The sequence below is a fragment of the Rhinatrema bivittatum genome, chromosome 1, assembly GCF_901001135.1.
Source record: "Rhinatrema bivittatum chromosome 1, aRhiBiv1.1, whole genome shotgun sequence".
Taxonomy (NCBI): Eukaryota; Metazoa; Chordata; class Amphibia; order Gymnophiona; family Rhinatrematidae; genus Rhinatrema; species Rhinatrema bivittatum.
In genome coordinates, this window is record NC_042615.1 from 819,714,836 (window position 1) to 819,838,358 (window position 123,523).

At 46.8% G+C, this 123,523-nt stretch overlaps 1 protein-coding gene across 1 annotated transcript; it reads right to left on the reverse strand.

Moving 5' to 3' along the window:
• Positions 1-3,449: 3,449 nt before the first annotated feature.
• Positions 3,450-68,005, reverse strand: LOC115078898 (mucin-2-like). The gene is made up of 7 exons (XM_029581971.1): positions 67,898-68,005; positions 56,120-57,774; positions 45,936-46,004; positions 32,005-32,064; positions 24,212-24,277; positions 4,255-4,303; positions 3,450-3,548 (listed from the first exon to the last, which is right to left on the reverse strand). The coding sequence occupies exons 1-6, from the start codon at positions 67,940-67,942 to the stop codon at positions 4,261-4,263; spliced, it is 1,938 nt and encodes a 645-aa protein (XP_029437831.1). The 5' UTR covers positions 67,943-68,005; the 3' UTR covers positions 3,450-3,548; positions 4,255-4,260.
• Between the last annotated feature and the right edge of the window lie 55,518 nt (positions 68,006-123,523).

Consider the following 123,523-nt stretch of genomic DNA (forward strand, 5'->3'; position numbering starts at 1 on the left):
TTCATCTGGATTTCTGGCTTGACCTCAGACTGCTGCTTGACTATGTTGCTTGCTGCCTGCCCTGTCCTCGGATTGCCTCTTCACCATATTGTTTGCTGCATGCCCTAACCTGGCCTGCTTTCATCTCTGAAGTCTGTTGCCTGCCCTGACTGCTGCATGGACTGACTGTCTTCTTCCTGCTTGCCTTTGACCTCTTTAGTGACAGATTCTTCTCTCCCTAGAGACCTGCACCTAAGTCCAGCTGGCTTCAGCACCCGAAGGCTCCAACCTAAGGGGAATGAGGACTGGTATTGGTGAAGTTCCTCTTGGGCCTCTGCTCCTGCCATCTCTGCCTACTGATGGTGAGGACCTGCAAGACTCCTTCCTGTGGATAATGCCAAACTCACCTCAGTAGGGATGTGAATCATTTTTCTTACGATTGAAAATATCATACGATATTTTCAAACTCGTCAGAAATTGGGAGCTCCCTGAAACCGATAGGAAAACCCCACAAAATTGTTCATGGGGTTCTCTTATCATTTTGGGGGAGGGTGGGAAAAATGGCACACAAAAACAACCCCTAAACCCACCCCAACCCTTTAAAACACATTCGTTAGCTTCCCCAACCCTCCCGACCCCCCCCCCAAACTTTTTTAAAGTACCTGGTGGTCCAGTGGGGGTCCCGGGAGCGATCTCCTGCTCTCGGGCCGTCGGCTGCCACTAATCAAAATGGTGCTGATGGCCCTTACCAGGTGACAGGGTATCTGTGCCATTGGCCGGCCCCTGTCACATGGCAGGAGCACTGGATGGCCCTCGCCATTTTTAAAGATGACCCGCACTATCCGTTGGTTCCTATTTTCCAATTGTTTTGACTTCAAGTTGCAGTACCGGCCTGCCAAAAAGAACTGTTGAGCCGATGCTCTCTCCCGATCCATCAATACCGAAGGAACACTCAGCAAATCATAGACCCAGCTAAAATTGTGGTTGTAGCTATCTTCACAGTTCCTCCCAGGAAGACTGTGGTACCCCAGCATCTATGACTGAAAGTTCTTGAATTAGCACATGACTCCCGCCTATCTTGTCATCCTGCCATCATCCGGATATTAGAATAAATCATGTGACACTACTGGTGGTCTCATATGAAAATCGACATACAGTGTTACACAGGCTCCTGCTCTACATGTTCCATGCACAGAAGTGTCAGAGCACAACAATGGTGGTTGTTATAGCCACCGCCAGCCCCCATGGAACCCTGGATCCATGTGGGCATGGATTTCATCTGTGACCTTCCCCTCTCTGGCGGCAACACCACCATATGGTGGTCGTGGATAGAGTCTCAAAGATGGCTCATTTCATTCCTATTCCAGGCCTTCCTTCTGCACCTGAATTAGTTAAACTCTTTACTCAACACATCTTTCGACTGCATGGTTTGCCTAGTCATATTCTTTCAGGCTGAGGGGTTCAGTTTACTGCCTGTAATTGGAGGGGCCTATGCCAAAAGTTTGGAATCTCTTGGATTTTATCTCCACATTACCCCCAAAGCAATGGTCAGAGTGGGTGAATCAGAGACTCAAGGCCTTCCTGCATGCCTATGTCAACCAAAGACAAGATAATTGGGCCTTCCTGCCTCCATGGGCAGAGTTCACCCATAATAATCATGTGAACAGTTCCACGGGATCCTCACCCTTCATCATCTCTAGGCATCATCCCCGGGTACCCAGACCTGTTCCCATCTTGGAGACCTGCTCAGCAGCTACCTTGAGGGGGCAAGAACTTCATGAATTATGGCAAAAGTCCCACTACCTTTTAGACTAAGCAACTAACTGCTTCAAAGAGCAAGCTGACAGAAAACGTCACCCAGCACCTTCACTTCACCCAGGAAGTCTAGTCTGGCTTAGCACCAGGAATTTATGACTGAAGATACCCTCCATGAAATTTGTAACATGCTTCATAGGACCCTTTCCTGTAGAGCATCAACTGGGCCCTGTGGCCTATAAACTCATCTCTGAGAATTCACAACATATTTCAATTCTCTCCTCTAAAGCCAGTAATTTTCTTTTGTCGAGGCAGACTGCCACTCCAGACCACTGAAGTGGCCTTCGAAGAGGATACTGAGTTTGAAGTCTGAAACCTATTGCAATATCTCATCACCTGGAAAACCTACAGGCCAGAGGAGAACTCATGGAAACTGGCCTCCAATCTACAAGCCCCTCAACTCATTTCAGATTTTTACAGGAGGTTCCCCCTGAAACCCAAGTCCACAAGACTGAGAAGAGAGCTTTAGAAGGGAGGTATTGTTATGATGATGTGACTTGACGCCTCCTCAAGCTTTGCGTGGCAGGGCTGTGCCATGCAACTCGTACACTAATGCAGCAACCAGGTCCAGCCATGCTCCTCCCTCTGCCAGCCCTCACTCTAGGCGCATGTGCGGCATGCAGCTATATTTAAGGAGCCCAACATGGGAAGCTAGAAGCTGACACTTTCCAATGGTATCACCTGCCCTCAGTACAAAAGGCCCCTCAGGGCACAGTCTTGATGTCTCAGCAACAGGTTTCTTGTTTCTGTAGTGTATTGCCTCAGCATTGTTCTGCGTTCCTGTTTTCTGTATCTTGCCTTGTCCTGCCTTTCTTGCCTAGCTCATTTCGACTTGTTGTCTTGTTCAGCCTTCCTTATCCAGGTTGCCTTGTCCTGCCATTTTATCCATCCTCTTCTCTGTGTCTTCATCTCCCCTTGGCCTGATGCTCCAGATCCTGACCTCTTGCCTGGACCTGACCACAATTATCTGATGCCTGGACCTGACCTCTTGCTTGAACGTGACCATGATTGCCTGCTGCTTGGATCTGACGTCTTGCCTAGATATGACCTGCCCTGACGCTGGAGTGCCATTAGACCCTTGCTATTGCTACCACCCTAGGGACCCAAGGGCTCAACCCGCAGGGGAGGCAGCTGATGTAAGTGAAGTCCAGACTGTCCCGCTGTAGGGAACATTCTCCAGTTGCCAGCATAGGCCTCGTAGGTCCGCCTATGAGGCTGCATCAACTATGAGCAGCACCCAGGGCTCACACAGCTGCCGCCCTTCACACATGGGTTACACATGCACTGCCCCCCTATTATATGCAAAGGGTTCTCATGTATATTCAGTGTGGAAATCCTAAAAGCCCAACCAGGTTGAGACCCTTGAGGGCCAAGTTTGGGGACCCCTGGTTTAAAGTTTTCCAGCATGTTTCCACTGCAAGCTGAGATTTGAGTCTTGGATGAGCATCAGACCTGGAAAAGGTCCTTCCTGCGATCAGTAAATAGCAACAGACTGTAATATATTGAGCATTGTAATATATATAAACCTGCTGCTCACCTCTTTCACATGTATGCTTTCCAGTTGTGTTGCTGGTAAGATGGGGTGGAGTGGGCCTCCTGGTGTGGTAGAGGAGATGAGAGCTATGTCGAGCGTTCTTCATATTGCTTTGATTTTGTTTTTTTTGTTTTTTTTTATTTTTAGCGATTTTTTTAGTTATTTTTTTGTTACTGAAGTTCTGATGGTTGCGAGGGAAAGCGGATATTCAGTTGTGTTCCTGTAAGACATAAGAAACTAATATTGATTTAATGCTGGCTATGTGCTCTTGAGTTCATTGTGATACCTGTGTGCCCTCATGAATCAATCATTACTCCAACACGTGTTCACCACTGCAGCTGAGCTCTCAGGTTCACTATTAAAAGGAAGACATAAGTTGTCATGGATTTACAATTACAGTCATGTCCTCTCGTGAAAAGAAGGTGTGGTCTATTATAGCAATGGCCTGAGAGCCAAGGAAACCAGTGTTCAAATTCTACCTCTCCCTACTAACACCCTTTGTGACCTTTGGCAAATCACACTATCTCTTGTTGCCTTGGGTACCCACTTAGATTATAAGTTCTTTGGGATAGGGTCTTAGAGTACTAAATTCTAAAAATGCTGTAAGTTGCTTTGAAAAGCATTTGAAAAGGCTAAAAGTCCAAAAAATTATAATAAAATTAATGCTATAAGAATGGATTCAGTTTCATTAGCAAGGTATGTGTGTGTGTGTGTTCTAATAGGCCCACCATCGCCTATTTGAATGCATGGATATTCACCTATTCTATTGTGCATGTCATCCCATGCACACAGTGTTCCAAGCATCTGTCCTCCAGAGGCCACACCATGACAGGCAATTCTGTTCTCATGGGCTATCCCCGAGTCCCGCCGGTGCTTATAGTGATGGAGCACCTATGAATAAAATACTTACTTGATATCAGCCTTACCTTCATTTATTCTTGTCCCTGGTAAGCGAAGCACAAGATGCTTCTGCACCTAAAAGTTAACAGAATGTCATTAGTTACTCTGTCCCCTTGAATGACATGTTAGATGACAGACAATACTGATGGCACTGCTTTGGATCCTTGGTACTGCCGTTCGTAGCAAATGCACTGCTATCCCCTGCCTGAAAGAGGATTAAAAAGTCATGAGGTGCTTCTTAGTATCCTCAGGGTGACCCACAGCCCAAATGCTTCAATCAAACCCTGTTAGATATGCTGGGCTCTTTGCATCCTTCACATAAGCAAAAGTGGAGTGAGAACATTGAACTGGTAGTGCTTGTCCATGTCTACGTTGCATTTTTAATGTGTACTACTTGAAACCGCTTGAAATTCCCCAGAGGCCTCTAGTCATAGTCCTCTTCCCCAATCCAACTGCTGCACTATCTTCCCTTCTCAGCCAGTCTACAGCCCGTCCCATCACACTCTGATCCGCCTCCCTAACATGAGCCCAGCACCTCTGCTACCCCTCCCAAGCTGAACTCAGCAAACCCTTTCCTTCCCTTCCTGGCCTAAACACAGCACACTATGACACCCCCCCCCCCCCCATACCCAAACCCAGCACACTCTGACCCCAGTTCCTAGCCTGATCTCAGTAGTTCCTTCCTGATGCAGCCCCAGCACACTGAGAACCCTCCCCAGCTCAACTCCATCACACTCTGAACTATGCCCCAGCCCAATTCTAGCACTCTCTTTTCCCCCATCTAGGCCTTTGTGTGCGTGTGTGTTTATGGAGGGGGAGGAAATAGGAGAGTGGATGGTCTATGCGTGGGAGGGTGTGGAGGGGCAAGGAAGAATCCAGAGGGGTGTGTATGTGGAGTTGGGAGGAGGAGTCTGGAAAGGATGTGTGTGTGTGGAGGGGATTGAGTAGGAGTCTGGAAGGTACGTCTGTATGTTGGGGAGGAGGAATATGGAGGGTGTGAGTGTAGAGTAGTGGGGGAGGAGGAATCTGGGGGGTGGGAGTGTGTTGAGTGGTGGGAGAGGAGGAGTCTGGAAGGTGTGTGTGGGGAGGGAGGAATCTAGAGGGTGTGAATGTGTGGAGAGATGGGGGTGGAGGAGCCTGGAGGTGTGTGAAGGGGAGGGAAGGAGAGGGAAGGGGAGGAGGAGTCTGGAGGGAGGTTATGTCATGCATTTGCACATGGGCAATGAGCATCAGCGACACTGTAAGGAAGGGGTACAGCTCTAGGAGATCAGTAGGGTGTTGAGGTCTATAGGCTCTTAAGGAGCGAGGGAACATGCTTGGAGTGGGAGCGAGTAGAGTATCAGGGAATAGCATATTGGAGGCAGGAAAGTATTGGAGCTGGCCCCTGTTAGGTAAGTGCAGCTTTCTAGTTCATTCCTGACTGATCCGAAAATGCAGGCTCAGAGCACCTCAGGGGTGAGCACACTATGACTGTGTGGCTTTCACCTATCCCACCTCAGTTGTGTGCACCACCAACGGCAGGGCTTCACATGCAGGATGAGAGGCACTGCACCTGCGCACATGCTTGCTCAGACTCGCATGCAGGATGGGAGGCTCAAGCGCACATCCAGAGCTGTATTGAGCCTGAGAGATTTCGGCATCACTGTGGCACAAAAGAAGTGGCAGAGAGCGCCTGGGCACTCCATCGGGCACCTGCTCCAATTTTTGAATTAGAATAGAAGTTGACATGAAGCTGGCTCCTTCATGGCTCATCCAAGAGCTTAGAAACTTAGAAACATGACGACAGAAAGAGACCATCCGTCTAGTCTGCCCATATTACATCCTGTAACAATGTACCATAGATCGCAGCTGATCTCTGTTTTGTCCTGTTAGAGTTGTGTTAGAGTGAGGTTGATGCTACCTACTGGGCAGGTCCAGTAAGTCCTCCTTGCCAACTGGCAGAGACTGAGCTGGGGCTTCACCTGTACCAGCCTCTTTCCCCTAGGGTTGAGCCTTTGGGTTCCGGGGGCCAGCAGGTAAAAGCCTCTGGTGAAGACTGAAAAGAGATTCCAATGACAGGCCGGAGGCAGGGCTAGCAGCAGGCAAGGGTGGTCAGATTACAGGCTATGGTCGAAGGGGGTCAAAGGGGCACTTAGGGATGACAAAGCCGTAGCAGAGAGACTAACAGGTAAATTTTAAAAGGAGTGCGTGTGCGCCCATAAATACACATGCAAATATACGCTCAATTTTATATCGTGCGTGCAAGTACATGCATATCATTTAAAACATCCCTGCTATGCGAATGTGTGCAGCATTTACACATACAAGTGTGCCATGGGGAGGGGGAGAGAGAGAGAGGCACTTTCAACTCAGATGGTATCACAAGGGGCTACAGATCCTTGCACCCTAGGCAGACCAATGTAACACCGTCCCCCACTCAAAAACTCACCCTGAGCTGAAAGTGCACTTCTTACAGTGGGATATATAGAGTGTCAGATTGTCTGTCTGTCTGTCTCTCCTGGTGTTTAAGATCCCTCTGGTACAAAATCTCCAGAGTTGTGCCTCATCAGGACCAGTAGTAAAGTTATGCAGGTAACATGGCATGCATTGCCATGTTCAGCCTTGCAAAATTTGGGGGTTGTGCATGTAAGTCTTGGCTCCACCCCCAGAATGCCCATGCCCCGCCCCTTTTCTGCCTTATTCTTGATGTGCACTTACTCCCAGCTACTTAAAATTTGCGTTGCTTGCACGAGGCTCACATATGCATGTGTGGGGCCATTTTTGCATGAGCAACGCTTTAAAAATCTACCTGTAAATGAATTATTTGCTTCAGTATTCACTGAGAAAGATGTAAGAGATATACCCACGACAGAAATGATATTCAAAAGTGATGATTCAAAAGGACTAAAACAAATCTCAGTGAGCCTGGAAGATGTACTAGGGCAAATTGGCAAACTAAACATCAGAACATAAGAAATTGCCATGCTGGGTCAGACCAAGGTTCCATCAAGCCCAGCATCCTGTTTCCAACAGAGGCCAAACCAGGCCACAAGTACCTGGCAATTACCCAAACACCAAGAAGATCCCATGCTATTGATGCCAGTTATAGCAGAGGCCATTCAAATCACCTGGACCAGATGGTATACATCCCAGAAAGCTGAAAGATCTGAGAAATTAAATTGCAGACCTACTACTGGAAATTTGAAAGCTATCACTAACATCATCTATGGTACCTGAAGACTAATGGTTGCCAATGTAATGCCAATTTTTAAAAAGGGATAAAGGGGTGATCCAGCAAACTACAGACCAGTGATTCTGATGTCTATGCCAGACAAAATGGTAGACACTATCTAGAGCCAGCAATCGCTACCATGGAGATGCTTGTTCTGGGAAAAGAACCTGCCTGTACTGACTTATTCAATCTCTCCAGACCTTCAGAGCTTTCACCACCTGGCCTCCTTAGTGAGAGAAACTGCCTTGATTCCAGTATTACCTTCCCACTGGTTATTCTGTCATTGGGCTTCAGCCCTGCTCACCTGCTGTCAGCCGTGCAGGGGGGGGGGGGGGGTGTCAAAAGCCAGCGGTCGATGTCGGAGGTGCCGTGTGCAGGTGCTTCTTTGTTTGCTCCTTCATGCACAATGAGGAGCAATGAGCTGGAAATGTTACCAATGTGCCCATCTAAAGACTCAGATTATTGTTCTATTTCTGTTAGCATGAATCAAGGGAGATATGGTGACCTCCAAAGCATTCTCCACCCATGGAGAACTCATTGGCCATCTTGTGTAGTTCCTATTCAGTGCTTCAGTATGATCTCCCCCTTCTATCCAGCGGGTGTTTCAGTAATGTAACACTCCTTCACTGGTTTGAATCATATCTAACCAATAGACTGTACAACGTTAGAATCGACGACACTGAATCTAAACCTATACACCTATCCAGGGGTGTCCCTCAAGGCTCCTCCCTCTCCTCTACCCTCTTCAATATCTACTTGCTGTCAGTCTGCCAACTCCTTTCCGACTTAGGCCTCTCCCACTTTATTTATGCTGACGATGTACAAATACTCATCCACATCACAGACTCCTTAGCCAACACCCTTAAAACCTGGGAAAATGCCCTATCATCGATCAATAGCCTCCTCACCAGCCTGAATCTGGCCCTCAACACTTCCAAAATGGAACTTATGATCATCTCGCCACCTAATAACCCCATAAATGCCCTGCCCCAAGCAATTACTTTCTCACAGCAAGCACGAGACCTCGGGGTCACCATAGATAATCACTTCAACCTAAAAAGATTTATTGGCTGAATGATGAAAGAATGCTATTTTAAACTTAATACACTTAAGAAACTCAGACCACTCCTCCACCATAACGATTTCTGCACTGTACTCCAAGCCACCATACTCTCTAAAATAGACTATTGTAACTCCCTACTCCTCAGTCTCCCCACAGCATTTATTAAACCCCTACAAATGCTTCAAACCTCTGCTGCCAGAATACTCACTAATACCCGCAAAAAAGACCATATATGACACCCATCCTCAGAGATCTTCACTGGCTCCCCATCTCCTCCCGTATCATCTACAAAACACTCACCATCTTACATAAAACCCTCCACAACCAGAACATGTGCTGGTTAAATACGCAATACAATTCCACACCTCCAACAGACCAACCAGATCCTCCTATAAAGGCACCCTATGCATTCCTCCACCTAAGCTTTCCCACCTCAATACCACAAAAGAACGTGCTCTATCCATTGTAGGCCCATCAACCTGGAACTCCATGCTGCCTGATCTCAGACAAGAACAGTGCACACAGAAATTTAAGAAAAAACTCAAAACCTGGCTCTTCAAACAAGCTTACCCTTAACACATCCTACTTCACTCTCAATACATATTTTGATGCCCTTTCCATCGTTTCAGCCCTATCCATTGTATATGCTCATTCCATTGTTTAAGCCCTTCCCTTTGTTCACGCCCGTTCCTTTACTTTCTGTTATAAATCTGCTGTTAGTTAGACTTCGGAGTAGCAATCTCTTATTATTAGCATCTAGGGAAGGAGGAGTCAGCAATCTGATAGGATCTCCGTGCAGAGTTAGCAATCTGTTAGGAAAGCTCTGATATAGTTGTGGGTGGATCCCTGGGCCAGTGGCAGATGACCACGTTCCCGGGAGGATACCCCGAGAGGGACCACCGGCTAGGCTTGAGTATGGAAACAGACACACATTAGTTCTTTTATTAAATAGGTTTTTGAAACCACCAGAGGTGGCAGTAGTGAGCTGATATGCCCAGCAGGGCTGTAGTCCCTCAGGTACTGGAACAGCAATCCAGGAAGGCTGAGCTGTTGAGAAACTGTAGAAAGTGAGTAGGCAGAGTAGGCAGAGTTCATGAACAGAACTAGATGACAAAACTCACGTAAGGTCTCAAGGAAGCTCAGGAGCTGGAAAGGTTTAAGCCCTCGAGGAGCGAGTACCTGGTTCCAGAGAAAGCTCTGAGAGAGCAATGGTAACTCACAATTGTTTGTAGCAGCGATAGCTTCCAAGCAGTAGAGAATCTTCAGAGTGTTCAGGAACAAGGGCCCTCGAGGAGCGAGTACTGGTTCCTATGTGTAATGTGAAAATAAAGAGAAAGAGCGAGGCCCCCGAGGAGCAGGTACCTCGAATTAATAGCCTTGGCCACTCGGATTGATCACTGGCTCCGAGATAAGGTGAAGGAACTCCGGCCTAAGGTGTTACTTGGGTTGAAACAGGCTAATACTACCACTGCACCTCGGATGGTTCCAGTCACTTCTGCTGCTGATAAAGATGAACCGATGCAACTTGGTCAATTACACTTGACCTCCAAGGAGAGAAAATTTCAGAAGAAACACGGCCTGTGCATGTACTGTGGTCAGCCCGGCCATGATGTCTCTACATGCCCCATTTTGACCGGGAAACGGATGGACTTAAGTCCTGTGGGAGGTCTGTTCTTAGGCCTTACCGCATCCTATCCTCCGCTCTCTTTCCCAGTCTCCTTGACATACGGACCAGTCATGGTTCAGACTCCTGCCCTGGTGGACTCAGGGGCAGGCGGCAACTTCATTCTCAGACGTTTAGTGGAATACTTGAGGATCCCTCTCATCAAATTAAAAGATCCACTACTATTATCCTCCATTCACGGGGAGCCCTTACTGTGCAACGTAGCTTGTGAAACCGTACCAGTTACGCTTCTCACCGGCGCTCCATACGGAAAAAATCTCTTTCTTTGTACTGGAAAAGGCTATGCACCCTATCATCCTGGGCTTACCCTGGCTGCAAATGCACCAACCCCAATTTGACTGGGCATCCCTGGATCTCTCATAATGGGGCCCTGAATGTCATGGGAGGTGCCTTAAGGAGATCTCGCCTATTATATGCATGCCTACGACTCCAGCGATGCCAGGACTGCCGCCCCAAGATGCATCCTTTGGAAAAGTATCTTCCGAAGAGGCGGTCAGTGTACCTTCCCCACAGGGGCCCTATGTTGATGCCATGGGCCCGGGAATCAATACTGAACTACCAGAAGGACAAGAGTATCCTTTCACAGATCTTGACGAGGAAACAATGTGGGAGGATGTACCTGATGAGCTACAGAACATAATTGACCCGAAGAAAGTCCTCTTAGCAACCACCAGTCTTTACCCGTCATTAAAACTGTTGTTCCAAAGAGACTCAGGAAGAAAGTACTCTTTTGGGTGCACGATTCCAAGCTGGCTGGCCATCCTGGTCAAAGCCGTACCCTGCTCAAGATACAGGAGCTGAATTGGTGGCCTACTATGAAAAAAGATACCTATTCCTACGTGGCATCCTGCATCAATTGTGCTAAGAACAAACCTGCTTCTGGACAACCGTGGGGTCAGATGCAATCATTGCCAGTTCCGGATCGGCCTTGGTCGCACATCGCTACTGACTTTGTAGTCAATTTACCCACTTCCGGACGAATGAACACCATCTGGGTGATAGTGGATCGGTTTAGCAAGATGGCACACTTCGTGGCGCTCGCTGGAATACCTTCAGCCTTGGAGCTTGCAAAGCTCTTTATAACACACATATTCCACCTCCATGGTTTACCTTCACACATCGTCTATGACCGTGGGTCTCAATTCACAGCAAGATTTTGGAGGGCTTTGTGCAAGTTGTTCGACATCACTCTGGATTACACTTCAGCCTACCATCCGCAGTCGAATGGCCAGACGGAACGGAAGAATCGTACAATGAAGCAGTTTATATGAGCCTTTATCACGTCTCGACAGAACAACTAGGCCGAATTGCTTCCATGGGCTGAATTTGCCATTAATTCTCATCCAGCAACTTCTACTGGGAAGTCACCATTTGGACGTTCTCCTACACCGCCACTTCCACTGAAGCTCTCAGTGACGTCTCCAGCAGCTCAATCCAGTGCTGATGATATCTATAAACTGTGAATTCAGACTAAAGATAGGCTAATCAAGACGAGTGACCGTGCTAACAAGTACTACAGCGCATGCGCGCGCTCTGATTGAAGTACCAGCAAGGGCGCGAACCTCAGGGGCGTCATCCGCTTCCAATATTTAAAGGTCTCTCTTTTCACTATCTAATTGAGTTAGCAAGGGGTTGGTATGGGAATGGGTCTCGCTACCTACGGACTACTCCCCCCAAGCTACTCTGCCTCCTCGGACTTACCAGAGGTACCCGCTCCTCGGGGGCCTCGCTCTTTCTCTTTATTTTCAGATTACAGATAGGAGCCGGTACTCGCTCCTCGAGGGCCCATGTTCCTGGACACCCTGAAGATTCTCTACTGCCTGGAAGCTATCGCTGCTACAAACAATTGTGAGTTACCATCGCTCTCTCAGAGCTTTCCCTGGAACCAGGAACTCGCTCCTCGAGGGCCTGAACCTTTCCAGCTCCTGAGCTTCCTTGAGACCTTATGTGAGTTTTGTCATCTAGTTCTGTTCATGAACTCTGAACAGAACTACTCTGCCTACTCACTTTCTACAATTTCTCAACAACTCAGTCCAGGGGCGGATTGGCCTATCGGGAGATCGGGCTTCCCCCGGTGGGCCGGTCGCTCCCATCACGTGATTTTTTTTTTTTTTAAATAGTGACAGCTGCGGCCCAAAGAGAAACCTGCGGACAGGGCCGGTGGAAGCACTAGACCTGGGCCTGGGGCGCTGCGAGCAGTGGTATCCCGAGGGGAGCCAATGCCCCCGGGCGCAGGGAGGCTCATGCGGCGCATCGGTAGGGCCGTGGTAAGGTTCACGTCACCACGGCCCGAAGAAAAAGATCCCGTTTAAACGCGCTGATGCTCCTCCTCCTTCCTGCCTGTGCGGCCCGGAAGTAAACGTTGCCGGAGCCACGTGGGCAGGAAGGAGGCGGAGCATCAGCGCGTGCACTAGAGGAGCCACGGGCCGCCACGAATCCCAAGGCGCAGCGGCCCGAGAAGAGGAAGAGGCCCGAGAAGATCAGGGCCTCTGCAGAACCCATCCTGCCGCGACCTGCGAAGAGGAGGCCCAGAGGTGAGAGAGAGGCTGAGGGTCTGTAGAGTGTGTGTGTGTGTGTGTATGAGATGAGTTTGAGAGACTGTGTGTGGGAGTAGGGACCTGAATGTTTGCAGAGACAGCATGTGAGAGCCTCTGTGTGGGTGAGAGAGACAGCATGTGACAGTGAGAGCCTGTGTGTATGAATGATTGTATGAGAGACAGCATGTGAGAGAGAGCCTGGGTGTGTGAGAGAGACAGCATGTGACAGTGAGAGCCTGTGTGTGTGTGTAAGAGAGAGAGAGCATGTGCCAGTGAGAGCCTGTGTGTATGAATGATTGTATGAGAGAGAGCATGTGATAGTGAGGGCCTGTGCTTGAGCAAGACAGCATGTGGGAGTGAGAGAGAACCTGTGTGTGTGTGAGAGTCAGACAGCATGTGCAAGAGAGAGACTGTGCATGAATGATTGTATGAGAGAGAGCATGCGACAGTGAGAGCCTGTGTTTGAGCAAGACAGCATGTGGGAGTGAGAGAGAGCCTGGGTGTGTGAGAGAGACAGCATGTGACAGTGAGAGCCTGTGTGTATGAATGATTTTATGAGAGAGAGCATGTGACAGTGAGAGTCTGTACTTGAGCAAGACAGCATGTGGGAGTGAGAGAGAACCTGTGTGTGTGAGAGTCAGACAGCATGTGACAGTGAGAGTCTGTACTTGAGCAAGACAGCATGTGGGAGTGAGAGAGAACCTGTGTGTGTGAGAGTCAGACAGCATGTGACAGTGAGAGCCTGTGCTTGAGCAAGACAGCATGTGGGAGTGAGAGAGAGCCTGGGTGTGTGAGAGAGACAGCATGTGACAGTGAGAGCCTGTGTGTGTAAGAGAGAGAAATGCATGTGAGAATGAGAACCTGACTGTGTGTTTGAGGGAAGAAGATGGAGAGAAAAGAAACAGAAAAAAAAGACAATATAAAAGGAATTGGCAAAAAAAATAAGAAAGGGAAGGTGGAAGAAAAAAGCCTGTGCCCAACCGATTAGAAAACTAAGATCAGACAGCAAAGGTAAAAAAAAATAAATTACTTTTTAGTGATTGGCACATGTAATCTTTGGGAATGTGCAAGAATAGCACTTTCTCTATGCGGATCTCACAATGTACGAGATCAGCATGGAGAAAGTGGAAGCCCATGGGGCCTGCACAGAGGAGGCAGCAGAATGGGCTTCAGTGTCAGTAGCAGCAATCAGCGCCTCCCCAATAGCCATGCGGCAGCAGTGACAGTAGCAGCAGAGGAATGAGAGAGGCTCCGAAGTTGCTGGCAAAAGAGAGGTGGGTCTGCCTTTAGTGTGTGCATGTATATGAATGGGACTCTGCCTGGGGGTGTATGTGTGTGAATGCATAGGCGCCTGCCTGTGTGTGGTGTATGTATGTGTGTGAATGCATAGATGCCTGCCTGGGTGTGTGTGTGTTTGTGAGAATGAATGTGTGCATGCCTGGGGGATGGGGAGGGAGTGGTGTGAAAATGAATGGGAGCCTGCCTGGGGGTCAGTGTGTGTGTGTATGTGAGTGTGAGAGCATGAGTGTGTATGAGAAAATCCAAGGGAGTAAGAGTTTGTGTGTGGAGGGGAGAGAGTGTGTCTTAGAGCCTGAGAGTGTGTCAGTGTCAGTGAGAGCGAGAGGTTATGGTGGATATAAGAACATGAATGTGTATGTATGTGACAGTGTATGTGTGAGAGAGAATGGACATGTGAATATGTGTGTGAGAGAGAGAGAGAGAGAGGATAGCCTCCTAATCCTCGACAATATCAAGGTGACTGGAAATAAAGAGCTCCCACAGAAGGGGACAGCAGGGGCTTTTTAAAATCCTTATTAGTTTTAATTATTTAATATTATTTGATGTCTGCTCTTTTTGAAATATTTTATTGGTGTTATCTACAAATTTTTGAAAATTTCCCTGAGTTAAATTACTGGAGGTTCTATTCATCTGCAGTTTTGAAATATATATTTTTAGTATGATTTTCCTATTGTGATGTTTTATAGTTCTTGATTTTATTGTTTGATGTTTTATGAGGAATGATGGTATTTTCTGTTTTTCCATTGCTGCATTACATACAGTCTAACTTGTTGTGATTTCCAGTTCAGTTTGTCTGTGCATTTCTGTGTATATTTTATGGTCCCTTTATTCTGTATTTGGTGACTCACCAAATTGTATGTGTAATTGGGTACCCATGGGCCAGTATGGAGAAAAATCCCCCGGGCCACTATTTTCCCACAATCCGCCCCTGACTCAGTCATCCTGGATCGCTGTTCCAGTACCTGAGGGACTACAGCCCTGCCGGGCATCTCAGCTCACTACTGCCACCTCTGGTGGTTTCAAAAACATGTTTAATAAAAGAACTAATGTGTGTTTGTCTCCATACTCAAGCCTAGCCGGTGGTCCCTCTCGGGATATCCTCCCGGTGGAGTGGTCATCTGCCACCGACCCAGAGATCCACCCACAACTATATCAGAGCTTTCCTAACAGATTGCTAACTCCGCACAGAGATCCTATCAGATTGCTGACTCCTCCTTCCTTAGGAGCTTATAATAACAGATTGCTACTTCGCAGTCTAACTAACAGCAAATTTATAACACTTTCTAACTTCGCAATTGGTTTATCCATTCCCCATGCTATCATATAGCCATGTTCTCAAACTGTTATTTTATTATGCTTACACTATCTCTTGAAACTCCTTAATCTCCTTAACTCCTTTGTTAAAATTGATCCAGTTTTATGTAACTCTTTTTCCTATTAACACCGTTATATGTAAACTGGCATGATGTACCTATGAATGTCGGTAGATAAAAACCTTAAATAAATAAATAAATAAATAAATAAATAAATGATGATGATAAATGCTCAGGCTGTTAGAAGAAAATTACATATTATTCATAATTTAATTAGTGAAAACAAACCTAATTTCTTTTGTATTATAGAATCCTGGCTTTTAAATTCCAATTTTGTTTATCTTAATTTATTTATTTATTTATTTAAATTTCTTATATACCGGCATTCGCGATGGGAGTCGCATCATGCCGGTTTACAAATAACAAGGTGTGACAACAGAATAAATACTTAATAACTTAAAAACATTAACATGTGATAGAAGAATAAGGTAGCAGTTACAATAAAACAGGGATAAAATGCAACTTGGAATGTAGAGGAGGCAAAAGAGAGATTAACAATGAGATAACAAAAGAATGAACAAGGTAAATAAAACCTGCCAAATTAAAAAAGAAAGAGCATTATTGAGTTGTCAAAGGTTGTTGATTACCCTGACGGGAGTTCTTAGTTGCTTGAGTTGAGAGTGAGTTGATATCCAGGGAGACTAATCAAATTAGTCTCCCTGGATATCCAGTTGCTTCCCAACCAAGGAAGAGAGGATGAGGAGGTGGTCTGTTGATCATTTAAGGGAGCTTTGGAAGATGGCCGTTGAGGACCTGAGTGGCAATTTTCCTTATGAAATCCTAGTTCTTCATTCGAACGAATTTAGCTTATGCCTGGTATATTGACCTCCTTCCCTGTTGCAATAAGATTTCCCCCCTTTTTAGAACAGTTGATTTCCTCCAAGGCTAACCTGAAATATATCATTATCCTTGGAGATTTCAGCTTACATATTGACCTTGATCCTATTCTAACATACTGTTCTCTATTTCTTGATATCCCATCTTCTCTAGGATGGGAACAACTTATCCAAGAACTGATTCATGAGCGTGGTCATATCTTGGAATTTGTATTTCTTAATCAAGCCTATATCAATAGCTCTATCACAATTCAGTCAGTCCCATGGTCCGACCATTCCTTTATTAATTTTTTATGGCCCACTTTTGAAAAGCAGCTCATATGGTCTTCTCCCTGTCTTGATGGTCTTCATGTTCTTTGTTGGATGTTCCTGGTCTTTTTGTTCCTGTTTCAAGTTCTGGATCCATGTTCCTGGTCTCCTTGTTCCTCGTTGGAGCTCCTTAATGTTCTACGATCCATGTTCCTGGTCTCTCGTCAGTACCTCATCCAAGTCTTCTGAATGTTCGCCTTGTCCAAGTCTTTGATTAAGTTCCTGATGCTCCTGTCTTCGTTCCAAGGTCAGCCTGCTAGATCCTTCCTCATCCTTCCTCCAGACATGCCAGTGTTGTGGTCAGTGACCAGCCCATGGGGGGCTTTGTAGAGCACTTCCTGGCACAGGGCCTGTTTCCAAGACCATCTTCACTGGATCAAGTCCTCGGAGTCCATCCATGTTTTTAGAGTTCCAAGTTCCAAGTGAAGTTCCTAGTCAAGTCTTGAGTTCCTACTCATGTTCCTAGTTCCAGGGCTCATGGAGCTTGTCCAGCTAGTGGATCTCCTTGTTCTTTGTTCCAAGTCATGATCCTCATTCCAAGCCTTGATCCTCATTCCAAGCCATGTCCTGGCTCCTGTCTTTATCTGAGCCTCAGTCCTGAGCCTGTCCCACTCCCCGCATGGTCCACGACCAACCTGTGGCAAGTTGTGAAGGGAGTGCAACTGGACAGTGTGGTCCACAAACAGTGCATGGGGAGCTATGTAGAACATGCTGAGGTGCAGTACCCCAGAAAGCTGAACTCTAACCTGAATCTGAGCCTTCGTTCATGTTCCTCATCTCAAGAGCCTTCATCCAAGTTCCTAATCTTCATTCAAGTGCCAAAATTTCAGCATCTTCGTCCATGTTCCTTGTGATGCCATGTCCTGTCCTCAGCCTTTGTCTGTCCTGACATACTTGCTGTTCCAAGTGGCAGGTCTGAAAGGGCTATCTGGTGGCCAGAGGGCTACCCCAGGACCAGCATTGCGTTGTTAGGTCTCACTCCATGTGTACAGGTTCAGCGGAGGTCTGAGTGTGCCATGTTCGAAGTCCAAGCTATGTTCCAAGTCCAGCCTGAGCCTGGATATGCTCGCCTTCCACGATATCTACCTTGGAGTCTTGCCATGAGGTTGTGCCGTGGTTCAAGGGCTTACACTCTCTTTAGCAAGTGACCGCACCCCGCATTTGCAACAGTAAGTGGATTAAACTATGAAATGACGACTCATTAGTTCACTTCAGGTCATTACTGAAATCTTATCATTTCCTGATAAATGAGACCAAATGAGAATATTTCTCTAAATGCATTACAGAAATTGGCTACAACCCCAAAAAACTGTTTAGAATTGCGACAAAATTGACAACCGATCTGAACAACTTAACTACAAAATCTACCCCTGCAGCAATCAATGTTGATTGCGAGGCTTTCATGTATCATTTTAAATGTAAAGTTTCAAAGTTCACTGCTGGTTTTGCAGCAGTTCCTGCCTGGTATTTAAATGAGAACATCGATCAAACTTCCACTTAGAACAAGTTTGACAATACCTTCATTACTGAGATTACTCAATACATTTCAAAATTCTTCATACTGCTCATTGAATCCTAAAACATCTGCTGGACAGGTCTGACTTCCAGACAATTTGCAGGCCTATATTCTGCCCCAGTTGACTACTGCAATTCCATCTACGTAGGTCTCCCTGCAAAGACGCTAAAACCGTTGCAATTTCTCTTGAATATAGCGGCTTGCTTAATATCTGGTAAGAAGCGCAAGGACCATATTATACCAGTTATAATTGGCATTCACTGGTTACCAATTATTCAATGGATACAGTATAAGATTGGCAGTACAGATTTCAGATTGATTTCTTCCTTAGCCTCTCCTTGGTGCAAGGCACTGCTACATGTGTATTGCCCTTCTCATCAGCTGAGGTCTTCCCAGAGCGGTCTCTTGGATATTCCATTACTACCACATGCTCGCTCAATACAACAAGGGATGGTTCCATTTCAGCTGCAGGCCCTATCTTCTGGAACTCTTTACCTGAAGCACTTCTCCTGCCAGACAGTTTAAAAATATTTAAGGCTTTGTTAAAGACACTTAACTTCTCCATAAGACCCTTGTATATATGTTATCCATACAGCAAAGAGGATTATTTATTGTGTATATGTTACTCCATTGGAAATGTACCCAGTTTACTGTTTCACTGTTCGCACTTTCCTCTCTTACTTTTCTTTTTGATTACTTAGAGACCCTCCCCCTTTTCCCTGTTCATTGTACTTTCGACCTTTCAGTTGTAATGTAAACCGGTATGATGTTTGCATACTAATATCGGTATATAAAACAAATAAATAAATAAATAAATTATGGATTTTGCCTGTCAATTCAATGTTTAAGAGAAACATAGAAACATAGAAATGATGACAGCAAAGGACCAAATGGTCCATCCAGTCTGCCCAGCATGCTTATGGTAGTATCTGCTGCACCATGCAGATTACCCTCATGCTTATCAGTTTCCCAAACCATAAAAGTCAGTGCCCTTGTTGGTTGCTGTCTGAATCCAATTCCCCATTACCCCTGCCATTGAAGCAGAGAGCAAATGTTGAAGTTGCAGCAAAAGTATCAGGCTTATTGGTTAAGGGTAGTAACCGCCGCACCAGCAGGTTACCCCCATGTTTATTTGTTTCCCCAGATCTTAAAAGTCAGTGCCCTTGTTGGTTGCTATCTGAATCCCATTCCCCTTTTCCCTTGCCGTTGAAGCAGAGAGCACGGATGGAATTGCATTAACAGTATGAAGGCTTATTGGTTAAGGGTAGTAAGTGCTGCACCAGCAGGTTCCCCCCATGAACTTTTTTCTTCATTTCCATCCTCTAGTTTTTAGGCATCCACAGAGTTTATCCCATGTCCCTTTGAAATCTTTCACCGTTTTTGTCTTCACCACCTCCTCCGGAAGGGCGTTCCAGGCATCTATCACCCTCTCCGTGAAGAAATATTTCCTGATGTTGATTCTGAGTCGTCCTTCCTGAAATTTCATTTTGTGACTCCTAGTTCTACTGAATTCTTTCCAACGGAAAAGGTTTGACGATTGTTTATCATTAAAATCTTTCAGGAATCTGAAGGTCTGTATCATATCTCCCCTGCACCTCCTCTCTTCCAGGTTATACATATTCAGATCCTTCATCTTCTCTTCATTGGTCTTCTGATGCTGACCCCACACCATTTTGGTCTCTCTTCTCAGACTGCCTCCATCCTGTCTTTATTTCCCTTCAGATACGGACTAGAACTGAACATAGTACTTCAAATGAAGCTTCACCAAGGACCTGTGCAAGTGGATTATCACCTCCTTTTTCCTGCTGGTTATTCCTCTCTCTATGCAGCTCAGCATTCTTATGGCTTTAGCTATCGCCTTATCACATTGTTTCACCATCTTCAGATCTCCAGACACTATTACCCTAAGATTTCTCTCCTGGTCTGTGCACATCATCCTTACATCCTCCATCATATACGGCTCTTTTGGATTACCACACCCCAAATGCATGACTCTGCACTTCTTGGCATTGAATCACAGCTGCCAAATCTTCAACCTCTCTTCCAGCAGAGTAAAACGTAAGATTTAATACAGAGATTTGTTTTATATGTCATTGTTTTGTGATTCTCCACTTTTATATTAAATAGTATATTATAGTATATTTATACTTAAATAGTACCAGTGACAAGGGAGGTGGCGTGGTCACAGCGGTCTGTATGGTCACTACGTATCTCTCCGGGGGAAGGAGAGGGGAGAAAAAAATTCTGGCCTATCTGGCCCTTATGGCTTGAATACTGACTACCCAGGCGGGCTTAACCCCCTTCGCCTGTTGTGCATTGGCAGGGTGATTGGAGCTTTGATGCCCCAGGGTAATTGCCAGGTTCTTGTGGCCTGGTTTGGCCTCTGTTGGAAACAGGATGCTGGGCTTGATGGACCCTTGCTCTGACCCTTGGTCTGACTCAGGATGGTGAGAATCAACTTCTCACCGATGGGTAAAAAATCATACATGTAACATTGAGTGTCACATGTATGATTTTTTACCCATCGGTGAGAAGTTGTACATGTGCATGCGATGCAAAGAGCTCCTGTCTCTCAGAGAACAAGTCCCATCTCTGGAGGCTAGAGTGGCAGACCTGGAGGAGCTGAGGCAGACAGAGAGGTATATAGATGAGACCTTCAGGGACATAGTAGTCAAGTCCCAACTTCAGACTGGCAGCCCTGGTGCTGCCTTGGATGAAGAAGGTCTCATGATTGGAGAGCATCAACCGGGTGCAGCAGGAAAGGATCCTGTAGCAAGGACCTGCTCTCTAGGTGATGCATTGTCCTTTCACACTGAGGATATCTCCCCAAGGCCTACTGCCCAGGAGGGAAGGGTTAGGTCAGCCGTCATAGTTGGTGATTCGATTATTAGGAATGTAGATAGCTGGGTGGCTGGTGGGCATGAGGATCGCCTGGTAACATGCCTACCTGGTGCGAAGGTGGCGGACCTCACGCATCACCTAGATAGGATTTTAGACAGTGCTGGGGAGGAGCCAGCTGTCGTGGTACATATGGGCACCAACAACATAGGAAAATGTGGGAGGGAGGTTCTGGAAGCCAAATTTAGACTCTTAGGTAGAAAGATTAAATCCAGAACCTCCAGGGTAGCATTCTCTGAAATGCTCCCTGTTCCACGCACAGGTTACCAGAGGCAGGCAGAGCTCCGGAGTCTCAATGCGTGGATGAGAAGATGGTGCAAGGAAGAGGGATTCAGTTTTGTTAGGAAATGGGGAACCTTTTGGGGAAGGGGGAGTCTCTTCCGAAGGGATGGGCTCCACCTTAACAAGGGTGGAACCAGACTGCTGGCGCTAACCTTTAAAAAGGAGATAGAGCAGCTTTTAAACTAGAACAAAGGGGAAAGCCGACAGTCGTTCAGCAGCGCATGGTTCGGCGAGAGGTATCATCAAAGGATACTAATGATGCATTAGAATTAGGGCATCCCGACAGTGAGGTTCCAATAATTAGAAAAGTAGTCCAAGTGCCTGTACTTAAAAACTCACCTGAGCTAAAAAATTCTAACTTATCCCTATCAATTAAAAAGCAGAATGAAAATACAAACAAAAAACAAACTTTGAAATGTTTGTATGCTAATGCCAGAAGTCTAAGAAGTAAGATGGGAGAATTAGAATGTATAGCAGTGAATGATGACACAGACTTAATTGGCATCTCAGAGACATGGTGGAAGAAGGATAACCAATGGGACAGTGCTATACCAGAGTACAAATTATCAGGCTGATACAGTACAGTGCGCTCCAACGGAGCGCACTGTTAACCTGCCATTGGACACGCGTTTTCCCTTACCCCTTATTCAGTAAGGGGCGGAAAACGCACGTCCAACCGGCCGAACCTAATAGCGCCCTCAACATGCAAATGCATGTTGAGGGCGCTATTAGGTATTCGCACGCGATTCAGAAAGTAAAATGTGCAGCCAAACCGCACATTTTACTTTCAGAAATTAGCGCCTACCCAAAGGTAGTAAAAACTGCTTTTCTGTGCACCCTCCGACTTAATATCATGGCGATATTAAGTCGGAGATGCCGAAGAGTAAAAAAAAGTTAAAAAAAAAAAAAAAGAAAACAAAAATTGGAAGTCGGCCGGCGGCTGTCGGGTCGAAAACCGGAAGCTCAATTTTGCCGGCGTCCGGTTTCCGAGCCCGTGGCTGTCAGCGGGCTCGAGAACCGACGCCAGCAAAATTGAGCGTCAGCTGTCAAACCCCCTGGCAGCCGCCGCTCCTGTCAAAAAAGGAGGCGCTAGGGATGCACTAGTGTCCCTAGCGCCTCCTTTTGCCCGTTTCTACTGCCAGGCCTCATTTAAATACTGTATCGCTGCAGCTGTTGGATTCTGCCTGTGCTTCCCACTTAAGCAAGAAGATCTCACTGCTCACACCATATGTGATAACTTGGGCACTAGCAGCTTGAGAAGCAGACAGGAGAAATACGGAGGCAGACTCTAGATGTTTCTTTCTGTGCAGCTTTATTTACAGTGCGAAACAAAACAGAAAGTAAATGCAGCTCACCTTGTAGTTCTGATACAAAATACCCCCAAACATAGAAGGTATTCACATAGGCTGGGTTCCTGCCTGCTCCCCGGGGCCTGTCTAACCCTTCTGGGCTCTGCCTTTTTATGCTAGGCTTTAGGGATCCTCTCTGGGCCCAGAATCCCTTGTGGGGCTGATCCTTAAGCAGGACTGGGCTAGATAGTTGTGGCCGGGCCCTTAAGGTGGGATGAGGGAGTTCCCCGTCAACTCCCTCCCAGCGGGCCTGCAAAAAAAAAAAAAAAGCTGAAAAATAGAAAAGAGCTGTCGTGTGGCGACGACCCACCCTCTGCCCAAACCCCTCCCCAATCAAGCTAACCACCCTGATTCAATAGATGTCCCCCCCCCCCACCTCCAAGAGATGTCCCCCACCCTTGACCCCCGCCTTCCATATAAATTCTAGGTGGGTAGGGCCCTCCACCCTGTTAAAATGACCTGGTGAGCTAGTGGCCTCCCCCATCCCGGACCACCCCCCACTACCCCCTTACCTTAAAAAAAAATAATTGGTGGCTGATAGGAGGGCTTGTGATGCCCTAATAGTCCAGGGCCCAGTTGGTGCCATTTTCCAAAATGGTGTGAACTGGCCTTTGCCCCTACCATGTGGTAACAGGTAAATAGGGAACAGTTATTCACCCTTTCAAACAACACTAGGACTAGGGGACACTCCATGAAACTAGCAACTGGCAGATTTAAAACAAATCGTAGGAGGTATTTTTTCACCCAACGTACAATCAAGCTTTGGAACATGGTCGAGGCAAGGCGACTAACATAGTGGGATTCAAAAGAAGATCGGGCAAGTTCCTGAAGGAAAAGCCCACAAACGGTTTTTAGCCAGGTTGACTTGGGAAAGCCAGCGCTTATCCCTGGGAGTAAAACAGATCAATTATTTCGGATCTCCCAGGCTCTTGTGGCCTGGATGGACCTCGGTCTGAGCCAGCACGACACTTCCGATGGTTTTATGTTCTTACTCTATCACTGGAGCTTAGGTGGGAATGTGACATAAGGCTGGCACTGTATGACTGAAACTTTGCTGGTAATAGAATACAACACTTGTATTCTATACCTGAAGCTGTGCAAGTCGTTTAATATGCCAGGGTAGGCCCATACCTGAAGCTTTGGCATCTGTGTAAGTTCATAATGTACGTAGCTTTTGCCACATAAAGAAGAGATGTTTCAGGAAGGCTATGAATTTCTGCCCCCGTAACCTGAATTTTCGGACAATCAGTTGGTTGAAATGCTACACCTGAGAGTGACTATTTGGGATAGCTGTGAGGCTGCATTTGGTCTTGGAAAATGGGTCTGGTTGGGGAGGATGGTGGTTCGTTCTTTCTATGATTGCATGCTATCTTCCTCCGCCCTTTGGACTCCTTTGGCGGCGAGGTGTGCGGGAAATAAATATTATTATCATATGACATTCGTACATTTATGACCCATTGTACAACAGGTAAAGGTATGCGCGGATACCACCTGCATAGCAGCCCAAATGACATGGGTGCGCAGGTTTTTTTGCATGCTTACGGTTAAGCACGTCATTTTGCTGTTGGAGGCACTACGTGGGAATTACCTTGATCCGGAGGACTGCTAGTCACAGCTCTTATTTACCTGCCGCTGCCGCTGCTGCTCTTCCGGATGTGGATCCCGCGCTCATCCTCCTTGTTGCTGAAATTTCTGCTCGATGTGAAGAGAGAAAAGTATTTTGCCACATTAGTTTAGTTTAGTTTATTGTTATTTATATACCGTTACATGCCTTCACGTGCCTTCACAATGGTTTACATAAATCAAACATAAAATAAATACAATACATTATAAAATAGTAACGGCTAACTCTGTTAAAAAGTATGAAATAAGTTAGCTGTTAAAAGTAACTTAGCTGTTAAAAGTTAAAAGTTAGCTGTTAAAAGTACAGTAAAAGCAAACTAAAACCAAATAAATCTAAAAGTAAATTCAAAACTATCAAAACCACTAACAACAGACAAACAGTAAAAATGGAACACTCTTATCAATTCATAATACTTAATTGACTGGGGTTAGCGTCTCGCTACTGGATACATTACTTGGTGTTCGAAACTGACATTTCAGGATCTAATAAAACCTGCCTCCTCTCTGTCCCTCCCCGTCACAGTTACTCTACAGTGTGCCTGCTCTGACATACCACAGAGGGGTAAGGGCTTGATTCATTTCTAATCTCAATTTCATAAACTGCTGGTTCCATAAATTGCTTGCAGCGATGCGCAGCATAATTCTGCAACTCAATATTATATACAATAAATATGAAGCTGTAAAATAAAAATCATAATTTCAAAAAACCTTTATGAAAGTTTGCAAAATGATATCATCTAGTACTGGTGCCAATTTCCTGAAGCATTTGATAGTAATGTAATAAGAACATAAGAACATGCCATACTGGGTCAGACCAAGGGTCCTTCAAGCCCAGCATCCTGTCTCCAACAGTGGCCAATCCAGGCCATAAGAACCTGGCAAGTACCCAAAAACTAAGTCTATTCCATGTTACCATTGCCAATGGCAGTGGCTATTCTCTAAGTGAACTTAATAGCAGGTAATGGACTTCTCCTCCAAGAACTTATCCAATCCTTTTTTAAACACAGCTATACTAACTGCACTAACCACATCCTCTGGCAACAAATTCCAGAGTTGAGTAAAAAAGAACTTTCTCCAATTAGTTTTAAATGTGCCACATGCTAACTTCATGGAGTGCCCCCTAGCCTTTCTATTATCCGAAAGAGTAAATAACCGATTCACATCTACCCGTTCTAGACCTCTCATGATTTTAAACACCTCTATCATATCCCCCCCTCAGCCGTCTCTTCTCCAAGCTGAAAAGTCCTAACCTCTTTAGTCTTTCCTCATAGGGGAGCTGTTCCATTCCCCTTATCATTTTGGTAGTCCTTCTCTGTACCTTCTCCATCGCAATTATATCTTTTTTGAGATGCGGCGACCAGAATTGTACACAGTATTCAAGGTGCGGTCTCACCATGGAGCGATACAGAGGCATTATGGCATTTTCCGTTTTATTCTCCATTTCCTTCCTAATAATTCCCAACATTCTGTTTGCTTTTTTGACTGCCGCAGCACACTGAACCGACGATTTCAATGTGTTATCCACTATGACGCCTAGATCTCTTTGGGTTGTAGCACCTAATATGGAACCCAACATTGTGCAACTATAGCATGGGCTATTTTTCCCTATATGCATCACCTTGCACTTATCCACATTAAATTTCATCTGCCATTTGGATGCCCAATTTTCCAGTCTCACAAGATCTTCCTGCAATTTATCACAATCTGCTTGTGATTTAACTACTCTGAACAATTTTGTGTCATCTGCAAATTTGATTATCTCACTCGATGCATTTCTTTCCAGATCATTTATAAATATATTGAAAAGTAAGGGTCCCAATACAGATCCCTGAGGCACTCCACTACCCACTCCCTTCCACTGAGAAAATTGTCCATTTAATCCTACTCTCTGTTTCCTGTCTTTTAGCCAGTTTGCAATCCACGAAAGGACATCGCCACCTATCCCATGACTTTTTACTTTTCATAGAAGCCTCTCATAAGGAACTTTGTCAAACACCTTCTTAGAATCCAAGTATACTACATCTACCGGTTCACCTTTATCCACATGTTTATTAACTCCTTCAAAAAAGTGAAGCAGATTTGTGAGGCAAGACTTGCCTTGGGTAAAGCCATGCTGACTTTGTTCCATTAAACCATGTCTTTCTATATGTTCTGTGATTTTGATGTTTAGAACACTTTCCACTATTTTTCCTGGCACTGAAATCAGGCTAACCGGTCTGTAGTTTGCCGGATCGCCCCTAGAGCCCTTTCTAAATATTGGGGTTACATTTGCTATCCTCCAGTCTTCAGGTACAATGAATGATTTTAATGATAGGTTACAAATTTTTACTAATAGGTCTGAAATTTAATTTTTTGTTCCTTCAGAACTCTGGGGTGTATACCATCCAGTCCAGGTGATTTACTACTCTTCAGTTTGTCAATCAGGCCTACCACATCTTCTAGGTTCACCGTGATTTGATTCAGTCCATCTGAATCATTACCCATGAAAACCTTCTCCATTACGGGTACCTCCCCAACATCCTCTTCAGTAAACACCGAAGCAAAGAAATCATTTAATCTTTCCGCGATGGCCTTATCTTCTCTAAGCACCCCTTTAACCCCTTGATCATCTAACGGTCCAACTGACTCCCTCACAGGCTTTCTGCTTCGGATATATTTTAAAAAGGCCGCTTGACTTTTTGCTTTCTTGATTACTTTCTTCGTCTCCCTCAGTTCCACCAGATATTCTTCCTTGTGATCCTCCCTTTGGGATCCTTTATATTTCTTAAATGCTGTTCTTTTAGCTTTTATTTTATCAGCTACCTCTGAGAACCAGAAAGGTTTCGTTTTTCTCTTGCTTTTCTTTACTTTTCTAACATATAGATTAGTTGCCTTGGTAACTGCTCCTTTTAGTTTGGTCCACTGTTGTTCCACATCTCTCTCATTCTCTAAGCCTTCTAGTTCTTCCTCCAGGTACTTCCCCATTTCAACAAAGTCCATGTTTTTGAACTGCAAAACTCGGGTCTTTGTGCGACTTCTCCGTATCCTTTGTGTGATATGAAACCATACCGTATGATGATCACTGGTGCTGAGGTGGGCACCCATCTGAACGTTAAGAGACATTATCTCCATTAGTGAGCACTAAATTGAGTGTAACTCCCTCCCTCGTGGGTTCCATTACCATTTGTTTGAACAGAGCTCCTTGCAGGGCATCCAGTATCTCTCTACTACTGTTAGAATCTGCAGAAGGGATTCTCCAGTCTACATCCGGCAGATTAAAATCTCCAACAATCACCACTTCTCCCTTCTTTCCCATCTTTGGATGTCTTCAACTAGATCTCTGTCAAGTTCTTCCATATGATTTGGAGGCCTGTAAACCACTAAAAATGGATGTCCCATCATCTTTTTTTTAGGATGGCCCATAATGCTTCTTCATTGCCCCATCTTCCTTGTAGCTCAAATGCTTGGATATTGTTTTTGACATAAAGAGCCACTCCTCCCCCTTTCCTGTCCTCTCTGTCTTTCCTTAACAAGTTATAGCCCGGTATTGCTGTATCCCAGTCATGAGATTCTGTGAACCAGGTCTCTGTGACAGCAACAATGTCCAAGTCCGCCTCCACCATTAGGGCTTGCAGATCTGGGATTTTATTGCCCAAACTACAAGCATTTGTGTTCATAGCTTTCCAGCTTTTCTCGTTCAGGTTACTGCTTTTCTTGGACTCCTTTTGTGACTTATTTAGCTGACTTTTGTTATCCACTTCACCCTTTTCCATCGCATTTGTATTTGGGGTGTGACATTCTAAATTCCTTCTGCCACCCCCAGCATCTAGTTTAAATGTCTTATGACATAGAATTTTAATTTATCTCTTAGGATCCTTTTTCCTGCCACAGACAGATGACAAAGAGCTTTTTAGTGCCCCAGCCCCCAATATATTTATTTATTTATTTATTTATTTATTTAGAACTTTTCTATACCGACTTTCCAGTAACAGAATTACTGATCAATTCGGTTTACATTTTGAACAATAACAGTGACAAGTAAATGTCTTACAAAGAACAGGTATAAATAACTTGGAAATAAATATATGGGGTTAATAACAATAGATATAATATACATTGCCTAAGTAGGCAGAGTTTTGGACTGCCAAGGAGTTGAAGTTGAATTGCATAATTCTTTAGAGAATTCTTTGTGGTATTCTTAGGTTATTCTTAGGGTATTCATAAATATATGGGGTTAATAACAAGAGATATAATATACATTGCCTGAGTAGGCAGAGTTTTGGACTGCCAAGGAGTTGAAGTTGAATAGCATAATTCTTTAGAGAATTCTTTGTGGTGTTCTTAGCGTATTCATAGAGGGTTCAAAGAATTTTTAGGGTTGTACTTGTCTGGTACTTGTCTGGTTCTTGTGTAGTTCTCTTGTAGGTTATTGAAAATAACTGAGGATCTTGTTCTTGTGTAGTTCTCTTGTAGGTTATTGTCTGGTTCTTGTGTAGTTCTTTTGTAGGTTATTGAAAATAACTGAGGATCTTAAATAGTTCTCTTTATAAATAGTTCTCTTTATAATTCGATTGGAAATGACCTAAAGGGGACCTTGGCAGAGATAGTTCAGCAGACTGATGTTATGGAAAGGCTTGGTGGAAGAGCCAAGTCTTAAGTCTTTTTTTGAAGATAATGTGGCATTGCACTGATTTGAGTTCCGGCGGGAGCGTATTCCAGAGTTTGGGACCAGCTGTGGAGAATGCTCTTTTGCTTAACGTTGATTTCATTCGTGGTATCTGGAGATTGTTTCTGTAGGCTTGTCTCACTGGTCTAGTAGAGGTGTGGAGTTGGAGAGGGATTTTGAGCTTCAGTGGGGCCAGGTTGTGTATTGCTTTGTGTATTGATGAAAGCACTTTGAAGAGTATTCTGAAATTGACGGGAAGCCAGTGTAGGCTTTTTAAGATGGGTGAGATGTGGTCTCTTTTGTTTGTCTTGGTTAGGATTCTTGCCGAGGCGTTTTGCAACATCTGTAATGGTTTTAAGGCGTTTGCGGGGAGGCCTACTAGAAGAGAGTTGCAGTAATCTATTTTTGTGAGTATGATTGCTTGTAGAACCAATCGGAAATCCTGAAAATGGAGGAGTGGTCTGAGTCTTTTTAAGACTTGTAATTTGAAGAATCCGTCTTTTACTATATTATTGATGAGAGCTCTGTAATTCATTTGGTTGTCAAGTATAACTCCTAGATTTCTGACTTGTGGTGACAGTGTCAGTTGAGTGGTGAGGTTGGTGCCGGGAAGTGAGTGAGTTCCATCTGGAGAAATGAGTAGGTATTCTGTTTTGTTTTGGTTAAGAATAAGATTTAGACTTGTGAGTAAGTTGTTGATGGCTTGTTGGCATGTATTCCAGAAATCTAGAGTTTTTTGGAGAGGTCAGGCTCAGCTCTGGACACACAAACACAGAATATATCTTTATTTAGACAGTTTGTGAAGCCACCAGAGGTGGCGGTAGTGAGTAGAAGATGGAACCCAGCTGGGTTTGTTCCTTACACCAGGATTTGAGCCATACATTGAAGTTATCAATATGGCTTAGCCTCTCCTTCCCCTTTCCATGAACAAGTAACACTTCTGAAAAGACAATAGTTGTCGCCATGTGACTAATCTGCTTTGCTAGAGATTGGAAATCTCTCTGTATCAATTGGATGCTGTTTCTAGTAAGTTTGTTGGTTCCCAGATGGATGATAATTGTTGCAACCGTCGCTGCCTGACGGTTTCTCTCCACCTACCTTTCTTTTTCTGCAACTCCTGCTGCTCCTTGTGGACATCTGCCCGCCATCCTCTCCGGCATCCCTGGACCGGCTTGGGCGCCTCCCGCCATGCTCCTCAGGTACCTTAGGGTGCACGCGCCGCGCGGCCCTCATTCTTATTTCCTCTATGGCGCGAACCTCAGGGGCGTCCCCCTGTGATGACGTCACGCTGCCTGGATATTTAAGCCTGTTGTTTATTGCTAGCCGTTGAGTTAGAAAGGGAGTTCCTACGGATGGGATTCGCTCTCCGTATCCAGCTACTCTGCCTCCAACTTCTATTGAAGTCTTTGCTGTTAATGGGGTACCCGCTCCTCGGGGGCCTCTCTGCTTCTTTCAGGTCGCTATCAGGAACCGGTACTTGCTCCTCGAGGGCCCATGTTCCCTGACTCGCTGTCTGTATCCATCTCCTCTTCTACTTGGAAGAATTCGCTACCGACTCCATCTGTGAGTACTACTACCATCTACTCCTCAGAGCTGTTTCCCTGGAACCAGGTACTCGCTTCTCGAGGGCCTGCCTCCATTCCAGCACCAGTGCCATCTCCTACAGGGAACTGCTGCGTGAGTACTTGCCAATGAGTCTCTACTCCCAGGGATCTGGTACTCGCTCCTCGAGGGCCAGCTCTCCCTATCTCGGGGCTTCTCTATACTGGGGACTCTGTTAATTTCTCATTGTACTCATTCTCTCAGTTCTTTTCACTACAGCACTGCTACCGGAGGAAGCGCTGTTCCAGCGCCCTGAGGAATACTAGCCCAGCTGGGTTCCATCTTCTACTCACTACCGCCACCTCTGGTGGCTTCACAAACTGTCTAAATAAAGATATATTCTGTGTTTGTGTGTCCAGAGCTGAGCCTGACCTGTGGCCCCTCACGGGACTTCCCCCCGTGGATGTGGTCAGCTGCCACAGTGTCCAAGAGTCCACCCAAACCTTACAAAACATAACAATAATATCAACTTTAGAGTCTTTGCTTTCTTCTTTGATCGCTTTGACTATCTGAATAGCATTTCTGCCAGCCGATGATCCTGGGAGGCTTTTAACTGTAGTGTTTCCCTCGAAAAGAGTTTCCCAAATTAGTACCTCTGATAACAGAGTCACCCAGCACAATGATCTTTTTCCTTTGGTTACTGATTGTATTATGGAATTTCTGTATGCATTGGGTTTCTTCTTTCTTTTCAGATACCACTTCAACCTCTTTCGCAAGAGCTTCTTCATTATCTAATACAGAGAAAGCGTTTTGTACTTGTGTCACTTGAAAGAGCGTGTGTCTCCGCATCACAGGTCTTACTCTACCAGAGCCCACTGTAATCCCATTGTTTTTTGGGTTCCTTAACTCTGAGTTAAGGAGTGTAGGGGTAGACATATGGGCTGCACAGTTGTGAAGAATGGGTGTCTATGATGAGCACAATTAGCTTCACATTGGTTTGGATGTGCGTTTTGGATGTGCTAATCCCCTTATTGCATGAGTGGTTTGGACGCGCATCCAAAACGCACATCCAAGCACCTGTAAAGCCGTGCGCTCAGCCAAGCGCACTAGTTTGCTCGGTCTGTGAGGGATGCAGAAAGGGATAAGAGGAGAGGTAGTAAGGAGCTGCAGAATGAAGGCTTTAGTGTATGAACAAGAGGAGCTTGAACTGTATGCGGGAGTGGATAGGAGGCCAATGCAATGACATGATAGAGTGGTTACATGGATATAGCAATTTTGAGGAAAGAAATCAAGCAGCTGTATTTTTGATGGATTGTAGTGGAGGGAGATGGTTCCCTGGGAGACCTGTGAGGATCAGGTTGCAATAGTCTAAGCAGGAGATGTAATTTTAGCAGTATTATAAAAGCACAATTGAAAATCATCCTCTCCAATGTTAAAAGACAAAGTCGTTCACGGGGGCTGCTTAGGCATGGGTCGCACCTTGAAAGATATGAGTCACTAAGGTTTCGCTCCTATTCTGTATCAATGGATAAAAAACCTCAGTGAATAAAGCCCTAAATGTTGTAATTACTTGTACAGGAAGCATTTTGAGTCCTGCTGTGTCCTTTACCTGCTGCCGCTGCTTTTCCGGAAGGAAATCCCACGCTCTTCCTCCTTGTTGTTGAAGCTCCTGGCGAACATGAAGAAAGAGGATTTTCAACTCTCCAGAAATAATGCCCCCAAGTTCTAGAACATGCAGCCAGGGCCGATGCAAGGGGATTCGGCACCCTAGGCACCTTCAGCTTTGCGCTGCCCCTCCCCCCCGTCATGCTGCCACCAGCCCGCCCCCGGTCACAGCCCCGACTCTAGGGGCAGGGACCACATGCCGCAACTCCCCCACCCTCTCAACCTCCCCCTCCACCCCAAAAAAAAACCTCACAAAACATCTGGTACAGCGGGGAGCCTGGGAGCGTTCTGCTGCTCCCAGGTCGTTGGCTGCCACTAACCAAAATGGCGCCGGTGGCCTTCAGCTCTTACCATGTGACAGGGGCTACCGGTGCCATTGGTTGGCCCCTGTCACATGGTAGGGGCTAAAAGCCATCGGCGCCATTTTGGTTAGTAGCAGCCGAGGCCCCGGGAGTGGCAGATCAATCCCAGGCCCTCCGCTGGACCACCAGGGGGGCGACGGGAGGGTGGCACGACGGGGGGGGGGGGAGGCAGGGGCTGGGCAGAAGTCTCGGCGCCCTAGGCACAAGCCTAGCTCGCCTAGTGGTTACTCCGGCCCTGCATGCAGCACATTTTGCCACATTAACAGGAAGTGTTTGGGAGACCTGTTGTGAATTTGCCCAAGTAACCTGAATTTTCAGGCCTTGTTCACAGGGAGGGTAATTTCCAAACAGCCTGCCTAGGCCCAAAGTCAGTGGGCATTCTTTACCCACAGACTTCAGCCAAAATTTTCAAAGTAGACTCATGCACATAAATCCGCTTTGAACGTCAGTGGAGGAGGGGTGTGCATGTAACCAGCATCAATATGCACAAAGAACTCTGTGAGGATATGAACTAAACGCATGCTTACGAAAATCCAATTCTGTCCCCGCACCAACTCGGCCTCCCACCGCGCCCTGGAATACCTCTTTGTGGGGTGCATACTTTCATGTGCACAGCACTCCTGCCCTCCCCCCCCTCCCCCCCCCCCCCCGGGATAAAACCAGAGGTTTATGTGTGTCAGTCCTTTTGAAACTTGTCCTAATAGAGAGAGATAATCAAAGCCAATTCCGCGGGCAAAATGCTATTTTACCCGCAAAAAAAAAAATTGGGCTTTTTGATTATTAAGACGAATTTTCAAAATGTTAACACATGTAAACAATTGTGCATGTATGCACATAATTAGCCTCTGCTCACGTATTCTGTATTTTATAAAAGTCCCAAACTACGCGTATATTTTCACGTTCGAGTGCATATATGTGCTTGTAAAAAAAAAAAGACGGTCCGGGGTGTTCCCAGGTAGGGCCCACAGTTCTGCTTGCAAGTTGCCATTTTACAAGACACGTGTATACATTTTCAAACTTGCTTGCGTATTTTTACACCTGCTAATTATCTGACGCAAGTGATAATAAATGGGTTGATGTTATGACCGCAAGACCACAAGACCAAGGCAAGACCGAAGCCAAGGCAAGTGTTGTGCTCCGCGGCCGTGGCGCCCCACGACCGCGTCCCCCTACCTGACTCACAGCACCATGGGAGCCCCGGGGAAGGGCTCCGACTCGGGCCCCCGCTGCCCATTGCAGGGGAAGCCGTCCTGCTTCCTTCCAGCGGCATCTCCCCTCCACGGAGGAAATCCAAGATGGCCGCCGCCATGCTTCAGCACTAGGCCACGCCCCCTCCACAGAATTAAAGGGACCCATCCCTTTAATGACCTCACCTGTTCTCTATCAGCCAGGGCAGAGGAAGTATAAAAGGCAGCTTCCTCTGCTCATCCAGTGACTTGGCATGTGGCGCAGTGCCTAAGTTGAAGAGACCTTGATGCGAAAGGTCGTGGTATCGAGTCCCACTCTCAGCGCTTCCTAGAATTGATTCCATGTTTGTGGGTGGTAGCCCACACTTCCTTGGACTTAAGAATGCTTGTTTCTAAGCTTGGGGGCTCAAGCTCCCCCTTCAAGAATTCCTAGAACATCTGCAGGACCAGTGATCCAGAAGGACTCAAAGCCTTGTTCAAGCTGCTGCTTGCCCTGGACCTCACTCCTGTCGATCGGCTGTCCTTGACCGTCTGTCCAGGACTTCATGTTCCAACCGATGGCCGGAGACGTGGCCCGGTAGGACGAAGATCAAGCACTGCTTCGAACCATCTCTTGCGAGTGTTGTTTGAGTCTGCTTGCCTCGGTGAGTTCCTGCTTCTTGCTCCTGTTATGTCTTGGTGTTCCTGGATCCACCTAAGTCCCAGCGGTCAGGCTCCTCCCGGGGGGGACCGCAGACCACCAGTGGTGAAGACTCAGCACCTCATCTCGTCTCTTCATCGCCTCCGTATTCGCCTCAGCCTCCAGTGCCAAGGGTCAGCTGGTCCCGCCTCCTGTTCTGCCTCGCCACCCTACGGACCCTCCGAAAGGTATACCATCCTCTTGTCGGCCAAGGGTCCACAAGCCTGAGCATAACAGATTGCCAAGTCCATGGACCCGGCAGAGGCATCCGCCCACCAGGCCATTCTGGGAATGGCCCAGCGCCTGAAGGAGCATCAACAGACCCTCGATGCCCTGGTCTCTGCGGTACAGGACCTGACCCAGCGCCTTGAGGCATTAGGGCCCATGAACCCCACGCTGCCGTCTCCGCCTGGGGCTCAAGGAGGCCGCCCTACTCAGCCGCACACTGTCCAGGTTTCCAGGTTTCCGGGGGCGACCTGGGACCAGGAATTCCCACTCAACTCCCACTCAACTCTCGATACACCGGAGATGCTAAGCTGTGTCAAGGCTTCCTCAGCCAGTGCCAGGTTCGTTTTTCCTTGCTCCCTGCGCAGTTTCCCAATGACTTGGTCAAAACCAACTACATTATGTCCCTGCTCGACGGTAGGCCTCTGATTTGGGCCTCGCATCTGTGGGAGAGAAGGGACCCCATTTTTGAAAACTTGAGCCAGTTCCTGTCTGCCTTCCGGCAGCTGTTTGATGAACCTGTCCGCAAATCCACTGCGGTCTCTGAGTTACTCCGATTGCGACAAGGTGCTCGGACTGTGGCCGAATACGCAATGGAGTTCCGTACCCTGGCCGCAGAGCTGAATTGGAGAGATGACTGCCTCCACGGGATCTTTCTGGAAGGACTAGCCTCACGCCTTCAGAACGAGCTAGCGGCGAAAGAACTTCCGGAAGACCTCGACGGCCTGGTAGAATTGGCCAACCGAGTAGATCGCCGGATGAGGCTTCGCCTCCCAGTAGTCAAGGGGACAAGGAGGTCCTCACCGCCTTCCAAGAATGCTTCTGAAGTTACTGGATCGTCCGCCGAGGAACCCATGGAGTTGGGCCGCGGAAGAGTCTCCCCACAGGAACGTCGCAGGCGGATAAGGGAAGGACTCTGTTTTTACTGCGGAGCAGCGGGCCATCAGATAGCAGTATGCCCGACTCGGCCGGGAAACGCCCGGGCCTAGGACCGAAAGGAGGTCTCATCCTGGGCCGTGCTTCTCCAGTACCTCCACTAATGCTACCAGTTGCGTTAACCTTCGCCGGCGGCGAGTTCCACACTTTGGCCTTGGTGGACTCTGGCGCCGGGGGTAACTTCATCATGAAGAGTCTTGCGGAGCATTTGGAGTTACCACAAGCTCGCCTTCAAGCGCCTTTAGTCATCTCCTCCATTCAAGGGAAACCGCTCCCAGAACGCGTGACACACACCACAGTTCCGGTCCCACTGAGGGTTGGAATCCTCCACCAGGAGCGCATGCCATTGTATGTTCTGGAGTACTCCATACACCCAATCGTCTTGGGCCTTCCCTGGCTGCAGGAGCACGAGCCTCAGTTCAACTGGAAAACTCTGCAGTTGTCTCGCTGGGGGCCGAAGTGCCACGGCCACTGCCTCCAAACCGTGGTTCCCGTCCCCTGTCCCGTGGCTTCCACCAGCCCTCCTGGTCTGCCGGCCCCTTATGCCTTGTTTGCAGATGTATTCTCGAAAAAGAAGGCCGAGGTACTTCCACCCCATCGTCCCTTCGATTGCGCCATCAATCTCCTCCCTGGTACTGAGCCTCCTCGGGGCCGCACCTACGCCCTCTCGCCTGCTGAGATACAGGCCATGAATGAGTACATCAGAGAGAACCTGGAAAAGGGCTTCATTCGGAAGTCGAAGTCACCCGCAGGGGCAGGGTTCTTTTTCGTTGGGAAGAAGGACGGGACACTTCGCCCGTGTATTGACTACCGGGGCTTGAATGCCATAACGGTCAAGGACCGTTACCCTCTGCCTCTCATCTCTGAACTCTTTGACCGATTACAGGGGGCGAGGATCTTTTCTAAGCTAGACCTCAGAGGGGCGTACAACCTCATTCGAATCAAGAAGGGGGACGAATGGAAGACGGCCTTCAACACCCGAGACGGCCACTATGAGTATTTGGTGATGCCGTTCGGGCTCTGTAACGCCCCTGCTGTATTTCAGAATACCATGAACGAGATCCTCCGTGACCTCTTGTACCACTGCGTGGTCGTATGCTTAGACGACATCTTGATATTCTCCAAAGACTTAGCGGCCCACCGCCAACACGTCGTCCAAGTGTTTCAACGCCTCAGAGAGAATAGATTATATGCGAAGCTCGAAAAGTGCCAGTTCGAGCAAGAGTCTCTCCCCTTCCTGGGATATATAGTCTCCAGTCAGGGATTCCGTATGGATCCACAAAAGCTAAAAGCCATTCGGGAATGGCCACAACCGTCTGGACTAAAGGCACTTCAAAGATTTCTGGGCTTCGCCAATTATTACCGCTCTTTCATTCCCCACTACGCCTCCGTTGTCGCTCCTATGACGGCCCTGACCCGAAAGGGCGCAGACCCCAAAAATTGGCCTCCAGAAGCGGAAACCGCCTTTTGTCGCCTCAAGGAGGCATTCATGCAACAACCTTGCCTCAGGCACCCGGACCCGCAGCGGCCATTTTTTGTCGAGGTGGACGCATCCTCGGAGGGAGTGGGGGCCGTACTGAGTCAGGCCTCCGATGGCCATAAGCTACGTCCGTGTGCCTTTCTCTCCCACCAGTTCTCGCCGGCAGAACGGAATTATGCCATTGGCGATAAGGAGCTCCTGGCCATCAAGGTGGCCTTAGAAGAGTGGCGCCCATGGCTGGAAGGGGCTCAACACCAGTTCACAGTCTTCACAGACCACAAGAATCTGGAATACTTGCATCGCGCTCAGCGTCTCAACCCACGACAAGCCCGTTGGGCCCTGTTCTTTACCCGCTTCAATTTCATTCTCAGGTATAGACCGGCTGGGAAGAACGTTAAGGCTGACACCCTGTCACGGGTATTTGAGTCTACGGAAGAGGCCGAGGAGCCACAGTTTATAATCGAGCCATCCCGTATCCTGTTGTCGGCCACCACAACCATCCCACCCGGGAAGACACTAGTTCCGCCCTGTTGGCAGAGACAAGCCTTGGCATGGGCTCACGACTCACGTTGTTCCGGCCACCCTGGACAATCCCGGACATTACAGACCTTGCGACGGTATTACTGGTGGCCGCGGATGAATAAAGACGTCCAGGCGTACGTGGAATCCTGCCAGTCATGTGCCCGCCACAAGAGGATCCCCCGGTGCAGTTCCAGGCTTACTTCAACCCTTACCGGCGCCCTCAGAACCCTGGACCCATGTAGCAACCATAGAAACATAGAAACATAGAAACATAGAAATGACGGCAGAAGAAGACCAACCGGTCCATCCAGTCTGCCCAGCAAGCTTCACACATTTGTTCTCATACTTAACTGTTTCTCTTGGCTCTTAGTAATCTTATGTTCTAATTCCCTTTTCACCCCCACCATTAATGTAGAGAGCATTGCTGGAGCTGCTTCCAAGTGAAATATTAAGTTTGATTAGTTGGGTAAGCGGCAGCATAGCTCTCTGCCATGAAGCAGAGGGCAATGCTGGAAATGTGTGAAGTATCAGTTTTTCTTTTCCCCTGTCATTGAAGCAAGGAGTCATGCCGGACATGCACCGAAAGTGAAGAATGCCTTGAAAGTCACATTAACTATCATCAAATATTGAAAAGCCTAATAATTGGTAATACCTATAAGCCCATGAACCCATCCCTGTTTTTTTTTCTTTTTTTCTTTTCTTTTTTAATTGGGAGATGGATGCCCTTCATCCTTCTACTCTGTGAAGGTGGACACCTACCACCGGCCACTGGCATCCCGCTCCGTTAATGCCTCTGTGGCTACTGCCGCTCCATGCAGTGTTTTACTACCTGCTCTTTATATGCGTCCTCTAGAACTGATGGATCCCATCCCTGGGTTTTTTTATTATTTATTTAATTGGGAGATGACAGCCCTCCATCCTTCCGCTCCGTGAAGGTGGACACCTACCACTGGCCACTGGCATCCCGCTCCGTGAATGCCTCTGTGGCTACTGCCGCTCTGTGCAGTATTTTACTACCTGCTCTTTATATGGACACCTACCACTGGCCACTGGCATCCCGCTCCGTGAATGCCTCTGTGGCTACTGCCGCTCCGTGCAGTATTTTACTACCTGCTCTTTATATGTGTCCTCTAGACCTGATGGATCCCATCCCTGTTTTGTTTTTTGTTTTTGTTTTTTATTTAATTGGGAGATGACAGCCCTACATCCTTCCGCTCCATGAAGGTGGACACCTACCACTGGCCACTGGCATCCCGCTCCGTGAATGCCTCTGTGGCTACTGCCGCTCCGTGCAGTATTTTACTACCTGCTCCTGCCGCGATCCGGCGGCAACACCGTGGTCTGGGTGGTTGTCAACCGTTTTAGTAAAATGGCGCATTTTGTGCCATTGCCAGGATTGCCATCTGCGCCACAGCTGGCCCAGCTGTTCGGCCAGCATATCTTTCGACTACACGGCCTGCCCCAAAGTATTCTGTCGGATCGAGGCCCTCAATTCACAGCCAAGTTCTGGAGGGTCCTCTGTCAAATGTTCGACGTCACCCTGGATTATACGTCGGGCTATCACACTCAGACCAATGGTCTTGCGGAGCGAACCAACCAGACGTTGAAGCAGTTCCTTCGCATCTTCGTCAATGAAAAGCAAGATGACTGGGCTAGCTTGTTACCATGGGCTGAATTTGCTCTTAACTCCCATCTCTCCGCAGCTACGGGATCCTCTCCATTCCAAATTGTGTATGGAAAACAGCCACGACCGCCTCTGCCCGTGCCCATCACCGTGCCATCTCCGCTGGCCCAGCTCTCTGAGGAAGAGCTACATCGCCTGTGGGTATCCACACAACGCGCCCTGATCAAGGCCGGTCAGGCGGCAAAGAGGTATGCGGCCAACGGAGAAGACCTTATCCACCTTTTAAACCGGGCCAAAAGGTTTGGCTAAGTACACAGTTCATCCGGTTGAAGCTGCCTTCATCGCGACTGGCCCCGCGATTCATCGGGCCGTTTTCCATTATCCGACAGGTGGGTTCTGTCTCTTACCAACTCCGTCTCCCTCCGTCTCTCAAGATACACAACACGTTCCACGTCTCCCTCCTAAAGCCTCTGGTATTGTCATGGCCCTCCAGCACACCTCCTACTCCTCACCCTGTCGCCTCTGAAGATGACCTTACCTACCAGGTCCGGGAGGTGTTAGATGTGAGAAAACATCATAGGAAATGAGAGTATCTACTGGCATGGGAGGGCTTCGGTCCCGAAGAGAATTCCTGGGAGCCAATGGCTAACATCCTGGATCGGCTAACATCCAGGCCTCCAGGGAGACGCCCTAAAGAGGGGGGTACTGTTGTGCTCCGCGGCCGTGGCGCCCCAAGACCGCGTCCCCCTACCTGACTCACAGCACCATGGGAGCCCCGGGGGAGGGCTCCGACTCGGGCCCCCGCTGCCCGTTGCAGGGGAAGCCGTCCTGCTTCCTTCCAGCGGCATCTCCCCTCCACGGAGGAAATCCAAGATGGCTGCCGCCATGCTTCAGCACTAGGCCACGCCCCCTCCACAGAATTAAAGGGACCCATCCCTTTAATGACCTCACCTGTTCTCTATCAGCCAGGGCAGAGGAAGTATAAAAGGCAGCTTTCTCTGCTCATCCAGTGACTTGGCATGTGGCGTAGTGCCTAAGTTGAAGAGACCTTGATCCGAAGGTTGAAGGCAACCTTGATCCGAAAGGTTGTGGGATTGAGTCCCACTCTCGGCGCTTCCTAGAATTGATTCCATGTTTGTGGGTGGTAGCCCACACTTCCTTGGACTTAAGAATGCTTGTTTCCAAGCTTGGGGGCTCAAGCTCCCTTTCAAGAATTCCTAGAACATCTGCAGGACCAGTGATCCAGAAGGACTCAAAGCCTTGTTCAAGCTGCTGCTTGCCCTGGACCTCACTCCTGTCGATCGGCTGTCCTCGACCGTCTGTCCAGGACTTCATGTTCCCACCGATGGCTGGAGACGTGGCCCGGTAGGACGAAGATCAAGCACTGCTTCGAACCGTCTCTTGCGAGTGTTGTTTGAGTCTGCTTGCCTCGGTGAGTTCCTGCTTCTTGCTCCTGTTACATCTTGGTGTTCCTGGATCCTGAGTTCGGATTGGCTTACGGTGATTCTCTGGTTCTTGACTTCGGATTGGCTTACGGTGATTCTCTGGTTCCTGACCGGATTGGCAAGCGGCGATTCTCTGGTGCACGACCTTGGACTGGTGAGCAACGACCCTCTGGCACTCGACCTAGGACTCCTCCAAGACTCCGTCTCCAAGGGCCCACCTAAGTCCCAGCGGCCCGGGTCCCTACGGGCTCCTCCTGGGGGGACCGTGGGCTTCCAGGGCGAAGCTCCAGTTGGCCTTTGCACCATTGCTCTGACCTCCCTAGGTCCACCTAAGTCCCAGAGGTCGGGTCCCTACGGGCTCCTCCCGGGGGGACCGCAGACCACCAGTGGTGAAGACTCAGCACCTCATCTCGTCTCTTCATCGCCTCCGTATTCTCCTCAGCCTCCAGTGCCAAGGGTCAGCTGGTCCCGCCTCCTGTTCTGCCTCGCCACCCGACAAGAGACCCTACGGACCCTCCGAAAGGTATACCATCCTCTTGTCGGCCAAGGGTCCACAATCCTGAGCATAACAGCAAGGTCTGAGCCTTCAGACCTTGCCTTGGCTTCGTGGCTCTGGTGGTGTTCCTGCTTTTGGTTCCTGATTTGCTCCTCCGTGTTGCGATCCCTGGACTGGCTGTCATTCCTGCTTGGCTCTCGACTCCTGGACTGGTTACGGATTATTCTGGCTCTCGATTCCTGGACTGGCTGTGGTACTTTCTGGCTCTCGACCCCTGGACTGGCTGCGGAGTATTCTGGCTCTCGATCCCTGGACTGGCTGTGGTACTTTCTGGCTCTCGACCCCTGGACTGGCTGCGGAGTATTCTGGCTCTCGACCCCTGGACTGGCTGCGGAGTATTCTGGCTCTCGATCCCTGGACTGGCTGTGGTACTTTCTGGCTCTCGACCCCTGGACTGGCTGCGGAGTATTCTGGCTCTCGATCCCTGGACTGGCTGTGGTACTTTCTGGCTCTCGACCCCTGGACTGGCTGCGGAGTATTCTGGCTCTCGATCCCTGGACTGGCTGTGGTACTTTCTGGCTCTCGACCCCTGGACTGGCTGCGGAGTATTCTGGCTCTCGATCCCTGGACTGGCTGTGGTACTTTCTGGCTCTCGACCCCTGGACTGGCTGCGGAGTATTCTGGCTCTCGATCCCTGGACTGGCTGTGGTACTTTCTGGCTCTCGACCCCTGGACTGGCTGCGGAGTATTCTGGCTCTCGATCCCTGGACTGGCTGTGGTACTTTCTGGCTCTCGACCCCTGGACTGGCTGCGGAGTATTCTGGCTCTCGATTCCTGGACTGGCTGTGGTACTTTCTGGCTCTCGACCCCTGGACTGGCTGCGGAGTATTCTGGCTCTCGATCCCTGGACTGGCTGTGGTACTTTCTGGCTCTCGACCCCTGGACTGGCTGCGGAGTATTCTGGCTCTCGATTCCTGGACTGGCTGTGGTACTTTCTGGCTCTCGACCCCTGGACTGGCTGCGGAGTGTGCTGGCTCTTGTTCCCCGGACCGACTTTCGTTTCCTCTTCTCTCTCGACCTGCTGGAGGCGCCAGCTTCTGTTTCCACGACCCGCTGGAGGCGCCAGCTTCTGTTCTCTCGACCTGCTGGAGGCGCCAGCTATCTGGATTAAACAACCCGCAGGAGGCGCCTGCATCCAGATTTTCATCAATTACCTCCAGCGACCTTCGTGATTGGCCTCGCCTGCCGACGAGAGGACTTCACCCCTCTCCGGACCAAGGGTCCACCTTCCAAGTCAGAACATTGATTGTGTGACACCGACTGGGTGGGAAGTCAGGGTGAACTGGGGGGGATTTCAGGCTGAAGAACCAGGAGGGTCTTGATGACCTGCAGAAGGACTGGACAAACTGGTGGACTAATTAGCGAAACTGGTCATTTTAATTGACACTCGCATATTATAAAATGCGCCAGCTTGTGCGCGTAAATCGGGACTTGCATTGGTAAGTCCTATTTTACTTTTGTGCGTAAAATATAAGCACATATTTTTGTAAATAGATGGGAAACGTACTGGCAGGGAGCGTGCAACACTGAATCCACATCCAGTTAGTACAGTCAATGTTCTAAAAAACCTCTCTTTTTTTATTTACTTTTATATAAAAAGTCCATTTTTTTCTTTTATTCTTTTTTAAAGTGTATATTTTTTTCAGTTTTCTTTAAACAGACGTATACCCAGCATTAAAAGTATACAAAGTCCAACTAACTGGCGTTTCAGAGATTCAACATCTCAGAGAAAAAAGCTAAGTGAAATGTGGACAATTCCTCTTTTCCTTATACTTTTAATGCTGGGTATACGTCTGTTTAAAGAAAACTGAAAAAAGATACATTTCAAAAAGAATGAAAGAGAAAAATGGAATTTTAATATAAAAGTAAATAAAAAAAAGAGGGTTTTTTTTAGAGCAGTGACTGTACTAACTGGATGTGGATTCAGTGTTGCACGTTTCCTCTCTGATAAAAAAAAATGCTCTAATCCATTGATAAGAAGTATTAAGAATGAATGCATGCTAGCCATTTTCTGTGACCGTATGTAAGAGATAGTAGTGTTTCCCTGAGTAAGTTTAAGCCTTAACCAGTTATGTTCCAATATAGCCCATTAGGTTTTACATTCATCTGGCTTTGTGTGGCCAGATCAATTTCTACTTAACCGGATATCTTCAAAGATATCATTTCTCCGTCCTCCTCCCCCCCCCCCCTCCCAAAAAAAAAAAATTGGTGTGCCCATGTCCCGATTGTCAGCCTACCTACACCTATGCCCAGCGCCGCTCAGCCTCATAAAATGCCCACCTCCTCTCCCCCCCCAACCTCGCGGCAGCCTTTCCTAGGTTTCACTTAAAAGATCCAAAGGAACCCTCCCCCGGACTTTCAGACACCCCCCCCCCCCCCAAGGTCAGAACATACAGGGAGCACCTCCCCCACCCCTGGACTCCCTCATCTCATCCGCCCGATAGCAAAACCCATCGCTCATCTGCTTCCGGCAGAGATGGGGTTTTTGCCACGGGGAGGTGGGATGGGGGGAGTCCGGGGGTGGGGGAGGTGGTCCACTTTCTGTTCTGACTGGGGGGGGTGGTCTGAAAGTCCGGGGGAGGGTTCCTTTGGATCTTGTAAATGAAACCTGGGAAAGGCTGCCGCGAGGTCGGGGGGGGGGGGGGGGGGGAGGAAGCGGGCATTTTATGAGTTTGAAGGGCGCTGTGTGGGTAGCTGACAATTGGGATACAGGCAAATTGATTTTTTGGGGGAGGGAAAGCAGAAATGACAGCGCTACTTAACTGGATATCGTTTGGTTTTTTTTTATAATTCTTTATTAAGAACATAAGAAATTGCCATACTGGGTCAGACCAATGGTCCATCAAGCCCAGCATCCTGTTTCCAACAGAGGCCAAGCCAGGCCACAAGTACCTGACAATTACCCAAACACTAAGAAGATCCCATGCTACTGATGCAATTAATAGCAGTGGCTATTCCCTAAGTAAATTTGATTAATAGCCGTTAATGGACTTCTCCTCCAAGAACCCATCCAAACCTTTTTTGAACCCAGCTACACTAATTGCACTAACCACATCCTCTGGCAACAAATTCCAGAGCTTAATTGTGCATTGAGTGAAAAAGAATTTTCTCAGATTTGCTTTAAATGTGCTACTTGCTAACTTCATGGAGTACCTTCTAGTCCTTCTATTATCCGAAAGAGTAAATAACTGATTCACATCTACCTGTTCTAGACCTCTCATGATTTTAAAGACCTCTATCATATCCCCCTCAGACACAAACAGTGCAGCAGCATCAATAAAAACTTAATGATACAATCAAAATATCCATAAAAACAGTTGCATATAATTTCCATAGTATACATATAAAAATATCAGTCCATAAAATACACTGAGCAATATATTCTTCCAACAATTTTAATCAGGTGGTATACAAAATTATCTCCATTTCCAATATATCTGGCAAACGTTATGCTAGTGCAGTATTGTGCAACATATACGCTATTTTCTGCATCACTGCAATCTCGGCTGGCACAGATTTCCAATGAGAAATCAATGGATTGGATTTCCAGTAATAAGCAATGGTTATGCGTGCCACATGAAGAATATGCACTAATTTCTTTTTGGGGTTAGAAATATCTCCCCATTTTCCCAACAAGCAAAGTAGCAATAAAGGGAATCATGATGCCAATTATCTCCTGAACCGCACCTCAAAATGTTTGAATAAGCCAACAGTCCCACCACATAAGAATATAGGTTGCTGACAGTCCACAACCTCTCCCAGCATACAGGACTCGAGCCTCTAAATCCAGAGAAGAACACTGGAAACCTAGAGATGTGATGTAAAACTCAGAACATTAACTCTCTCGCTTTATTACTTCTTCATAATTTTAAAATATTAAAGCAGATTTCATGCCAGTCGTGTGATGAAATCTGGCTTAATATCATAAAATTATCAATATCTAAAGCCAAGAAAGGAAATAGAATGCTCGGGATTATTAGGAAAGGAATGGAGAATAAAACAGAGAATATCCTAATGCCCCTGTATCACTCCATGGTGCGACCTGATCTTGAGTATTCTGTGCAATTGTGGTCGCCGCATCTCAAAAAAGGTACGGCAGAATTAGAAAAGGTACAGAGAAGGGCGACCAAAATGGTAAAGGGGATGGAACAATTCCTCTATGAGGAAAGGCTAAAGAGGTTAGGACTTTTCAGCTTGGAGAAGAGACGGCTGAGGGGGATATGATAGAGGTCTATAAAATTCTTGGTATAAGCAGCTTGAAATCTCTCTACCCCTTGGGATCCTGCCAGGTGCTTGTGACTTGGATCGGCCACTATTGGAAACAGGATACTGGGTTTGATGGACCCTTGGTCTCACCCAGTATGGCAAGTCTTATATTCTTATGATCTTATCATCATTCCAGTGGTGAATCAAGGGCATTGGAGTGTCAGGATCACAACTGTCCTGAAGATATCCGGTTAAGTAGAAAGTTATCCGGCCACACAGGTCGGGTAACTTTAAGCCATCTCTTGAGTAGGTCTAAAGTAGCCAGATATACACGATATTTGGCTATGTCAACTGGATAACTCAACCCCTCCCTGAAATGCCCCTAGAACCCCCCCCCCTTTTATGTCTGGCTATAAATTAGAGCCGGATAACTACTAATCCGTCTATAATTTAGCCGCATAAATGGCAAACCCTTGACTTCTCCGACTAAATGACATGAACATTGACCTCAGGAAGCTTTGTTTGTGCTTTAAGTCAAGCACGTTGTTTCGCAAGTTAGACCCACTACTGCAGATTTACCCCACTGTGCTGTCGTAATGTCTATCTGAAGCATTCCCGGCCATGCCAGCTTTATCGGGAGCGCCGTCACCTACCTGCTGCCGCTGCTGCTGCTGCTCTTCCGGATGTGGAGCCCGCGCTCATCATCCTTGTTGCTGAAACTTCTGCTCGATGTGAAAAACGAGAAGTTTTTGGAGACGGATCTAATGCAAAGTGTCTCCCCCCTCCTCCTTCACCCCCTCCCCCCCCCCCCCCAGGGCAGTTACAGATGAAACTTATTCTGAAATGCCACGGAAGAGCCGGGCTCCTGTGCAAAAAAAAACTCTGGTAAGGCCGATCCACGGCAGCCGGTCAGGAGAGGAAAAAGGCACCAGTTATCACATCTTAGTACCTACTACTACATGCACTCAGCGCTGCACAGATATACAGACGAGACGGTCCCTTCCCCGTGGAGCTTACTGTCTAGTGAAGACAGACAACACAAATAGGAGGATGCAGGGAATGCGTTAGTCACAGAAAACATGAATAAAATCGACAAGGCTAGCACTGCGGGGAGATGCAGCATTTAAGACTTAAAAGCAACCTCAAAAAAACTGGAATTTTAGGCAGGATTTTAATATAATAATTCATTTTAATTATCATTTTTTGTTCAAGATGGCTTACAGGGTTATTGGTATTCAGGAACAATAAGCCCCTGCCTCCAACAGTTTACACTCTAGGTAGGTACCTGGGAGTTAGAGTGGCTTGCTGAAGGTCACAAGGAGTGGTGGGGGGGGAGTGGGGTTTGAGCCCTGCGTTTCCTGGTGCTCAGCCCATTGCTCTAACTGCAAAGCCTGACGTGCCAACTCAGGCTCTTCCAGGCATGGAGCACAAGGAGGAAAGCACCAAGCAGAGAGGGCCTGAGGTCATGAGGAGGGTTGTAGGTGTGATAGGAGAGGAGAAATAATAAGGAGCTGCCGATAAATAAACCAGGACTCTGGGAGAGAGGGTAAAGCAGATGGGTGCACGGGAGTTATTTTCCTCCATCCTCCCAGGTAGGAAAGCTTGCATTCTAGAGATGAAATGAATGGCTGCGTAGTGTTGCGCTTCATGGACTCCATGTCTCGTCTTCCATATGTTCCTGATGTCTTCGCTCCAAGTGTTCCTGAAGCCTCCGTTCCTTGGCTGCTCAAGTCTTCTGTTGATCCCGGCTTTTAACCTTCCTCCACTGAGTCCCGCCTCAGTGCTCCGGCCAGAGTTCCGTCTCTGGATTCCTGGCTCCGAGTCCCGTCTCCGAGCTTCCTCCTTGAACTGTGTCCGGGTCGCAGGAGCTCCTTGCACTTGTCTCCGTCTCCTTGATGTTCAAGTTCCGAGTCCTTGTCTTCGTTCCAGTGTCTCCACGTCCTGATGTCTTCATGTCCTGAAGTTCTTCGTCCAGAGGTTCCCTGTGGCTCCGCCATCCCGTCCCAGCGTGGTCCGCGACCAGCCCGGCTGGGGAGTGTAGGGCGCTGGTGGGATTCCTCCATCACACGGGGCCGAAGTTCCTCCTCATGTCCTACCCTGGTAGTACCATCTGGACTGATCTCAGTACTGACCTTGGCTTGTTCACTGACCACGTCTGACCTCTGCTTGCCTGACCATTCGTTTCCTCTTGGACACTCTCTTCTGGCCGTCTCCACTCCCAGACGAGGGACGTCTCTCCGCAAGGGCACACTCATCTTGTCCTACAATGGGGAGCGTCCCCTAGTGCTCCCTCCCATCAGATTGCAACAGATTTGCCAAGGCCATGAGCCCGGTGGGACTGCCCTTGTCCTGGGTTTGTTCCTAGACTGTTTACGAACCCAGAATTTCTTTTGGGACTTCCTACGATCTGCTGGAGGAGCCAGCCGCCTGCATCCAGACCTTCTTCCGCAGCATTCCCAGGTTGGGGTCCCACGACCTGCAGGAGGCGCCTGCACCCCACCTGGTTTACTGGCACCAGCTGTTCCCACCCTGGATTCCCTCCCTGGTGTTCCTTGTTTGTTCTCTTGTTCCTTTGTTCCTTGTATTGTTTGTGTTGTTCTCTTGTTTCTTGTGTTGTTCTCTTGTTCTTTGTGCCGTTCTCCATTTTGCTCCTTGTTTTGATCCTCCATTTCTTGTTCTGCTGTTCCTTGCTCTCCCCTGTTTGCTGTTCTGTTCTTTGCTCCGCTGTTTGTTTCTTGCTCTGCTGTTCCGTTTCTTGCTCTGCTGTTCCGTTTGTTGCTCTGCTGTTCCGTTTGTTCCTTGTGCTCTGCTGTTCCGTTTGTTCCTTGTGCTCCGCTGTGTCTTGTTTTTTGCTCTATTGTCGATTTCCTTGCCCGTTTCTGTATTCCTCTTGTTTCTTACCTATTTCCTTGCTTGTTCTTGGGTTTCCTTGTTCCATTTTGTCTGTTCCTGTGTTATGTTGTTCCACGTTTTCCACATGACCTGCAGGAGGCGCCTGCACCATCTTTGTTCCAGTTGCCTTGCCTGACCTCCCGATGGAGGGGAGGGGACCCCCTTTGAGAGAGGTGTCCTGTTGCACTTTTCCCATGGCTGGAGCCACGGGAGGCACTTACCTGGAGGTCACAGAAGCCGAGGCCTTTCCCGTGGCATGGAACCGCCTCCGCTTCCTCTTGGGCGCGGCCCAGAGGATGCCGAAGCTGGGGCCTTTCCTTCAACCCAGAGCCACCCTCACCGGGACTCTCTCGTGGCAGAGAGTAACGCCGATGCCTCTCTCCTCTTCTGCAGCTGGTGGGCCACTGCGGAGCTCCTCTTCAGTGGCAGGGAGGCCGCTTCCAGTGTCAGGGCCTGCCTGCAGCCCAGCCTCTCCTCTCAGCATCGTCAGCGGCAGGACGCCACTGTCCAGGGTCCTGCTTCCTGTTCCTGCTCCTCCTAAGAGGCAGGCCCGCGGCTCTCTTCCCCTCTTAAAGGGATCGCGCAGGCGGAGTCCTCCTGGCCCATCTGTGTACTCCTCCCTGGGCGTTGTCCTTCCTGTCCTACAAAAGGGCTCCGAGCTCACTTCATCTTCGCCTTGGCAAGGAGCTAGTCATCAGGGACTAGTCCTCCCTAGGACACTTCCGCTTCATGGACTCCATGTCTCGTCTTCCATATGTTCCTGATGTCTTCGCTCCAAGTGTTCCTGATGTCTTCGTTCCAAGTGTTCCTGATGTCTCCGTTCCTTGGCTGCTCAAGTCTTCTGTTGATCCCGGCTTTTAACCTTCCTCCACCGAGTCCTGCCTCAGTGCTCCTGCCAGAGTTCCGTCTCTGGATTCCTGGCTCCGAGTTCCATCTCCGAGCTTCCTCCTTGAACTGTGTCCGGGTCTCAGGAGCTCCTTGCACTTGCCTCCATCTCCTTGATGTTCAAGTTCCAAGTCCTTGTCTTCGTTCCAGTGTCTCCACATCCTGATGTCTTCATGTCCTGAAGTTCTTCGTCCAGAGGTTCTCTGTAGCTCCACCATCCCGTCTGAGAGTGGTCTGCGACCAGCCCGGCTGGGTTGAGTAGGGTGCGCTGTGGCCAAGTGGTCCGTGACCACCTCCCGCTGGGGTGTGTAGGGTGCTGGTGGGATTCCTCCATCACACGGGGCTGAAGTTCCTCCTCATGTCCTACCCTGGTAGTACCATCTGGACTGATCTCGATACTGACCTTGGCTTGTTCACTAATCACATCTGACCTCTGCTTACCTGACCATTCATTTCCTCTTGGACACTCTCTCCTGGCCATCTCCACTCCCAGACGAGGGAAGTCTCTCCGAAAGGGCACACTCATCTTGTCCCACAATAGGTAGCATCCCCTAGTGTTCCCTCCCATCGGATTGCAACACGTAGATGGTGTTGATGAGAGCATTTCAGCTTGCTGGACCATGGGATGATGTTGAAGAAGACACTACATCTTCCAGAACAGACTGGCAAACCTACTGAGGAGGTCTTTAAAGTAGGATCGTCATGGATGAGTGATCAAAGTCCTCAGGTAAGTAAAATATCAACCCTTGTAAAGAAATGGGGAGCAAAGGCAAACTTTGGAAAACTCTGTACACTAATTCCCATAGTATGGGAAATAAGGTCCCGGATCTAGAGGCAGTCAAAGAAGAAGCTGTCTTGGATGTACCGGTTGTCCTGGAGACCTGGTACATGGAAAACCATGACTGCGATATAGTTATAATGGGATAGATTCTATTCAGAAAGGAGCAGGTAGGAAGAAAGACAGGATGACTGGCACTATATACAAAATATAATATTAAAGCAACAGAACTGCAGGGTTTATTGAGGTAAGGAGGAGGCACTTTGGGTTAATCTGGAAAAAGTAAATGGAACATCTATTTATATTGATGTAATGCACAAACCTCCAGTGAAGACAGAAGAAATGGATAGTGATTTACTGGAGGATATTCACAAAATTGTGATGAAAGGGGAGCTATATTGCTAGGGGAACTCAATCTGCTGTATGTTGACTAGGACGTTCCAACCACAGTCTCTTTTAGAAGCAGGGAAATCCTGGATTCTCTGCAACTGGTATAAAATCCACATGGGGGGGCATACTGAATTTGGTGCTTATCAGTGGGAACAGTGTTTCTGATGTAGTGCAGGGGTGCTTAAACCGGTCCTCGGGCCCCCAAGCCAATTGGGTTTTCAGGATATTCCTAATTAATATGCATGAGAAATATTTGCATACTTAGGAGGCAGTGCATGTAAATAAATCTCAGGTATACTATTTAAAGATAAACTGAAAACCCAGCTGGCTGGGGGGCCCAAGGACTGGTTTGAGCACCCCTGTTGTAGTGGATTATACACCCCATACACAGACCCAGTCACTGAGAATGTCTCACTTTATACACCCCTTACGCAGACCCAGTCACTGAGAGTGTCTCACATTATACACCCCATACGCAGACCCAGTCACTGAGAGTGTCTCACATTACACCCCATACGCAGACCCAGTCACTGAGAGTGTCACTCATTATACACCCCATACACAGACACAGTCACTGAGAGTGTCACTCATTATACGCCCCATACACAGACCCAGTCACTGAGAATGTCTCACTTTATACACCCCTTACGCAGACACAGTCACTGAGAATGTCTCAGATTATACACCCCATACGCAGACCCAGTCACTGAGAGTGTCACTCATTATACACCCCATACACAGACACAGTCACTGAGAGTGTCACTCATTATACGCCCCATACGCAGACCCAGTCACTGAGAATGTTTCACATTATACACCCCTTACGCAGACCCAGTCACTGAGAATGTCTCACATTATACACCCCATACGCAGACCCACTGAGAGTGTCTCACATTATACACCCCTTACGCAGACCCAGTCACTGAGAATGTCTCACATTATACACCCCATACGCAGACCCAGTCACTGAGAGTGTCACTCATTATACACTCCATACACAGACACAGTCACTGAGAGTGTCACTCATTATACACCCCATACGCAGACCCAGTCACTGAGAATGTCTCACATTATACACCCCATACGCAGACCCAGTCACTGAGAGTGTCTCACATTATACACCCCATACGCAGACCCAGTCACTGAGAATGTCTCACATTATACACCCCTTACACAGACCCAGTCACTGAGAATGTCTCACATTATACACCCCATACGCAGACCCAGTCACTGGGAATGTCTCACATTATACACCCCATAAGCAGACCCAGTCACTGAGAGTGTCACTCATTATACACCCCATACGCAGACCCAGTCACTGAGAGTGTCACTCATTATACACCCCATACGCAGACCCAGTCACTGAGAGTGTCTCACATTATACACCCCATAAGCATACCCAGTCACTGAGAGTGTCTCACATTATACACCCCATACGCAGACCCAGTCACTGAAAGTGTCACTCATTATACACCCCATACGCAGACCCAGTCACTGAGAGTGTCTCACATTATACGCCCCATATACATACCCAGTCACTGAGAGTGTCACTCATTATACACCCCATAAGCATACCCAGTCACTGAGAATGTCTCATAGTATACACCCCATACGCAGACCCAATCACTGAGAGTGTCTCACATTATACACCCCATATGCAGACCCAGTCACTGAGAGTGTCACTCATTATACACCCCATATGCAGAACCAGTCACTGAGAGTCACTCATTATACACCCCATACGCAGACCCAGTCACTGAGAGTGTCTAACATTATACACCCCATACGCAGACCCAGTCACTGAGAATGTCTCACATTATATACACCATACGCAGACCCAGTCACTGAGAGTGTCACTCATTATACACACCATACGCAGACCCAGTCACTGAGAGTGTCACTCATTATACGCCCCATACGCAGACCCAGTCACTGAGAGTGTCTCACATTATACACCCCATACGCATACCCAGTCACTGAGAGTGTCACTCATTATACGCCCCATACGCATACCCAGTCACTGAGTGTCTCACATTATACACTCCATATGCAGACCCAGTCACTGAGAGTGTCACTCATTATACACCCATACGCATACCCAGTCACTGAGTGTCTCACATTATACACTCCATATGCAGACCCAGTCACTGAGAGTGTCACTCATTATACGCCCCATACGCAGAATTTTCTTGAATTCTGATAGGGTCCTCATCTCCATCACCCCTGCAGCTGCTGGTTAATTCTTTCACTTAGAGATTGAATGATGGGGAGCAGAGAAAGAGAGAGTGAGAGGGAGGGAGGAAAGTAGGCAAGAGAGATTGGAGTGGCGAGAGGAGGGAGAAGTTCCCACGTTTACGTTTTTCTCCTGCACCTATGCATACAAACAGCAGTGTCTCCAGCCTGTGCTTCTGTGGAAATCTCCACGTATCATTTCATAATTATTTCCCCCCTTTCATATTCCCCTTTTCTCCCTCCATCTTAGCCTCCCTCCTCAGAGAACATACCCGACTGGCTGTATGAACTTCTGTTGGGCCGAATGTTGGGGGGGGGGCCACCTCCTCTGACGCAGGAGCCATCATGGTATTGAGGGCCCCCCCCAGTTTGCAGTGCTTTGCTTCCATGGCTTTTCCAAGCCCAACCACCCCCAGCACGCGGGAAATGTAATCATTATCTTAAAAATTACAGGCTTGATTTTCAAAGCCATTTACATGCATGAAACCCAGTTTTCTGTGCCCTGAGTTCAGTTCATGGAAAACTGTTCGTAAAACTTCTATTTCGCACTTTGGGGTGTGCGTATTTATTACTGATTCTCATTATTTCTTATGTATTGTTAATGCAGTAAATGCTTGATGTTTGTCGATTTTACTGTACACCGTTTTGATAATTTTTGGGATTTGCGCTATATTAAATGATAAAAACTAACTCCTCTGCAAAATACAGAGAGGCCTTCTGGGAGACAGTGTTGGAATGTCAGGGCACATTTGTCTATTTTAAAAGGCGTGGCTGGAAATTACATTGCATGAGTTACACCTTCCAAAGAGCAAGGAGTGACTTCGTCCGCTGTGATACATGCACGGCCTCAACCAACTGCCCGAGCATTCTCAAGGCAAACTCATGCATGTGAGTGCACTTTGAAAATACTCAGTACCGCTAGCTGGGCCATTAAAATAAATTCCTCCTCTTAAATGCATAATTTTGACTGTAATGGCACTAGAAGTAGGGGGAGATGGTGGAGGCAACGGAATTCAGGAAAGCCTACGGTGGACACAGGATTCCTGGTTATGCAGAAGTGAAGGGAAAAAGTTTATTTGAACTTAATTTGAAAAATGCATAAACCACATTTTCTGGCTACAGAACAAAGCAATTTCCAATAAAAACAGAAAGCAAACTACATTAACAACAGTATAAAACCACAAATAGACAAAAAAATAAATACAGAAACATACGCAGGATATGATGCTCATAAAAATGTACATTACAGTGCATTGCTTAATAGTCGGAGAGATTACCTGTGGGCTATGACATTATACAAAGAGAACAACAGGCAAGATGTGAAGTAGAAGCAGCTGTGGGATAGTGCCTTTTTCCATCCAGCGCCACACACACACACACACACACACACAGTGGGAATAGTATTAGATGTTAGTTTTCCTGACCCCTTGTAATAGGGGGGGGGGGATAGTTCTTGCCTTTTGTTAATTTTTTATTACTAAGAGGAACATAGCATTCGGATAGGAAGAGACAAAGCATGGCAAGTGGATTTCAGGTCTTAGAAACACAGATGGTCCATCTAGTCTGCCCCTCAAGCTTATCTGAATTGGATTCACAGACTTTTAGTTGGGGCCCTTACTTTATCATTAGGGTTACATTTTCTCACCCAGTGTCATTAATTGTTTTTATTGTTACCCCCCATGTCTCTTAGTTTTAGCTCCTTTGGAATCCATCGAGTCCATCCCATTCCCTTTTGAAGTCCTTTACTGATTCCTTCCTCACTATTGTTACTATTAATTGTTGTCTTGGTTGCTTCTTACTTCTATTTAAAAGAAGGAAGCATCCAGAGAGAGGGTGGATATCTGTGGTATCTAGAAAGGGGGTTAGGTATCTGTTCCAGGAGGCTCTTCCCATTCCTAGTTTGTTTTTTGGAGAGGAACTTTTGGGCTTCATAGATTTAGGCCTGGGTATAGAAAAGTAGAAGGGGGGTGCCTCTTTTTTTCTGGTTTTTATTTTTGCTTCGCCAAGTAAATTCCCCATGACCAAGGGAATTTAGTTACCATCATAAGGAGAAAAGTTTTTTAACAGAGGAGTCTCTCACCCAGAGAGATCCAGTGACCCTTAAGAGGTCAGGTAAGGAATGGAGAACCATGGCACCAATGCGGTATTAACTACCTCATTATCCTCAGGATATTCTTGGAGGAAGCTGGATGAGAAGAAGCCTATTCTTGACCTCAGAATCAAGGTCTGAGTAATGGGACTCTGAGATGATGCCATCTAAATTAATTCAAGTATCATGTCCATCAGTTGGGATGGGATGTGGAAACGAAAGAATCTGATGAAACCATCAGTTCAGAGGCACAGATTTATTGGAAAATGAGAATGCAATGGACCGCATTGAACAAAGACTTGTAAAGGGTTGGTTATTTCACTTTGCAATCAATTCTCAGTAAAGTCATGATGGAACCATGTTCATAGTCCAGCATGAGTATGAGCCACATGTCGCATGTTAAACCATGCTCTCCCCTCCTTCCCCCTCAGACAGGGAATTCTGGAGAGGAGAGGGCTTTTGAAAGGTAGAGGAAGTTGGGTCATCTTAAACCCTTGGAACTGAAGTTGGCCCTTGGACTTCTTAGTAAGAACCTCAGCCCAGAGGTTACATACAGTAAATATTATTGTATCTGATATTTTTGCTAAAGCTTTGATGTGTTTGGGCTAGAGCTTTATTATCTTGTTTCTTTATTCTGTGAATGTTTGGAATTTTTTTCTACTTTTGTTTCTGCATTTTGTACGTCATATGTTTAGTTATGAATTGTTTTTATTTGCATGATTTTGTACAATTTTATATATTGTATTAGGTTAAAATATGTAATTTGCCTGACATGAGTTCATTATAGGCAGAGTATAAATATTTTCAATAAATAATGCTATTTGCATTTATATATGTTACTCTAAGCCTGGGTCCTTTTTAGAGGAGGCTGACATATAAATCAGAGTCAAATGAAATCAATTGGGCAGAGTAGATGGCCCTTATGCTCCTTACTTGCATCTCTGTTTCTATAGAGGTGATAGACTGAAGTAAACAGATGTCCGCTAGTATAGTTTATTTCATTTTCTAGCAATGTAAAACATTTGAATATGAAAATTGACTTTAGCAGATCATAGGTAAGCTTCTGACTATTTCTCTCTGGTTATGTACATGTAGAAAGCCGATATTGCATCAGAATTCACTACATAGCATGCTTTATCACATTAAAAATATTGAATTTGTCCACAGTCCACTAAGTCATGATAAAACACAGTTTAACAGACATTTGGATGAGGCATATACCTCCAATTACAAAACTGAAACAGAAACACTGAGACTAGCAAACTGATGCCCATGGAAGGAGCTCTGGATATATAATCCCCCTCTTCCCAAATAAACTTCTCCTCCCCCCAGGAAGAAACCCAGTGTCCCACCCCAAAGCTGTCATATTCTTCTCCTGAAAGATTTCCCAAATCCCACTTTGAATATATGTACCAAGCCATCCAGGACTTCCTATAGCTCACTTTCTGTGTACTGTGCTCACTTGATTAGTGCAATTGGAAGAAGCCAGCCAGTTAGAACAATTTCCTATTCATTAGTGAAAATTATAAACAGAGCTACTGGCACTAACTTCTAAAGACTTTTCTACTCACCTGGTTGCTTTCCACCACCATTTGTTCTGCTTCACTGTGACAGCAATTGAGACAGGAAGGGAAGATGTGGCTAACTGAGGAGGGCATGACAGACGTGCATCAGCAAGACGAGCTGGGGTGGGTTTAGGAGGCAAGGCCGAATTGACTGTCGGTGGTATATCCAGAAGGAGAGCTGTTGTCAATTTTGGAGAAGCAGCAGAATGGGGTGGAGGAGATGAGGCAGGAAGGAGAGTTGGTGTGGGTGTGAGCGGAGATGCAGGATGGGGTGGGGGAAATGAGGCAGGAAGGAGAGTTGGTGTGGGCGTGGGCGGAGACGCAGGATGGGGGGTGGAAAATGAGGCTGGAAGGAGAATTGGTGTAGGTGTAGGTGGAGATGCGGGAATGAGCCGGGGAGATGAGGTAGGAAGGTGAGCTGGTGGATTTGTAGAAGGAGATCCAGGAAGATTTGGGGGAGACATTGTAGGAAGGAGGGTTGGAATAGGTGTGGGAGGAGATGCAGGATGGGATAATTCAAGTGGGCATGGAGGAGATGATGCAGGAAGAAGAGTTGGAGAGGGTGTAGGAGGAGAAGGCGGAGGAGGGGAGGTAGAACAAGGTGTTCGAGGGGAGATGATAAATGAGTTAGAAGGAGTTGCTGGAGTAAGTAGGGTAGGTGATGTAGCAGGATGTACAAGAAATGAGGGTGATGGAGGTGGTGGAGGTGGTAGTAGAGGAAGTGGAGGAAGAGGTGATGTATTTGTGCTGCTAGACATGATATGGGAAGTGAAGCAGGAGAAGATGGGGGAAATCAGGTGAGAAGGGGCATTTTGGACCGCAGGGGAGGTAAGATAGGAATTGGTGGAGCAACTGAGGCATGAGTGGCAGCTGCTGCAGCAATAGTTAGGGAAGGTGACATAGGAGGGAGTGTTAGTTGGAGTGGACGTGGCAAGGTAGGATTGGATGTTGGAGGAAGAGGGGGAGCTGAGGAAGGAGGGGGATTTAGGAGGAGTGGAGAAAGTAAAGCTGAAAGGGGTGCTAGGGGGACTAGGGGAGAAGTATGATGCAGTGTTGGAGGGAGTAGAGGAACTCAGACAGGTGGTGATGTTGGAGGGAGTGGGGTCCGACATGGTGAATGGAGGAGTGAAGGACCTCTGGCAGGAGTTGTTACTTGAGAGAGTGGGAGAGGTCCTGGGTGAGCTCAGACTAGGGGTGATACTGGGGTATGTGTAATAAGAGGGGGTGGTGGAAGTGATGCAAGAGGGAGTGGTGGAGGGAGTGGCGGAGGTAAAGCAGGAAGTGACATTGGTGTGGGGAGATATTGTTAAGCAGAAGGTTTTGTTGTAGGGAGTGGGGGACACGTAACCATTGGGGATGTTGGATGTGAGGCAGGAAGAGGCGTTGATGTAATTAGGGTTGGATAGGCAGGAGTAGATGGGGGTAGTGAGGCACAAAGGGCAATTACGGCAACAGTAGGTAGGAGAGGTGACGTAGCTGGGGGATTTGAGGCATGAGAAGTTGGGAATGTTGAAGGCAGGGGAAGGAGATGGGGAGGGGGATCGAGAGGGTGAGGAGGTAGGATGGAAGCAACAAGTTTTAAGAATGGTAGGGTGATTCCAAGGAAAGGTGTCATGAGGTTGCATCAAATTTGGACTCGTGTCCTTCTTGAGTTTTTCATTCTACAAGAAACAGAAATAGAAATAAAATTTAATTCCATTAAAACCCTGAATATCAAAAGAATTGCATTGTTCCACCAGATCCCACTGTAATAAATGGTATACGGTGGGATCTGGTAGAAGAAGACATGTGACTATATGACACCCATTTTCCCCAACTGGGCAGCATTTTGAATACCCACCCTCACTCCCACAGAGAAGTCGTGCATCCAAGATTGAGAATCCCAGGAATTATTGGATTACAGTGGGATCTGGCAGAATAAGGCCTGTGAAGGAGAGACACCACTCTCTCAGCTGTTACCCTTGCATTTTCTGCTTTGGAAAATGAAGAAGCCCTAGCAACAGAACATGAAGTGGTATCTGAAAGGAAAGTAATCACCCACTGCACCTAGAAGTCTTCCAACATGATCCAATATCATAAAAGAAATCTGCTTCTGCTGGGAGACTCTCTCATCAGAGGAACCAATTTGAGAACTCAGTTTGTCGGGGACACAATGGTTAAATGCCTAATAGAAATGCAAACTAGGTGGTCAATACAGTTTTAGAAGAAAGTAAGAACTCTGATATCAATGCTATCATCCATCTGGGGACCAATGACCTCGCTAGAAATGGCGTCCACAAAGTACAGGAGGAGTGCAGAAAGTAATGCTGAAAGGAGTGCTAGGGGGACTAGTGGAGAAGTATGATGCAGTGTTGGAGAGAGTAGAGGAACTCAGACAGGTGGTCTGCATTCTGGAATTTGTTGCCAGAGGATGTGGTTAGTGCAGTTAGTGTAGCTGGGTTAAAAAAAGGTTTGGATAAGTTCTTGGAGGAGAAGTCCATTATCGGCTATTAATCAAGTTTACTTAGGGAATAGCCACTGCTATTAATTGCATCAGTAGCATGGGATCTTCTTGGTGTTTGGGTAACTGCCAAGTTCTTGAGGCCTGGTTTGGCCTCTGTTGGAAACAGGATGCTGGGCTTGATGGACCCTTGGTCTGACCCAGCATGGCAATTTCTTATGTTCTTATTTCCAAAATCTAGGAGAGAAGATTAGACACTTGGCAAAGTCTACTGCCTTTTCAGAAGAACTACCTGCTCATGGAAATAGAAAGGAAAGGTTATGCCATATAGATAATTTCAATGTCTGGCTCAAAACCTGATATAAAGGAAATGGTTTTGGATACAATGGAGGCTGGGGCTGTGTATAGAGCAATAAAAGATTATATGGTAATGATGGCCTCCATTTGTCTATAGAAGCAAGACAGACCAGCTTGAAGATATTTATTGACACATATATTTAAACAGAGACCAACTGTGGCCGAGTTTCGCACAGCGGCTGCATCAGGGGCTATAAATAATCAAACATAAAAATTTGCGACTGGACTGTCTTGCTTCTGTTTGCCTTCTGGCTTTGACAGACCGTCTTCCGGTCTGCTTTGTGGGACCTACATTTGTCTATGGCAGGAAAGAGGATGCTACATTATCAAGCATTTAAACCAGGGAGCGGGGGTGGAAGGAGGTGGCCAGTGAATTTGACATGTCATCCCCAAGCAAAACAAGAAGCAGGAAGGGAAAATAACAAAATCAATAAGTTCAAAAAAGCATAAAGGTGAATATGAAGAGAAGCTGGAAAGCTATGACTACAAATGCTCGTAGTCTGGGCAACAAAATTCCAGGCTTGCAAAACCTAATGGTGGAGGTGGACATGGACATTGATGCTGTTAAAGTAATCTACTTCATTGATTCCCATGATTGGGATATGGCGATCCCGGGCTATAACTTGCTAAGAAAAGACAGAGAGGACAGAAAAGTGGGAGGAGTAGCTCTTTATGACAAAAACAATATCCAAGCAACTGAATTGCAAGGGATGTGGTGTAGAGAAAAAGCATTATGGGCCATCCTAAAAAAAGAAGATGGTGCTTCCAATTTTTCTGCTGTAATCTACAGGCCACCAACTAAAAAGGAAGAACTTGAAAGAGAACTCATTGAAGACATTCAAAAGGTGGAAAAGAAGGGCGAAGTGTTGCCGGATGTGGACTATGAAAAGTAGAGAGATAGTGAATGCCCTTCAAGGGGCTCTGCTCAAACAAATGGAAATGAAACCCATGAAGGAGGGTGTGATACTCAATCTGGTGCTCATTAATGGTGATTATTTCTCTAATGATCATCAGACAGTATGTTTTTTTTTGTGAATAGGATCCAGAGAAGTCACATGAAGACACAAGTTTTGCATTTCAAAATACGGACTTTGTCTAAATGGATCATACCTGGAGGAATAACTAGAAGACCCGGAGAAAATGGGTGAGTTGGCACAACAGTGGACCAAATTCAAAAGAGCTATTACAAAGGCAACAAATCCATATGTTAGAAGAGTAAACTAGAGTAAGAGTAAAAAGAAACCTATCTGGTTCTCTAGGGAAGTGGCCGAAAAAATAAAGACAAAAAGAATAGCTTTCAAGAAGTATAAAGGATACAAAAAAAAAAAAGGAACACAGGGAAGAATATCTGTTAAAACTGAGGGAGACAAAGAAAGAACAAAATAAAGAAAGCAAAAGGTCAAGCAGAAGAAAGGATGGCCAAAGAAGTAAAGCAAGAAGACATAACATTTTCAGATATATCAGTGAAAGAAGGAAGGTCAGAAGTGGTATAGTGAAACTGAAAGGTGAGAAGGGGCAATGTGTAGAGAGTAACAAAGAAATGGTGGAAATATTTAAAAAATACTTCAATTGGGTATTCACTAAAGAAGACTCTGGAGAAGGACCATTGCTGGTTAACAAGACCATAGATGGGAATGGAATAGAAGAAAACTCCATTTACAGAAGAGATTGTATGGAAGGAGCTAGGCAAACTGAAAGTGGACAAGGCCATGGGGCCAGATGAGATACACCCCAGGATACTGAGAGAGCTCAGTGATGTGCTGGTGGGTTTTATGAAGTTCAATAGATCCTTGGAAACAGTTCAATAGATCCTTGGAAACAGGCGTTGTGTTGTGGGATTGGAGAAGAGCGGTGATGATCCCGCTTCACAAGAGTGGTAGCAGAGAGGAGGCTGGAAACTACAGGCTGGTTAGCTCACCTCGGTGAGCAGAAAATTAATAGTGAACTATCTACAATCTGGTGGGTTGCTGGACCTGAGCCAGCATGGATTCACTAAGGGAAGGTCCTGATAATCAAATCTGATTGATTTTTTTGATTGGGTGACTAGAGAATTGGATCGAGGAAGAGTGTTCAATGTGATCTACTTGGATTTCAACAAATCTTTTGATAATGTCCCGCATAAGAGGCTTGCGAATAAAATGAAAAGCTTGGGAGTGAGCATCAAGGTGGTGACGTGGATTACAAACTGGTTGACTGAAAGGAGACAGAGTGTAATTTTAAATGGAACCTACTCCGAAAAGAAAACCATGATAAGTGCCACAGGATTCAGTATTGGGACTGGTTCTGTTCAATATCTTTGTGAGCGACATTGTGGAAGGGATATAAGGTAAAATGTGTCTATTTGTGGATGATACTAAGATCTGCAATAGAGTGGACATACCTGAAGGAGTAGATAAATTAAAAGTGATTTAAGAAAGCTTGAAGAGTAGTCGAGGACTTGGAAGCTGGAATTCAATGCCAAGAAGTGCAGAGTCAAGCATCTGGGATGCAGTAATCCATAAGAACTGTATGTGATGGGGGAGGAAAGACTGATGTGCACAGACCAAGAGAGGGACCTTGGTTGATAGTGTCTGGAGATCTGAAGATGGGGAAGCAATGTGACAAGGTAATAGCAAAAACTAGAAGAATGCTGGGCTGCATAGAGAGAGGAATAACCAGTAAGAAAAAGGAGGCAATAATGCCCTTGTACAGGTCCTTGGAGAGTCCTCAGTTGGAGTATGGTGTTCAGTTTAGAAATCTGTATCTCAAAAGAGACAAAAACAGGATGGAGGCAGTACAGAAAAAAGCAACCAAAATGATGTGGGGTCTGTATGAGAAGACCTAGGAGTAGAAGCTGAAGGATTTTAATATGTATATCCTGGAAGAGAGGAGGTGCAGGGGAGATATGATGCAGACCTTCAGCTAGTTGAAAGGTTTTAATGATGAACAATCGACAAATCTTTTCCGATGGAAAGAAATCAGTAGAACTAGGGATCACGAAATGAAACTCCAGGGAGGACGACTCAGAACCAATGTCAGGAATTATTTCTTCACAGAGAGGGTGGTGGATGCCTGGAACGCCCTTCTGGAAGAGGTAGTGAAGATGAAAATAGTAAAAGAATTCAAAGGGGCATGGGATAAATACTGTGGATCCCTGAAGACTATAGTATGGAAATAAAGAAGTAAGTGCATGCATGGGGTAACTCGCTGATGTGCAGTTACTACCCTTAACCAATAATCCTTCATATTGTTGATGCAACTCCATCATCGCTCTCTGCTTCAGCAACAGGGGAAAAGGGGAATTGGATTTAGACAGAAACCAATGAGGGCCCCGATTTCTATGGTCTGGTGAAACAAATAAGCATGGGGGTAACTTGCTGATGTGGCGGTTACTACCTTTAACCAATAAGCCTGATAGTTTTGATGCAACTCAACATTGCTCTCTGCTTCAACAGCAAGAGATAATGGGGAATTGGATTCAAATAGCAACCAATGATGGCCCGACGTTTACAGTCTGGAAATCTGTTAAGCATGGGGGGGTAACCTGCATGGTGCAGCAGATACCACCATAAGCTTGCTGGGCAGATTGGATGGACCATTTGGTCCTTTTCTGTCATCATTTCTATGTTTCTGTGTATTACTGGGGAAAAATAGTGTTTAATGATTTTTTTTTCTTCAATATTAATGGAGGAAAGGTTGCTAGAAAAAGATAAACCAATAAGAGCACTAAACCTTAACATCAACCAGAACCAGGTTTGCATTATCCAGAAATAAATAGTATGAAACATCATAGGTACTAGGACCAGATGAAATTCAACCAAATGGAAGGAAAAAAGTGGTCACAATTAATTTTTCAGGAGTTCAGTCAAGGACAATCAGGTTTTTCGAGGTTGGCGAAGGGCACATGTAGTGCCCATAATCAAGCAGAGACTCAAAAATAGAACCAGGTAACTGCTGATCGACTATCCTTATGCAAATTTCAGGGCAAATATTAGAAGCTATGCTGAACAGAAGCTGACTGCACACATGGAGTGGAGAGAAAGGATTCAGGAGTAGCAATTTCTGCCTGACCAGTTTTACTGGGCTCTGTAGGAACAAGCTGCAGAACTTGATACAGGAAACATAATGATAACATTTTATTGGGATTTTGCTAACACTTTGGAAAAAGAACCATATAAAAGGCTGATTTTCTAATTAGGTAAGATGGATTTTAAGGATGACATTTGCAAATGGGCTAGAAAGAAAATTACTATAGAAGGTCACAATTAATGGCACATATTCTAATTGGGAAAAGATGACATGGGGGTTCCAGAGGGGCACCTGCTGGGACCATAGGTGTGTGATATTTTTATCCATAAGACAGAGAAAGAAACAATGGTATTACCATTTTTACAGATGACATCAAATTCTTGCCGGCCTTACAGAAGAACTGAGCTGTTAGGTAAGAGGTCAGTAAGATTAGAAACATATTTTCCTGTAGTTAATGAGCTTCAATCAATGTTGGTCATTGTTAAAGAAGAGTTGAGCTTGTTAACTGGATGCGCTGTAAGTATTTAATGTTGAACGTTGAGAAAACTGAGGCAATATGCTTTTCAAGGGATATTGAATTTTTAGTCAAACAAAATATGCGTTCCTTTTCAATAACTGGAAGGTCCATCGGTTTCAAAGATGCAGTAAGGAATGTGGGGTTTTTCTTTGACTCCAGACCTTTCTTAAAGCCCCAACTCCAGCAGACTCTTAGAATGGGTTTTTATAAACTGCAGATGCTTCAATATCCAAGATTTATTCTTGACTATAGTGATTTCTGTGCTGTAGTCCAAGCGTTTCTTCTTACAGCAATGGATTATTGTAACTCATTGGATTACCAGCGCTTTCTGTTAAATCCTTACAGGTTTTACAGAATTCAGTTGCTTGCTTAAAGCTCTACTAACCATACCCTCTGTAAAGACAGCCAAACTAACTCAAGTCAGAGAGAGAGCACTATCCCTAGTCGGTCCAATATTATGGAACACAATGCCACTCGAAATAAGATTAATCGGAGATCTAAAACTCTTCAAGAAAAGTTTAAAAACATGGCTCTTCAAAAAAGCTTTTCACAGTGAGAACGGTGAGTAAGAAATGCTATTGAACAAGAAAAAGAACAGCTACATACAGTTAAAAGTCACCAAATAACATATATTATTTATTTATTTATTTAACAGGTTTTTTATACCGACCTTCATAGTAATAACCATATCGGATCGGTTTACATTTAACAAGGGTATAACTGGAGTAACAATTCAAGTAAACGAGAGCTAAACAATAGGTAGGAATAAGTCAAAGTTACAATCAACAGGGAAAGAGAACTTGGAAGCTTGCGACAAGCTGGAAAGAAGATAAGGCAGGAAAAATATAAAGTGTTACCATAGAGCGTACGGTTAAAAGCTTAATAGGTGCTTTAACCTGGAAGAGTCAGAGTCCATTCGTGAGTGTAAATATATGATTACTTTATTATTTTTTCTCATAATTAAGTATTAATTTAAGGAAATACAGTATATCACATGTATGGATATTCCATTGATCAAATAAATGGAATTTCCATTCCACGTTCCATTTAGCTTATATTATTGAAATCATGCAACCGATAAATTTATTGGCACCTACTAGATAATTTATAAACCAAACTTATTTACGTGCCTATTTGTAAACCGTTGTGATGGTACATCACTGAACGACGGTATAGACAAGTTTTTAAATAAATAAATGTAATTTACGTTGGCTACCAATAAAACAGTGAGTGGAATTTAAGGTCCTTACAATGATTTTTATAACACTGTAATGCAATGGACCATCCTATCTTGCCAGTTTACTTACCAGTTAGAACGTAGCCCGCATTCTCAAAATAAGTGTTTTCATGAGGTTCCCTTTGCAAAACTAGCTCGATTATCTGAGATGAGACATCAAGCTCTCGGTTAAGAGCCTTATTTGATGGAATGCCCTTCCTGATTCAGTGCAGGCTATAGAAGATATTGTCTTTTTTCACAAGAAGTTGAAAAGTTTCTTATTTCAGACAGCCTATGCTAGCCTGTATGTTAGCTTGTATATTTTATCCTGCATTTTCATTTGCTTTATCTTAGATAACATGTATTTTATGCTGATTTTAATGTGCTTTATATTTATTTTATTTATTTTCTTTTATATACCGACATTCGATCGAAATATCACATCGGTTTACAGGGAACTGAGAAATAGGGGGGGGTTGGTCCGCCCTATTTTACATTATAACATGGTATATTAACTATTTAACATTATAACATGGAAACTATATACACGATAACATGGTAAGCATTTCGTTATGTCTTAAGTAAAAAGAGTGGTTAAAAGATTGAGGAGGAGAAGGTGGAATAAATAGTTTAACATAAATAGTAGTTATATACAGGATTCAGGAATGATAAAAGGCAGGAGGGTGGGCACAGGGTGGGGTGGGAGGTGGGTGATAAGGGAGTAGGGTTGGGGAGTGGGGTGGGGGGGATGGTGGTGGGTGGGATGGTGATGGGTGGGATATAATTGGTGTTTTACTTTGTTAACCGCTTAGCATGTTTTTTGTTATAAGCGGAATATAAGTAGGTATAAATAAATAGAAACAGAGAAACGTGATAGCAGTAAAAGGTCATATAGCCCATCTAGTCTGTTCGCCTACACAAATTGCTTAGCTCTATGGTCCCTACCACTCCCTCAGAGATCTCCTGGGTTTATCCCTTGCTTTCTTGAATTCAGATGCTGTCCTCAGCTCCGCCACCTCCGCCAGGTGGCTCCCCCATGTAGATAAGCATAGGGTCATGCACTGGAGCACAGAGACAGGCAGGTGCAATACACTGTGAAGGAGGCAATACTTGCGAACACCACCCGGGAAAAGACCCGGGGATATTGGTTGCTAAGAGACTAGGACGGAGTGCACCCAGCCAAGCAGCGGCCAACGTCGGGGGCACCTTGGCGTGCGTCAAACAGGGGTAGAAGCAAGGAATGAAAATATCATTCTGCCATTGCACATAAGGCATTTCTGAAATCAGCTCAGCTGGAACACAGCGTCTGGCTTTGGGCATCCACTGCTCAAAACAAAACAAAAAAAGGTCCAAATGTCAGAAAAAGTACAAAGGAGGGTCACAAATTTCATGCACGAGACACAGGGACTTAGGTGTCCTGAAAGAGTGTCCCCAACTGGGGTGGTTTACATTTGTAAGACGATGTTATAAGAGAAGACGTCATAATATGCAGCAGTGCTTCTCAGCCTTTCCTGAATCTTGCAACAGTTTGAGATGTCTCGCATTCATTTATTTATCGTATAAGCTTTTATATATACCCAAGTCTAGCGAGCTGCCTTCACTCCGCTTCACATTTAAAACAACTCGTTACAATTGCGAACACAGTTTGGGAAAGCCATGCAACTGGATTAACATGGGGGGGGGGGGGTGGAGAAAAGGTTAAAACAGAGGAAGCAACGCGGCAGTAACGCTCAGATTATAATTCAGCAGGGTGGGTGCATCGTCAGTGGTGCAGAGAAATAATTATTGGTAATATAGCTTAGCAGTTCGTCAGGGAATGCATGATTGGTTGTGGTGTGCGTGCCCAGCCCCAGCTTCCCAGAGTTACATTTCATCTTCCTCCGCCTTGGTTGTCTAAGGAATTTCCCCCCTCAGTCTCTTCTCTCCTTTCATCTCGCCTGTCTTCTAACTTTGTTCCCTGGTTCTGCTTTCAGTTCTCTCTTTTCTTCTAAGCCCTTCATTCTTTATCTCACCCACCTCTCAGATGTCTTTCTTTAATCTCCTTTCTTTCCATCTTACCTGTCCCAGTTATCACCCTTCATTACCAGTGCTTAACTTCTCTCCCTCTTCTCTCTCTCACAGCTCTCCCCTTCCTTTCCCCATTTCCCACACCTCCACTTCCTTGTCTGTTCCCTTGTATGGACCCTTCTGAGCTCGCCACCTCTTCTCCGCTGGCTCGCAACCTTCCCGCTCCATAGTCCTTGTTTTGCATCTCTTCCTGAGTCTTCCTCCCCTTTACCTTGCCCTCCTCCATTTCCCTACCTCTCTCCCTGAATCTCCCAGGCCTCCATCTCACTACCTCTTCTCCTCATACCTCTGGACCCTTCTTCTCCTTTCTCCCTACCTATCAGTCTTTAACCTCCTTCTGTAAGTCTCTCCCCGCCATCCAGCCTTCCAAATGCCGTCTCTCTCTCTCTCTCTCTCTGCAAATCTAGGCAGCTGGATGCGGTACCAAAGCAAAGGCAAGAGAGCACATGCAGGACAGTGCAAGCAATGTGCTTTCTCTCCCTTGAGCTGCCTCCCCAGCCCTGGGCAGGGCTCGGTTTTAATCAGGAAGCCTGTGAGATAGGGCGACAAGAGGAAGGCGAAACAGCTGTGAGGACAAGAAGCATAGCACTTTCCTGTCCCTTGGGGTGCCTGCTCCCTCTGTTTCACTTCCACCGGGTTTGGACACGTTTCTGGAGAGCAGGCCCATTAACAATGATCAGCCAGATAGATTTGTGGATCGCCTCATTGGGATCTGCCGGTACTTCCAAGAGACCTGGATTGAGCACTGTCAGAGACAAGGATGCTGGGCGAGATGGACCATTGGGTCTGATCCGGCATGGCTGCCTTCCCCCTGCTCGTCTCATGGCAGACCCGGGCTCCCCTGTCCTGTGAGGTGGCAATGACGCCACACGTCTCCATCGTACGTCTACAAATCAAACCGTGGCGGCTATCAGCAGATCCAGGATGTACTGCTTGAGGTTGGGAGAGGTGTGTGCTCTCCATGACTGAACTAGGCTGCCATTGGGACCGTACCCCTGGAATCACTGTGGGGGGGGGGGGGGGGGGGGGGGGAGGGAGTGGCGGCCAGGCCTCCTCACAGAGCAGAGCAGAGGGACAGGGTTAGGTGGATGACCAGAGCTCCATCACATCCATCCTTCTTGTGGTTGCCTGGCAGCTCTCAGAGCCCGGGAGCAGCTGGGCCACTCCCACCCCACTGACCTTGATAGATTCAGTCTGCACAGTGTGGATTCGGTCTCCTTCCATGATTGTGTTCCTTCGCTCACGCGCTCTCTCTCTCTCTTAAGATTTTTCACTCTCCTCCTCCAAAGCCCAGGAAAGCTTAAGAAGCGCAATCTCCAGGGAGACAGGAAGCCTCCTCTGCGTGATGTCACCATTATGACATCATCGCCCTTCACTCTACTTCACTGCAGCAGATTGTTACTGGAATGTGTGCCAGAGATGATTCCTACCTGCTCTCCATGAATCAGTTTGCGCATGAGCCCATTCAATAATGTTAAGGTCAGCGCTCAATAACAAAATTCTCTGCTAAGATGCACAGCTTTCAGTATCTCCCATCTCCAACAGTGCCTGAAGTACCCTCACCAAAACCGGTCGCCCGCCAGCTGCAGGGCAAAGACGTTATAAAATCCAGTGCTAGAGCCATCAAGCACCTTCATGTCCTCGGTAACCTCCAGCACCTTAAAAGGGGCATCCATTCTCTCGCGTTCTTGCTTCTAGCTTCGGCAATTTTGCCTCGTCTTTTTGGCCATTAGACTCTCCTTGTGATTATTATAGCTGTTCACAGAACCTGCTGCAAAGCACAGCTCTTTTCCTTAAGGGCATCAGCTTCTCTATCTCCCAGCCTTAATTCTTTAATATTGTTCATCACCTCTTCCTTCTAAGCATGCTAACAGACTCTCTGGTGTATTACATTTTTCATAATACAGCCTCTTAGTAAACTTCATAAGCTGATCTATCGTTCCACTCAGTATAATACTTAATTGGCTTCTCACCCTACACAACTCTCTGAACTGTTCCTCTTCTTTCTCTTTCTTCTGTTTCAGTTCTAAAGGTGTAATCTCCTTCTCGTGAGCTCTTCTCTTCTTTTTATACGATGCTACGGAAATAAAAATCGCCCTCCGTGTGCTCTTGCCTGCATCCCATAGCACCTCATCAGCTATCACCCCCATGTCATTAAATTCTGAATAAGAACACAAGATAAGCCATACTGAGTCAGACCAAGGGTCCATCAAGCCCAGTGTCCTGTTTCCAACAGAGGCCAATCCAAGTCACAAGTACCTGGCAAGTGCCCAAACATTAGACAGATCACAAGCTACTATTGCTTATTAATTACCATAATAGAAGTTTATGGATTTATCCTCTAGGAACGTTTCCAAACCTTTTTTAAACCCAGTTATGCTAACTTCTGTAACCATATCCTCTGGCAATGAATTCCAGAGCTTAACTATGCGCTGAGTGAAAAAGAATTTTCTTCGATTTGTTTTAAATGAGCTACTTGCTACCTTCATGGAGTGCCCCCCTGGTCCTTCTATTATCTGTAAATAACCAATTTACATTAACTTGTTCAAGTCCTTTCATGATTTTGTAAACTTCTATCATATCCCCCCTCAGTCACCTCCTCTCCAAACTGAAAAGTCCTAACCTCTTCAGCCTTTCCTCATAGGGGAGTTGTTCCATTCCCTGTTTGCTTTTTTGACTGCTGCAGCACACTGAGCCGACCATTTCAATGTGTTATCCACTATGACGCCAGGATCTCTTTCCCAGGTGGTAACTAGGGATGTGCATTCGTTTGCAATGAAATAGGAAATAAAGACGATGTTTCCTATTTCGTTGCATTTTGGGGGGGGCCTGACATAATGAAAGGAAAACCCACAAAATTTCATGTGGGGGAGGGGGGGGGGGGGGGAGAAAGGGCACATTAAAAAAAAAACAACCTCCAAATTTAATTAATTACAACTCCCCACTGTTCTGACCCCCAAGACTTGCTGAAGGTCCCTGGTGGTCCAGTGAGGGTCCCACCCCTGTTGTGGCCACACTCGGCAGACCACGTGACCAGAGCAATCCCCCTGATAGGCCAATCTGTCCCTACTACCCCCCTTTCACAAGTCTCCTATCCACTTTGCCCTTCTGGTTTCTAAGAAAACTAAAAAGTCATGGGATAGGTGGTGATGTCCTTTCGTGGATTACAAACTGGTTAAAAGTCAGGAAACAGAGTAGGATTAAATGGTCAATTTTCTCAGTGGAAAAGGGTAAACAGTGGAGTGCCTCAGGGATCTGTAATTGGACCGGTGCTTTTCAATATATTTATTTATTATATATACTGACATTTGATCTCAATTGAGATATCACACCGGTTTACATTCAGGTACTGCAGGTATTTCTCTATCCCCAGAGGGCTTACAATCTAAGTTTTTGTACCTGAGGCAATGGAGGGTAAAGTGACTTGCCCAAGATCACAAGGAGCAACAGCAGGACTCGAACGCTGGTCTCCAGCCCACTGCTCTAACCACTAGGCTATTCCTCCTCCCCTACTTGATTAGTAAATGTGTTGCCCACAGGAAGAAAGCCCCGTTCCATGCATCCAGCTACCCAAAATGGATTTCTTTCCTCCCCATTCAATGTTTCCTGTAAGGACTGGGTTGTGGGGGTGCAACCTTTTTTTCTTGAGAGCAAACCTTTTTTGGTTTCATTACCCTGTGAGCCCTACTTTCTTTGATGTAAAAAGCCTATCAATTTTATGCTCACAGCAACCTAATCTTCAGACTACTACTTCTCTAGTGCTACACAAGGCACGCAGCGCTGTAGAAACATACAAAAAGACACGGACGCGCACAGCTTAGAGGAAACGCTGGCAGCAGCACGCACACAAACCTTCTCACATACGCACTCACACACTAACTCCCTCACATATCCACTCTCCTACTCATGCTCATTCTCACAAACACGCCACACACACTCACGCTCATTCCTTTCATTAACAGCCCAGACTCCCGGGCACAAGCACGCTCATCTCAGTGACTGCAAACCCTTCACTGTCAAACGCTTTCAGAAGTAACACAAACCACTCAGGTCTCAAAGAGCAGCAGCCTTATCTATGACACGGCAGCCATGTAAATATTATACCCTGCCCTGGAACACTAGTACACCACCTACTGGTGTTAACAGAAGAAAGCCCTACAGAAAAGCTACGTGCCAGCAGAAATACTGCACCTCAGTTACATACATATACAGAACGCACACAGACCCTTCCCTAACACACACAGACCCGTCCCTAATATAGAAACCAGGCTCTGGAAAATTCAGATGCACATTCACTAATCACTAAAAAGTTAGCATACTTTTTTTTACGTTTTGTTGTCTCATCTTATTTTTCTAATCAGTTGGCCTCAGCCTTTTTTTCCCCATATTCCCTTTCTCCACCTGTCTTCTTCCCTTTCTCCCTCCATCCACACCCACACACTGGCAATCCCACACACACACACACACACACACCCAGGCTCTCAAACTTCTCCTCCACCAACACAGAACCTCACACCCACCCCCTCCACACACACACAATCTCTCACCCACCCACACACACATACACCCAGGCTCTCACCCACCCACAGGCTTTTACCCTCGCCCCACACACAGAGGCAGGCACCCACACAGAGGAAGTCGTACATGCACACACATACACACACAGTCTCTCACCCACCCACCACACACAATCTCTCACCCACCCACACGCACACACCCAGGCTCTCACCCACCCACAGGCTTTTACCCTCACCCCACACACAGAGGCAGGCACCCACACAGAGGAAGTCGTACATGCACACACATACACACAGAATCTCTCACCCACCCACCACGCACAATCTCTCACCCACCCACATACACACCCAGGCTCTCACCCACCCACAGGCTTTTACCCTCGCCCCACACACAGAGGCAGGCACCCACACAGAGGAAGTCGTACATGCACACACATACACACACAATCTCTCACCCACCCACCACACACAATCTCTCACCCACCCACACACACACCCAGGCTCTCACCCACCCACAGGCTTTTACCCTCGCCCCACACACAGAGGCAGGCACCCACACAGAGGAAGTCGTACATGCACACACATACACACACAATCTCTCACCCACCCACCACACACAATCTCTCACCCACCCACACACACACCCAGGCTCTCACCCACCCACAGGCTTTTACACTCGCCCCACACACAGAGGCAGGCACCCACACAGAGGAAGTTGTACATGCACACACATACACACACAATCTCTCACCCACCCACCACACACAATCTCTCACCCACCCACACACACACCCAGGCTCTCACCCACCCACAGGCTTTTACCCTCGCCCCACACACAGAGGCAGGCACCCACACAGAGGAAGTCGTACATGCACACACATTCACACACAGTCTCTCACCCACCCACCCCCATACACACACAAGTTCTTAACCCCCACATACATGCAGCCTCTTTCTCTCACATACACACACACACAGACACACACTCACAGCATCTCACCCACTCAGGTAGTTATCCACCCTGCCCCCGGCTCTCACATCCAGGTACTCATCCACACACACGCCCAAACACAAGCAGTCACCCCCACACACAGGCATTCACCACTCCACCACCTAGGGCTCTCACCCAGCCACACACATACACACAGAGCCTGGGCCTCATCTTCGGTTGCCAGCAGGATGGGGGTCCACTGGCTGCCTCTGTGTCTTCTCTTGCCACAGGACCGGCTCCGCAGTGGCCTAAAGAGTTGTGGGGTGGATGGCAGCAGGAGTCGTTTATCCAGCGGTAAGAGCCGCGAGACTGGCCCCATGGCAGCAGGGGATGACGTCGGGATAAACCCGACTCCTGCTGCTCAGGAGGAGAGGTGATGCCCACCGAGCAGATTGGGTAGGGGTTTTAGCACGGGGGGGGGCTAAAAGATGTGAGTGGCCGTGAAAAAAGTTGTGCCCAGCCGCGCATACCCAGAGGGAACAGTGCCCCCAATACCCCCTGCACACAACTTCCTACCCTTCCCTTTTGCCTCCTTCTGGACCATTCTCCAACCACCCATCCTGCCTCTCCTCCCCTTCCCCCCACCCACCACCCCTCCAACCCCGGAAGCAAATACCCTTAATCTTCCTGGAAAGTTGGTCAGCACACCCCTCCCAATGTCTCGTCCCTCCCCCCCAGCCATTATTGTAAATTAGGATTCCTGGGGCCAGCAGGACAGTCCTCAGCTTTCAGCCTCTGAAAGAGAGCAAGAAGAAGAAACAAGAGAAGAAAGGAGGAAAAAGGAGGAAAAAGACAGAGAAAGACAGAGAAAAAGAAAAAGAAAGCGACAGGAGGAAAAAAACATTCTCCTGCTCCTGAAAAAAAATTCCTTGCTCCATATTCATGCAGCAGCTAAATCGTACTTCTCCATCTCTTTTGCTCCTTCCCTAAAACTCCACCACTCCTTTCACTCCTGCAACCTATCCAAATACCGATCCGATCCACGTGCCCAGCCTCTATGCGCCTTCTCCCTTCTGTCTCTCCCCATCCCCCTGCGCTGAGGCGGTCCATCTTCACCTCCGAGACCAACGCCACTGGCCTTTACCTGTGAAAGGGCAAACCAGCCTCCTGCGTGGCCTGGAAGCCCTGCCTGGAGCTGCCCCCGCACACACAGACACACACTCCTCCTCTCCCTCTCCTCCCGATCTTACTCCTGCTAGGCTTCTGTCTGCGTGGGGGGGGGGGGGGGGCAGATTTTCTGAGCAGCCACCACCTTTCAACGATGCATCTTCCCGGAGCCTTTTCCAGAGGAAAGCAAAGAGTAGAATTAGGGGGTCACAATATGAAACGTCAGGGGGGAAAGACTCAGAAGCAACGTCAGGAAACACTTCGTCAAGGAGAGGGTGGTGGAGGCCTGGAGTGCCCTTCTGGAAGAGGTGGGGGAAGACGAAAAGGGTAAACGAATTGATAAGCACCGTGAATCACTAAAGGCGAGAGTTGGGAATTAAGAAGACGGTGCATGGGGGTGACCAGCATGGAGCGGCTGCTGCTACCTCTACCAGAAGGCGTGAGGATTACTACACTTAACCAATTACCTTACGTGGTTTTTCACAGCAGCATCGCTCTCCGCTTTGATAGCAGGGGGGGACAAAGGGGGAATTGGATTCAGGTGACAGCCAACACTGGGCCGTGAATTTTAAGGTCCAGGGCACTGATACGCAGACGTTAGGGAAAATGTGCAGGACTGCTTCTACAGCCAAGTGCAAAAGCAAAACACAGTCAGTCTGCAGCATTGAATGAATTATCAGGAAGGCTGCTCACCCTGTAAAAATGTTGCTAGCAGTAATTTAGTTATGGGTTTGACAGTTACTTGGTTTTGATTTTTAATATTACTACCCTTAACAGAAACATGGGGGTAAACTGCATGGAGCGGCAGTTACTACCCTTAAAAGAAACATGGGGGTAACCTGCATGGAGCGACAGTTACTACCCTTAACAGAAACATGGGGGTAACCTGCACGGAGCGGCAGTTACTACCCTTAACAGAAACATGGGGGTAACCTGCATGGATTGGCAGTTACTACCCTTAACAGAAACATGGGGGTAAACTGCATGGATTGGCAGTTACTACCCTTAACAGAAACATGGGGGTAAACTGCATGGAGCGGCAGTTACTACCCTTAAAAGAAACATGGGGGTAACCTGCATGGAGCGGCATTTACTACCCTTAACAGAAACATGGGGGTAACCTGCATGGAACAGCAGTTACTACCCTTAACAGAAACATGGGGGTAACCTGCACGGAGCGGCAGTTACTACCCTTAACAGAAACATGGGGGTAACCTGCATGGAACAGCAGTTACTACCCTTAACAAAAACATGGGGGTAACCTGCATGGAGCGTCAGTTACTACCCTTAACAGAAACATGGGGGTAACCTGCATGGAGCGGCAGTTACTATCCTTAACAGAAATATGACGGTAACCTACATGGAACGGCAGTTACTACCCTTAACAGAAACATGGGGTAACCTGCATGGAACGGCAGTTACTACCCTTAACAGAAACATGGGGATGACCTGCATGGAGCGGCAGTTACTACCCTTAATAGAAACATGGGGGTAATCTGCACAAAGCAGCAGTTACTACCCTTAACAGAAACATGGGGGTAACCTGCACGGAGCGGCAGTTACTACCCTTAACAGAAACATGGGGGTAACCTGCATGGATTGGCAGTTACTACCCTTAACAGAAACATGGGGGTAAACTGCATGGAGCGGCAGTTACTACCCTTAAAAGAAACATGGGGGTAACCTGCATGGAGCGACAGTTACTACCCTTAACAGAAACATGGGGGTAACCTGCACGGAGCGGCAGTTACTACCCTTAACAGAAACATGGGGGTAACCTGCACGGAGCGGCAGTTACTACCCTTAACAGAAACATGGGGGTAACCTGCATGGAACAGCAGTTACTACCCTTAACAAAAACATGGGGGTAACCTGCATGGAGCGTCAGTTACTACCCTTAACAGAAACATGGGGGTAACCTGCATGGAGCGGCAGTTACTATCCTTAACAGAAATATGACGGTAACCTACATGGAACGGCAGTTACTACCCTTAACAGAAACATGGGGTAACCTGCATGGAACGGCAGTTACTACCCTTAACAGAAACATGGGGATGACCTGCCTGGAGCGGCAGTTACTACCCTTAACAGAAACATGGGGATGACCTGCATGGAACAGCAGTTACTAACCTGAACAGAAACATGGGGATGACCTGCATGGAGCGGCAGTTACTACCCTTAACAGAAACATGGGGGTAACCTGCACAAAGCAGCAGTTACTACCCTTAACAAAAACAGGGGGGTAACCTGCATGGAACGGCAGTTACTAACCTTAACAGAAACATGGGGGTAACCTGCATGGAACAGCAGTTACTACCCTTAACAGAAACATGCAAATAACTGCATGGAGCGGCAGTTACTACCCTTAACAGAAACATAGGGGTAACCTGCATGGAGCGGCAGTTACTACCCTTAACAGAAACATGGGGGTAAACTGCACGGAGCAGCAGTTACTATCCTTAACAGAAACATGGGGGTAACCTGCATGGAGCGGCAGTTACTAACCTTAACAGAAACATGGGGTAATCTGCACAAAGCGGCAGTTACTACCCTTAACAGAAACATGGAGATAACTGCATGGAGCGGCAGTTACTACCCTTAACAGAAACATGGGGGTAATCTGCACAAAGCAGCAGTTACTACCCTTAACAGAAACATGGGGGTAACCTGCATGGAACAGCAGTTACTAACCTGAACAGAAACATGGGGATGACCTGCATGGAGCGGCAGTTACTACCCTTAACAGAAACATGGGGTAACCTGCATGGAACGGCAGTTACTACCCTTAACAGAAACATGGGGATGACCTGCATGGAGCGGCAGTTACTACCCTTAACAGAAACATGGGGATGACCTGCATGGAGCGGCAGTTACTACTCTTAATAGAAACATGGGGGTAATCTGCACAAAGCAGCAGTTACTACCCTTAACAGAAACATGGGGGTAACCTGCATGGAACAGCAGTTACTAACCTGAACAGAAACATGGGGATGACCTGCATGGAGCGGCAGTTACTACCCTTAACAGAAACATGGGGGTAACCTGCACAAAGCAGCAGTTACTACCCTTAACAAAAACAGGGGGGTAACCTGCATGGAACGGCAGTTACTAACCTTAACAGAAACATGGGGGTAACCTGCATGGAACAGCAGTTACTACCCTTAACAGAAACATGCAAATAACTGCATGGAGCGGCAGTTACTACCCTTAACAGAAACATAGGGGTAACCTGCATGGAGCGGCAGTTACTACCCTTAACAGAAACATGGGGGTAAACTGCACGGAGCAGCAGTTACTATCCTTAACAGAAACATGGGGGTAACCTGCATGGAGCGGCAGTTACTAACCTTAACAGAAACATGGGGGTAATCTGCACAAAGCGGCAGTTACTACCCTTAACAGAAACATGGAGATAACTGCATGGAGCGGCAGTTACTACCCTTAACAGAAACATGGGAGTAACCTGCATGGAACGGCAGTTACTAACCTTAACAGAAACATGGGGGTAATCTGCACAAAGCGGCAGTTACTACCCTTAACAGAAACATGGGGGTAACCTGCATGGATTGGCAGTTACTACCCTTAACAGAAACATGGGGGTAAACTGCATGGATTGGCAGTTACTACCCTTAAAAGAAACATGGGGGTAACCTGCATGGAGCGGCAGTTACTACCCTTAACAGAAACATGGGGGTAACCTGCACGGAGCGGCAGTTACTACCCTTAACAGAAACATGGGGGTAACCTGCATGGAACAGCAGTTACTACCCTTAACAAAAACATGGGGGTAACCTGCATGGAGCGTCAGTTACTACCCTTAACAGAAACATGGGGGTAACCTGCATGGAGCGGCAGTTACTATCCTTAACAGAAATATGACGGTAACCTACATGGAACGGCAGTTACTACCCTTAACAGAAACATGGGGTAACCTGCATGGAACGGCAGTTACTACCCTTAACAGAAACATGGGGATGACCTGCATGGAGCGGCAGTTACTACCCTTAATAGAAACATGGGGGTAATCTGCACAAAGCAGCAGTTACTACCCTTAACAGAAACATGGGGGTAACTTGCATGGAGCGACAGTTACTACCCTTAACAGAAACATGGGGGTAACCTGCACGGAGCGGCAGTTACTACCCTTAACAGAAACATGGGGGTAACCTGCATGGATTGGCAGTTACTACCCTTAACAGAAACATGAGGGTAAACTGCATGGATTGGCAGTTACTACCCTTAACAGAAACATGGGGGTAAACTGCACGGAGCGGCAGTTACTACCCTTAAAAGAAACATGGGGGTAACCTGCATGGAGCGACAGTTACTACCCTTAACAGAAACATGGGGGTAACCTGCACGGAGCGGCAGTTACTACCCTTAACAGAAACATGGGGGTAACCTGCATGGAACAGCAGTTACTACCCTTAACAGAAACATGGTGGTAACCTGCATGGAGCGTCAGTTACTACCCTTAACAGAAACATGGGGGTAACCTGCATGGAGCGGCAGTTACTATCCTTACCAGAAATATGATGGTAACCTACATGGAACGGCAGTTACTACCCTTAACAGAAACATGGGGTAACCTGCATGGAACGGCAGTTACTACCCTTAACAGAAACATGGGGATGACCTGCATGGAGCGGCAGTTACTACCCTTAACAGAAACATGGGGATGACCTGCATGGAGCGGCAGTTACTACTCTTAATAGAAACATGGGGGTAATCTGCACAAAGCAGCAGTTACTACCCTTAACAGAAACATGGGGGTAACCTGCATGGAACAGCAGTTACTAACCTGAACAGAAACATGGGGATGACCTGCATGGAGCGGCAGTTACTACCCTTAACAGAAACATGGGGGTAACCTGCACAAAGCAGCAGTTACTACCCTTAACAAAAACAGGGGGGTAACCTGCATGGAACGGCAGTTACTAACCTTAACAGAAACATGGGGGTAACCTGCATGGAACAGCAGTTACTACCCTTAACAGAAACATGGAAATAACTGCATGGAACGGCAGTTACTACCCTTAACAGAAACATGGGGTAACCTGCATGGAACGGCAGTTACTACCCTTAACAGAAACATGGGGATGACCTGCATGGAGCGGCAGTTACTACCCTTAACAGAAACATGGGGATGACCTGCATGGAGCGGCAGTTACTACCCTTAATAGAAACATGGGGGTAATCTGCACAAAGCAGCAGTTACTACCCTTAACAGAAACATGGGGGTAACCTGCATGGAACAGCAGTTACTAACCTGAACAGAAACATGGGGATGACCTGCATGGAGCGGCAGTTACTACCCTTAACAGAAACATGGGGGTAACCTGCACAAAGCAGCAGTTACTACCCTTAACAAAAACAGGGGGGTAACCTGCATGGAACGGCAGTTACTAACCTTAACAGAAACATAGGGGTAACCTGCATGGAGCGGCAGTTACTACCCTTAACAGAAACATGGGGGTAAACTGCACGGAGCAGCAGTTACTATCCTTAACAGAAACATGGGGGTAACCTGCATGGAGCGGCAGTTACTACCCTTAACAGAAACATGGGGATGACCTGCATGGAGCGGCAGTTATTACCCTTAACAGAAACATGGGGGTAACCTGCACAAAGCAGCAGTTACTACCCTTAACAGAAACATGGGAGTAACCTGCATGGAACGGCAGTTACTAACCTTAACAGAAACATGGGGGTAATCTGCACAAAGCGGCAGTTACTACCCTTAACAGAAACATGGAGATAACTGCACGGAGCGGCAGTTACTACCCTTAACAGAAACATGGGGGTAACCTGCACAGAGCAGCAGTTACTACCCTTAACAGAAACATGGGGGTAACCTGAATGGAGTGGCAGTTACTATCCTTAACAGAAACATGAGGGTAACCTGCATGGAACAGCAGTTACTAACCTGAACAGAAACATGGGGATGACCTGCATGGAGCGGCAGTTACTACCCTTAACAGAAACATGGGGGTAACCTGCACAAAGCAGCAGTTACTACCCTTAACAAAAACAGGGGGGTAACCTGCATGGAACGGCAGTTACTAACCTTAACAGAAACATGGGGGTAACCTGCATGGAACAGCAGTTACTACCCTTAACAGAAACATGGAAATAACTGCATGGAGCGGCAGTTACTACCCTTAACAGAAACATAGGGGTAACCTGCATGGAGCGGCAGTTACTACCCTTAACAGAAACATGGGGGTAAACTGCACGGAGCAGCAGTTACTATCCTTAACAGAAAACATGGGGGTAACCTGCATGGAGCGGCAGTTACTACCCTTAACAGAAACATGGGGATGACCTGCATGGAGCGGCAGTTACTACCCTTAACAGAAACATGGGGGTAACCTGCACAAAGCAGCAGTTACTACCCTTAACAGAAACATGGGAGTAACCTGCATGGAACGGCAGTTACTAACCTTAACAGAAACATGGGGGTAATCTGCACAAAGCGGCAGTTACTACCCTTAACAGAAACATGGAGATAACTGCATGGAGCGGCAGTTACTACCCTTAACAGAAACATGGGGGTAACCTGCACAGAGCAGCAGTTACTACCCTTAACAGAAACATGGGGGTAACCTGAATGGAGTGGCAGTTACTATCCTTAACAGAAACATGAGGGTAACCTGCATGGAACAGCAGTTACTACCCTTAACAGAAACATGGGGGTAACCTGCACGGAGCGGCAGTTACTACCCTTAACAGAAACATGGGGGTAACCTGCACGGAACAGCAGTTACTACCCTTAACAAAAACATGGGGGTAACCTGCACGGAGCAGCAGTTACTACCCTTAACAGAAACATGGGGGTAACCTGCATGGAGCGGCAGTTACTACCCTTAACAGAAACATGGGGGTAACCTGCATGGAGCGGCAGTTACTACCCTTAACAGAAACATGGGGGTAACCTGCATGGAACAGCAGTTAACAGAAACATGGGGGTAACCTGCATGGAATAGCAGTTAACAGAAACATGGGGGTAACCTGCACGGAGCGGCAGTTACCACCCTTAACAGAAACATGGGGGTAACCTGCACGGAACAGCAGTTACTACCCTTAACAAAAACATGGGGGTAACCTGCACGGAGCAGCATTTACTACCCTTAACAGAAACATGGGGGTAACCTGCATGGAGCGGCAGTTACTACCCTTAACAGAAACATGGGGGTAACCTGCATGGAGCGGCAGTTACTACCCTTAACAGAAACATGGGGGTAACCTGCATGGAACAGCAGTTAACAGAAACATGGGGGTAACCTGCATGGAATAGCAGTTAACAGAAACATGGGGGTAACCTGCACGGAGCGGCAGTTACCACCCTTAACAGAAACATGGGGGTAACCTGCACGGAGCAGCAGTTACTACCCTTAACAGAAACATGGGGGTAACCTGCATGGAACAGCAGTTAACAGAAACATGGGGGTAACCTGCACAAAGCAGCAGTTACTACCCTTAACAAAAACAGGGGGGTAACCTGCATGGGACGGCAGTTACTAACCTTAACAGAAACATGGAAATAACTGCATGGAGCGGCAGTTACTACCCTTAACAGAAACATAGGGGTAACCTGCATGGAGCGGCAGTTACTACCCTTAACAGAAACATAGGGGTAACCTGCATGGAGCGGCAGTTACTACCCTTAACAGAAACATGGGGGTAAACTGCACGGAGCAGCAGTAACTATCCTTAACAGAAACATGGGGGTAACCTGCATGGAGCGGCAGTTACTACCCTTAACAGAAACATGGGGATGACCTGCATGGATTGGCAGTTACTACTCTTAACAGAAACATGGGAGTAACCTGCATGGAACGGCAGTTACTAACCTTAACAGAAACATGGGGGTAACCTGCATGGAACAGCAGTTACTACCCTTAACAGAAACATGGAGATAACTGCATGGAGCGGCAGTTACTACCCTTAACAGAAACATTTGGATAACCTACAAGGAGAGGCAGTTACTACTCTTAACAGAAGGCAAAGTCAACATGGAGTGGCAGTTACTGCCCTTAACAGAAGGCATGGTAGTAACCTGCACGAAGCGGCAGTTACTACCATTAACAGAAATATGGGGTTAATCTGCATGGAGCGGCAGTTACTACCCTTTACAGAAACATGGGGGTAACCTGCACAAAGCAGCAGTTACTACCCTTAACAGAAACATGGGAGTAACCTGCATGGAACGGCAGTTACTAACCTTAACAGAAACATGGGGGTAATCTGCACAAAGCGGCAGTTACTACCCTTAACAGAAACATGGAGATAACTGCATGGAGCGGCAGTTACTACCCTTAACAGAAACATGGGGGTAACCTGCACAGAGCAGCAGTTACTACCCTTAACAGAAACATGGGGGTAACCTGAATGGAGTGGCAGTTACTATCCTTAACAGAAACATGAGGGTAACCTGCATGGAACAGCAGTTACTACCCTTAACAGAAACATGGGGGTAACCTGCACGGAGCGGCAGTTACTACCCTTAACAGAAACATGGGGGTAACCTGCACGGAACAGCAGTTACTACCCTTAACAAAAACATGGGGGTAACCTGCACGGAGCAGCAGTTACTACCCTTAACAGAAACATGGGGGTAACCTGCATGGAGCGGCAGTTACTACCCTTAACAGAAACATGGGGGTAACCTGCATAGAGCAGCAGTTACTACCCTTAACAGAAACATGGGGGTAACCTGCATGGAACAGCAGTTAACAGAAACATGGGGGTAACCTGCATGGAATAGCAGTTAACAGAAACATGGGGGTAACCTGCACGGAGCGGCAGTTACCACCCTTAACAGAAACATGGGGGTAACCTGCACGGAGCAGCAGTTACTACCCTTAACAGAAACATGGGGGTAACCTGCATGGAACAGCAGTTAACAGAAACATGGGGGTAACCTGCACAAAGCAGCAGTTACTACCCTTAACAAAAACAGGGGGGTAACCTGCATGGGACGGCAGTTACTAACCTTAACAGAAACATGGAAATAACTGCATGGAGCGGCAGTTACTACCCTTAACAGAAACATAGGGGTAACCTGCATGGAGCGGCAGTTACTACCCTTAACAGAAACATAGGGGTAACCTGCATGGAGCGGCAGTTACTACCCTTAACAGAAACATGGGGGTAAACTGCACGGAGCAGCAGTAACTATCCTTAACAGAAACATGGGGGTAACCTGCATGGAGCGGCAGTTACTACCCTTAACAGAAACATGGGGATGACCTGCATGGATTGGCAGTTACTACTCTTAACAGAAACATGGGAGTAACCTGCATGGAACGGCAGTTACTAACCTTAACAGAAACATGGGGGTAACCTGCATGGAACAGCAGTTACTACCCTTAACAGAAACATGGAGATAACTGCATGGAGCGGCAGTTACTACCCTTAACAGAAACATTTGGATAACCTACAAGGAGAGGCAGTTACTACTCTTAACAGAAGGCAAAGTCAACATGGAGTGGCAGTTACTGCCCTTAACAGAAGGCATGGTAGTAACCTGCACGAAGCGGCAGTTACTACCCTTAACAGAAATATGGGGTTAATCTGCATGGAGCGGCAGTTACTACCCTTAACAGAAACATGGGGGTAACCTGCACAAAGCAGCAGTTACTACCCTTAACAGAAACATGGGAGTAACCTGCATGGAACGGCAGTTACTAACCTTAACAGAAACATGGGGGTAATCTGCACAAAGCGGCAGTTACTACCCTTAACAGAAACATGGAGATAACTGCATGGAGCGGCAGTTACTACCCTTAACAGAAACATGGGGGTAACCTGCACAGAGCAGCAGTTACTACCCTTAACAGAAACATGGGGGTAACCTGAATGGAGTGGCAGTTACTATCCTTAACAGAAACATGAGGGTAACCTGCATGGAACAGCAGTTACTACCCTTAACAGAAACATGGGGGTAACCTGCACGGAGCGGCAGTTACTACCCTTAACAGAAACATGGGGGTAACCTGCATGGAACAGCAGTTACTACCCTTAACAAAAACATGGGGGTAACCTGCACGGAGCAGCAGTTACTACCCTTAACAGAAACATGGGGGTAACCTGCACGGAGCAGCAGTTACTACCCTTAACAGAAACATGGGGGTAACCTGCATGGAGCGGCAGTTACTACCCTTAACAGAAACATGGGGGTAACCTGCATAGAGCAGCAGTTACTACCCTTAACAGAAACATGGGGGTAACCTGCATGGAACAGCAGTTAACAGAAACATGGGGGTAACCTGCATGGAATAGCAGTTAACAGAAACATGGGGGTAACCTGCACGGAGCGGCAGTTACCACCCTTAACAGAAACATGGGGGTAACCTGCACGGAGCAGCAGTTACTACCCTTAACAGAAACATGGGGGTAACCTGCATGGAACAGCAGTTAACAGAAACATGGGGGTAACCTGCACAAAGCAGCAGTTACTACCCTTAACAAAAACAGGGGGGTAACCTGCATGGGACGGCAGTTACTAACCTTAACAGAAACATGGAAATAACTGCATGGAGCGGCAGTTACTACCCTTAACAGAAACATAGGGGTAACCTGCATGGAGCGGCAGTTACTACCCTTAACAGAAACATGGGGGTAAACTGCACGGAGCAGCAGTAACTATCCTTAACAGAAACATGGGGGTAACCTGCATGGAGCGGCAGTTACTACCCTTAACAGAAACATGGGGATGACCTGCATGGATTGGCAGTTACTACTCTTAACAGAAACATGGGAGTAACCTGCATGGAACGGCAGTTACTAACCTTAACAGAAACATGGGGGTAACCTGCATGGAACAGCAGTTACTACCCTTAACAGAAACATGGAGATAACTGCATGGAGCGGCAGTTACTACCCTTAACAGAAACATTTGGATAACCTACAAGGAGAGGCAGTTACTACTCTTAACAGAAGGCAAAGTCAACATGGAGTGGCAGTTACTGCCCTTAACAGAAGGCATGGTAGTAACCTGCACGAAGCGGCAGTTACTACCCTTAACAGAAATATGGGGTTAATCTGCATGGAGCGGCAGTTACTACCCTTAACAGAAACATGGGGGTAACCTGCATGGAGTGGCCATTATTACCCTTAACAGAAGGCACTGGGGTAACCTGTAAGGAGCAGCAGTTACTACCCTTACAGAAAGCATGGGGAAAACCTGCATGGAGCGGCAGTTATTACCCTTAACAGAAAGCATGGGGGTAACCTGCATGGAGTGGCAGTTATTACCCTTAACAGAAACATGAGGGTAACCTGCATGGAGTGGCATTTATTACCCTTAACAGAAACATGGGGGTAACCTACACAGAGCGGCAGTTACCACTCGTAAAAGAAACATGGGGGTAACCTGCACGGAGCGGCAATTACTGCCATAAGAATCTTGCTGGACAGAATGGATGGACCATTTGGTCTTTTTCTGCTGTCATTACTATGTTACTATTTTTTTTCAAAATTGCTATGAACTCTTCTGGAGTATTAAATTGCTTCCAGACTTCAAATAAAACTTTCAGTCTTAGGATTTCTGTTAAGTAAAGCTTTTTCACATTTGTGAATGTGGCTCTCTTCCTCTTCGTGTCCAGGCAATAATCTTGGAAAATTGCAGGGGGTCGTCAGTTCCCTAGCTCTGCACAGCACCTTTTCCTTAGCCTGGGATTTAATTAGCACAGCTTGGGGGTTATTGTTTTTTGTTTTTTTTATTTTTTATTTATGCATTCTCCAAATACATTTCAAGAAAACCCTTGATTTGCAAACAAAGAGACATAAAGGAAATGCAAAGTCAACAAATGAAAAACTATAAAAGTAATAAGAATAGCAATATTGTCTCTTATAATCTAAATCCTCTATAAAATGATCCAAGCCCACTACCAGAGGAAAATATTCTTTCCAGTCTTTACAGGAAAAGAACTAGCATATACAAGGAGCAAAATCAATAGTGACAGACTGACTGCTAGAGTCTCACGCTCTGTCAGGAACCATAGGGGAAGAACTTAGTTCAGCTGGAACTTTAATCATTCAAGAAAGAGGAAAGTTGTGAAGGTAGAGAAAAAAGAGATATGAAACATTCTGATATAAAATAATACATTTTCAGGGAAACATGAGCAGGAAAAAAAAGCACCCAATTCTAATACCCTGGGCCTTAACAATAGAAACTGCCTCCTCTTTCTCTGAGTCTGTTTAGCCAAATCTGGATAGACACAAACTTTAAGATCCAAAAAAGCTTCCACGCAAGTGATGGAGAAACATCCCTAATATCCATTCTCTAACAGATTCCAGGAGAAAAGATGCAATAAGAGTAGCGGGCGTAATCGATTCCTTCTGGGTAGTTTCCAATATGTTGGTAAGGTCCAGCCGAGGTGGCTCAGCAGTTGTAAGAACCTGGATCCCCTTTTGATCAGGAGGGTCCCTGTGAAACGGTGAAATATAATACACTCTCGAAACAAGAGGCAATGCTTGCTCAGGGATTTTAAGACCCTCAGTCAAATATCTCTCCCACATATCTTTGGGAGTGATTAAAGGGTCTCTTGGAAAATTAATAAGATGGAGATTCCTCCCCCGTACCTGATTCTCCAGTTGTTCCAGTCTATTGTTTTGTTATTACCAATATCCTTTTTCAGGGACAAGCAGGCATTCGTATTCGTATTAACTCCACTTTCAAGAGATTTCAAACGGTTGTCCAAAATACCCAGACAGCTGATAACCGGATTTATTTGATTAAATATATTATGGTTTAAAGTCTGCTCATGAGCGTCTATTGGGCCCTAAACTTGAATCGCCAAGGGAGTGGACAAAGCCTCTCGTTCTCTGGCCTGCCGCATCCTAGCAGAATGTGGCATTTCCAAAAGAATTCAAGGACCCGGTGAGAGCGATCTCAAGTGCATTCAGCTAGGTAGTAGTGTAGGGGTTAGGGGCCATTTTGAAATGCAGAGTGAGACGTACGAACAGAACAGTGCACTCTTGTGAAGATTTGATGTCCTTCGGAGTGAGGAAACTCACTGCTCTAATAACCACTAGGTTACCCCTCCATTATGATCTTCCATCTTCTCTGGGACTCCCACAGTTCAGATATTTGAGCACCAGAACCTGTCCTCCAGATACATGAGTTTCTCCTGTAAGACTGCAACTTGGGAATTGAGTGCGTTTCCCATGGTTGACTCCTAATTCTCCAGGTCCGACCCTCTCCGCTCCAGTACCAACATGTTGGGGCACGTTCCTTCTAACTTCTTTCTGATTTCTGCAATAAAGTTCTTAACAGAAAGTAAGTCTTTGGAGAAGTCATCCCTCCAATCTGTTATCTCTGATAAGATCAAGGATGGTCAGGTCTTGGGCCCCAGGCTCCACAGGCTTCTGCAATCCTCTCGCTCCCTTGGGCTCTGAATCACCGGTCTCTTGGTAATAATCAGTGGTCTGCCCCTCTGTGATACTTGTGGTCTCTTAGGTGCCCCAGCCCTCAGGGAGTCTGGCCGGGTCCCCTCACCTGCATGGGCAGGAAGCCTGTTCCGGCATCCTCCTCCGTTGCAGTGGTCCAGCGTGGTTCGCTGCCGTTGGGGCCTGCTCGTGGTACTTCCGACGCCGCCGACGCCGGAGTGATCCTCGGGCCCATTAGGCGCGCACATGCACACTTGGGCCAGATTTAAAGGGCCAGTGGCGGGAAAGTTCCCCGCAGCCCGGGATGATGACGTCAGGCAAGGCAGGTATAAATACCCTGCCTTGCTGCCTCCTCTTCGCCTCGGCAACAGGTCCAGTTCCTTGTGAGTGCGTGTTGTCAGCGTCCTGATCCCGTCTTCGTCTGCGTTTCTCCTGCCTCCTGCTCCGGATCCGGCTCCTGCTTGAGTCCCAGGTCCTGTTCCCCTGCTCCCGTCCGCCTGATTCCTCCTCCAGTCCTTCCTCGCTCCCTGCTTCCTTGGATTGATCTCCTGGCTCCAATCCTGCTCGTCTTCTGGTTTCTGCTTGTCTGCTGCCTGCCGTGATCTTCTGCCTGGTTTTATTTATTTATTTGTTTATTTATACAGTTTTTCTATGCCATTGCACAGAAAAAAAAAATCCATCTCCATGGTTTACAATATGAAACTAAGAAAAGAAATACATGAAAAAGAATAAAAATTCACAATAAGATCATCTAGTATAAATTATTCTAAACAGAATTGGCTAAAAAACTAATAAAACTCCACTAATACAAGATAAAAGATAAGAGTAAAGCCTAAAGATGTGTGGGGGATCATCGTCTCTGCTTGTCCGCTGCCTGCCCTGATCTTGGCCTGGCCTCCGCTCCTCCGCTCCTCCGCTCCTCCCAGCCTGCTGCCTGCCTCGACCCTTGGTACGTCCGACGTATCTGCTGCCTGCTGTCGCCTGGTTCATCGCCTAGAGAGGCCCGCGCCTAAGTCCTGCCAGCCCCAGCACCCAAGGGCTCAACCCGCAGGGAACGTGGGCTGGTATGGGTGAAGGGCCTGTTGGGTCTCTCTCGGATCCGCCTCCCGATGACGAGGACCGCCAGGGGCCTCCCCTTGGCTGCAGCAACAACCTTGTCTCGGCTCAATGGTCCGCCTTCCTTACATGGTCCTTCTTGTGCACTTCTCAAAATAGTCATGTACAGTTATTAGTGTAAGAAACAAGCAAATTCCTCTTTGGGAATAACTGTAATGAGCACAATTTTGGTGAAACATCTTAGAGGTCTATTTCCCGAGCTCACGAGAGTAGGCACAACCCTTACATCATTCTGCAGCACAATATATATATACTCTTAGCTAAGGAAAGCCCCTGTTCTCTCCCCCCCTCCCCCAGTTCCCTAATTCTTGCCTCTCCCCTGCAGGTGTATCTACATGCGACCCTAGCGCAACCTTGCTAATGAGAATCCAATTGGTTTTCGTGATTCGGCCGTCCGCCGGCAAGGAAAACCAACACCGAGGGTTCAGGAAGCGAACGCTTGTCAGTCGAGCGCCGTTTCCTGAACCCGACTGTCTATTATTTTTTTTTTACTTTTTTTGTTTCTTTTATTTTTCATCCTATTAATATCACAACGATATTAAGTAGGAGGTAGTACAGAAAAGCAGTTTTTTCTGCTTTTCTGTACTTGTTTTTGATGCGTTCAGCTATTAACGCCTGCTCCAGGAACCATGAAGGATTCAGGATCAGGAACCAGAAACGAAGACAGGATCAGGAACCGGGAATGATGGGCAACGAGCACACGAGCAATCGTGGAGACCTGTTGCCAAGGCAGGGAACTAGTGGCTGGGCCCCGCCTTAAATTCTAAGGCCCAGTGATGTCATCATCCGGGGCCGCGGGCTATTTTCCCGCCGTGGCCCCTTTAAGACAACAGGAGTCACACACGCCTAAGCCAGGGCCCGGAGGAGGCTGGATGGTTGCGCCTCCCCACGGCCCATACAGGGAGACCCGCCGGGCGCAGGGAGGAACCGCGGAGGAGTCGGAAGCGGCAGAGGAGACTGCAGGCGCTGGAGGGCGGAGGAGGCTGCCCACCGCCGCGAGCGAAGGTGATCCAAGTCCAGGAGTTGGGCTACCGGGGTGAGTAGGCCCGGACACAGGCCTACCACGGACGGGACATGTAACAGCTCCTGCATGCAGTTCAAGCTTTTCTTACTGCCTGTAAACCCCCATTACCTGTCCTCTCTTCTCTCGCCCTAGACCCTTCCCCTGCGGAGTCCGTTCATCGTGCAGGTCGCTCTTATCTGTCCCCCACCACAAATCCCACTTTCCATCTTACTGCATCAGATGCCTGGAATAGGCTTCCTGAGTCAGTGCCTCATGCTCCCTCTCTGGCCCGTCTTAAAATCCAGTTTAAAAACTCACTTTTGAAGCTGCTTTTATATCCTAAGCACTTCCCACATCTGTGTTTGTCTTGACTAAGCTCCATGGAGTAGGGACCATCTGTACAGCGCTGTGTATGTTTGGCAGTGCTTTCGAAACGATACGTAGTAGTAGAATTATAACAGTTTCCAATCAATATCAGATCAATGCAGTGATGTCACCCAGTGTGGGTGCAGCTAATCTGTTGACATGCATGAAAAGTTAGAATAATGAGGAGATAATGAGCAAACTTGTGATTTATCCCTTTATGACATATAAAACAATGAATTCAGACCTCTCTCTCTCTCTCTCTGCTTTTGCTATCTGCCCTTTCCTTTTATGCTATTTTCTGTAGCTGACAAGCTGCTAACAATAAAGAACATGCTACTTATTCTACGAAGACGACCATCCCCTTTCGATATCTGAGTAGGGGTGAGGGTGGGGCCTAGCAGGCGGAACCGCAGATTCAGGCCTGTATTCCAGCCAGTCCTAGTATCTGCGTTCAGCAGTCTGCACGTCCTCCGCTTCTTACATGCCTCTGGCAACACGGTTGGGATGAAACCGAGGCACCTGGGATCCCTGCCAGCAGAGCTGGAGAGAGGGGTTTTCACTGGAGCTGGTGTGAGCCTGAGTGAATTTATTTATTTATTTATTTATAGTTTTTATATACCGGGAGTTCCTGTATACAATACATATCACTCCGGTTCACAATTAACAGAAGAACTACTGCCGGGGGCAGTTTACATGGAACAAATCTTGGAACAAGTAAGAACAGTTGATCTAAATAAATAGGAAAAAAACAAAACTAAGCTCACTTTAAGTAAATAAGTAGGCAATAGATAGTCTTGATTAAATAAGGCAGAAAAACCGTACATTAAAACCAAAGGACAGGGTTGTTAAATCTTCTAGTTCTTAGCTCTCAGGGAATGCTTGCAGGAAGAGCCAAGTCTTGAGTTTTGCCTTAAAGGTAATATGGCACGGCTCAAGGCGGAGGTCTGGTGGTAGAGAATTCCAGAGAGATGGGCCCGCAGTTGATAGAGCGCGTTTTCTCAGGGAGGATTTTGCAGGCTGGGTAATCAATCTGTTTTGGTATGCTCTTCTAGTCGGCTTATCCGAAGTATGAATTTGTAGCTTGAAGGTTAAGTTGAGTGGGGATATGTTATGTAGGGCCTTATGAATCATCATGCTGCTTTTGAACTGTATCCTGTATTTAATGGGGAGCCAGTGGAGGTGCTGGAGGATTGGGGTGATGTGGTCTTTTTTTTTAGCGTTGGTGAGAATTCTTGCTGTGGCATTTAGGACCATCTGGAGAGGTTTGGTAGAGCATGCGGGGAGTCCCAGCAGAAGTGAATTGCAATAATCCAGTTTCGGGAGAATGATGGCCTGGAGCACTGTGCGGAAATCTCTGTAGCGTAGAAGTGGCTTTATTTTCTTTAAAACTTGTAATTTAAAGAAGCATTCTTTGGTGGTGTTGTTAATGAATTTATTGAGGCTGAATCTGTCGTCTAGAATTACACCCAGATCTCTGACTTGCGGTGAGGTGGAGTATCCTGAGGTGTTTGGAGAGTTGCTGGAGGTAGTCAGGGTAGATTTTTCCGGTGCTATTATAAGGATCTCCGTTTTATTGGTGTTTAGAACCAGGTTGAGGCTGGTTAGAAGCTCGTTGATGGTTGAGAGGCATTTATTCCAGTAGGCCATGGTCTTGTGTAAGGTGTCTGTTATAGGGATTATAATTTGAATGTCATCCGCGTATAGGAAATGGGTAAGCTTGAGGTTAGTGAGGAGGTGACAGAGTGGGAGAAGATAAATGTTGGAAAGGGTGGGGGAGAGTGAGGGTGGGGGAGAGTGAGGGTGGGGGAGAGTGAGGGTGAGGGAGGGTGGGGGAGAGTGAGGGTGAGGGAGGGTGGGGGAGAGTGAGGGTGAGGGTGAGAGTGAGGGTGGGGGAGAGTGAGGGTGGGGGAGAGTGAATGTCTTCCCTAGCCGCATGATCACAGTAACATGGTGGCCTAGTAAATGACAACAGGTGAGTAGAAGTGGTCACAGCCATCTGCAACCGACGGGCACAACAGTACCCCCCTTCTTAGGGCCCCTCCCAGGGGGTTTTGGTTTTCTAGGGTGAGAGATGTGGAACTTTTGATCAATTCCTTGTCGAGGATGTTGCTCGCAGGCTCCCAACTATTTTCTTCGGGACCAAAACTTTCCCATGCGATGAGGTATTGCCAGCGCCTTCTGTGCTTCCTGACCTCTAAGATGTCCTCTACCTGGTATATGATATCCTCTTTGGCAGTTAGAGGTTGGGGTTCAGGTGTTTTCTTTAAGAACTCAGACAGGATGAGCGGTTTTAGAAGCAAAATGTGGAAGGCATTTTGGATCTTCAAAGAAGTGGGTAATCACAAACTATTGGTGACAACCTAGGCGACGAAGTACTGCAAACGGCCCGATGTACTGGGAGTGAAGTGAGCAGAGGGCAGCTTCAAACAGATGAATTGGGTCCTAAGCCACACCTTGTCTCCAGGATTCAACTGAGGAGGCGCATGATGATGAGCATCATAGAATTTCTTGGCCTTTTGACCAGCTTGCTGCATTAGTTGCTTCTTATGCTCCCAGAGTTTGTGCAGCTCTTGTGCAGATACCCTTGCCGCTGGAGATGACACCGACAATGGTAAAGGTAGAGATGGCAGAAGTTGACGTCTGTAGATGATTTGAAAGGACGATGAACCAGTAGAGGCAGACTGGTGAGAGTTTAAGTCAAACTCGGCCCATGGAAGAAGATCAGACCAATTACTCTGCCTAGTGTTCACATATGCCCGGAGGAACTGCTTTAAGGTCCAATTCGTTCTCTCTGTCTCACCATTAGCCTGTGGATGTTAGGCGGATGTGAGCTCCAGAGATATGTTGAATTTCTTGCTTAGCGATCTCCAAAATTTTGCTATAAATTGTACTCCGCGATCTGATAGGATGTGTCTTGGGAGTCCGTGAAGGCGAAAAATATGACAGATGAATAACCTCGCTAATTCTAGTGCAGAGGGAAGACTGGGTAATGCCACGAAGTGAGACATCTTTGAAAAGCGGTCTACTGTAACCCAGATAGTGTTGTTGCCATTGGATGGAGGTAAATCCATGATGAAGTCCATGGCTATATGCGTCCACGGTTTGCTTGGAGCAGGAAGCAGTTGAAGGAGTCCCCAGGGGCGGCCAGATGATGGCTTTTGACGGGCGCAGGTAGGACATGACTCTACGTAAGTTTGGACATCTTTTCTCATAGAGGGCCACCAATAATATCTTTGTAGCGAGAAGAGCATCCTAGCCTGTCCAGGGTGGCCTGCGAATAGAAAGTCATGTGCCCATCTAAGGATCTTCCTTCTGAGTGATCGGGGGACCACAGTCTTCCCATCTGGCATTGTGTGTGTGGCGGCGAGGAGGACCCTCGCTAGGTCAATGATGTGGCGTGGTGTGTCTAGAACATCTTCCGTGGTGAATGAACGAGAAAGAGCATCAGCTAGGATATTCCTGCTGGCCAGTATCGCAAGATGAAATTGAATCAGGTAAAGAATAGAGACTACCGGGCTTGTCTGTGATTCAAGCGTTGAGCGTGGTGCAGATACTTGAGATTCTTGTGGTCGGTGTAGACTGTGATTTGATGCTGTGCTCCTTCAAGCCAGGGGCGCCACTCCTCGAAGGCCAACGTAACTGCTAACAGTTCTTTGTCTCCTATCCCGTAGTTGTGCTCCGCGGGAGAGATTTGCTGGGAGAAAAAGGAGCATGAGTGTAACATGTTATTGGCGGAGGACAGCGCCGACCCCCAACGTCTGATGTGTCTACTTCGACGATGAAAGGTCGTCGGGGATCTGGGTGGCATAGGCACAGCTCTTGCAAAAACACATCCTTAAGTTCTTGGAAGGCTGACATGGCTTCAGGGGACTACTGTGAAGGGTTGGCTCCCTTCCGAGTCATAGCTATGAGTGGCACGATTAGTGTAGAGTGTGCGTTGGGGCCAATCTCGAATGCTGTTAGTCTTTTTTGGATCCATCTGGAACCCTTGACTATAACCCACATAGCCCAAGAAGGGGACTGAGTCCTGGTGAAAGGAGCACTTCTCCAGTTTAGCATATAACTGGTTGTCTCTTAGGCATTGTAAGACGTTTGTGATGTCTAAGTGGTGGCTCTGAAAGTTTTGAGAGAAAACCAAAATGTCATCCAGATATACCACTACTCAGGTGTACAGCATGTCTCTGAAGATTTCATTCATCATGTTTTGAAAAACTGCTGGGGCATTGCAGAGGCCAAACGGCATGACTAAATACTCAAAGTGGCCGTCGCGGGTGTTAAAAGCTGTTTTCCATTCATCGCCCCGGCGTATCCTCACTAAATTGTAGGCTCCTCTAAGGTTCAATTTAGTAAAAATCTTGGCCCCTTGGAGCCTGTCAAAAAGTTCTGATATTAAAGGAAGCAGGTAACGATCCTTCTGAGTGATTTCATTGAGGCCACGGTAGTTTATACATGGCCGGAGAGAGCCATCCTTTTTTCCTACAAAGAAGAATCTGGCTCTAGCAGGGGACTTAGAAGGTTGAATAAAGCCTTTCGCCAAGTTCTCTTTTATATACTCGGACATGGCGTTGGTCTCGGTCAGAGAAAGTGGATAGACCCTTCCTCTGGGAGGCTCATTGTTGGGTATTAAGTTTATGGTGCAGTCGAAGGAGCGATGCAGCGGCAGGGTGTCAGCGGCTTTCTTGGAAAATACATCTTCAAAAGAAGAGTACTGCGGTGGAAGGCCCAGAAGGGAGGTAATAGTTGTGAGACAGAGCATGGGAGAAAATGTCTTCAAACACTTCCCTTGGCAAGAATTGCCCCAGCGAGACAATTGTAATGTAGTCCAATTGAATTGGGGTGTGTGCACTTGCAACCAAGGCAGTCCAAGCATCATGGGCTGTATGGCTTTATCTAGAAACAAGAATGAAATGGTCCCTGTGTGCATTGACCCAGTGCGAAGTTGGATTGGGACCATGGACCGGGTGATTTCGCCTGGTAATGGCTCACCATGGATAGATGACAAGAGCAGAGGCGTAGGTGTCTGGACGGTAGGGATTCGTAGGTTTTCCATGAGTTGTCTCATTATAAAATTACCACCGGCCCCAGAATCTATAAGCGCCAATGTGTGAAACTCCAAGGAGGCTGAGTTGATAGAGATGGGCAATGTTAGTAGAGGAGATGGTGCTGATAGACCTAGGAGGAGTCCTCCAGCAGATCCTAGGCCAGAGAGTTTCCCAGACAGATAGGGCAGGAGGGTACAGTATGACCCAGTTGACCACAATACAGACAGAGGCCTGATTTTTGTCTAAGATGCTTCTCTTTAGTAGATAGATGACTATGCCCCAATTGCATTGGCAATGGCTCTTCCTCTCGACACTGGGTGTAGGAGCCGTCTGGAAGGCAGATGTTGAGCGGATGCGGGAAGCACCTGACGAAACGTCCTTGGATCCTTTCATCTCGTGTGATCACTCTCGTAGCCGACGATCAATGTGACCGGTGAGGTCGATAAGAGAGTCCAATGTTGCAGGGAGTTCTCATGCAGCTAATTCATCCTTGATGCGTGAACTTAATCCCTCAAGAAATATGGCACGCAGACAGTCTGGGTCCCAGCGTAATTCAGAGGAAAGAGTCTTGAACTCAATGACATACTCGGTCAGTGACTGGTTACCTTGTTGCAAATGCAGGAGTGTGGATCCAGCGATAGTCTTGCGACCGTGGTCATCAAATACTGAGCGAAATAGAGCAAGAAAACCCGGCAGGCCTTTGAGTATCAGATCCAACCGTTCCCAAAGGGGTGATGCCCAGGCCAAAGCCTTCCTGTCCAGGAGAGACAGAATATATGTAGTTTTGGCAGCTAAATCAGGAAAACATGCAGGTCTAAAGGCGAAGTGCATGTTACATAGATTCAGAAAACCCCTTCAGGAGGAGGTGCCGACAAGGGCACTGAAGGTCGGAACGAGTGCGCCTGTGGAGCAGGAATAGGTTTGGCAGGCGTTGAGGCAGCATTCAGCCGATGGCGATTACTTAGCTGATTAATGGCATTAGCCAAAGTCTCTAGTACCTTTTGCTGTTCTGTAATACCTTGGGCCAGGCCAGGGATGATCTGTATCGCCGAGACCTGTGCCGGGTCCATGACTTGGCAATCTGTTAGGGTTTTGTATGTTTGAGGGCCCCTGGCCAATGGGAGCGATGGTACCACCCATAGGGAGGAGCCCTGTGAGTCTCACGGTTGGGAGGCGAGGTCTCGGCAGGCTTCAGACATAGCTGTGGAACAGAGTCTTTATTAGAGAGAAAGAGAGAGAGGGTCTGCCCGAGACGTGACCGCAATGTCACTCACAAAGGTATTGAACAGGACCGGTCCCAACACCGATCCCTGCGGCACACCACTTAAAACCACTCTCTCTTCAGAGTAAGTTCCATTTACCATCACACATTGTTTTCTGTCCGTCAACCAGTTTGCAGTCCAGGTCACCACCTCGGCACTCACTCCTAAGCTTCTCATTTTATTCACCAGTCTCATGTGCGGGACCGTATCAAAAGCCTTGCTGAAATCCAAGTAGATCACATCGAGTGCTCTTCCTAGATCCAATTCCTTGGTTACCTAGTCAAAAAAGTAAATCAGATTTGTCTGACAGGATCTTCCCCTGGTGAATCCATTGCTGGACCATCCTCTGGTCCAGCAATTCTCGCGACTGTAGAAAAGTTCACTATTCTTTCTTTCAACAGTGATTCCATTACTTTTCCCACCACCGAGGTGAGGCTGACTGGTCTGTAGTTACCAGCCTCTTCTCTGTTCCCACTCTTGTGAAGCGGGACCACCGTCGCTCTTCTCCAATCACTCGGCACAACTCCCGTTTCTAGGGATCTGTTGAACAGGTCACACAGCGGACCCGCCAGCACATCTCTGAGCTCCCTCAGTATCCTGGGATGAACCTTATCAGGCCCCATGGCTTTGTCCACTTTCAGTTTCCCCAGCTCTTCCCATACATTCTCTACTGTAAATGGAGTTACATCTACTCCATTCCCCTCCAGTTTCTTGTTAACTAGCGACAGTCCTTCTCCAGGGTCCTCTTTAGTGAGCACCAAACTGAAGTATTCGTTTAATATTTCTGCCATTTCTTCTTCTCTCTCTTCACATTGATCCTTTTCATCTTTCAATTTCATTATACCACTTTGGACTTTTCTCCTTTCTCTGATGTATCTGAAAAATGTTTTGTCACCTCTCTTTACCTCTTTGGCAATCCTTTCTTCCGCTTGACTTTTTGCCATCTTGATTACTTTCTTCGTCTCCCTCAGTTCCACCAGATATTCTTCCTTGTGCTCCTCCCTTTGGGATCTTTTATATTTCTTGAACGCTGTTCTTTTAGCCTTTATTTTGTCAGCCACCTCCTTTGAGAACCAGATAGGTTTCATTTTTCTTTTGCTTTTCTTTACTTTTCTAACATATAGATTAGTTGCCTTGGTAATTGCTCCTTTTAGTTTGGTCCACTGTTGATCCACATCTCTCTCGTTCTCCCAGCCTTTTAGTTCTTCCTCCAGATACTTCCCCATTTCATCAAAGTCTGAGTTTTTGAGCTGCAAAACTTGGGTCTTTGTGCTTCTTTTCCGTATCTTTTTTGTGATATGAAACCATACCGTATGATGATCACTGGTGCTGAGGTAGGCGCCCACCTGGACATCAGAGACATTATCTCCATTAGTGAGTACTAAATTGAGTATAGCGCCCTCTCTTGTGGCTAAGCAAAGCATACCTTGAGAGGCCAGATGGTCTAGAACTGCTGTCATCCATCTAAGGCAGCCGCCATTCCCCGTGGGTTAAGCTCTTTGTGCAGACGGCCACCACAGGAGAACAGGAACCAGAATGGGCTGAAGACCAGGGCTGGAGCAGGAAGCAGGATCGTAGTCACAGGCCAAGATAGGAGCAGGATACAGAAATGCAAGAACATGGCCAGGCAACAGGATAACTCAGCAAACTCAGTATTGAATGTTGGACTAGCAAAAGTGTGGCAGGCTGGATGTCCTTATATACAGCTTTCTATTAGGGCCACACCTAATGCTGGTCCAATAGGAAGCATCAGGAGGCGGGGCTCCTTAACTTTGCTTAATATTTACTAGAGGTTTCCCTCTGATTCAGAGCCCTTGTGGCTGCACTGCAAGATCCCCTGGTCTTGAAGACTGAGGGCCACAGATTCAATCATCAGTGCCCCTGACACATAAATCATCTATATAGTGGGAATCTACGTGAGAAAAATACCTCATATAGTGAGACTTCCTGTGAGAGAAATATATAGTGTCACTCTGCATAAGATAAATATCTCATATAGTGAGAATTCCTGTGAGAGAAATACATAGTGTCACTCTGCATAAGATAAATACCTTATATAGTCAGAATCTATGAGAAATAGTTACCCTATATAGTGTAACTACATAAGATACTGTATGTGAGTGTGATGAAGCAGCCTGGAGAGACAGGCCAGGTAGAGACGCCAAAAGGCAGAGAGAGTTCTGATGGGACGTTCCCAGGAAACACTGCTTCAAGGGAGAGAGAGAAAAAGTAAAGCAGCTTCTTCTTGGGACAGCTCAATAACATTCACTAACCAGACTTTCAGGTTTTTGGATCTCTCTACTGCGGGCTGTTTTCAGCTTCCTGTGGCTCACCACAGACAAATAATCACATCACTGTGGCTAATACACAAGAGCCTCAGCTTGAGTTACCTGAAATGTTCTGTCAACAGAGCTACATAACCAATTCATATGTTACTGTACAGCTGTGTGAACCGCCCGCGGCCTGGGGAATGTGCTGGAGGAAAAAAAAAAAAAGTCTGGACTCCGGCCATTTCTTCACAAAAACTTTTTATTAATTCCAACACAAAACAAGCAAAAAGGCCCACTTACCTCAGCAGCCTTTGAAATAAGACTGCAGCAGTTAAACGTAAGGAGCCCGACATTGAAATGGCAGATAGCCAGATAAGCAAGCACCTCTTAACCAGCTATCTGGCAGGTGCTGAGTATCTGGGTAAACTCGGTGGCTGCTAGATAGCCAGATAAGCCCCTTAGACGACCGTCTTTTACACGTGGAAAACGTGGGTGGGCAATGGGTGATCGAGGGCGGCCCTGCTTAGCTGGATAAAGAATTCCAAAATCCAAGCCAGCTAAGTCTAGACCTGCTATTGAGCACGTCTAGATTTCGCCGGATAACACTTATCCGGCTAAGTAGCATTTTGTGCGTGCATATTCAGCCTCTATCAAGGCCGTGGCTACCATTTGAGTCTTCATATTCTGCAAGGGTACAGCCTCTGGATACCTGGTTGCATAGTCATGGGTGACTAAAAATGTATTTGTTCCCTCAGCTGGACCTCTCCAGAGGTCCCACTAAGTCCATAGCAATCCTTTCGAAGGGGTTTTCTATGATAGGCATTGGCACCAGGGGAACTGCTTCAATCACTGTGGGATTGGTTAACTGGCATGTAGGGCAGGACTGATAGCAGTCCTGGACTTGTCAGTACAGGCCAGGCCAATAGAACTGGATCAGCATCTTTAATTTAGCACAGTGCATTAAACCTAAAATAATAAGATGTTAGTCAAAATTCTTTCTTCATCATTGGCATCTTGAAGCAATATGTCGCTAATATATACCTTTTGAGATATTACTGGGATGATTATAAGAATTTGATTACTTCTCAGTTGATTGCTATTTAATCAGTTTGTTGTTTTGAACATTACATATGTTCATTTGAATCTCTATTGACCAATCAGTGGTGAGCAAAAGGTATATATTAGTGATGTATTGCTCCAAGACGCCGTATTTGCTTATTGAAGAGGCAGAGACCTTATTGCTTAAAATTTGGTTCTGCAATTCAGTATTCAGTGGTAAGAGAATGCATAATTATTACTTCACAATCATGAAGAAAGACGTTTGTGACTAATATATAACATCTTATTGTTTTAGGAGCTTACTCTGACGCAGCTATAGTGGTGAAATGTGAATCATGACAGGCTCCTTATATTTAATTCTGTGCTTTTGGAATCACATATAGACATAAGTAAAAAAAAAAAAATTTGCATAAGAGAGTCACTTCAAAAGAGATATATTTACAAGTCAGTTTCACTTTTGAATTTTGCACTTAATTTAGAGAGAAATAAATGACTGATGATGAGATGGATAGCATCGTGAGTGCAGTTTAATGCACTGTGCTACATGAGATCATTTCTCTACAAAAAAGAATTACTGTTTTGCATACTTTAAAGAGAAAATTGTAATTAGATCTGGTTTATTCTATTGGTTTGTGTGTATCATTGAGCATGTGTTCGGATGAGAGTGAGCAAAGGAGAATGTGTGAGAGAGAGAGAACAAACAAGCATGTATGTGAATGATTATGCCTGGGAAAAAGAGAAAGCAAATGAAGGTATGATTGAGCATGTGAGAGACAACAAATGAGCATGTGTGTGTGTACGTGTGTGACTATGTGTATGATTGAGCACGTGAGAGATTTTATGAGCGTGTATATGATTGGACATGTGAGAGCAAACAAGCAAGTGCATATGATTGAGCATGTGAGAAAAAAAGTGAATAAGCATGTGTGTATGTACGACAGCATGTGAGAGAGAGCATGTGAGCGTGTTTGTGTATGACTGAGCATGTGAGAGTGAGTGAGTGAATGAGCGTGTGTGTGAGAGAGAGGAGAAAGTCTGTCTGCAACAAATCCCTCTTCTTTCCCTGCTAATCCATGACAATCTCAAGGCATCTGGAAATCCAAAAGTTCATAGGTATGGAAAGCCGGGGATTTATTAATCTTTATTAATTTTAATTATTGGTTGTTGTTTGATTTAGCTGCAGTTTTGAAATAATGTATTGCCATTGAAAAAGTTTTATATGAGTTTTTAATTATTGGATGCTGTTCTATTTGTTTTGAACTATTCTTTTTATTAGTATGGTTTTACTAATATGACTGATGTTTTATATTTCTTGATTTTATTGTCTGAACTTTTCTGAAGCATGGTGGCATTTCTGGTTTTCCCTTGTTGCACTGCATACAGAGTCTGGCTTGTTGCGGTTTTCAGTTCAGTTTTTGTCTGCTCGTTTCTATTTTTACCTCAGAAATTCCTTTTTCATGTAAACAGGACTTTCAGAGAAAGTAAATTATAAATGCACAATTTGTGATTGTGTGAGGGGAGGGCATGACTGGGGAGGAGGGGGTGCAAGGCTGGCCCTAGGGAGAGTGGAAGGTATGACTGATTGGAAGAAGAGCAAGAGGGAAATGGGGAGGAGGATTTGGGAGTGAAGGGTTTCAAGAGAACATGAAAGGATGCAGCTGTTGAGAAGGACAGATAGCTGGAGATGTATAAGGAGCAACTCAATCAGGGGGCGAGGGAGCACTGAGAGGGGGCAAAAGAGAGGAGAGGTGCTGAGATATAGGATTGGAGGGAGATATAGGACTGGAGGGAGAGAAATTTAGATGAATGGATAGAGAGGCAGAGATAAAGAGAATTAAGGAAAAGGAGAAGAAAAGAGAAAAATGAACATTAGCAGAGGTGTAAGGGAAAAACTGAAGGAGGAGAGAGATGAAACAGAAAATGAATCGGAGACCCTGTAAAGGAGTTGGGAGACCAACAAGAGGAAAGCTGTATAAAGAGATGAGGATCAAAGTGATTAGAAAAATAAAATGTCCAGACAGGAAAGGTAGAAAAAAACAATTTATATTCAGTTTAAGAAATGGAATATGTCAATGACTTGGGAATGGGCAGCTCTCAGTATCTTATTTTGCACAATAAAGGAGGAAATGTATTTGTCTTTCTCTGGTGTTGCATGGTGTACAGAATCTGGCTTCTTGGGGTTTCCAGTTCAGTTTTTAAATGAAGGTTCATGGTGCCAGGATCCCCGTACCGGTTCCGATTGAACTGGAAGCCCTAAGGAGCAGGAGGAAACTGCTGGGTCAAAATAAGAATGAAAAGGAAAGCCTTATATCTAACCTGCTCCCACCTCGTGCTGCTGTAGGGTGTGTAGGGTGTTCTGGGTGAGGGCACACTTTTATACATTTATTTTTATTTATTTATTTTATTTATAACTTTTATATACCGGCATTCGTAAAAAAAACATCATGTCGGTTTACAGACAACTGAGAAAGGAAATTACAATGATAGATGGAGGAAGGATAGGAAGTTAAAAGGTGACAACTTTACTGTAGAGCCAACGGGCGCCACAGTTATTAAATGAGATTACATGTGGTTAACCAGGTTGGACATAAATTAATTATATACAAGAGGCGACAGAGTGGGGGGGTAGCGCGGGGTGGGGGATGAAGCGCATAGGGGAGGCGGGGTGGGGTAGGAACTGTACAAGGGGGCAGGTGGTGGCGATGGGAAGGAGAGGTGGTGACTGAATATCAGGAAGCCATAAAATGGATGGGGTGGTGAGGGAGGGAGGGTGTGTAGGGGGGGGGGGGGGCGGGGGGACACTGTACTAGGGAGAGGGAAATAATGAGTGTTGAGGAGAAGTCAAATGCTAGGGTTGAGAGGCGTTGGGATAGGCCTGTTTAAATAACCAGGTCTTGATTCCTTTTTTGAATTGATTAAGTGAAGGTTCTAGTCGGAGCTCGGTGGGGAGGGAGTTCCAAAGGGTGGGGCCGGCGATGGAGAAGGCTCTCGCTCTGGTGTTTGTGAGGTGAGCAATTTTGAGTGAAGGGGTGTGGAGGGTGCCCGCAAGGGAGTTTCTGGTAGGACGGTTGGCCTGGTGGAAGTGTGGCATATCTTCGATCCAGGGGGAGTTATTTTTATATAGCGTGTTATGTATGATAGTAAGTGTTTTGTATTGAGAGCGATAGGTGATTGGTAGCCAGTGGAGGTTTTGTAATATGGGAGTAATATGATCAGTCTTTCTTGAGTTTGTAAGGATGCGAGCCATGGCATTTTGTAAGATTTGGAGGGGTTTGATTGTGGAAGCTGGAAGGCCTATTAGCAGTGAGTTGCAATAGTCAAGTTTTGATAGTATAGTGGTTTGCATAACGGTACGGAAGTCATGTGCGTGGAGAAGAGGCTTAAGTTTTTTGAGGGTTTGGAGTTTATAGAAGCCCCCTTTTAGGAGTGATTTGATGTGGGATTTGAAGCTAAGTTGTGTATCTAAGAGAACTCCTAGATCTCTGACAGTGGACGGAGGTGTGAGATTTTGTGAAGTGTTCTGTTGCAGTTGGTGAATGGATAAGCTGGGTTGATTAGTAATAATTAGGATTTCAGTTTTTGAAGTATTGAGTGCAAGGTGTAGGTTGGAAAGGAGGGCGTTGATAGATGTGAGGCATGTCTCCCAGAAGTGCAGGGTTTCGTTGAGGGAGTTTTGGATGGGGATAAGTATTTGTACGTCGTCAGCGTACAAGAAGAATTTTAGTCCCAGTTTGGATAATAAGTGGCAAAGAGGGAGAAGGTAGATGTTAAAGAGGGTGGAGGAAAGGGAGGAGCCCTGGGGTACGCCTTGTGAAAGAGGAATGTGTGTGGATTCGGATTTATCAAGTTTGACTAAGTACTTTCTGTGGTCAAGGTAGGAGGAGAACCATGATAGGGCTGTGTTAGAGATGCCTATCTCTGCTAAGCGTGATATTAAGATTTTGTGGTTCACCGTATCAAAAGCTGCTGAGATATCTAAGAGGGCTAGAATGTATGATTGGCCGTGGTCCATGCCTTTTAGGATGGTGTCTGTTATTGCAAGTAGGAGTTTTTCCGTGCTTCGGTTTTTGCGAAAGCCGTACTGGGCGGGGTGGAGGATATTGTTATCTTCTAGGAAGTCGGTAAGTTGTGTGTTGACCAATGGTGCCAAATGGTGCCAAATGGTCTCATGCAAACGCATGGTGAATATCCTGAAATCCCGATTGACTGGCGGCATTAGAGGAATCTATCTGATGCTGTCCAAGGGACCACTGGAGGTCTCCATTCTCTGGAAACCCCAACCAGAGAGAAACCTCAAGCCACGCAGAAGGCTTTAGGGACACAGGACCCAACAAAGAAACCTTACACCTTCACAGTGCTAATGCATGCTTTGATGCAGGCAAGGTCCCTTCCTCAGGAGTGTGCCGTGGGTGAGGCTGATGCTGCTTACATAGCAGAAAAGAGTCCAGGCTGTAAGTCAAGCACATTTCATTTACACATTGGAACAATAGGAAAGCACCGAACTTCCAAGCTGTAAAGGTGCTAGACTCGTTTTTAGGGTTTTGTATATTTGCACATGGATTGTACGTTCAGTGCCAAACCATCTAGCTGTCTGGGGATGCCGGATCCCGAATAGCGCACGTGCACTGATAAAGCGTGCTCAGCAGCGCGGACTGACTCGACTGCAGGCACTCGGCATCAACCAATCACCGTTGGGCCCTTAGCGCCCTTTCTCCAGGCATCCCTGACAGAGCTCCTGTTGGCCTTGTGACACTCCCTGCTCAACTGGGTTGATTTTCCATGCTGGTTGCGCTATTTCTGCTTCCTTCCTGCCAGTGGCATAGCCACGGGTGGGCCTAGGTGGGCAGCTGCCCACCCAATTTGGACCCAAGCCCACCCAACTGGAACTGGAATTAGAGCACCGGACCTGCAAGGCCGTCGCAGGATCCCATCTCCGTTCAGCGAAGAGGAGGACCCAGGGCCGGCGCGCCATTCCGTGCATCTTCCTATTTTGTGGGGGAGCAGAAGCGCCGCCCACAGCTTCCGCTTCCTCCCCCCCCAAGCAGGAAGATCGGTGGACCGTACGGCCCAAAGTTAGCAGGAGGCCAGTGGCAGCAGGAGAGGCCAATTGATCTTCCTGCTTGGGAGGGGGAGGATGCGGAAGCTCTGCGCGGGCTTAAATGTGTATGTGTGGATGAGAATGGGAGCCTGGGTGTGTATGTGGGTGAGAATGGGAGCCTGGGTTTGTGTGTGGGTGAGAATGGGACCTTAAATGTGTGTATATGTGGGTGAGAATGGGAATCTGGGTTTGTGAGTGGGTGATAATGGGAGCTTGAATATGTGTATGTGTGGGTGAGAATGGGACTGTGGGTGAGAATGGGAGTCTGGGTTTGTGTGAATGGGTGAGAATGGGAGCTTGAATATGTGTATGTATGGGTGAGAATGGGAGTGTGGGTTAGTGTGTGTGGGTGAGAATGGGTGCTTGAATGTGTGTATGCGTGGGTGAGAATAGGAGCATCGGTTTGTGGGTGAGAATGGGAGTCTGGGTTTGAGTGTGTGGGTGAGAATGGGTGCCGCCTGGGGAGGGGTAAGATAGTGAGAGCTTGTATGTGTGTGTCTGCAGAGAATGTGAGCTTGTGGGGGGGGGGGAGAGCATATGAGAGTGAGAGCTTGAGTGTGTGAGGGAGTCTGTGAGAAAAAGCGTGTATGTGTGTGTGTGTGTGTGTGTGTGTGTGGAAGGGAAGAAGACAGTAGTAGAAGAGAGACACTGAAAAGGAATTAGGAAATGAGCGACAAGGGAAAAAATATGAAAAAGAGACCAGGACCAACTGATTAGAAAAATACAAAGATCAGACAACAAAGGTAAAAAAATAAATAATAATATTTTGAGATTTTAGCACTTGGAATCTACCATCTTTGATTAAGCAAATATCTCTCTTGTGGTGTGTGATTATTAATTTCTCATGCCTTCCCATCCTCACTCTCCATCGTGTACCTTTTCCTTGCATTTCTACACCTCACATGCATGAGTCTGCACTTAATGAATCTCAACTACCAGTCAGCCACTCCTCAAGCATTCTTAGATCACTTCTCTGTCTGCCTCCTCCCTTTATCTCCCTGTGCCTCAGTTCTAATCCCAGCTCTGTCACTGCCTCTCTGTGTGACCTCAGGATCAGTCCCTTTATCTCCCTGTGCCTCGGTTATAATCCCAGCTCTGTCACTCTCTCTCTGTGTGACCTTGGGATCAGTCCCTTTATCTCCCTGAGCCTCAGTTCCAATCCCCGCTCTGTCACTGACTCTGTGTGACCTGTGCCTCAGTTCTAATCCCAGCTCTGTCACTGACACTCTGTGTGACCTCAGGATCGGTCCCTTTATGTTCCTGTGCCTCAGTTCTAATCCCAGCTCTGTCACTGACTATGTGACCTTGGGATCAGTCCCTTTGTCTCCCTGTGCCTCAGTTCTAATCCCAGCTCTGTCACTGCCTCTCTGTGTGACCTCAGGATCAGTCCCTTTTTCTCCCTGTGCCTCAGTTCTAATCCCAGCTCTGTCAGTGACTCTCTGTGTGACCTCAGGGACAGGTCCCTTTATCTCCCTGTGCCACAGTTCCAATCCCAGCTCTGTCACTGCCTCTCTGTGTAACCTTAGGCTCAGTTTCTTTATCTCCTGAGCCTCAGTTCTAATCCCAGCTCTGTCACTGCCTCTCTGTGTGACCTCAGGATCAGTCCCTTTATCTCCCTGTGTCTCAGTTCTAATCCCAGCTCTGTCACTGCCTCTCTGTGTGACCTCGGGATCAATCCCTTTATCTCTCTGTGCCTCAGTTCTAATCCCAGCTCTGTCACTGACTCTCTGTGTGACCTCAGGATCAGTCCCTTTATCTCCCTGTGCCTCAGTTATAATCCCAGCTCTGCCACTGCCTCTCTGTGTGACCTCGGGATCAGTCCCTTTATCTCCCTGTGCCTCAGTTCCAATCCCAGCTCTGTCACTGACCGTGTGACCTTGGGATCAGTCCCTTTATCTCCCTGTCCCTCTGGAACATAGCTATTAAATCAAGCAACTTCTTTTTAATGCTTATAGTCAGGACTAAGTGCACTGCAGTTGCAATTCAATTCGTCAGTCTGGGGGCGGAATAATTCTGAAAAAGATGACTGGTTGGCTGGAAGTGGTATGAGAGAGGTTACTTTCAACAGGGCCAAAGGTGGAAAGTGCAAAAAGCTTCCTCCTCTTGTTTTATCTCTCCTGGTCAACAAATTTAAACTAAATTACAAGCAGGCAGTTAAAGAGAGAAGCACAAAAGGTGCCTGTGCGACCTGTGCCAGCTGTAGAGTGGATTCCCGGGTCCCCTGGATCTGCCTCCTGCTTCAGAGGTGATGCCTCCATTTTTTGGCAGGCTGTGGGGTTGGGCTGTCAGCTCGCCCTTGTTCTGTCGGTACAGTCTCACCGAGGAGAGGTTCAGAGAGAAATCCAGCTGCCAGTGCCCAGCCCCTTCATCTGCTAGGGATTTTATTCTTAGTGCTCAGCCTTTTATGTAAGGCTCTGTCACGTGGTAAGACCTGCAGCTCTCTCCCTCCCTTTCATATTCTGATTCCTTCATTGAAATGACAGCTTTACATGCACTGAATATAACAAACGTGGAGTCAAAAAAGTGAATGTGCTCGAAAGCATATCCCCTAATATTACTGAAGTCAGCAGTGCTGTTTACAAATGATGTTCAAAGTTTATTTAATAGAGGCTTCCTAACATAACTGAACCAAGGACCTTTATATTAATTGCACTTGTCCGTTTATACCATGCAGTGCATTCAAACAGCTGTGCTCGCTATAATCAATGGTCCACAAAACTGAATTTTTGTAACTTTCTATAAATATGCATTTAAAAGCTCTTTAATCAGAAAAAAATTCCATGGTGGATTGCAAAATTCCTCTTTAGTTCGTCAAGGGTGGGGAAAACAGACTCAGATGTATAAAGATAGAGCAGCATATTATTTGGGGCTTATGGGGGCAACACGAGCAGCTTAAAAACACCCAATCAGTTTGGAAACCCTGACGCAGTACTGCGTTTCGAGATGTACTGAGCTGTGGATCCGCGACTCTTCCATCAACGAACGCTGCCAACGCAGCATGTTATGGTGAACCCCGGGCCGAGGTGAGAGATGTCTCCGCCCTCAGGGAGGAGCCCCGTGGGCCTCATCGTCAGTGGGCGTGGTCTCAGCAACGAAGGACACAGCTGTGAGAGAGAGAAAAGATAATGCATAACCCGAGGAGCAGGAAATGCAATAAACACAGTTCTTGAGCAGATGAAGTAGTCAAGATGGTATTGGAGATAAGAAGATCGGGTAGTGGCCTGCAGCGCAGGGTACACCAGGAGATTCCTGCAAGGTGATGGAGATACCTCTGAGTGCAGATCCGGTAATGGCCCACACCGCAGTGTATGCCGAGGAAACTGTAGTGTAGGTGCCAAGGAGGCAGAGGTCTGTGATGAAGGAACCAGGCTGTGGATCGCACGTAGATGGAGCAATGCCCTGAGGCACAGAAAGAGTAGAGTCAAGATGCTGAAGAACGGTAGTGGCCCGAGGCACGGGGGACACCGTGGAGACGTCAGCAATGTTGATAGAAGTTGAAGAAGGTACTCACACAAGGAAGTCCCAGCAGAGATACCTGAGGAGTGGGTCAGGAAAGTCCAAAGCAGAAAGGCCCTCCGAGGAGCAGATAGCCAAGACACGGAAGAACCCCTGAGGAGCAGGTATTCAGAGCATCCAAATGCCATCAGGAGAATCTGGAACAGAAGATCCAAGTTAAAGTGGATTTAACAATGAGAGAACTCCTTGCTAACTCGTCTTAGCAATGGGCCAGCCAGTATAAGTACACTAGCGGTGCTGACATCATCTGGAGAGGACGCCCCAGAGGTTCCCGCCATGACGTATATATAAGGAGGCCCTGCGCGCAGACGCATGCCTAGGTGATGCCAGAAGTAAGATGGCGGTCGGCAGTCCCAAAGCTGTCCCAGGGATGCCAGGGAGGTCGGCGTTGGTTGGTGGAGGCCGCCATTCTCCCAATGATTGACAGTGCAGGGAAAAAAGAGGTGAGCATGAGAGATTGCAGCCGTCTGTGACCAACGGGCGCAATACAACAGTTGCGTTGAAAACTGGCAATTCCCTTTGGCGGCGTTTGTTTAACGTTTGCCCAAGCAGCAGCTCCGAGGGACATTTTCTCTGCAAAGAAAATCCTTTTTCCACAAGGTACTGTAGGAATCCCTCGCAGACGGGTGAGGAGTATGGGAATGACGCCCCTCTTTCTTACTGTTGGACTGAAAGACAAAGCTCCATGATCCTAAGGCCCTGGGAACTGCAGCCTTGGGTTCACCAGCCGCCCCCAATACAGGACTACTCTTGTCCTTACAATATCTACCACCTTGCCCATCTGCCCCAATACTGCACCTGTACTTACTCCTGACCTTCATGATATCCATCACCTTCCTCATCCTTCCCAAACTGCTCCTCTCCTTATCCCTTACCCTTAGAGTATCCACCACCTTCCCAATCTGTCCCACACTATTCCTGTCCTTCCCCCTTACCTTTAGAGTATCCACCATCTTTACCATCTGTCTCACACTGCTCCTGTCCTTACCCTAACAATATCTACCAGCCAGGTCCTGATTAAAGGGTGAACCAACCAGGCAGTTGCCCAGCGTGTCTACATGTAGAGCACTGAAACCTCTTTCCCATGGTCACACTGGTTGCCTCCCTCTGGCTCCTCACCTTGCACATGGTGGACCATGGAGATTGTATAACTATCTCAGAGCTAGCAGGCTAGTACTGATGGTGGCAGGCCAGAACGGAATAAGGGAGCCTGGACATGCGGTGCGGAGGCAGGAAAGTTCAGTGGTGGTGGCAGTGGGGGCCACATGATTGCCAGCAGAGGCATGAGAATTCAGCAGCAGTGGCAGATCAGCCCACAAAGATAGGATCAGAGCCTTCTGAGAAGGGCATAAGGCAGTGAGTTTGGGGTCTTGGGGAGGCAGGGGGTGGCAGGGGATAAGTGAAGTGGCTGCAGATGGACTGGGACTGGGGACATTCTGAGAAAGAGTTAGGTGGCTGAGGATGGGTTTGAAGATGGGGGGGGGGGGGGGGGGGGGTTAAGTGGGGTTGCTGTGTATGGACTGGGACTCGGGGAACATTCCGGGAATGAGTGAGGGGCCCGAGGATGAGTTAGGTCGCTGCGGATGGGATGGAGCTGGGGGAGTTTTGGGGAATGAAACATAGAAACATAGAAACATAGAAATGACGGCAGAAGAAGACCAAATGGCCCATCCAGTCTGCCCAGCAAGCTTCCCTCATTTCTTCTCCCATACTTATCTGTTTCTCTTAGCTCTTGGTTCTAATTCCCTTCCACCCCCGCCATTAATGTAGAGAGCGGTGGAGGAGCTGCATCCAAGTGAAATATCTAGCTTGATTAGTGAGGTGGCTGCAGATGGGCTGGACCCGGAAGAGTTTTGGGGAATGAGTGAGGTGATTGTAGATGGGTTTGGGGACGAGAGGATGAATGGGGTGACTGTAGATGGGCTGGGACTAGGGGACATTCAGGGAATTAGTGAGGGGCTTGGGGATGGGCTTGGGGACTGAGGGGGATGGGTAAGGTGGCTGTTGCTGTTAAAGCAGTGCTATTCAAATTGCACCTGTTGTATTATTTTTGTGTCTGGACTGGGATTACAGATGGTCAATTTTTTTAAATAATATCTTCTCTCAGTAATGTTATAAGAACATAAGACATTGCCGTGCTGGGTCCGACCAAGGGTCCATCAAGCCCAGCATCCTGTTTCCAACAGTGGCCAAAACCAGGCCACAAGAACCTGGCAAGTACCCAAACACTAAGAAGGTCCCATGCTACTGATGCAATTAATAGCAGTGGCTATTCCCTAAGTCAACTTGATTAATAGCCGTTAATGGACTTCTCCAAGAACTTATCTAAACCTTTTCTGAACCTAGCTACACTAACTGCACTAACCACATCCTCTGGCAACAAATTCCAGAGCTTTATTGTGCGTTGAGTGAAAAATAATTTTCTCCGATTAGTCTTAAATGTGCTACTTGCTAACTTCATGCAATGGCCCCTAGTCCTTCTATTATTCGAAAGTGTAAATAATCGAGTCACATCTACTCGTTCAAGACCTCTCATGATCTTAAAGACCTCTATCATATCCCCCCCTCAGCTGTCTCTTCTCCAAGCTGAACAGCCCTAACCTCTTCAGCCTTTCCTCATAGGGGAGCTGTTCTATCCCCTTATCATTTTGGTTGCCCTTCTCTGTACCTCCTCCATCTCAACTATATCTTTTTTGAGATGCGGCGACCAGAATTGTACACAGTATTCAAGGTGCGGTCTCACCATGGAGCAATATAGAGGCATTATAATATTTTCTGTTTTATTAACCATTCCCTTCCTAATAATTCCTAACACTCTGTTTGCTTTTTTGATTGCTGCAGCACACTGAGCCGACAATTTTTAAGTATTAACCACTATGATGCCTAGATCTTTTTCCTGGGTGGTAGCTCCTAATATGGAACCTACCATCGTGTAACTACAGCATGGGTTATTTTTCCCTATATGCAACACCTTGCACTTGTCCACATTAAATTTCATCTGCCATTTGGATGTCCAATCTTCCAGTCTTGCAAGATCCTCCTGTAATGTATCACAATCCGCTTGTGATTTAACTACTCTGAATAATTTTGTATCATCTGCAAATTTGATAACCTCACTCGTCGTATTCCTTTCCAGATCATTTATATATATATTGAAAAGCACCGGTCCAAGTACAGATCCCTGAGGCACTCCACTGTTTACCCTTTTCCACTGAGAAAATTGACCATTTAATCCTACTCTCTGTTTCCTGTCTTTTAACCAGTTTGTAATCCACGAAAGGACATCACCTCCTATCCCATGACTTTTTAGTTTTCTTAGAAGCCTCTCATGAGGGACTTTGTCAAACGACTTCTGAAAATCCAAATACACTACATTTACCGGTTCACCTTTATCCACATGTTTATTAACCCCTTCAAAAAAATGAAGCAGATTTGTTAGGCAAGACTTCCCTTGGGTAAATCCATGCTGACTGTGTTCCATTAAACCATGTCTTTCTATATGCTCTATGATTTTGATCTTGAGAATAGTTTCCACTATTTTTCCCGCACTGAAGTCAGGCTCACTTGGAGCCTTGAAGTCAGGCTCACTTGGAGCCTTTTTTAAATATTGGGGTTACATTGGCCACCCTCCAGTCTTCAGGTACAATGCATGATTTTAATGATAGGTTACAAATTTTAACTAAGAGATTAGAAATTTCATTTTTTAGTTCCTCAGTACCCTAGGATGCATACCATCCGGTCCAGGTGATTTGCTACTCTTTAGTTTGTCAATCTGGCCTACTACATCTTCCAGGTTCACAGTGATTTCATTCAGCTCATCTGACTCATCACCCTGAAAACCATCTCCGGAACTGGTATCTCCCCAACATCCTCATTAGTAAACACGTAAGCAAAGAATTCATTTAGTTTTTCTGCAATGACCTTATCTTCCCTAAGAGCCCCTTTAACCCCTCGGTCATCTAATGGTCCAACCGACTCCCCTCACAGGTTTCTTGCTTTGGATATATTTTAAAAAGTTTTTATTATGAGTTTTTGCCTCTATGGCCAACTTCATTTCAAATTCTCTTTTTGCCCATCTTATCAATGTTTTACACTTAACTTGGCAATGCTCATGCTTTATCCTATTTTCTTCAGATGGATCCTTCTTCCAATTTTTGAAGGATTTTTTTTGGCTAAAATAGCCTTTTTCACCTCACCTTTTAACCATGATGGTAATCATTTTGCCTTCCTTCCACCTTTCTTAATGTGTGGAATACATATGGACTGCGCCTCTAGGATTGTATTTTTAAACAACGTCCAAGCCTGTTGAACACTTTTAACTTTTGCAGCTGCACCTTTCAGTTTTTTTCTAACTATTTTCCTCATTTTATCAAAGTTTCCCTTTTTTTTTTCTTTACTGCAGTGCAGGCTGCTATTGATTGACTGATTTTAACTAATCTCGGAGACCCACCAAATTTAGCTGAGGTTTCGTGGCTTTTGTCTGATTTCTCCAGTTGCCAAATTTATTTATTTATTTTTTATTTATTTAAGGTTTTTATATACCGGCAATCATGAGAACATATCTTGCTGGTTTACATGAAACGGGAGTGCATTAAATACATCAAACTAGAACTGAGGTGACCGAAGGTACAGTTACAATTAACAAGGGTAGCAAAACTTGGTGAAGAGGAAGAAATAGGAAAGAATAAACTGGTTAAACGATATACAAGTCAAATTACAAGTTATGTGCAAATGGCATGATTAATGGCTGAATCTTGCTAAATGGCTGAATCTTGCTAAATCAAGTTTGCTGTTAGTAAATAGAAAAGACCTGCCTGATGTCTGAAAGCTGTTTGGGTTTATAAGATATTCTTTATAAAGTATTTTTAATTACTAGGCAAAATGTATAGTCTGGTGCTATTGGTTTCCCCTGCTGGAGTGTGCCATGCCAGTGCTCTGAAAGAGATTTTTATCTCAGAAAATTACTGTTTCCTGATTATTTTACCAAGCCGGAGCACTGGTGCTATCCCCTATAGAAGTCTGTGATACTACATGCCCCAGAAAAATGGGGATACAACTCATTTTGTAAACCATCACAGTGCCTGACTGAAGAGTGAAGATTTGTTTAAATTGTAATATTTAGTCATGTGCTTTCCAGGGTGAACAAGTGAAAATAGTTTCATGCTTTCAAGCAGGCCGTGTAATGCAGTAGATGATTTACGCATTTTGTTTGGAAGTGCGGTATAAAGATACTCATTTTGACTAATGGGCTATGCTGCCAATCTGGGTTATTTATACTTTACGGTCTCTTCCTTCTGTATTTGGCGAGGGTCTGCCTGGCTTCTGCATTCTGCCAGCGTGCAGGTTCTGGCTAGGGGATGTGTAATTCTGACGGCTGTTTTGCAGGCCCAGGCAGCACCTGGTCTAGGGGGTGCAGTTACCAAACGGAGGCACTGAGCAGGTGAAGGAAAAGCGCCAGGGTCCTAACACCCGGAATGGCGCTTGAGAAATCAAGTTTCTTTGCAGGTTCCAATATCTGTTGTTGTACCAATGCAGGAATTCTCCAAAAAGGAGGTGGCAGAACAGCGTTTGCGACTTCTGAATAAGGGAGAAGTCCTGCACTGGTCCAGTAGAAGAGAACAGAACCAGCAAAGAATGCAGGCAGATAAGAGCATTTTACATTAATGCACAGAACAGTCCGAGAGGGCCTGATGTGTCCGGGCTGTGCACCTCTGGGCCACAGGGTCTGAGCTGCAGGGCACAACGCGCCAGGGCTGTAGGCCGTCCTGGCAGAACATCACTTGCATAGCGCATACCAGATGTACGCAGTGCTGTACAGAGTCCCTTATGGGCAGCCTCTATCCCTGCCTTTAACTGCAGTTTCCAGCCGATTTACCACATCCTTTTCCATTTCGCTGCAATCATTGGCATTTGCTCAATTCTCCGGGGTGGAGGAATAGCCTGCAGCAGGTTGCAAACAAGGGAAACCAAAGTTCAAATGCCCCTGCTACTCCTCGCGACCTTGGCATGGTTAATATGTCACTATATCCAAGTTAAATATTTAAATTATACAGTTTATATTACATAATTTTATTAATTACAAGTAAAACTATTCTATATTATTTATTATCATTATGTTAAATTGTCATCCAGTTATAATGTTCCATATGTACCACTGTTCTATGTAAAGCCCCCTTATCTCTGTTGGGCAGTTTATCGTTATATGTAAACCGGAGTGATTTATAGTCTCTATAAGAACCTCGGTATATAAAAATTAAAAATAATAATAATAATAATGGCACTCGCCATTGCCTCAGCTGCAAACTCGAAGGGCCTGATTCATTTTCTCCCATTTTGTGTCTATGGGGGAAACCTTTAGTGAATCAGGGCCTTAGATTTTGAGTCCTCTGGGGGACAGAGAAATACTACCTGAAAGGCAGAATATAAATCAAATAAATAACAATTTTCAGTCCCTGACTTCTGCTTTTTTTTTTTTTCCCCAGGGGTCTATGGGGCATTTTAAGCCTCTCCAGTCTGTGTTCTCATATGCTTGGCATATTTATCTTTGGGGCAGTCCGTTAACCTCTCTGAGTGGTCAGCGTAGATCCTGAAGATCTGCCACCTCTCTCTGGTAGCATGTGGTAAGTTCTCATCGTCGCCAGGGAACAACTTGTACCATAAGTAAATGTAAGACGCAAGTGCCAACGTCATGAGCAGAATCAACATGCTCTGCTGTCTGCAGAGGTGCAGCGAGACTGCCCTCTTCTGGTCACTTTGTAAATTCCCAGAGCATGGACCATTGAACTTGATTTCCTTTTGAAGAGTAGTTAAAGACTCTAGTTTACTCCTGGGGGGGGGGGGGGGGGGGGGGGGGGGGGGTTGCACTACTGCGAAGCGCAGAATTTCCATTTTTGTGCAGAATTTGGAGCAGGCCCGGCCGGCCGTGAATGGAGCCCATCAACTTACAGTGAAGATGCAGCAGGCCCTGGCAGTCACGAGCAGAGCCTAACCCACTCACAGCACGACGGGACCTGTTCCATCTTCGCTGCGAGTGGAGCCCATCTTGTTTGTGGCAAAGATGTGAAAAGCCTAGTGAGAGTGAGTAAGAGAAAACTTGTGCTTAAGAGTTGTGTGGGTGAGTCTCTGTGCAAGGGTGTGTGTGTGTGAGAGAACCTGGGTGAGGGTCTTGGGGGTGTGTGAGCCAGAGAGAGGGAGCCCCTGGAAGGAGATTAGGAAGGAATGTGAATATGTGTGAGACTGGGAGCTGGTGTGTATGAAAAAGGGATTGTATGTGAGGGAGTGAGGGTGCATGTTTGTGAGACAGAGAGCCTGTGTGAAAGGGTGTGTATGAGAGAGAGCCTGTGTGTGGGGGTGAGCCTGTGTGTAAAAGTGATAAGAGAGAGAGCCTGTGTGTAAAAGTGTGTAAGAGAGAGAGGTAGCCTATGTGAGGGTATGTGCATGAGAGAGAGAGGGAACCTATGGGGGTGAGTGTGCAAGAAAGAGAGGGAGCCTGTGTGAGGATGTCTTTGCAAGGGAAAAAGGGAACCAGTGGAAGGGAGTATGTGTGCGAGAGAGACACAGATGGAGCCTGTATGAGGGGGGTGAGAGTGTGCAAGAGTGAGACAGAGGGAGCCTGTGTGTGTGTGTGAGAGAGAGTAACAGAGGAAGCTTATGTGAGTGGCAATATTGAGAGAGAGGTCAAATTCTGGGAGGGCAGATAGATTGGATGGGGTTGAGCCTAGATTTGAAGGGTGGAGGAGTTGGGTCCTGAGAAGGCAAATTGAAAGGAGTCTGGCCAGGGGAGTAGGGAGAGTGAGTGGAAGCTATATCTTTGAGAAATAACTTTTCTGTATTACACTTCAAATTAATTACTCAAAGACTGTGCTGTATATTGGGTTATTCTGACCAATATAAAGTATGCACTATTTTACAGAATTGTAAATGTATGTGCAGAGTAATTCCCCCACGTAGTACCAGTTAGGTGAGGTGGAAAGACTGCTGCTATCTGCTGTTCTCCTCCAGTCCTGTGGTCGTTGAAGCACATAAGGCATTTCCCTGAAAGGGGTAAAAGGGGGAGAATGCAAAAACCCAAATCTAATACATAGCAAATCTTGCCAGCAATCATGACCGAAAAGAATATCCCAAGAAAAAACAACCTTAGGCTCAAATATCATTTTACAATAATAACAGAACCCCCAACCCACACACGCACCACAGCCATACCCCATCCTCCGAGGTTGGGAAGTTAGTGCAAAGCCCACCTCGGGTAGATCCAGAGAAATGGCAAAAAGTAGCCGTCTAAGAACTGTAAATTCCCTTTTTGGGAGCAGATTTTTCTGCCGCAGTTTCTCAACTTGCGCAGTGCTCTGCATCAGCGCTTTTCCAACACTTAAACTCAGGGACATCGCTAGTTTCACAGCACAGCAACACAGTTTTCTTAGCGAGCAAGTGCCAATGCTAGAAACCTCACACACCCCCCTCTGCGGGGGACGGAAACTCCTGTCCATAATATGCAAGTATATTAACTTCCCGGACCAAGGAACTCCACCCCCAAAATCTCATCTAGGAAGTCTGAGACCTCATCCCGGAATCCAGTGAACATGTGACAGTATGGAAGGTGGCTACCGCACTGACATGCATTCTGATGGAAGAGGTCTTTAGACCTGATTCCGATAAATGCCAGAGATAGTCCAAAAACCTTGGGATTGGACAGGAAAAAGAATCAAGGGATTGCAAAGAACACCATGATGTATACCTTTTCCATTGATAGGAATAAGACTTTCTTGTGGAAGGCTTCTGTGAAGCAATCAGGACACGAGAAACCAAATCTGAAAGGTTAAGTGGTTGAAGGATTAACCTTTCAACATCCATGCTGTCAGGGACAAGGCCTGAAGATTTGGATGGCGTAGGCATCCGTCGTTCTGAGTGATCAAAAGCGGGTGCATTCCCAAGGGAATGTGCCTGCGGATGGAGAGATCCTGGAGTATGGGAAACCACACTTGGCGTGGCCAGTGAGGTGCTATCAGGATCATGGTTCCCTTGTCCTGACGGAGCTTCACGAGAGTCTTCGAGAGAAGAGGAAGTGGAGGGAATGCATAAAGCAGATCGGTTGCCCACGAGAGGGAGAATGCATCTCTGGGCTGAGAGCGCTCGCTCCGAATGAGGGAGCAGTAATTGTCCACTATGTGGTTCTGAGGGGACGCAAAGAGGTCTATTTGGGGATAACCCCATTGTTGGAAAAGAGAGGTCGCTACCGAGGGGTTGAGCGACCACTCGTGTGGTTGGAAGACACGACTCAGTTTGTCTGCCAAGACATTGTGTACTCCCAGCAAGTAGGTGGCCCTGAGGTACATCAAGCGGGAGAGCGGTTCCGCCCAAATCTGCGCAGCTTCCTGACACAGAAGGAAGGAGCCTGTGCCTCCCTGCTTGTTGATGTACCACATGGCCACCTGGTTGTCCGTCTGAATCAGGAAACGTGATTTGATAGAGAATCCTGAAAAGCTCTGAGAGCATATCGCATCGCTCGAAGCTCCAGGAAATTTATCTGGTGTTTGGCTTCCTCTGGAGACCAAAATCCTTGTGACTGCATATCGTTCACATGAGCTCCCCAGCCGAGGTTGGAAGCATCGGTGGTGAGAATGAGTTGAGGATCTGGCAGATGAAAAGGCAGTCCCTGAAGGAGATGGTTCTGATCTTTCCACCAGGTGAGACACAGACGGAGTGCGTCAGTGATGTGAACAATGGTTGACAGAGGCTGAGTCACTTGAATCCATTGTGACCTCAGAGTCCAATGCGTGACTCTCATGGCCAGGAGGGCCATTGGTGTAAGATGGACTGAGGACGCCATGTGTCCGAGAAGGACAAAGAATTGTCGAGCCATTGCTGTGTGCTGAGACTGCAACTGGTGAGCGAGAGAAACGAGGGTTTGCACTCGATGAGGTGGAAAGGCTTTTGCCTGTAAGGTGTCCAAATCTGCCCCAATGAACGACAAGGTTTGAGATGGGACTAAATAGGATTTCTCGTAATTGACGAGAAATCCTAGAGAAATTAGAGTGTGTAGGGTCAAATCCAGGGACGATCGAGCGGATTGCTGGGTTGGGGCCCTGATTAACCAGTCGTCTAGTTAGGGGTAGACGTGAACACCTTCTTCCTGAGAAAAGCTGCGACAACCACAAGACATTTGGTAAAGACTCGTGGTGCCGATGCTAGGCCAAATGGAAGCACTCGGTATTGATAGTGCTTTGGGCCTACTAAAAATCTGAGATACTTGCGATGAGCTGAAGCTATCGCAATGTGGGTGTACGCGTCCTGGAGGTCCAGAGAGCAGAGCCAGTCTCCTCTTTGTAGAAGAGGTAGAGGTGAGCCCAAGATTACCATCTGAACTTTTCCCGCTGGAGGTACTTGTTGAGGGCACGTAGGTCCAGAATTGGACAAAGCCCCCCGGATTTTTTGGGGATCAAAGAGTACCAGGAATAGAACCCTAGGCCATGTTGTGAAAGAGGGACGGGTTCTATTGCTCTTAACTGGAGAAGAAGGGAAACCTCCTGCTCCAGAGGGAGAGAGTGGCCGTTTACTCTCCACGCTTGTAGAGGTGGTGAATCCGGTGGAAGAGCAAGAAAGTTCAGGTGGTAACCCTGAGCAATGATTGCTAGCACCCATTGGTCGGTTGTGATTGATTGCCACATGCTGTGAAAATGGCACAATCGACCTCCCACTGGTACGGCTGGCAGAGGGATCAGGCTGCTGCTCTCCAAGGGAACGTCAAAAACCTGAAGCAGGCCCCGGCTGGGGAGCTGCTTGTGGCTTTTGCTTCCGGGTCTGGCAGGGCTAAGATTTCTGATAAGGCCTCGTAACTCGGGACCTTGTTGGTGGAGGATAGTACTTCCTTGGACAGAAGAATGACTTCTTAGAGTCCTTCTTGAAGGGCTGTCTAGAAGGGAAGTCAGAAGGTATCGATGAGAGCTGTTTGAGGGTCTCATGATGGTCCTTTAATTCAGCCACTATTTACTGAACAGATTATCTCCTATACAGGGCAGGTCAGAGAGCCTGTCTTGTACTTCTGGGCGAAGGTCAGAAGACTTGAGCCAGGCCCAGCGTCTTGCCGAAATGGCAGCTGCAGACACTCTAGTGGAGGTGTCGAAGATATCGTAAGCTGTTCTTTATCTCATGCTTTCCTGCTTCAAACCCCTTGTGAATAAGGGTTTGGAGATGTTCTTGTAATTGGTCAGGCAGGGTTTCAGAGAAGTCCTGTATTTGCTTGAAAATGACCCTATTGTATTGGGTCATATACAGCTGGTAAGAAGCAATCCTGGAGATAAGCATGGCCCCTTGGAACACTCGACGACCAACATTGTCGAGGAACTTGTGTTCTTTGACAGGAGGGGAAGAAGAGTGTGGTTTTGTCCTTTTTGCTTTCTTTTGAGCTGATTCCACCACAACTGAGTGGTGGTAAAGCTGAGATTTTTGAAAGCCAGGGGCTGACTGTACCAGATAAGTAGTGTCAGCCTGTCTGTGTACTGGGGCAATGGATCAAGGATTTTCCCAGTTCTTTTTGAGGAGGTCAAGAAGAACTTGATGAATGGGAATAGAAGTGATCACCTTAGAGGCATCCAGGAATTGGAGAAGCTCCATCATCTGGTGCCTATCATCTTGCTCCATCTGAAGCTGGAAAGGAAACAATTCTGACATTTCCTTCACAAAATTAATGAAAGAGGTCCTCTGGAGGAGAACGCTTTCTACTTTCAGTAGGAGAGGGAGGTGAAGGTAAGTCATCGGTGTCTGAGGAAGTATCATCACCCCAGGTGTCATAAGGATCAGTAGGCTGACCTGTAGGACGAGAAGGGGGGTGGACACCTGAAGGCCCCGGCTGAGGCTCCGAGAAAATCAAAGGAATCGCCAGGGGCACCATGGACGGCCTAGAAGGCATCAGTGCAGGTATCGAAGGCATCGATGGCGCCGATGTGCGTATCGCTCCCGATGAGTGAATCTATGGCTGAGGCACTACCCCCGAAGGAGGAATGCGGAACTGTGTTTCTCCTCCCGATGAAGCAGTCATCGGGGAGGGCACCGGAGCCATCGGAGACCCAGGAATCACCGGTGGAAGGGCAGTCATGAGCGCCTCCATCTGGGATAGCAGCTGTGCCAGTGCTGCTGGAATCGGGTCAGTGACCGGTTCCACTCTCGGTACCGATGTCTGTGCCGGAGGGACCTGGAGTTGTTGCATCGCCTTGTCGATGGCCTCCTGGACCAGCCGGTCCAGTTCTTCCCGGCGACCTGGGGCAATCAGCTCCGGCTCCGTGACGGAAGAGGGAGGCTGAGGCACAGTCGAAGGGACCACCTTTACAGGCGGAATTGCGACTCCCAAACCCCGACTGGGTGAGGGTGGCCTCGATGTCCCGGTCGCAGGGGGGGTCAGTGCCGTTCCTGGATGGGGCTTCTTAGATGGTGGCAAGGTCGATGTTTTCGCTCCCTCGACAGTCCGAGACTTTCGATGCCGATGTTTCTCCCTTCGATCTTGAGGGGGAGAAACGGGAGTCGATGGCCGTGAAGACGTCGATGGCGGGCGGTCACCGGACGGTTGTCGATGTTGGTGCGACTTAGACGGTGCTGGTTCAGATGACGTCGATGTGATGGACAGTGTCAGGGTGTGAGCACGGAAGAGGAGTCCCATCTTCTCCATTCTGGCTTTGCGACCTTTTGGTGTCATGAGGGCACATTTGATGCAAGTCAGGACATCATGCTCATGGCCTAAGCACATTACACAGACTCTATGAGGGTCTGTTATCGACATGGTGCGAGTACAATCCGGGCACTGACGCCATGGCCACAGAAAAATCGAGCCGCGGTATGGTCGACGGCCAGTAGGCCATGAGGGCCAAACTCGACTGTAATCGACGAAAAACAGCGAAAACAATTTACCGGAGTACCGCGGCCAGAGAAAGTTAGAGGAGGGACCCCTATGGGGCAGTTATTTTAAATAAGTCCGTGAGGAAAAATTCCTGTCAGGAATGTGTTAGGAGCTCCTAAACCACGAGGCTACTGTTGCGCGGAAAAAAGAAGACTGAGGGGGGGACCCCTGCTGGCTGCAGGGTTGGTGCCATGCTGGGCATGCCCAGTGGGGGCCAGTCAAAGTTCTGGAAACTTTGACAGACGTTTTCTGTGATTGGGCTCCATCCTGATGTCACCCATATGTGAGGACTACCATCCTGCTTGTCCTGTGAGAACCACCAATATCACCTCAGGAAAACTCGACTGAGGGAGGGACCATAAGGTATCACCACAGGAGAGCAGGGCAAATTCCTTTTCTTCTCCTACATTTTTTTAAGCAATCCCCAGTAGGGAGATGCACATCCACCATCTGCTGGAGAAGGAGAATACTGGCAGTCTGTCAGTGTATATACTGTGACATCAGTTTTGCTCCGTCTCCATCTGCTGGTAGAGGTGCATAACCCACAGATGTGGATTAGCCTGTCCAAATGCTAAGAAATATGGTATTGTCCTTCTTGGTTGGTTCACAGTTTGAGCCTCTTAGATAATTTCCCTAAAGCTTCTTACTTTTACGGTGTTTTTTCTGGTGGCAATGTACTCAGCCAGAAGATCTCAGAGTTGCAGGCTTCTTCTTGCACTGAGCCTTTCCTAGCAATTACAAGGGATATGGTACCTTCCTTTTTACCGAAGGTAGTATTGGCTTTTTATTTAAATCAGACGGTCTGTTCACCTTTGTTCAACAAGCAAGTTAAAGAGAGGGAGAACAGTTCACTTCATTGCCTGGATGTGCAGAAAGCTCTTTTATGCTATTTGAAAGTCACATGAGTTTAGAGAGTCAGATCATCTCTGTTATTTAGTGGAGCTAGAAAAGGTGAGGCAGTAACCAAGGCATTGATTGCATGTTGGATTAAGCAAGTCATTACAGCAGCTTATGCAGATGAAGTGAGGCCCCTACTCAGGTCAGTCAGGGTACATCCCACTAGAGAGTTCAGGCAGAACTCCATTTGCTTTCACTGCAGGAGATTTGTAAAGCAGAGACATGGTCTCTGAGCAGTCGTTCTTGAAACACTACCACATTTGGATGCGACAATGAGGGATAAGGCACTTTGTTGAGTAGGTGTTGAGAGCGGGTGGATATACCCTGTTCATCTGGACTGGTCTGACTGGATGAGTAAGGAGAAGTTTAATCTTGCCTGAATTTCCTTTCCTTCAATCGATTCAGAACAGTCCAGAATCCTTCCTAGACTGGCAAACTGTCCCCTACTTTCGCTGTACAATTAGGCAGTTACTCATACAACTCCTGAGTCGTTACTATGGTTAAAGTTGGAGTAGTACATAGTTCTGATCCTGTTCAGTGTTCTTTTTGTTTCTCTATGTTCTGGAAAGCCCTCTTGTTTTGGGGTATATTGTAAATACCTAGTCTTAGGGCCTGATTCATCAAGGCATTTTCCCATAGACACAGCATGGGAGAACAGCCTTGGTGAATCAGGCAGTTAGCTTGCTACAGGTAATACTGACAGGCTGAGGTCAGCAAATCTGTTAACCTCCATATCCATCTGCTGGGTGGTGGACATAACTCCTTTCCCTGAATCCAGGTGAACAGGTTATCAGGTAAGATTAAATTTCTCCATATACTATAAAGAAAAACCCCTTATTCTCTTCTTTCCCTATGAGGAAAGACTAAAGAGGTTAGGGCTGTTCAGCTTGGAGAAGAGACGGCTGAGGGGGGATAAGATGGAGGTCTACAAAATCAGGAGAGGTCTTGAACAAGTAGATGTGACTCGGTTATTTTCACTTTCGAATAATAGAAGGTCTGGGGCATTCCATGAAATTAGCAAGTAGCACATTTAAGACTAATCTGAGAAAATTCTCTCACTCAACGCACAATTAAGCTCTGGAATTTTTTGCTAGAGGATATGGTTAGTGCAGTTTGTGTAGCTGGGTTTAAACAAAAAAAGGTTTGGATAAATTCCTGAAGGAGAAGTCCATAAACTGCTTTTAATCTACAGGGAATAGCCACTGCTGGTTACCGGCATTAGTCACATGGGATCTATCTAATGTTTGGGTACTTGCCAGGTTCTTATGGCCTGGATTGGCCACTGCTGGAAACAGGATGCTGGGCTTGATGGACCCTTGGTTTGACCAAGTATGGCAATTTCTTATGTTCTCACAGCATCCCTCAGCCGTTTTCCCAGAAATAAAATGAATTTTATTTTACACTAAATGCTTTATTTCAAAATTTTACAGCATTATTTATCAGATAATACAACACTATGATCTCTATGCATTGAGGTTTCAAAGAAAAAAAAACATTTTGCTGAAGCAATATTTTTCCCATGTTACCAATAACATTTCCCCCCAATATGAAAACTAGGAAGCAGTTCTGATTTAGGACGTCTGGGACCTTCCGCTCCCATCACAGCAGAACCAGACAGGTTTGTTCATACTGCACGGGTCTTTGTGTAGAAGGACCCAGATACAGGCAGGAAGCTTTCAGTCTCTCAGTGTGGAAAAAGGAGGGAAATTTCAAGGAGCACCGAACAGGAATATTAGCAACCAATAAAAAAAAGGTTTACATTAGTCCTAGAGACCTAAAATGCACAATTTCAAATAGTGCACTAGTAGAGAAGTACAACAAAGCAGTCTAACCACTACCATGGACGTGTAGACCTTTTTGTATCCCCTGAGAGAAGAGCACATCTTAATGAACTAGAAGAAGCATTAAGTAAGCTTTGATAGTTTGATTTTAGCTGGCTCATTCTGTAAAGCGACACTTCCAATTTTACAGTGCCAACAAGATACTCCCTTGTACAGGACAGTGACAGCATGGCCAAACTCTGCTCAACCATAAACTGAATTATCATCTGTATTTAAAAAAAAAAAAGGGCCCAAACTCTCCTGAACGTTTTAAATATTCAACACAGGTCGGCTGCTCACAGAAAGATGAAAAATATCACTAACCGTTAGCAAATAAAACTGAGCACATAGGGTGGAGTGGGGGGCCCAAAGGGACTTCTGCAGGCAAGGTAGCGTTTCACGCACAGAAACGGCCCTTTAGAAAACTGTGCAGCTGATTGTATGCACATAAAATTATGCC

Excerpts from the sequence above, each read along its gene's own strand:
- LOC115078898 (XM_029581971.1), bottom strand. The coding sequence starts at position 67,942 with ATGGAAGGAGACCGAATCCACACTGTGCAGACTGAATCTATCAAG. Across the intron at positions 46,005-56,119 it reads TGGTGGTGGAAAGCAACCAG|AAGTTTCAGCAACAAGGATG; the intron begins GTGAGTAGAAAA and ends CACATCGAGCAG. Across the intron at positions 24,278-32,004 it reads CGGAAAAGCAGCGGCAGCAG|AAATTTCAGCAACAAGGAGG; the intron begins GTAAAGGACACA and ends CACATCGAGCAG.